Source organism: Oryctolagus cuniculus, chromosome 3, assembly GCF_051225735.1.
Source record: "Oryctolagus cuniculus isolate XC-2025 breed Fujian yellow rabbit chromosome 3, ASM5122573v1, whole genome shotgun sequence".
NCBI lineage: Eukaryota > Metazoa > Chordata > Mammalia > Lagomorpha > Leporidae > Oryctolagus > Oryctolagus cuniculus.
This window is the reverse complement of record NC_142869.1, coordinates 122,258,718-122,400,109: the sequence shown is the minus strand read 5'-3', so window position 1 is coordinate 122,400,109 and position 141,392 is coordinate 122,258,718. Positions and strand designations below refer to the sequence as shown.

The 141,392-nt window shown below is 53.4% G+C and overlaps 1 protein-coding gene, 1 long non-coding RNA gene, 1 other non-coding gene and 1 pseudogene across 45 annotated transcripts; 1 reads left to right on the top strand and 3 right to left on the bottom strand.

Annotated features, from left to right (window-relative positions):
* The first annotated feature begins 41,005 nt into the window (after nucleotides 1-41,005).
* Nucleotides 41,006-42,174, top strand: LOC100339144 (ubiquitin-conjugating enzyme E2 variant 2 pseudogene; annotated as a pseudogene). The gene has a single exon (XR_016230898.1). The product of XR_016230898.1 is annotated as a ubiquitin-conjugating enzyme E2 variant 2 pseudogene (transcript).
* A 15,241-nt stretch (nucleotides 42,175-57,415) lies between these two features.
* On the bottom strand, nucleotides 57,416-108,381 carry BIN1 (bridging integrator 1). Of its 42 annotated transcripts, none has more exons than XM_051848781.3 (20): nucleotides 108,041-108,380; nucleotides 81,490-81,570; nucleotides 76,942-76,996; nucleotides 76,745-76,839; nucleotides 76,404-76,499; nucleotides 75,532-75,639; nucleotides 74,629-74,721; nucleotides 72,151-72,236; nucleotides 71,882-71,957; nucleotides 70,179-70,261; nucleotides 68,861-68,905; nucleotides 65,988-66,135; nucleotides 64,982-65,110; nucleotides 62,065-62,172; nucleotides 61,696-61,719; nucleotides 60,331-60,438; nucleotides 59,539-59,628; nucleotides 59,173-59,283; nucleotides 58,941-59,042; nucleotides 57,416-57,910 (listed from the first exon to the last, which is right to left on the bottom strand). In XM_051848781.3, the coding sequence occupies exons 1-20, from the start codon at nucleotides 108,122-108,124 to the stop codon at nucleotides 57,803-57,805; spliced, it is 1,830 nt and encodes a 609-aa protein (XP_051704741.1). In that variant the 5' UTR covers nucleotides 108,125-108,380; the 3' UTR covers nucleotides 57,416-57,802. The 42 variants fall into 42 exon arrangements, with proteins under 42 accessions (XP_051704741.1, XP_089184515.1, XP_069927167.1 ...); XM_089328389.1 differs by lacking the exon at nucleotides 108,041-108,380 and adding an exon at nucleotides 95,594-95,731; XM_070071066.2 differs by lacking the exon at nucleotides 108,041-108,380 and adding an exon at nucleotides 86,695-86,758.
* A 4,395-nt stretch (nucleotides 108,382-112,776) lies between these two features.
* Nucleotides 112,777-117,503, bottom strand: LOC149127488 (uncharacterized). Its single transcript, XR_016230897.1, has 3 exons — nucleotides 117,460-117,503; nucleotides 116,899-117,044; nucleotides 112,777-113,581 (listed from the first exon to the last, which is right to left on the bottom strand). It is a non-coding gene; the product is annotated as an uncharacterized LOC149127488 (long non-coding RNA).
* On the bottom strand, nucleotides 115,654-115,760 carry LOC127491871 (U6 spliceosomal RNA). The gene has a single exon (XR_007920804.3). It is a non-coding gene; the product is annotated as a U6 spliceosomal RNA (small nuclear RNA).
* Nucleotides 117,504-141,392: the final 23,889 nt, after the last annotated feature.

The following is a 141,392-nucleotide window of genomic DNA, read 5'->3' as shown; positions in this document are numbered from 1 at the left end:
TAAGGGTGCCCAAGTGGGCAAGGACTCATGGGACCAGATGGAGACAGTCAGAGAACAGAAGTGAGGCTTCCGAACCGGCCAGTTCCTTCCCCTCTACCCACAAGTGAACACCGCCAAGTGCAAAGTCTGGATTGCTTTTGTGCTAAAATACACTTTTTTCTTTCAAAAATTATTTTATTTGAAAGGCAAAGTGACAGAGAGAGGGGAGGAGAGAAAAAAGGAGACCTTCCATCTGCTGGTTCACTCCCCTAAATGCCCACAGTGCCTGAGGCTGGGCCAGGCCAAAGCCAAGAGCCAGGAACTCCATCTGGGTCTCTCATGTGGGTGGCAGGGGCTCAAGCACTTGGGCCATCATCTGCTATTTACCCTGGGACACATTAGCAGGGAGCTGGATCACAAGTGGAACAGCTGGGACTTGAACCAGTGCTTTATGGGATGCTGGTTTTACAGGCTGCGGCTTAACCTGCTGTGCCACAGCGCCAGCCCCCTTCTCTTAAACATTTCTAGGTGTGCACTCTGTGGCATCTAACATGTTCACATCACTAAGCAAGCCTCCCCACCCTCCATCTCCAGGACACTTTGATGTACTCAAACTGAAGCTCTCTTACTCTCCAAACAGGGAATGCCCCTGTTGCTATGGTGCCCAGCCCCCAACAACCACCACTGAACATTCTGTGGCTGCGAGAGTTACTATTCTAGGCAGCCTCGCAAGGGGAACCCCACAGTACTTGCCCTCTGCATGTCTGGCTTCTTCCACTTCCCATCACACCTCCCACTTCATCCCCGCTGTTACCACGTGTGTCAGTCTCCTTCCTTCCCAAGGCTGAGCCGTGCTCTGTGGGATGTGCCGGCCACGCTTTGCTCCTCTGGGCATCTGTGGGTGGACACCCGGAATGATGCTCTGAACATGGGCGTGCAAAACTCTGTCTGCATCGTTGCGCTCCCCTCTATCTGATCAGGGTTTTTGTTTTTTTTTTTTTTAAGACTTTTATTTTATTTATTTAAAAGGCAGAGTTACAAAGAGAGAGGGAATGACAGAGAGCGGGAGAGAGGGAGAGAGATCTTCCATCCTCTGGTTCGCTGACAAATGGCTGTGATGGCCAGGGCTGGGCCAGACCAAAGAAGGAGCCAGGAGCTTCTTCCAGGGCTGCCACGTGGGTAGCAGGGGCCCAAGCTCCTGTGCCATCTTCTGTGGCTGAATTGGAAGTGGAGCTGGTAGGACACGAATGGGGCCCATATGGGATGTCAGAGTCTCGGGCAGAAGTTTTACCTGCTGTGCCACCGCACTGGCCTCTGTCTGATCATTTGTAAAAGGGCTTTTTTTTCCCTTTGTGGACTATAAAATGACAGGCCTACACCAGCCGCCCCATAGGAAGGGCTCACTGGAGGTCGCGTGGCCTCTCCCACACTCTGGCCTCTGCCATCAGATTGGCAGCCCCTGAGCGTGTCCAGAGCAGTTCTCACAGGTCCTTGCCAAATCCTTAATCCTAACCTTTACCCCCACAGCAACCCTGTGAGCCGGGTGTGACTCAGAGAGAGAGGGGGGGGGCGTGTCTTGCTAAAGTCACCAGCAGGTGAGTAACGGGATCTCCACCCGGAGTCAGGGCCCTGGGGTTCCAGCCTCTGACATGGGCAGCCCATCCTCCATGGCTCCTGCTGCCCTCCTTCCTCCATCTTCTTCCTCCCCTCTAAAAGAGGCCACGTGGTGGTGATGTCCTTCCCAGGGAAATGCAGGTCCAAGGTAGCCTTGCTCCCAGGGACAGCGTGGGAAAAGGGAAAAGATGGCCACTCCTGGCCAGCCTCCTCTTCTCACCTCTCCTGCAGCGGATGTCTCCAGCAGGGGCCACCTCTGTTCCAAGGCAGAGCCCCTGCTTGGTCCTGTGCCCTTGGGAGGTCAGGACAGGTGTATGAGTCCCACGCCCAGGGAGGAGAAGCCCACTCAATCTTCCAGAGCGGCTCCTGGCAGACCGCACCCCCCACACAGGCCCTGGGACCAACCTAACCTCAGTCTTCATGTTCCCTCTTGGCAGAAGCCACCAGGAGAGGAAGCGGGTTGGGGCAGGGAGTGGAGGGAATGGCTCCAGCTTCCAGCCTGCTCTGATGCTGCCCAGGGGGATGAAGCTGGGCCTTGCACTGGAAGGAGGATACCTGGCCAGCAGGAGCTTGGCCCCAGGGGGCCCCAGCTGATCAGCCAGCCCCACCCCACATGCAGAGGAGGCGTTCCCTGTGCCAGGGCCGAGACAGGTGCAGTGGCTGGTGGCAGAGGACAGGTTCCTGCATAGGGGGAAGGCAGACAGTGTGTGTGTGTGTGTGTGTGTGTGTGTGTGTGTTCTCAGCCCTCAGCCTTCTGTGCCCATCTTAGCATCGTGAGAACCACAGGACCCCCGAGCAGCCAGCCTTGAAGACCACCTCATCACAGGTTTGTAACTCAGTGAACAGGGTCTGGAACTCCTGACGCATCTCCACTGAGAGCTGAGCAAGAGGCTGGGGTTCAGCCCCAGGAGAGGCCAGTGAGAGGGGTAGGCATTCAGGAGCGGGAGTGCTGGTCGACCCTGGAGTGCCATGGGACCTGCTGCAGCAGCCTGGGTCTGGCCCCCAGGTTCTCACGCCAACCTTGCTGCTTCTGGTCCCACCAACCCACAGCAGCTCCAGCTGCTGGGCCTGCCTGGTCATCCACACGTTTCTAGGAAGCAAAACTAAGTCAGTTGTGATTTTCAAAGATTGAAAATGGTAGAGTCCTGCCCCAGCCTCTCCAGTCACACTGCCAGCTCCCCTGGGCCCCTGCCAGCCTTCCAGGAGCCAGCAGGATGGGTGGGGTGGGTGCCCTTCTGAGTCCTCGGCCACTCCTGCCCTCCCTTCCGCCTCAGCATGCAGGCTGCTTTGCTTGCTTTACAGATTTCTGGGGCCAGCACTGTAGCACAGTGGGTTAAACCTCCACTTGTGACACCGGCATCCCATAACAGCACCGGTTCCAGTCCCACCCAGCTCCCTGCTAATGTGCCTGGGAAAAGCAGCGGAAGATGGCCCAAGTGCTTGGGTCCCTGCGCCCACAGGGGAGATCTGGGTGGAGCTCCTGGCTTTCACCTGGCCCAGTCCAGGCTGTTGCAGCCCTTTAGGGAGTGAACCAGTGCTTGAAAGCTCTCTCTCTCCCTCTCTCTCTAACCCTGCCTTTCAAATAAATAAATCAATTTTTTACAAAAAGAAGAAGACTCTTGGGTGATTCTCCCAGGCCATCAACCTTCCCTCTAAAACCTGAGGCAGACAGGGCAGAGGGTGGCTTCCCCAAAGGGCTCATGAGCCCAGTAAGCAGAGTCTGGAAGTCCCTCAGCCTCCCTGCAGCTGCTCCTCCTCCCGTTGTCGCTCCCAGCTCTCTGCTTAGACTCAGCGGCTGGTGCACAGAGCATCCCCATTAGCATGAGGTTCTGACAAGAGCTGGCATTTTCATTTCATTCTGGCGAGAGACCCTGGGAACCCGGATCCTGTGGGGTGGACCCAGGACCTCTGGAGGCAAGCTGGGCCCACTGAGCAGGAGCACTGGCTGCAGGCAGTCTCCCCTGCCCGCACCCGAGAAGGCCAGAGGCTGAGACAGCTCAGGGGAAGACCTCCAGCTGGGGTTGGGGTCAGGGGAACGGGGCAGGGGAGCGGCCGGCCCGCCTGGCGTCCCCCCCAAGCAGCAGTGGCAGGAGTGTGCTGTGTTCGGCTGAAATGTAATTAGAGTGTAATGTAAGCAAGAATGAGGGAGGACTCTTAATTGAAAATTACATTTCCAGCTCCATCGCGGCTCAGAGCCTGGAGGCTGTCAGAGCTGCCAACCACTGGTGCACACGGGGCCCTCCCAGCCAGCTTGCTCACCTGCACGGCAGGGCTGCAGGCCAGGTGGGCCAGGGGCATTGCTCTCTGGGAAGCCCCTCTGTTCCCCACCTGAGGTCACAAGGCCTTCTCCTCCCTGTGCTCGCCTGGGATGCCAGGAGCAGGAAGAAACACACATGCTTTGTGCCAAGCCCTGTCCAGGCGCCTCCCTTTGCATTCTCTTCATTGACCTCCCAGGATTCCTGAGGTCTCAGTGTCTGATTGACAGATGAGAAAACTGAGTCTCCAAAGCCACAGGGCTCACCGGCCTTGGTCATTGGCTGGGCAGGACAGGGGCTGGGGTTCCACTGGCACAGGCTTCTCAGGAAAGACACTATACACAATAAACAGCCCGACCCTTGGTCATTGATCCAGGAGGCTCCAGTCCCAGGCCAAACAAGCACCAGCCTCTCTCTGTCGAGTGTGAATTCTGGAAGGATGGAACAGAGGCCGGGACTGCTGTGCCCTGGCTTCCATCAGCAGCAGCTGCGGAAACCCAGCCCATGGCCCTCTAGAGCCGTCCTTTGCTTCTTTGGAACAGGACGTGCCACTCACCTTCTGACGGGGGATGGCCTGCCACTGCTGGGCAGGCAGGGAGGAGCACTCGATCCCGGAAAGGAGGAGAGCCCTGCCTGGTCCTCCAGCCAGCCCTTGGCTCCTTGGTTTCCTTGTCTCCTTGGTTTCCAGCTTTTTCCAGAGCCCTGCAGGGAGCTTGGATGTGGGCAGGTGTCTACATCCATCCGTTTGCAATGACGGGGGAGGGGACCTGTCACTCCAGTCCTTCCTCCCTCCCGCAAGGACTTAAGGAGAGGGCAGGGGTGTCCCAGCCAGACTGCTCCTCCTCATGTCAAGAAGGCACAGCCCAGTGGACCAGCGCTGTGGTGTAGCAAGTAAAGTTGTAGCCTGTGATGCTGGCATCTCATACAAATGCCAGTGCCGACATCCCATAAGGGCACCCATTCTTGTCACGGATGCTCCACTTCTGATCCAGCTCTCTGCTATGGCCTGGGAAGGCAGTAGAAGATGGCCCAAGTGCTTGAACCCTGCACCCACGTGGGAGACCTGGAAGAAGCTCCTGGCTCCTGGCTTCAGATTGACCCAACTCCCATTGTTGTGGCCATTTGGGGAGTGAACCAGCAGATGGAAGACCTCTCTCTCTCTCTCTCTCTCTCTCTGCCTCTCTGCCTCTCTGCCTCTCTGTAACTCTACCTTTCAAATAAATAAATAAATCTTAAAAAAAAAAAAAACATAAAAAGAGACAAGCTCACTATATAATGAAGCAGGTTCAATTCAACAAGAAAATACAACAGTAGTGAATGTATACCTATGGCAGCAGACCCAGTTATACAAGGCAAACTTTAGATTTAAAAGGAGAAGTAGAAGTTAGTGTTTGGCCTAGTGGTTACAATACCCATATCAACATCAAAGTACCTAAGTTTAATTCCTGGACCCAGAGCCTAACTCCAGCTTCCTGCTAATGTGGATCCTGGGAGGCACTAGCAATGGCTCAAGTAATGGGATTCCTGCCACCCATGGCCCATCCTCAGCTATTGTGGGCATTTGGGGATTTGAAGAGAGAACCACAGAATGGAAAGGGATCTCTCTCTCTCTCTCTCTCTCTCTCTCTCTTTCTTTCTTTCTCTTCTCTCTTCTCTCTCTTCCCCCTCATCTTCATCTCTCAAATTAATTAATTGATTTAAAATGTGTATACTCTAATACAATAGTAGTTAAGGACTTCAACATCCAACTATCATAAAAAAAAAAAATTTGGAGTTGAACTGTACCAAAGAACAGATGTACCTAAGAGACATTCACTAAACAGGTCAGCCAACAACTTCAGAATACACATCCTTCTCACCCGCCCAGGGAACATTCTCCAAGATAGATCATATGTTTGGGCCTCAAAGCAAGTCTCAGAAAGTTCAAAAAGTTTTAAATCATGGCATGTACCTTCTCTGACCATGATAGACTAAATCCAGAAATCAGCAAAAGAGGAACTTAAGACATTGTACAAATATTTGGAAATTAAAGGACAGTCGTTGCACAACCAATACGTCAATGAAGAAATCAAAATGAAAGTGTTTATAATGTCTTAAAACAATAACAGTGGGGGCCAGCGCTGTGGTGCAGCTTCTTAAAGCCCTGGCCTGAAGCGTCCGCATCCCATATGGGCGCCAGTTCGAGACCCGGCTGCTCCACTTCTGATCCAGCTCTCTGCTAAGGCCTGAGAAAGCAGTAGAAGATGGCCCAAGTGCTTGGGACCCTGCACCTCCATGGCTCCTGGCTTCAGATCTGCGCAGCTCCAGTCATTGTGGCCAACTGGGGAGTGAACCAGTGGATGGAAGACCTCTCTCTCTCTCTCTCTGCTTCTCCTCTCTCTGTGTAACTCTGACTTTCAAATAAATAAATAAATCTTTAAAAAATAATAGTGAATGTGGGCCGGCGCCGCGGCTCAATAGGCTAATCCTCCACCTAGCAGCGCTGGCACACCGGGTTCTAGTCCCGGTCAGGGCACTGGATTCTGTCCCGGTTGCCCCTCTTCCAAGCCAGCTCTCTGCTGTGGCCCGGGAAGGCAGTGGAGGATGGCCCAGGTCCTTGGGCCCTGCACCCCATGGGAGACCAGGAGCAGCACCTGGCTCCTGCCTTCGGATCAGCGCGGTGCGCCGGCCATGGCAGCCATTGGAGGGTGAACCAACGGCAAAGGAAGACCTTTCTCTCTGTCTCTCTCTCACTGTCCACTCTGCCTGTCAAAATAATAATAATAATAATGAATGTGATACTGAAAATGAAAAGGTCCGCAGATAAGTTGGTGAAACACTAAAGCTTCTTAAACAGTGGGGCCAGCATTGTGGCTAAGTGGGTTAAACATCTGCCTGTGGCACCAGGATCCCATGTCAGTGTCAAAGGTTTGAGTCCTGGCTGCTCCACTTCTGATCCAGCTCCCTGCTGATGAGCCTGGGAAAGCTGCAGGTGGTAGCCCAGGTACTTGAGTCCCTGCCATCCAAGTAGGAAATGTGGTTGGCATTTGAGGCTCCAAATTTTGGCCTGAACCAGCCCTGACCATTGGGTCCATTTAAGGAGTTGGCCAGTAGATGAGGTGCTCTCTCTCTCTCTCTCTCTCTCTCTCTCTATTGTTTGCTTCTCTCTCTTCTCTCTCTGTCACCATGCCTTTCAAATAAATAAATAAATATTTTTAAAAAGAAAATATGAAAGAATATATTTATGTTCTTGGGGTTTGCAAAGATTTCTTAAATGAAATACACTAATGTTAGAAATCAAATTAACCTGTATTAAAATAAAGAGCTTCTGGTTACCAAAAGACTTTATTAAAACAATGAGAAGATGGAGGAAGGGGAGACAAAATTATACTTTTATCCTTGTAGAGTTTCTTGGTGGATATGAGAATTCAGTTGACATGAGACAGGTCAATAAGAGAAAAGTACACAAATTTATTTAATTCAAGTTTTACACAGCTCAAGAGCCTTCGTAGGGAAATGAAGACCCAGAGATGCATTTCGAGGTGAGGGCTTATGTGCTTATTAGATAATAAGCAGCAGATTATGAACATGTGGTAAAGCAGAGGGACTTAGGTTAGGGGGTTCACTGGGTGAAGAAGCAGCTATGAGGATCAGGAGTCACCTAACAATGTTTGCTCGCACCCATGTCCTCAGCCTCCATTTCTCTTCCTTGGTGATAAGAATGATATCTTCTTTCTGGTGTAGAGAGAGCATCTTTCACACAGGAATTTTACTTCTTGCTTGTAAGAAACAGAATGAGAGGCCAGTGTTGTGGCATAGCAGGTAAAGCTGCTGCCTGCAATGCCGGCAACCCTGTAAGCACACAGATTCATGTCCCTGCTGCTCCACTCCCAATCCAATTCCCTGTTAATGTGCCTGGGAAAAGCAACAGAAGATACCCAAGTGTTTGGGCTCCTGTCACCCAGGTAGGGGATCTGGATGAAGCTCCTGGCTCCTGACTTTGGCCTGGCCCAGCCCTAGCCATTGTAGCCATCTGGGGAGTGAACCAGCAGAATAAAGATTCTCTCTCTCTCCTTCTCTCTCTCTCTCCCTCCCCTTCTCTCTCTGTAACTCTGACTTCAAAGTAAGATAAATCTTAAAAAAAAAAAAAAAGCAAAAGGAAGTTCAGTGCAATCTTATACCTGCTGTTTTTCAAGGGCCTTCAACTCAAAATAGCCATTATGTCAGAGTGGCATGTTTTTAATTCCTTCAAAGACGAGATCATATTTGCCAAGACTGGAAGATGCTCACTGACATAAGTCTAGCACAGGATTTGTACCCAGAGTATATAACCCCAAAAAAATTGATTATTTAAAAAAAGTTAATCCATAGAAAACTAAGCAGAAGATTTTTGCTTTACAAAGGAGGATGTCCACATGGCAAAAATGTACATGAGAAGGGGGACGACAGCTTTGTTCCTCAAAACACATCCATCAGAACCCCCAAGACACCACTCCACCCTTAGCAGAGGTAACATTAAAGGGACTGGGAACAAGAAGTACTGGCAAAGATGTGGTATAGCTGGGACTCTCATCCATTGCTATTGAGTATAAATGGCCCAATAACTCTACTCCTGAGTTTTCTCACCAGTCACAACGTGAAAGAATCCTCTTCTGAGAAACTTTATTCAGAGGTGGATAATAGGAGACATCTGAATTATCCACAGAAGCAGCAAGGTATGAAATTTATAGCCAACCCATGCAGTGTGATGCAAAACAAAAATGAGCGACATTGGGGCCAGCGCTGTGGTGAAGCGGGTAAAGCCGCCGCCTGTAGTGCTGACAGCCCATATGGGCACTGGTTCGGGTCCCTGCTGCTCCACTTCTGATACAGCTCTATGCTATGGCCTGGGAAAGCAGTGGAAGGTGACCCAAGTCCTTGGGCCCCTGCATCCACATGTGAGGCCCAGAAGAAGCTCCTGGCTCCTGACTTCAGATCAGCACAGCTCCAGCCATTGCAGCCATCTGGGGAGTGAACCAGCAGATGGAAGACGTCTCTCTCTGCCTCTCTGTAACCCTTTCAAATAAATAAATAAATCTTTAAAAAAAAAAAAAAAGGAGCATCATTCACATATGTGTGACTCGTTAAGACATGACGATGAGTGAGAGCAAGCACGAAAGAGCCTGTAGAACGTAACTCCATTTCTATGAAAACTAAGAGGCAAACTAATTCTCTTCCATAGATCAACGGCATGTGGGGTATAACTAGGGAAATGGGAATACATATTGTGTATTTGGGAGTATTAGAGATTTGCTAATTTTCTTAGGTGTGGTGACAGCACAGTTATCATTCATCTGAAACAATGAAGAAGTCATGATCTTCACTGAATGATCTGCAGCCTACTTTTAAACAGTTCCTGTCTGTGTGCATTTTTCTATTTTGCAGAACAAATGAGAATGAACTCCAGTATTCTCACCCAAAAGATAGGCTAAACACTTCATTTTGGAATAAATTTTTAATCAGAGCAGAAAGGGAAAGGCTGATATATTTAACCACATTAAGCTTAAGAATTTCTTTCATCAAAAGACATTATTAAGAGTGAAAAGGGATATGCCGTGGAACAGGAGAAGTTAATCACCAGTGTTTGCTTTGTTATAATTCATCACGCTGTACCTTTGTGCTTTCGCGAGCGTCTCCATATGTTGCTGTATCCCACAATAGCAAATAAAAAGGTTTAAAAAGAAATCAGGCTTTGGAGGACTGGGTGGATTTCACTGAGCCAGGAAAATCTCTTCGGAGGTTTTAATCGTGCTTGTTAAATGGGTCATTTAGCTGTGAGGAGGAGCAGTGGGCGCTGCCTGTGGAAGCCATCAACAAACAAACAAACAAACAATGAAAGGAGCAAGCAGTGTTCTCAAAAGTGCTGGGGAAGAAAAGCCCAGAGGCTGAGAAGAGGTAGGGGCCGCAGCCAAGGGAGCCCCTCCTGGAAAACAGGGACCGTCAAAGCCAATTAATGCTCTCCGATTGGCGTGAAAATTAATTTGCCTTGAATTATTCACACTGGAGGCCTCTAATTATTCATCTCCATCAAGATGAAAATTGAGTTTTAAAATGCAGGGGAGGAGAGGGAGGCTAGAGGGGAAATGGCGTGTGCGGTGGGCAGACTGGGCTAGGGGCCTATCCTGGGATAAGGATGTGGGGTGCTGAAGACCCAGGAATCTGAGATGCATCATTGAACGGAACCATGCATCTTGGGTCTGAAGTGGTTCCCTCCTGGGCAGTCACTGAGACAGGGGAGCAGCCGTACAAGGAATTGGCCAGTGGGGGGCAGCTCTCTCACAGGACACATCTGATGGCAGCAACAGAAGATGCCCAATGCTGGGGGGCGCCAGAGACTCCCTAAGGGTCCTAGAGATGGTTGCTAACACAATGAAAGCCCCTCTTGGTTAACAGGTCACGTCTGCCTGTGACGGGTGCCCCTTAAATGTTTGAGGACTCACCGTTGCATCCTCCTTCTTTGGCCACACCCCTACAAATCTCCCCCTCTGGATGCATAATAACATTCATTAAATTATGCAAGAAGGATTTGTTACATGCTGACCCTGGGCCACGCCTGGTTAAGCGCTGGGGACCGTCATTATGGATGCCCTCACCTAGCTTCCTGGCTTCCTGGCTCCTGCTGAGACCACACAGATGGTTAGGGTGGCTGGGGACATTCATAGAGAGGGAGGTAAGATGCATAAGACCCTTACTCATGAAGTCACATAGCGCTGGTAAGGAAAAATAAAGTCCTCAATAAACAGGATGACTAAAGGCCCAGATTAACCCGGGCATTCTTTTGCAGGGGAAAAAAAAAGATGGATTGACTTACCCTTCTGGTTATCAAAGCATTATAAAATGATAGTGTAAGCATGAACGCATGCTTAATCGGATACACAAACGGGGTGGGGTCTTAGCATGTGCCCTGGTCCCGGATGAGATAGGTACATCCTGGGAAGGTGGGCATATCAACTAGACAGTTGAAGAGACAAACATTTCTTTGCCAGGGGTGTAAGAATTCCAGGTCACCTAAGCTTTTACTAACTGCCTGGTGACACTGTGTCAATGCGTGGGTACATTGAACCACAGGGTGTATATTTATGGAGTGAAAGAGAGAGATTTATTTCAAGGAATTGGCTCCTGCAACTGTGGAGGCTTGGTTAAGTGCAAAGTCCACAGAATGATGGGCTAGCAGGTGAAGGACCCAGGAAGAGGTGGAGTTAAGTCCAAGGGTGAGCAGCCCACATGATCACTTCCGGTTTGGGGGAGGTCTCTATTAAGTCCTCAGCTGACTGGGAAGTCCTCATTCACACTAGGGAAGCTGATTTGCTTTAAACCACCAAGTTAAATGTTAATCTCATCTTTAAAAAAATGCTTTCAACAAAAATATCCCGAATGTTTGACCAAATATCTAAGCTCCATGGCCCAGCCAAGTTCATGTAGAAAATCAAGCATCGCAGATGGCAATTAAAGCATGGTACTGACATAAGAATAGACAAATAAAACAATGGGCAATATTAGAAATCCTAGACACAAGGCCATAATTACATAAACACACTCGTTTATGATAAGTGAGGGGCTGCAGAGCCCTAACTGAGGCTGGAACAGTTTGTGATCCACATGAAAAAGAAAGCACTTGGGTCTTTACCCCAACCATTCCCCAAAATCAATACTGAGTGCATCATCAAACTAGAAGTGCAAAACAACAAGTAATTTGAGAAGACATTCCAGACAAATAGCTGTCATGGATACAAAGCAGAAAAGTAGTTGTTGAACAGGACACAGGAGACATTTGTGAACTCAATATTTTATTTTTAAAATTATTTTTTGTTTTAAATTTTATATTAAAAGGTAATATACACTTTGATGAGATATCATGAGACCATTCAACAGATATGCACAGTGTGGTTCTATCAAGTCAGGCAACTCCCCTTTCATTTCCTTATTTTCTCTTAGTGTTGGAGCCTACCAGTTGTTCTCCTCCTACTCCTTTGTGGTAGAGAAATCCATCATTGTGGGGCCCAGTGCTGTGGTGTAGTAGGTGAAGCCTTTGCCTGCAGCACCAGCATCCCATATGGGTCCCAGTTCAAGACCCGCCTATTCCACTTCCTATCCAGCTCTCTGCTATGGCCTGGGAAAGCAGCAGAGGATGGCCCAAGTGCTTGGACCCCTGTACCCACATGGGAGACCTGGAAGAAGCTCCTGGCTCCTGGCTTCAGATCAGCCCAGCTCCAGCCATTGTGCCCATCTGGGGAATAATCCAGCAGGTAGAAGACCTGTGTGTGTGTGTGTGTGTGTGTGTGTGTGTATAACTCTGCCTCTCAAAATAAATAAATAAATAAATAATTTTTAAAACAGAATCCATTATTGTGAACTGGATTCACATGCTGTGCTGTAGAACACTGCAACTCATTACTCTTGTCTCATGGAGTCTTGGTGCCCGTTGTCCTGCTCCCCCCCCCTTTTTTTAGGTTATATTTATTCCTTTAAGAGGCAGAGTTACAGAGAGAGAGAGAGAGAGAGAGAGAGAGAGGTCTTCCATCAGATGATTCACTCCCCAAATGGCCGGAATAGCTGAAGCTGAGCCGGTCTGAAGCCAGGAGGCAGGAGCTTCTTCCAGGTCTCCCAGGTGGATTCAGGGGTCTAAGCACTTGGACCATCTTCTATGCTTTCTCAGGCCATCAGCAGGGAGCTGTATTGGGAGAGGAGCAGCTTGGACTCAAACCAGTGCCCATATGGGATGCTGGCACTGCAGGCGAGGCTTAGCCCACTAACCCACAGCACTGGCCTCTGTCTTACTTCCCTCTGCTTTTCCTCCCCCAACTCTTCCCAGACCCTACTAATCACTACCCGAAATTTAGAGCAACTTTTTTGTCAACTTCTACACAGGAGAGAAAACATGAAGCGCTTGTCTTTCTATGTCTGGCTTATTTCACAGAACATAATGACCGCTACCTCCATCTGTTTTGCTGTATTTCATTCTTTTTTATGGCTAAATAATAATATTCTTATACCACATTTTCAACAACTAGGTTGATTCCATATTCTGGCTATTGGGAATCAGGCTATAAGGAACATGGGAGTTTTGGTATCTTTCACCTGGTGATTTCATTTCCTTCAGACACGCACTGTAAGTGGCATAGCTGAGTCACATGGTATCTGGTATAGTTAGTATTTGGGGGTACCTTCAGACTGCTCTCCATCATGGCTGTACTAATTTGCATTCCCACCAACAGTGTATTGGGGTTCCCATCCCCACTCTCACCAGCATTTGTTATTTCTGGTCTTTTTCATAATAACCACTCCAATTGGAGTGAAATGATACCTCACTGTGGCTTTGCTTTGCATTTCCTTGATGGCTAATGACATTGAGGATTTGTTATGTACGTATTGGCCATTTGTATTTGTTCTTTTGATAAATGTCTACTCAAAGCCTTTGCCCAACTCTTAACTGGATTGTTTTATTTTTTGTTGTTGTTGTCTTCATTGAGTGTATTTAGTTCTTTATATATTCTAGATATTACTCTTTCATCAGATCCATAGCTTGTAAGTATTTTTCTCCCATTCTGTTCACTCTCTTTTCACTTTGTCTATTGTTTCTTTTACTGTGCAGAAGCTTCCTAGTTTGATAGAATCCCATTTGTCTACTTTTACTTTTCCTGCCTATGCTTTTGGGGTCTTATCCAAAAAAAAAGGCATCACCTGTACCAATGTCTTCAAGTGTTGCCTTTATGTTTTCTTCTACTACTTTCATAGTTTTGTGTCTTACGGTTGGGGCTTTTATCCATTTTGACTTGATTTTTGCATAGGGTGAGAGGTGGGAGTGACTGGATCTCCAGCTTCCCCAGCACCATCTGTCGAAGAGACACACATTTCTCCAGTGTGGATTTTCAGCATTTTTCTGAATAATCAGTTGGTTGTGGATAAGTGGAATCTCAACTCTGTTCCATTGGTCTGTGTGAGAATTTCAGTCTATGAAAAGACACTCAGAAGGATGTGAAATGCAACACTGGGAGAAAATAATACATGACAAAGGGTAAGTTGCCAAAACATGTAGAGAATTACCCCTAAATCAATAAGAAAATGGTAAAGAACTAAGTAGAAAAATGGGCAAAAGACCAGAGCGGGTGGCACATGTAAACGAATCCTCAGTTCATCAATAAACACATAGGCCTCACCCTCACAGGTAAACAGGGAACTTCGAACTAGGACTATAATGGCATAACACTACACACCCACCAGACTGCAAAAAAATCTAAAAAACTGACTCCATCCAGTGTGAGTAGAGGGCAGGGTGAGGGAAAACTTTTTTCTTATCCTGAAGGATTCATTCTTTTTTATTTTTTTAAAGATTTATTTATTTGTTTGAAAGGCAGAGTTACAGAGAGGCAGACAGAGACAGAGGTCTTCCATCCACTGGTTCACTTCCCATTGGTCGCAACGGTGGGAACTGTGCTGATCTGAAGCCAGAGGCTTCTTCCGGGTCTCCCACGTCGGTGCACGGCACCAAGGACTTGGGCCATCCTCCATTGCTTTCCCAGGCTATAGCAGAAAGCTGGATTGAAAGTGGAGCAGCTGGGACTCAAACTGGCACCTTTATGGGATGCTGGCACTGCAGGCGGCAGCTTTACCTGCTATGCCACAGTGCCGCCCCCCCCCATTCTTTTTTATTTCTTTTTCCAAAGCAATTGTCATATCTTTATTGTTTTTTCTTTCTTCTGAATGCAATGGCTGTTTTTAACTCTTAAGGAAAATAAACATCTTTTGAAAGTCAGAGTTACACACACACACACACACAGAGAGAGAGAGAGAGAGAGAGAGAGAGAGAGATCTTCCATCCACTGGCTCACTCCCCAGTTGGCCACAATGGCCAGAGCTGTGCCAAGCCAGGAGCCAGGAGCTCCTTCCAGGTCTCCCATGTGAGTGCTTCTACTGCTTTCCCAGGCCACAGCAGAGAGCTGGATCAGAATGGAGCAGCCAGGTCTTAAACCGGCACCCATATGGGATGTTGGCACTTCAGGTCAGGGTGCTAACCTGCTGCACCACAGAGCCGGCCCCTCTTTTTTATTTTTAAAGATTTATTTTTTAGGCCAGTGCCGCGGCTCAGTAGGCTAATCCTCTGCCTGCAGCGCTGGCACCCAGGGTTCTCGTCCTGGTCAGGGCGCTGGATTCTGTCCCAGTCGCTCCTCTTCCTGTCCAGCTCTCTGCTGTGGCCGGGAGTGCAGTGGAGGATGGCCCAAGTCCTTGGGCCCTGCACCCACTTGGGAGACCAGGAGAAGCACCTGGCTCCTGGCTTCGTATCAGTGCAGTGCGCCAGCTGCTGCGCACCGGCCACAGCAGCCATTGGGGGGTGAACCAATGGAAAAAGGAAGACCTTTCTCTCTGTCTCTCTCTCTCTCACTGTCCACTCTGCCTGTCAAAAAGAAAGAGATTTATTTTTTAATTTAAAAGCAGAATGACAGAGGGAAAGAGGGAGAGAGGGAAAGAGAGAGAGAGAGAGGTCTTCCATCTGCTGGTTCACTCCCCAAATGGCTGCAATGGCTGGGGCTGGGCCAGGCCAAAGTCAGGAGCCAGGATCCATCCAGATCTCCCCCATGGGTGGCAGAGACCCAAACACTTGGACCATCTTCTGTTGCTTTCCCAGGCACATTAGCAGGGAGCTGGATCTGAAGCCCAGCAGCCGGGACTTGAACTGGTGCCCTGAAATGAGATGTTATGGGATGCCAGTGTCACAGGCAGTGGCTTAACATTTTGTGTCACAATGCCAGCCCCTGATTCATTCTTTTTTAATAGCTTCATTGATTATAATTGATATGCGAATACAAAAAACTGTACATATTTAAATTATGCAAAGTGGTAAGCCTGGACATTTGTATACACTGGTGAAACCAAAACGAGAGCGAAAGTAATGGACACACCCATCCCCCTTAAAGTGTCCTCCTGATCCTTGACAGCAATTCCTCCCATGCCCACTCCCATCCTTAGACAACCACTGTCTAAATCCACCCACGCTGCAAGCATGGATCGGCAGTTTGTTCCTTTTTTATTGCTGAGTTGTAGTTTATTGTATGGATATACTACAGGTAGTTTGTGATCCACCTGTTGATGGGCATTTAAAGTACTTCAAGTCTGATCATGAATTTATAAAACATTACTACAGCCATTTTTGGACAAGTCTTTGCATTAACATGGGCAAGTTTATGTCTATTGCAGCAATAAGTAAGTTGGAAAGTATAATGTCATTTACAATAGCATCCAACAAAGCACAAATTACTTTCATTTCAACTTTTTTAAGTTTTTAGAAAAAATCTTTCTTCATAGTAAAGAACTAAGACCTGGACTGACTGGAAGGTTCTGTCGCTCCGTCTTGCTGATCTGGAGAGCTCCAGATAACTGTTTTGATGGCACCTCTGCCAGGGTAATGGCTGTCGAGCCGTGGTAATCGTTTCCTGATAGGATCCATGTTGCCATTTCCCAAATGCATGGGCTGAAAATAAGCAATTTTCCCTCTTGGGATTGCACCATGTAAAGTTCCAGGTTAATCATACTTCATTTTACATTTTTTAAGAAAGAAGAGAGAGAAGGAAGAGAAGAGGGAAGGAAAAGTGAAGAAGTGACGAGACACTGAGTATTCCCCCTTCGTGAAAGCTGACACAAAGAAAACAACTGAAACTCTGCACCCATTAAACGCCAGCTCCCCACTGCTCCCTCCCTCCAGCCCTGGCAACCACAATTCTGTGACTGTCCGTCTGCATGATTTTGACTACTCTAAGTAACTCACATAAATTGAATTATACAGCGTTTTCTCTTTGTGACTGGCTTATTTCACTTAACACAGTGTCTTCAAGGTGCATCCATGTTGTAGCATGTGGAAGAATTCCCTTCCTTTGCAAGGCTGAAGAACATCCCATGGCATGTACAGATCACATTCTGTTCATCCATTCATCCGTCTAGGGACACTGGGTTGCTTGTACTTCTTGGCTATTGTGACTACTGCTATTATGAGCATAGGTGTGCAACATCTCTTCAAGACCTTGCTTTCCATTCTTTTTGGGTCTTCACCCAGAAGTGAAATGGCTGACTCACTTGGTCATTTTATTTTGCACATTTTGAGAAAAATGCCATGCAAGTTTGCACAGCACCTGAAGCATTTTACGCTCCTTGCTAAGAGTGCCAATTTCCAATTGCTCCACATCCTCCCTAACACTTGTTATTTTCTGGGTTTTTCTTTTTAATAGTAACCATATTAATGGGTATGAGGTAGTATCTCACTATGATTTTGATATGCACTTCCATAATAAACCTGTTTTCATGTACTTATTGGAAATTCATATACCTTCCTTGAAGAAATGTCTATTCAAGTTTCTTATTCTGCTCAGGTTGTTATAACAAAATTAACATAAACTGGGTTTATGGCTTTAAAAATGTAACTTAGGGGTCAGCACTATGGCACAAGGAGTTAAGCTACTGCCTGAAATGCCAGCATCCCATATCAGAGCACCAGTTCAAGTCCCAGCTGCACTGCTTCTGATCCAACTCCCTGGCAATGCACCTGGGAAAGCAGTAGAAGATGGCCCAAGTGTCTGGGCCTTTGCACCCACATGGGAGACCTGTATGGAGTTCCAGACTTCTAGTTTTTTCTTGGCCCATCCCTAGCCATTGTGACATGTTAGGGAATAAACCAGCAGATGGAAAATCAATCTCTTCCCCTCTTCCCTCTCCCATTCCCTCTTGGTGTCACTCTGTCTTTCAAATAAAAAGGAAATAAATCTTCCCCAAAAATGAAATCATGTGTTTGATTTTGCTTTGCCAGATTTTTTATTAATGATTCAACATCCTGACTAGTTATAGATCTTTCTAGATTTTTCCATTACTTTGTCATTCAGCCTTAGTCAGTTTTCTATTTCTTGGAATTTGTCTGTTCCATCTAAGTTATCCATTTGTTGGCACACAGTTTGTTCATAGTGCTCTGTTCTAATCCTTTTTTATTTCTGTAGAATTGGTGGTTGTATCCTCACTTCCATTTCTGGTCTTAGTAGATTGAGTCTTCTCCGTCTCTCTGTCAATCTTTATGTGTGTAAGCTTTTAGTTTACTTCAAGCCAGCTCCAGCAGTGAATGAATGAATGAGCAAGTGAATGAGTAAATGTACCATAAACTCATGTCTCCATGTCCCCTTGACCCTTATCCACCATGGATGAGTGTTGAAAACAAGAACCAAGGCTCAGAGAAGAAGCAATGCCTGAAAGTCAGCTTTCCTTAGAGACCCATCCAGAAGGTTCCATACCAACCACCCTCCACCCTCCCCCCCCCCAGATAATTCTCAGTCCCATCATTTTCTTTCTAGCTCTTTGGAAAGAAATCCTTAGCTGTAATCCAGTTTCCCTGGGAGATAGAAAAGCAAGCTCCTCCAGGTCAGCAGAGACTGGAGAACAGACTTGAGAAGAAACCACTAGCGTCAGTGTTCTGCCTTCTCTGCACTAGGGCTGCCATCCCACCCACTCCTGCCTCAGCAGGGCCGGGACCCTCCTCCTCCAGCCCAGGGCACACTCATCCTGCAGTCTTCCCCTGCTCTTCTTCCAGTGTAGGTTTTATGTCCCAGAGCACTATTCAGGAACTGACTAATCTAATGAAGTTATCCAGGCTAAGACCCTAATGAGCCATAACAGCTTAATGGACTCTGCCTTCCATAAAACTCTTGGATCTTAACTCAGTCCTGAGTGCATTAAACCAAAGGAGAAAATAATCAAGACAGAGAGCGAGAGGAAGAGTCGGGGCGTGGACAGAGCAACAGAGGGAGTGAAGGAGTTAAGGACACACCACTCCTGGATCAGTCATTCCAGCTTTTTGGCTATTTCCACCATTTTGGAGGCACTTGGGAAAAAAAGCAAGTGCAAGGTCAACTCTGTCCTTTCTTTTGATTCTTTTGAAAGCAAGAGGTGAAATTGTCATATGAAATATGCCCTCCCTATACCAAGCCAAGTGCCATTCTTGTCATCAAGGACCAGAAGTTGAGACTCAGGGAAATCTGTAGGAAGCAACCTTGTCAGACTAAATCTGATCTTTCCAGCCTCTTCTCCGTCCAATTAACTGCCTCAGTCCAGTGCTGACCTCTAACCACATCTTGGAGTCTGTATTTCTTGAAGCCGAGCCCCTGCACAGTACCTTGGATGCAGAGGCTGGATACCTCAGGTCCTCGTCTCACACGGTCTCCCGCCTCCCTCCCTCAGTTTATGCCTTGCCTTCTGACAGCAAATAAACCTCTTACGAAAATAAACTCACTAAAGGGAGGAAGTACTGCAGCAGCCCCACAAAGTTCTAATCACCAGGCTCAGAAGTCATCTGTTGGGGACCTGCAATGTGGCGTAGTAGGTAAAGCTGTCACCTGTGATGTCAGCATCCCATCTGGGCACCGGTTCAAGTCCCAGATGCTCTGTTTCTGATCTAGCTCCCTGCTGATGGCCTGGGAAAGCAGCAGAGGATGGCTCAAGTACTTGGGCCCCTGCACCTATGTGGGAGACCTGGAAGAAGCTCTTGGCTCCTGGCTTCAGCCTGGCACAGCCTTGGCCATTGTGGCCATTTGGAGAGTGAACCAGCAGATGGAAGATATCTCTCTCTCTCTCTGCAACTCTGCCTTTCAAATAAATAAGAGTTCGTCTGTTTCTCCAGTAGAACATGCTTTGATGTTGATCTTGTCTTGAGGGATTCTCTTCCAAGAACACCAGACCCAGAGCACAAGTAATCACCACGTGCATGTAGACCCCAAACTGTCTGATTTGCCATCATCAAAATTCCCTGAAGATCATGGTATCACCAACCAATCAGAGCCAGGTCATGAACACTGCAGACCAACCAGGAACTTGGATGTGAGCTGAACACACAACTCTCAGCCCCTTGGGGCTATAAGGACCTTTACCCCTAACCCTTCCAGGAGCCCAGGGACTAAGCAAGAGCTGTCTGGCTCCTTGCTCTCCACTTTGTAATAAATTTCTTCTTTCTTCCACTACCATGATGTCATGGATTGGCTTTCTGCACATTGGTTGAGCAGACCCAGTTTTGGAGGTTCTACAGCAACTCCTCCAACCAGTTTGGAGGGGTGTTCTATATGGTTTTCTTATGAAAGAACCTGTGCTACATAAAACCTGTATGAAATAAATTTGTGTGCTTTTCTTCCTTCCAAGCAAGACAGGGACAGACAGTGACAGAGAGAAAGAAACAAGAACAGAAAGAGAGACACAGAAAGACAAAGAGAGGTAAAGAGAGAAGGAGGAGAGGTTTCAGGGCCTCACAGCTGGGAGGATTTGTGGTCCCTGACCATATCCAGCTTTGGTTGGTTGATGGAATGCCTAGGCTTGGTCACATCTCCCACCCCTGGCTCTGTGAATACCCCTCAGGCCTCAACTCTGTGTTGCCACTGCTTGAACTACAGTTCCGCTGCTGTAGGCCAGCAGCCCTGTGCAGTCAGATGGAGAGTCGGTACAGCAGGTGCCTGAGAGCAGACCAGAAATCAGACTGGCCTGAAATGGAACTGCCCCTGGACACACTGCAGCTGTGTGGAGCTCCCATGTGGCAATGTATTTAGGTGCTGAGACCTTTAAGAAGTAGGGCCTAGTGGGAGATAATTAGTGGGGGCACTGTCATTGGCAGGGATTCATGCAGGTCTTGTGGAGTGAGTGAGCTCTCTCAAAAGTCAGTTGTTAGAAAAGAGCAAACCTGATCTCTGAAGGTCTGGCTGCCTGTCTCACCATGTGGCCTTTCTTCCACAAGCACTCTCCCCAGCAGAGGCCAATGATGCTGCTGCCCAATCTTGGACTCTCAGCTGCCCAAACTGTGAGCTAAATAAATCTCTTTGCTTTATAAAGTACCAAGCCACAGATATTCTATTACAGCAATGGAAAAGATATGAGTACACCTGTTTTGTTACTGATTTAATTCTAGCACCTAAATCAGTGACAGGTACATGGGAAGCACTCAATAAATGTTGGATTGGTAGATGGATGGATGAATGGATGATTGGTTGGATAGGTACTTGGGTGGGTGGGTGGATGGGTGGATGGATGGATGGATGATGGAAGGATGGAGGAATTTTATGGATAGGTGGATGGATGAGTGAATGGATGGAAGGGGGTGTGTAGGTGTTCAAATGAGTGGATAGATAGGTTGGGTGGGTGGATGAATAGATGGATGGATGGATAAATAGGTGGGTGAGTGGGTGGATGATGGATGGATGGATAACTGGGTGGGTGTGGATGGATGGATAGATCGGTGGGATAGTGGATGGATGGATGAGTGCATGGAAGAGGTATTTCTCTTTCTCTATACAAAATGAGGCACAGATACAGCAGCAGAAGTGGGCTGCCAGCCAAGAGAGGCTCTCAAGAGGGTGGAAGAAGGCAGAGCCAAGAGAGCCACGTAAGATGGATGTGGGGCCTGAGGACCTGACTCCTGAGCCAATCCATCCCAATGCTGGCAAAGCTGCTTGAGCTGGGACTTCACTACTAGCAGCTGAAACACCTCCCTGACTAGAGGGCTTGGCAGTCCAAGGCTTCAATAATTCACCGTGCAGAACCATGAAACGAAAGTGGTGATGGAGCTCAGCTTTGCCCATCATATTCGCCTGCAGAGTGCCCACCCCAGACTGGCTGCCTTTCTGCTGACCCTGGTGCTGGATTTATTCTAATATCTTCCAGTGTGACCAAGGACCCTCTCTACCATTCTTCCCAATTAACAGTTGATTCAAGGGCTGGAAGGGAACCCAACACCTGCAGTTCAGGGAGCTTCAAGCATCAGAGGAGCTCACCAGCTCCTACAAGGATGTGACTCCCTGTGAATAAGGCACAGGCGGGTAGATGCTCCAAGAATCTGGTGTATGTCTATGTGTGTGTGTGCGAGTGTATGTGTGCATACATGGTGTATGTGTGTGCATGTGTGTACATAATATATGAGTGTGTATGTGGTATGTGTGTGTGCATGGTACAGGTGTGCATGCATGTACATGGTATATAGATGGTATGTGTGTGCACATGGTGTGTATGTACATGGTATGTCTCTGTACATATGTGTGTTACATGTGTATGCAAGTGTGTATATGGTATATGTGTTCATGGTGTGTGTGCATGGTATTGTGTGTATATGCATATGCATATGAGTGTGCACATGTGTGTGTACATGGTGTATATGTACATAATATGTAGGTGGGGTCTTCCCAAAAGCCCTCACGGAGGCTTCTGTCTTCTCCACTTGTACCCTCCCAGCCACCATGCTACCCCTGCTCTGGCTCCAGCACTGCCCAGTTATCAGCCAGTCTGCAGGGTACCCAATGACCTCCCCCTCCCTTCTACCAGGTGCTCCTTGAATGCTCTCCATGACCATGGCTGTGCTGGTCCCTGCATGTTCACCCCTCCATCCTCTCCAGCCGAATTCCAGTCATTTTCCTCCCTTTAGGGTCCTCCTCATGCCCTGCTTCCTGCTGGAAGCCCTCCCTGATCACCAGCTCAGCTTATGTCCTGCAGAGTTTTGATCTCCCTGCCATGTTTATGTCCCTGCATGTGATAGATTAAACTCTGCCTGGGTGCTCCTCAGACTGCTGGCCTGTCTCATGCTCTCAGGTTATAGGGGTTTGCCTGTGATGTGCTGAGAACACAGACTTCACAAATGCATGGCCTTGAGTCACTTACTCGACATCTCTAAGACTCAACTTCATTGCTAAGAAAAAATGGGAAGAGCAGCATGCTTGAGGAGATGCTGTGAGATTGAGAAAACACATACAAAGTACTTAGCACTGGTTCTAAGTGGTTATTTAGTGACTAAGTGGTTATTATTAGTGCCTACTAAATAAATGGGAACTAATATGATAGCCACTCTCCTAAGTGGCTTTTCCCCCCTCAGTCACAAAAACCAATATTCCAATCATTTTAAGGGGCTGTGCCTACCAATTCCCCAGATAAATCATAAGGTGTATCGTATTCCACATCTACAAAACCAGCTCCCTTTACAAAAACTTTTACTATTCAAAGCTGTCACGCATTGCCACCAACAAGCACCTGACGCTCTCCTCACGGAACCTGAATCCAACCTCAGAACCTCCCTCAACAGAGTTAGCAAAGCAGCCACTACTGGCCAGTTGGCATAGAAAGAAGACAAAAAGCAGTTGCTGCAGCCCCGGCTCAGGCCAACCTATGTGCCAGAGCAAGCTGATGGGAAGAAAGGAAGGAAGTTTCCACTGTCCTGTCCACAGGTGCACAGCGGGGAAACAGCTCAGGGTTAAGGTGTTCCGAATGCCAAGAGGGGAGCCTGAGTCCCAGCCTGGCCACGGAGTCTTAGGCTTGAGCAGGAGTTCCTGGGTGCCTGTCCACTTTCCCCCCAAGTCATTCATGTCCCCTTTGGGGCACCCCACCAACTGGGAATAGGACCAGTAGCTGTTCCAGCTCCTAGCCTTTTGGTGGGCAATCCTTGGAAGTGACCACAACTGCCCACAATGGCAACCTCAAAATACCCCCTAATCCACAGGGGTTAAGTTCCAAGACCCCTGAACACTAGATGCCTGAACTCTTCGTATATGGTGAGTTTTTCCCCTAGATGTACACACAGACCTTTAACAGCTTTTCCATGGTAAGCAAGCACTTATTATGCACTGCGGCCCTAACTTTTACAGTGTGAGATGCGACAGCAAAGCTGGCATGAATTCCTTTGCCCTTCTTCACAATTTCACAGAGAGAAGGTTTATGCTCAGCACAGATCTTAGCCATCTCAGCATATGATTTCTTTCCTTTCCTTCGTAAGTCAACAACTTTCACCTTTTCACTTTCCGGCTCCTCTTTGGCGCATCTGCATTCCCAGCATCACTATTCTTGCACTTTGGGGCCAATATTCCAGGAGAACAAGGGCTACTTGAACCCAAGCACTGTGTGGTTAACAAGCAGGTAGCATGGGCAAGCTGGACAAAGGGCCAAGCCACATCCTGGGCAGGATACAGCAAGTTGGCATGAGATGTCCCCACACTATTGAGAAATAGCACGCAGTTTGAAATGAATTAACTGTTTCTTTCTTGAACTCTCCCTTGAATTTTTTGGAACCGAGGTTGACACTGAAGGATCCCGTCCCGAATAAGCACCCAACGTGCTTGCCCTTGGGTCAGCTTTTATGGATGCGATGCCATGCCCTGCAGCACTGGGCCCAATGGTGTGACCGGGGTGGTGGGGAACTCTCCTCTCTGGCCTCCACTGGACAAGAAGGTCCTGCATGGGGAGAGGTGGGTGGGGCCTGCCAGGGCCTCCATTGGAGTTCTGAGGTTGGGCCTGGGCCACATATATGAGTAGGGCTGCCTGGCTCACCGCCAGCACAACGGTGAGCTGGATCAGAGGACCCTTCGGGAAACAGCCTGAGGGCGGGAGGCTAAGGAAGGGTGCAAGGAGAGCAGGCTCCAGTTATAGTCCTGGGGACGAATGGACATCACCCCAGGTTGAGCTGCTAATGGTGAAATCATCTAGGAACCTTGGGCCCGGTCGGCAGAGGCAGAGGCAGCCTCCAGCCCGCTCACCGCTGCTTCTCTCTTTCCACAGGTGCTTGCCGAGGGTGGAGGGCCAGGCACCCTCCTGCTCAGCATCAGCAGAGGTGAAGGGAGACCTTTCTCACCCTCCTCCTGACTGCACCTGTCCCAATTCTCGTAGCAGCTGGGCGTATGCAGGCAGAGCCTCTAAGCCTTAGCCTTACAGAGGGCTCCGGCGGGAAAGACCACCACCCACATTCTCCAGCCCTCCCCAGCATTCACTGCCAGCCTCACAGCTGGCTGGTGCCGGTGCCAAGCAGAGATAGATGTGGAGGGAGGTGAGTAAGAGGACAGCTGGCTTCCTGGGCCCCTGCCTCCCCAGCCAGCCTGCAGGCTCCCCTGGGGCCCTGCAGGAGTCAGCACAGAGCAGGTGCTCCTGTGCAGACTGCAGCCCAGCACCTGCAGGCCACCCCCTCAATTTGCACAAAACGGAACCCATTTCCTCCCTAAAAAGGCTGCAGTCTCTCCTTTCTGATGCCCATCCCCAAAGGGCAGCCCTTCTCTCACCTCCACTCACCCCACGGGGAATTCCATATCGGCCATACCCTCCCTCTGGTATAGAACACTCCCCGAGGGGCCAGTGCTGTGGGATAGTAAACTAAGCCTCCTCCTGCAGTGCCAGCATCCCATGTGGGTGCCAGTCCATATCCCATCTGCTCCTCTTCTGATCCAGCTCTTTGCTATTGCCTGGGAAAGCAGTGGGAGATGGCCCAAGTGCTTGGGCTCTTGCACCTACATGGAAGACCTGGAAGAAGCTCCTGGTTCCTGGATTCGGATCTGCCCAGAATGAACCAGCAGATGGAAGACCTTTCTGTCTCTCCCTCTCTCTGTCTGTAACTCTGCCTCTCAAATAAATAAGTAAAAAATTTTAAATACATATGTATATCAAAATTTTAATTAAAGATAGGCTCTATATTTCTGATTTTAATTTTGCCCCAGGACACTGATCTTGACTTTATTTTAAATTTTGTTCATTATGGTAAGTTTACACCAAGTTTTTTGGTTTTTTTTTTTTTTTCAAAAATGGCATTAAGATGGTGTTCTGCTGTCAGGAAATATATATGTGATCTTACACCCTCATTCTCCAGCATGCAGCTCCTAAAACCGTGGGTACCTGGTCTGGCTGTTGCAGCCATTTGGGTAGTGAACCTGCAGATGGGAGACCTTTCTCTCTGTCTCTCCCTTTCTCTGTCTGTAACTCTACCTCAAAAGAAAGAAAGAAAGAAGGAAGCCAGTGCCGCGGCTCACTAGGCTAATCCTCCGCCTTGCGGTGCCGGCACACCAGGTTCTAGTCCCGGTTGGGGCGCCGGATTCTGTCCCAGTTGCCCCTCTTCCAGGCCAGCTCTCTGCTGTGGCCAAGCAGTGCAGTGGAGGATGGCCCAAGTGCTTGGGCCCTGCACCCCATGGGAGACCAGGATAAGTACCTGGCTCCTGCCATCGGATCAGCGCGAGGGTGAACCACTGGAGGGTGAACCAATGGCAAAGGAAGACCTTTCTCTCTGTCTCTCTCTCACTGTCCATCTGCCTGTCCAAAAAAAAAAAAAAAAAAAAAAAAAGGAAGGAAGGGGGCGGGAATTGTTTGCTAATGAGATGACTGGAGGCTGGGAGAGGAGCTACTTGGAGAATTAGGAAGGAAAATTAGGCAGGAATAAGTCAATGGGAAGATGTTCCTAATAATTTCTGCCTCTAGCCCTACATTGTATTTCCACCTGCCAATTCAACATACTTTTCCCATGACGCACCGGTGTCTCACCAGGACCATGAAGGAAGAGCCACCATCATGGCCATGTGGAAGGTAAGCTCCACGTGGAGGTGCTCATGTGCTCTGAACCCCGCCAAACCCCACTCTGCTTGTGTATTCAATGAAAGCACCACCCCATTGCCCGTAAAAGTGACTGTTACACGTAAGAATGCCCCCTTTGCTTTTTGGCTTCTGGTGGTTGCTTTTGGCTCCTTCTCTGGCCTCCCCGCTCCACGCTCCCTCCTCATAGGCAGCCCTCTGGCCCACTTATGATGGGTATCCCTCTGTGTGGGGCTGCCCACACTGCCTCTCTCTCTCTCTCTTTCTCTCTCTCTCTCTCTCTCTCTTAAATAAATCCTGCTCTCTCATGTGCGTCATATGTATGCCTCTGCTTTGAATTCTTATCTCTATGGAGGCAAGAATTTGGAGTAAAAAATTAAAACACATAGACTCAGTATAGCTTCCGGATGGGGGTTGGTCAGCAGGAAGACCAAGGCAGGAATGGAGGGCGGGGGAGGACCATCCTCACTCCTAGCCTCCAGGGAAAGGAGAGGGGTGGAAGGACAATGAAGTAATCATATCTATGTAATGAGGTCTCCATTAACACCCAAGAGAATAGAACTTCCAGATAGCTGAACAGGTGGAGGCTCCTGGCAGGTGTGGAACCCCTCTGTGGGAGCCCCTCTCCCCTCCCCTCAACCTCACCCTCAGCCTCTCTTCATCTGCAGCTCATCAGCATCCTTGGTCATAACCCCTATAACAAACAGACAAATGTGGACTCAGGCATTCCCCAACTTCTGTGAGTTGTTCTTGCAAATTAATTGAACCTGGCAGGTGACAGGGGTGTGGGAACCCCCATTTGTAGCTGTTGGGTCAGAGCACTGGTCAACCTGAGCCTTGCAGTTGGCATCTGTAGTAGGGGGACAGTCTTAGGGGTCTGACTCATCTCCATTCAACGAGAGGACATCCAGCTGGCATCATCTGGGGCTGAATCATTGAGTGGCAGAATCAGAGTGCGGAGGCAACTCCACGCACCTGCGCACAGCAGTGCGCTGCCATGCAACACTTTTTAAGTCTCTGTTTGGGACACCTGCGTCCCATTTTGGAGTGCCAGCTCAACTTTCAGTCCAGCTTCTTGCTAATGTGCCCTTTATGAAGACATCAAATGATGGCTCAGGTACTTGGGCCCCTGCCTCTCCTGTGGGAGACCCAGATTGGGTTTCCTAGCCCCTGGTTTTGACCTGGCCCAGCCTTGATTGTTGCAAGTATTTGAGGAGTGAAACAGCAGATGGGAGATCTCTCTCTCTCTCTCTCTCTCTCTCTCTCTCTCTCTCACCTTCTCTGTCTTACAAGTAAAGTAAAAATAAATGCTGAGTCTCTATATTGAATAGTTCATCTACTCCCCACCAGACAGGTTCCTGCTGAGAGTCTCACCTTACAAGAGGAATGACAAACCAACCTGAGAAAGATCAGACAGTCTTGGGGAAGAAGATCAGAGAGAGAGAGCAAGAGATACACAACAAGAGACAAAGGCAGAGAGAGAGAGAGAGAGAGAGAGAGAGAGAGAGAGAGGAGACAGATATTAAAGGAAACAGCAGGAACCTGGAATCCAAGACAGTGATTGTGGGAGTTTTTGCAAAGTCTCTCCACTCAGTGATGCGACCTTCGTCCCTGACTTGAAGGTGTCCCTTCATAGAGTTAATATTTATAACCTGCCAGAGACAGTAGCAGATGACAGTGCATAATGTAGTGACTTCTAAAAACAAATCACTGTTTGTCTTTGACTATCTAAGGAGCTGGGGACTGAAAGTACACATCCACGTACAAATGTACAAACACATTCGTACAAACGTACAAACACATTTCGTCCCCTGCAGATTGTGCGGCAGCCCTGCTCATCCACCCCCACATGATAACCCGTGAAAGCAAAGGTTAAGGTGTAGAGGAAGCTGGCCCTACACATGCAGAGGGACCAGATGCCCTAGTTTGCTCAGCAGAGTCCCAGCTGGCACCTGCTATTTCTGCATAATGAGTAGTATTCCGTTATTTCTCCCCAAACTGGCCCAATTTGGGTAGCAACCTGTGTGAGCAATGTATCCATACAGGACAGCTGAATGAGCTCTTTGAGACTCAAAGCAACCCTCCAGGGGCAGGCAGAACAGATAAGATGGTCTCTGTTTTATAGATGAAGAAGCTGAGGGCCAAGGAGGTTATGACCCTACCCAAAGTCACAGAAGTATGCCTTGAAAGGACCAGGATTTAAAGCTTGATCTACAAGGCCATGCACCTGCTACCCAGCTTTGAGGAATAATGTAAAACCAGTAAACTTCCAAACCAGGTCGCGCTGTCACCCATGTCAAGTCACAAATCCACCCCAGGGCACCAATGGCACATACAGCCTCTGGGGTTTGCCAGCCAGCAGAAGGAGGCGAATGGCAGCCAGATGAACTGCTGTAGTTTGTCACAACTCAAGGCTCCCGTTAATGGTGTGCCTCTATTTTCCAGGGGAGGTATGTTTGTGATAAGCAACCAGCAAAGACTCCTTGCTGCACTTGGAATAGGATTTGGCTCCCAAACCCGTGCAATTAACTCCGAGGTCATAAATTGATGGCGCTGAGGATGGAGACTTACTCCAATGACGGTGTCTATGAGGTGGGCCAATGAGAGGTCCCTCAGTCGCTGCAGGAGTGGATTGATGAGAGTTGCTTATAACAGCCAGAGTCAGGCCCAGCCTGTCTCTGATTCTGGCTCATTTGGGGCCCTTCTTCTGCCATGTTCTGCTGCTGCCAATCCTCTAACTTCACCAGACAGATACCCAGCCACTGGGGCCACCCAATCTTGCACTTGAACCTCCAGAACCATGGGCTGAAGTAAACCTTTTCTCTTTTATGATGTTGTAACCAAGAGCATAGGATGGAGGCAAAGGTGGGGGTGGGGCACAGGAACAGGGGCAGAGACCCTGACATGGCTCACTCATCAGAGGATGTTCCAGGAAAGCTTATCTTGAGACACTGTACTCAGAGGAGGCCAGACCGCCATGGACGAAGAAAGCTGCAAAAAACAGCTGCAATTGGACCTTCTCACACACCGTGTGTGAAGGTGTGTGTGTGTGAGGCTTGAACAGGAGGGACCCTCCTACAGCCTGGACATACCTCACCAGCAGGAAGGGCCCTCCTAGCCCCCTTTGCGACGTCCTGGACACACGCCTGCCCATGCTATTAAAGCCCTGGCAGATGGCTTCGCATGCAGGCAGGCTCCTTCAGGGAGCTGCACCTTCCCACTGTCTCTCTTACTTGTCACAACAAAGCTTTCCTCTGGGCAGCTCCCACTTCCGGCCGATTATTTGGAGACACCCCAAGGGAACAGATCCCTTGTGTCTGCCAACGGTATTAGGGTCTCTTGGGTATTTCATTGAAGTAAAGAAAAACTGACTAGTCTTTCAGTGAGTTCTGTGCTTAAAACAAACAAACAAAAATCCCCTTCTTGGCCTACCCTATTTTCCTCTGTTGCACTAGAAGCAGAGCAAAGAATGGAACCAGATCATGCAGGAGAGGTGAGGGAAGGTTGGCTCTGTTGAGGACTGTGACTTTAATCCCATCAGCGATGTCAGCTGTTGAAAGACAGTGAGCACATGGGTAACACAACAAGATCTGAGTCTGCAAGACTGCGGGGGATTGAAGTGAGGCAGGAGCCTACTCTGGCGACACCGGTGAAACGGCCCAGACTTTGGAGCTGGAGGAGGAACAGGTCAAAATGTCTTTCTGACCCTGCATGAAAAATGATACTTTCATGGAAGGAGCTTTGGCGAGGCCTCAATGCATGCATGTGGGCCAGATCTCAGAGGCCTTTAAGAAATTCATAGTAGAGATGGAGATTGTGGTGCAGAAGGTTAAGCTGTTTGAAATACCCACATCCCATACGGGAGTCCTGGCTGCTCTGCTTCCAATCCAGCTTCCTGCTGATGCACCTGGGAGAGCAGTGGAAGATGATGCAAGTACATGGGCCCCTGCCACCCTCGTGGGAGACCCAGATGGAGTTTCTGGTTCTTGGCTTTGTCTTGGCCCAGCCGTGGTTGTTGCAGTCAATTTGGGGAGTGAACCAACTGATGAAAGATCTCTCTCTTTCTCTCTCCCTGTGTGTGTGTGTGTGTGTGCTTGTCTATCACTCTGCCTTTCAAATAAATGTTTAAAAAGGAAAGTATTATTCTTAAAAAAAATGGTAGCAGCCATATAAGCAGCTGAATATTCAAGTTTAAAGTCCACAGGAGTGGTCTGGGCAAGAGAGCTAAAGAGAAAGAAGTATTTGCAAAATCAACTCTTCAGGTACAGTCTGGGCTATATTGCCCACCATCTCACTGCTCCCCTAGCAGTTCAGACCCCTCTCCCCCCCCCAGTAAATCCCCAGTTGGGAAGTCTTCAGTGGGCCTTTGTTTGCAAAGCAACCCCAGCAGAGCATGGGGATGCTTTGCAGGCGAAGGGTGGGGATACTTTGCAGATGCTACTCTTCTGGCCTCTCTCCCTAATGGAATCAGCGATCCTGAAAGGAGATGCCCAGTGCTGCCAGACCCGGTCCGCAGCAAGGAAAGGAATGTGCATATTGCAACTCTTGGTCTTGGGTTTGCTTCAAAGGGATTTTTCCACTTGCATTTCCAAAGAGGATGTGTCTGCTTACCTGCAGAGGTTATGAGCTCTGCACCCAGGGACATAGGGGTGCCGGGTGCCCAAAGACACTGGCTCCCCAAAAAAAATCCACTGAGAGTTGACCTGCTAATGGTGAAAACTACAATTCACAGGAAGTAGTGTAGGTAAAAGCTTAAGCCTTACTTGGAACAATAAAACTAAACAGTATAGAAATAACTTTCCCTTTCTCTTATGTGAAATAAAACTTAGTTTGTAATCATAATGATCTCTTTTGGAATTTTTCTCACTTTTTATTCTAAAAGCTTCAGCAGAGAAGAAAAGGAAATGCTACATGACCATCTATGTTTTCATTACTTTGATTTTGTAATCATTAACTTTTTTATATTTATGTTTTTGGCTAAAATTTTTTTAAATATATATGTTATATATATTTAAAAAGAGCCCAAGAGCCCAAGCACTTGGACCATCTTCCACTGCTTTCCCAGGCACATTAGCAGGGAGGTGGATCAGAAGTGGAGCAACTGGGACTTGAATGAGCATCCATATGGAATATTCGCACTGCAGGCAGCATCTTGACCTGCTACACCACAGCGGTGGCCCCAGCTAAAAATATTTTTTATAACTTTCCAGTGTGAATCTTTTGTTTTTGAAAAGATTCATTTATTTTGTGCTCTCTTCAGCAGCACATATACTAAAAAAGATTCATTTATTTATTTGAAAGCCAGTTGCAGAGACAAAGGGAAAGAAAGATCTTCCACCTGTTGGTTCATTCCCCCAAATGGCCACAAATAGGCTAGGCTGGACCAGGCTGAAGCCAGGAGTTTGAAGCTTCTTCCAGGTCTCCCACTGGAGTGCAGGGGCTCAAATACTTGGGCCATCTTTCACTGCTTTCCCAGGTGCATTAGCAGGGAGCTGGATTGAAAGTGAAGCAGCCAGGACTCCAACCAGCACCCATATGGGATGCTGGCAATGCAGACAGTGGCTTAACCTGCTACGCCACAGCACTGGCCCCAGCTAAAATATTTTTAAATAAGTTACAAGATATGACTTTTCAAAGTGAATATTTGGGTTTTCTTAAAGATCCATTTATTTATTTGAAATCCAGTTACAGAGACACAGAGAGAGGATCTTCCATCTGCTGTTCACTCCCCAAATGACTAGCCAGGCTGGTCCAGGCTGAAGCCAAGAGCCTTGAACTCCACTTGGGGTCTCCAACATTGGTGGCAAGTGCCCAAGCACTCGTACCATCTTCTGCTGCTTTCCCAGGTGCATTAGCAGGGAGCTGGATCAGAAGTGGAGCAGGCGGGACTCGAACCTGCATTCCTGTGGGATGCCGGTATTGCAGCTGGAGGCTTAACCTCTGCACCACAATGCCAGCCTCTTGGTGTCAATCTTTTAAAAATGACATTCACCTATAGCAAGATTCAAGAACAGAGATGAGACACCAAGGCCAGGAAACAGCCCCATCTCCCATTTATGGTTACACGTATTTTTGACTGGCTATTCTAATGTTACATGGTGGCTAAAGGAATTGGTACAATACTGCACATGGGCACATATTCACAGATTATGTTTCTTTCACACATATGTTGAGCTGTACCCTGTCTAGCAAGGGTTAACATTAGCACTGGGTACTAACAAGGAGACACCCAAGCAGATGCTAACTTCACAGGCAGGAAGATAATAATTACATTTCATGCCCAGGACAAGCTTTCTTTTTTTCTTTTTGCCCTTGGGAAGGCATCTACCACAACTTTAGTCATGTTAGAAACAAGTTTAATTGAAGCCAGCAATGTGGTGTAATAGGCTAAGCCTCCAACCCAGTGCCGGCATCCCATATGAACACCAGTGCATGTCTTGGCTGCTCCACTTCTGATCCAACTCCTTGTGCATGGCCTTAGAAAGCAGTGGAAGATGGCCCAGGTGCTTGGTCTCCTGCCCCCCATTTCAGAGACCTGGATAAAGCTCCTGGCTCCTGGCTCCTGGCTCCTGGCTCCTGGCTCCTGGCTCCTGGCTCAGGATCAGTCCTGCTCCAGCCGTTACAGCCATCTGGGAAGTGAACCAGCAGATGGAAGACCTTTCTCTCTGTCTCTCCCTCTCTGTGTCTGTGACTCTGCCTCTCAAGTAAATAAAATCTTCTTTTTTGAAAAAAGAAATAAGGTTAATTAAAAGACAAAGACCTCTACCACGCACCTATATAAACATGAAGCTACTTTGCACATCTAAGAAAATCAACCAAAATTCCCTAAAGTCACCAAATACTCAGGTGTTAGCAGAGACAAGGGGTGCATTTGCCTTGGGTGTCACCAGGTAATGAGCTTCTGGCAGAAGCTGCTCAGAGGAAAGCTTTATTTGCTGATGACAAGCGAAGGAGACAGCAGGAAGGTAGAATTCCCTAAGAAAGTGTCTCCCTGAAAAGCAGCTTGTCAGGACTTTTACAGCAAAGGTTAGGGAAGTGTGCAGGATGTAGAAGAGGGGAAGCAGGGGGCCCTTCCTGCTGGCAGCACATAGCTCCACATAGCACACGGTCAGATTCTGACTCAATGGAGTTTCTTGGCGCTTTCACTACTATTTTATTTGTGGTGCTCCAGCCCACACTCCAAGCACAACCTGGCAAGAAGCTTTCCCCAGGAAGCCTCTGGAAAATAAGATCTAGGAAATCACTGTTTCAGATCCTCTGCCCCTGTTCCTGTACCTCCTTTTCTTTTTTTTTTTCTAGATCTTACAATCGGGTTCATAAAACAACATTTACATTTTCCCCCAATTATCCCCTAAGCTGTCAAAGATCCAAGCGAGAGTCACTCATGGCAGGTGGCTGCTGATTCCTAGGTCTCCTTAATCTAAATATCAAATTGCTCAATGCAGCACACACTGGATTCATGTAGCTGCTATAGAACCAAAAAAAAAAATAAAAATACAAACCCTAAGTGGGTTCACCCAATGCACAGCAAATCAGTCACTGGCACTGGGCAGTAGCCAACACACAGAGCAAGCAGTGGGGTAGCTATCGCTTGGTTCCCAAACTCTGCGAAAGATAAAGGTTGTGGATAAGAAGTGTGTGATCTGCTTGTGTGCAGGACTCATGGCCTGCATTTGATTGGTCAGTGATAGTTGTGTTTTTCTGAAGATGTGGTGATGGTAAAATGGTCCCTGGTTGACCTAGAGCCTATGGGGAGATTGGTTATTACTTCATGTGATCAGAGCCTGTGAGTCTATAAAGTGTCTCAAAAATAGACTAGCATTAGGGTGTTAACTGCAGAGGTGATTGCTGGATTCTGATTCTGGAAACCTGGGGCCTTGTGAGTCCATCCTGACCCTTGCACTGGGCCTTGTCTTAATTTAGTAAGTTCATCTTTAGTAAAGAGTTGTTTTGTAATCATCACAATGAAGGCAGAGGAAATTGCAAGCTAAGTAGAGAAATTGGAAGCTGATAAAATCTACAGCCAAGGCATTGAAACATTAGCAGTAGAGTCTTGGTTTCACGGCTGTCTCAAGTAATTGAAAATAAACAATGCTGCAAATGTGGTGCTTAATAGTGGCACCACAATGATGGGACATTTCCATCATCACAGAAAATTCTGAACTAGAATATTCTTCATATTCTAAAACCCCCACCCTGGCTTCTTTCTATATTGCACATTGACCTACTGAAGCAAACGGGCCAGTTGGGTGGAATGCCACTGCCTTCTGGATTTGTTGATTCTTGCTTTCTGGTGCCATTGAGTTTGTTGCTCTAACCCTTGTATTTCCCATAAATTCTAACTCCAAGTCACAGCTCAAGCCTTGATTAAGTTTAACTCTTAGTACAATCAGGGAGAGAACCGAGTGTTGGTTGGGGAAAGGAGGATATGATTTTTCCCACAAAGTCCATGCAGACAGTCCTGGGCATGACCAAGACTCTGGACTTCCCACTCAACTTGTCCAATACAATTGGTAGGGAGTCCAGGGGCCCCTGGAGAAGAAAGAAAAAACACATGACATAACTCTCCAGAAGCCCTGAGGGAGGGGTAGGTGAGAAATGGGGGGAACATATACAATACAATCTTCAAATGTTGTTGAGTTTGCCCAAAGGGCCAGATTGAGAATTCTGCAAACTTCAGTGCAAAACAGACTACCCCATTTTCACTTACCTGATTAGTTCATGCAGTGTGCCTCGTTAGCATGCACATTGACCAATAAGGAAGAACTTCCTGCTTTAGAAATACGTAAAGGCCAGCGCCGCGGCTCACTAGGCTAATCCTCCACCTAGGGGCGCCGGCACACCAGGTTCTAGTCCTGGTCGGGGCGCCGGATTCTGTCCCGCTTGCCCCTCTTCCAGGCCAGCTCTCTGCTGTGGCCAGGGAGTGCCATGGATGATGGCCCAAGTGCTTGGGCCCTGCACCCCATGGGAGACCAGGATAAGTATCTGGCTCCTGCCTTCGGATCAGCGCGGTGCGCCAGCTGCAGCGCGCCGGCCACGGCAGCCATTGGAGGGTGAACCAACGGCAAAGGAAGACCTTTCTCTCTGTCTCTCTCTCACTGTCCACTCTGCCTGTCCAAAAAAAAAAAAAAAAGAAAGAAAAAGAAAAAGAAAAAAAAGAAAAAGAAAAGAAAGAAAAATAAAAGAAATACATAAAAGTCTGATCCAAACAGTTCAGAGGGAGCAGCCCAGGGCAGGTAGCCCTCTGGAACAGCCAGCCCTTTGGAGCAGGCCCTCCTGGCTGCAGAAGTTCAGCCCCGACTGAGCCAGCAGAGGAGAGAGGCAGCAACCCAGGAGATGGCAGCACTCCTCCACTGAACTGGCAGGGAAGAGAAGCTGCAACCCAGAAAACAGAGCACTGGATAAACTCAGCGGAGAGGAAAGAGCTGTAACACAGAGAGCTATGCTGCTCCTGACAAATCCTCCAAAGGAACTGCCACATTTCTCAAGTTGTAAAGCAAACCTGAGTGACTGAGCCACGGACTCCTCCTGCCATTATTCCTGTGGCAACAACACCAGAATTCCCACAACATATTTGGGAGCTTGTCTGGGATGGCTGGATTGGTGAGTGAAAGCAAGTTAGACAGTTGCTAATCCCTGCCTCCTGATTGGTTGTGATTCTGGCCTTCTGATTGGTTAAATCTAACTTTTCAGAGAGGAGCCAATCAGAGAGAGTCATTTTGTGTATAAAAGAGCAACTTTTTGGCAACTCGTCCCTAGGAGCCCCCTCCTGACTGCTGCAGCAGGAGGTTTCTCACTTTCAACAAATCACACTTTGCTCACTGTCGCTGTCCACATGGAAATTCTTCAGTGTGAGACAAAAACTGAGATGCTGTGGGACACCTTCAATGCTGTCCCAAAATAGCATGGTGCCATGACTTGGATTTGACTTGGATCAGCATTAAATTGCCACGCTGGACAGGTAAGAAAGTGGACTCTGGTTTTTGAAAAGCCTCACTGTCCTCCATAGCAACACTCTCTCAACACTAGGTCCCTGCCAACTGGTTAAAAGCAGTTAGCATGGCTGCCAGTGTTAAGACTCAGTGCTCAGGCTTGCTGACCAGGGATGAATCAATCTCCCAAAGCCTAGACTCTGTTCTGATTCACCTCTTTCTTGCATGGATCAGCCCTTCGTGAGAGACTCAGAGAAGGCTTTGAGACAACTGATGGATCCCGACTGGGGCTCCAACTCAGTGTTTCCCAAAAGTCTCTTGGCTGGATCTCAGACTTCAACAACCCACCAGGGTATAGGGCTTGGAAGCACATTTTCTGCAGACAGTGGCACCATTGACACCAGGCACAATCTGGAGCGAGGTCACAGGATCCATTCCCCAAGGACTCCCTTCTTTACTTCAGTCCCAGTGCCAGTGACCTGCTCTTTCAGGGAGCTCACAAGCTGCAACAACAGAGACTCTGCCCCTTCTATTTCTCATCTTGGCTCCAGAAATGTTGGTCCAGCCCAACTCAGTTTCCTCTGGTGGGGAACAGCCCGTTGCATGAGACTGGGAGGAGGTTTTGGAGAAACTGTCAAATTCAGGCTGGGGCAACAGTTTGGTGTTTCTCAGAGGCTCCTTGACTGAACCCCAGACTCCAAGAGCCCATCAGAGCTCCAGGCTGAGAATTGCAGCCTGTTCTTCTTTCCACAGAGATCAAGCTGTCCATGAGAATTGGCATGGTCTAGGGCAAGGCCAGGGGCTCCATGTCCCAGGGCCACAGTGACTGCTTACTTTACCCCAGCTTCTGACAAGGTCTTTCCTTTTCTGCCTGCCTCACTGCACTGCGGCCTATGAATGCTCTCTTTGTCCCACCAGCTTTCCCCATTTCCTGTGAATTTGAATTCCTGGTTCCACTAGTTGGCATCTCCTGAAACATGCAGTAGATTTGGGTCAGATTTTAGGTATTCCCTGTGCAGACTTGGGCAGTCTTTCTGTCTAATCACTACTTGGATCCCCTGATGACCTGGACTTGTGAAGGCAGACCCTCCAACATGTTCTCTGGTATTCTCCTCCTTCCTTTGCTGGTCTTTCCCTCTTTTTCAGTCCACAGCCATAAGGTCCTTTCTGGGGAGAATTTTTATTCCCCCATCATGCTCCTTTATCCCTTCACCTGCTTAGTCACCAACCCAAGTGGTGGCCAAGACTGGTGCCCTCCCTCCAAACTCTAGCTCAAAACACCTTGGTTAAGACTGTTGCCATGAGAGCTTACTTTCAAATGCAGATTTATAAGACATGGCTCAAGATTAGGAGGTGTAGAACAACCGCTTCTTTTCATATAAGGGGACAAGGGCCATGGGTATTGGGAACTAATCACTCCCAGTCTATGCTAGTCTGGCAAATATATCGTCAGAGAGGGGTCTCAAACTCAGGTGAGGTACACACTGAGGGATGCTTCTGTTTTTATATTCTCATTCCAGATGGAAAACAAACCGTTAACAGCAGGCACTCCCTTGGGGTTCATCCTCAGACAACAGGGTTCTTTGACTCTCCAGAACTTAAAGAAAAATGCCTGATCTTTTTCTGTACCACTGCCTGGCCTGGCTACAAGCTAGGGGAGGGACAAAGCTAGCCTCTGGAGCTCAGCATTGGTGGTCCTGAGCAGTGTTCTGGGAGCTCACACTTGGACATCAGCCGTGCATGTCTAGTTCTTTCTTGGTCCCTGTGGATGACCACAAGGGACAGCAGCACTAACCACAAGGTGTGGCAATCAAGGGTTCTTTTTGTTCCAATTGTCAGGTTCCAGACTTGGACCTACCAGATTGCAGAGGTGGCTAAGTGGGAGTCCTCTTTAATGCCTCTTGGGTGATTGGAAGTAAAGGCAATTGCAGGGGGAGGGTGGAGGTTGTTTGTGTGATGCGGCTTTTCACAGCTGGGTTGGCTGTGTCCTACCAGATACGATGGTAACAAGCCTGAATATATTTTCTTGATCCCAGAAGTTCAACACTATGAATGGTGGTTGCAACTGGCAGGATGATTTGTTAGAGCACAATTTATGTGTCTCAAATGGATGAGAGGTTAGTACAATATTAGGATGAGCTGACTTTGAATGGGGTTTCCTTCCTGGTACTTTGAGACCTACAAGATACAGCTAGAGAGTTTACTGCTGTGGAAAGTGAAGACTGCTTGGGTTGAGTGGAGAGAGAAGGGTAAGGCTCATGGCTTTCCACTTGGGTTCACTGTTGTGACACTGTCCCCAGGTGGCTGGGGGAGCTTCCTATTTTCTTTAACCATCACTAGGGGCCATGGCTCTTGCAGGATGACCTTCAAGTCTTTATGAATTCTTCCATTTGGCTAGCACTGGCTCTTGGGGCCACCACTCTGTTGGAAGTATTGAACTGTTGACTCCATTCAATATTGATTTTTGTTGCAGATCATACAAAGGAGGGTGCTTTGGAGTATTTGGGTCCACATTCTATTTAGGAGCTGTATATTCTCTTTTTATAAGTTGTCCAAGTCCAAGCCTATGGTGGCTGCCATCTGTGTCACTGGAGCTTCACTGATAGCTTTAAGATCAACGGACTGGATGGTGCTTTAGACAGGAGACACAAAAACTTTGTTGTGGATGATATTCTCCTAGGTGCCCCCACTGAGGCGATACCACAAGAAGGTAGTAAGACTTTTCAGCTTCTTAGAGGAGAGGGACTGCAAAGCCCCAAAGTCCAATGCCCAACTCTGATAGCCCTCAGTAAGGCAGAGCTACCTCACTGCACACCAGCTGTGCCTCCTCCGAGACCTTAATTTGACTCTGAGTGTATTTGTGTTATATTCAACCATCAGGGCAGGACGGGGCAGTAAGAGACCTAAGGGCTAGCAGATGCTCCCTGAGTAGCGAGGAGTGCTTTGGGGACACAAGGTTTGTGCCTGAGGAACCAGCAGTGACACATTCCTCTCATGGCAACTTCGGCTGCTTCATGCATGCTCCTAATTGTGGGGTCTCAGACGTTTTCTTGAAGATTTATTTATTTGGAAGGCAGTGAGACAGAGAGAGGGAATACTTCCACCTACTGGTTCACTCGCTGAATGGCCACAACAGCCAGCGCAGGGCCAAGCCAAAGTCCCATGCATGTCTCTCACAAAAGTGGCAGGGGCTCAAGCACTTGTGCCATCTTCTGCTGCTGCCTTCCCAGGAACATTAGCAGGGAGCTGGATAAGGAGTAGGGCTCAGAACTGGCGCTCTGATATGCAATGCTGGCATCTTAAGTGGCTGCTTAACCTACTGCACCACAATACCACCCCAGATCTTTTTTAAATATCTCTTTTAAGGAGCTCTAGTGAACAAAATTCAACCTCCAAAAAATAAAACATTGTGGGGCCGATGCTGCAGCATAGCAGATAAAGCTGCTACCTGCAGTGTCGGCATCCCATATGGGCGCCAGTTCAAGTCCCAGACACTCCATTTCTGATCTAGTTCTCTGCTATGGCCTGAAAAAGCAGTAGAAGATGGCCCAAGTCATTGGAACCCTGCACCCAAGTGGGAGACCTGGAAGAAGCTCTTGACTCCTGGCTTCAGATTGGTGCAACTCCGGCTGCTGCAGCCAATTGGGGAGTGAAGCAGTGGATGGAAGACCTCTCTCCCTCTCTCTCTCTCTTCCTCTCTCTCTTTCTGCGCCCCTCCTTCTCTCTCTGTGTAGTTTTCAAATAAATAAATCTTTTTAAATAATTTAAAAACCATTGAGAAATTTTTATTATTTGAATTATTCACTTTGAAAATTATTAAAATGCCTCAAATAATGGAAATCATAAGAAAAAAGTCATAGCCGGCGCCGTGGCTCAATAGGCTAATCCTCCACCTTGCGGCGCCGGCACACCGGGTTCTAGTCCCGGTTGGGGCGCCGGATTCTGTCCCGGTTGCCCCTCTTCCAGGCCAGCTCTCTGCTATGGCCAGGGAGTGCAGTGGAGGATGGCCCAGGTGCTTGGGCCCTGCACCCCATGGGAGACCAGGAAAAAGCACCTGGCTCCTGGCTCCTGCCAGGATCAGCGCGGTGCGCCGGCTGCAGCGGCGGCCATTGGAGGGTGGACCAACGGCAAAGGAAGACCTTTCTCTCTGTCTCTCTCTCTCACTGTCCACTCTGCCTGTCCAAAAAAAAAAAAAAAAAAAGAAAAAGAAAAAAGTCACTATGAAGGTTAAAACTGGTACAGGGCACTGACTGATTAAATAAACTCTTTCAACTACACAATGGAAGACTCAGCAGCTATAATCAGGAATGAGCAGTATCTGTAATTATTGATATGGAGAAAAAAATAAATAAGTAAAAGAAACAAACAAGCAGAAACATGCCTTTTAAAGATTTATTTATTTATTTGAGAGGCAGAGTTACAGAGAGAGGGAAAGGCGGAGAGAGAGAGGTCTTCCATCTGCTGGTTCACTCCCCAAATGGCTCCAAAGGCCAGAGCTGGGCTGATCTGAAGCCAGGAGCCAGGAGCTTCCTCCAGGTCCCCCGATGCAGGTGCAGGGGCCCAAGCACTTGGACCATCCTCCACTGTTTTCCCAGCCCATTAGCAGGGAGCTGAATAGGAAGTGGAGCAGCGGGGACCCAAACTGGATATGGGATGCCAGCACTGCCAGCAGAGGCTTAACCTACTATGCCACACCATAAACATGCTTTTAACATGGTGCCTTGGGGCCGGTGCTGTGGCGTGGGGGGTAAGGCTGCCGCCTGCAGTGCTGGCATCCCATATGGGCCATAGTTATCTATTGAAAGAAAAAAAGAAACAGAGAGAAAGGGAAGTGAAGAGATAAAAGAAAGGCTGGTGGGGCTGCAGGAGAAGATGGCGGTCTCCACAGGAGTTAAATTTTCGCTTGTTGGAAGAACTTGAAGAAGGACAAAAAGGAGTAGGCGATGGTACGGTTAGCTGGGGCCTTGAAGATGATGAAGATATGACACTTACAAGGTGGACAGGCATGATTATTGGGCCACCAAGGACAAATTATGAGAACAGAATATATAGCCTGAAAGTAGAATGTGGACCTAAATACCCAGAAGCTCCTCCATCAGTTAGATTTGTAACAAAAATTAATATGAATGGGATAAATAATTCCAGTGGAATGGTGGATGCACGGAGCATACCAGTATTAGCAAAATGGCAAAATTCATGTAGCATTAAAGTTGTACTTCAAGAGCTAAGACGTCTAATGATGTCCAAAGAAAATATGAAGCTTCCACAGCCACCAGAAGGACAAACATACAACAATTAATTTTAATGGATCTCAAACTTGTCTTAAATCAACAACCTTCTACTCATATTAATGTCTTGATTAAATATCACAATGCAGAATACCCACACATTCAGTAAAGAATTCCAGCTGGTATATGTGACCCGGACATTTGTAATATATTTAATATATGTACACCCATTATGTTTTCAGGTAACGGGAGGAAAAATGCAGCACAATTTTTCTTTCTCTTGTTGAGGCACTGTCATTTAAACATAAACCTGGAGAGCTCCAAGTAGGATTCGGGTTTACAAGACGCAAGCGTGGCGAGACGTGTGAGATGGCAGTGGAAACGTGTGTTTCTGAAAAGTAAAAATCCCAAGAAGGACAAACAGAAATGGCATGCTTTATCCATCTTGCTTAGTGAAAGAGCTGCAGTTGAAATTGTTTAAATTAAATTGTCACAAATTGTGTTAAATTTTAAAGCGGTGTGGGTGCTGACTACTAGTAGTATAAAAATATGTTCAGGATTGTTTTGATACCTGTATTTATAATAAAAAAATGTTGGGGGGTCGATGAATTTCTGTTAAAAGCTGTTCCTGTGTGTTACATGTAACAGACATGGTAAATATTTGTTTACATTCTTTGTTTAACAAACCATGCATTTAAGTTCAAGTGAAGTCAACAAAAAAAGAAAATAGGTGTATGGATATGTGATTTTGAGATTAAAGTTAGTCATAAAATGTAAATAAAATGTGGAAAGTGTCCTCGGGGGAAAAAAAAAAAAAAGAAAGGCTGGTGCTGTGCCCTAATACACTAAGCCTCTGCCTATAGCTCGGCGTCCCGTCCATGTCTCAGCAGCGCCTCTTCCAATCCAACTCTCTGCTATGGCCTGGGAAAGCAGTGGAAGATGGCCCAAGTCCTTGGGCCCCTGCTCCTGCTTGGGAGACCCAGAAGAAGCTCCTGGCTCCTGGTTTCGGATCGGCCCTGTTCTAGCCATTGCAGCCATTCAGGGAGTGAACTAGCAGATGGAAGACCTTTCTCTCTGTCTCTCCCTCTCTCTGTCACTCTACCTCTCAAATAAATAAATTCAGTCACACGCACACACATACACAGACACACACAGTTCCTTAAAATTTGGAAATAATTGGAAACAAAATGAGCCTAATAGCACATAGAGTATATGGTGTAACCACAGAAAGAAAACATGGTTTTAAAACACTGCATTTTGACTCTTTGTCCCATGTAGGAGATAGCCTATGGATAATAAAAAAAAAGGAAAGAAATTGTAAACTTCATTCAGTCATCACAGGATTAGCATCGATATTTTCATTAGATGATTACATCTCCATCACTAGGAATCACAATTTTCAGCACACAAATGACAGGCATGCAAGTAAAAATCCTACCATCTCAAAAGTGAATTAGGGGTTGGAGGAGCCCGCGCTGTGACATAGCAAGTAAAGCCGCTTGCCTGCAGTGCCGCCATCCCATATGGACATCGGTTCTAGTCCCAGCTGCTCCACTTCCAATCCAGCTCTCTGCTATGGCCTGGGAAAGCAGTAGAAGATGACCCAAGTCCTTAGGCCCCTGAATCTTCTTGGTAGACTGAGAGGAAGCTCTTGGCTCCTGGCTTCAGATCAATGAAGCTCAGGGCATTGCAGCCAATTGGGAAGTAAACCAGGGGATGGAAGACCTCTCTCTCTCTCTCTCTCTCTCTCTCTCTCTCTACCTCTATCTGTACCTCTACCTCTACCTCTACCTCTACCTCTACCTCTACCTCTACCTCTCCTTCTCTCTGTGTGTGTAACTCTGACTTTCAAATAAATTTTTTTTAAAAAAGTGAATTGGGAATGGCACTATGACCTCAGGTGGCATTTTTCTCTTTAAAAAACTATGTTTCCTGGCTCTTTGCCCTGAAAAGGGAGAAGCAGAGCAGCCCAGTAACCGGGATCTCGCCTACACTCATGCTGTGCTCTTGCCAGCATTTCTCCTCACTGGGGGAAATGGCTAAAAGTGTAGAAGCCATACAGACTCCTCCTGGTGCCAGGAAGTGAGGGGGCTCTCACAGCCGGGGAGGTCGGGTTCCAGGGGTGCAGGGTGCAGGGGGCAGGTACAGAAGCTGCTCACGGTGAAACGACCGCTGGGGGTCTATGAGACCCGGGGGGAGGAGACTGCAAAACCTGGGTGGGCTTCATGCCCAGGGAATGCAACAGGAGCCAGGATGCAAGCAACCCAAGCATCTCACCACCACTCCAACGAACCGGTCTCCCTGTGCGATCTGCAACAGGGAAAGCCAGCCAGAAACACCGAGGGAGGAGCAAGAACTCAGCCCTCCTGCAGTGTAGCACGCAGGTGCAGCTCCAAAACTAAGCCAAATGCAGAATCTCTGCTTCCCCAAGGCCCCGGGGTGCTGCAGCACCCGCCGAGTCCTGCAGTCCCAACGGCAGGAAGAGAGAGATACCTTCCATCCTGTGGTCCACTCCCCCAAAATGGACACCGGACCCTGTCTCACTCTACACCTGGGTGTATGGGCCTGGGCTCCCCCAACCAGAACACTGAGGCTGGGGGAGGAAGGCTCTGCCCCACGGGAGCCCCAGGGTGACCAAGGTGTGCTCCACCTGCCGGGTGCACCCGGGGAGCCTGGAGGGGTGGTTGGGAGGCCCGCAGCACGGGTCCCTCTTGTAGAGTGCAAATGCACCCCACTGACCACGACACCTACTGGCGGCTGGCACTTGCTGGTGCTCACAGCTGCGCTGCTATGAACGCTGTAGGGCGAGTGCGTTCTGGCAGATGCCCCGCACTTGGAGCCCAGTGTCCGCTGGAGGAGGCAGGAACATTCACAGATGGTGGGCGCTGCCAGAGCTTTCCAGAAGGGCCCCAGGATTCCTCCCCTACGCAGTAGTGCTTCCTGGGGGCTCCTGCTGGTCGATTGGGCGTCTTGCTGACATCACCCGGGACCTGCTACTCCCTGGCCATTCGCTGGCATCGCAGCTGCCGTGAGAGTTTCCCTGAAGACAGAGAGGCACTCACGTGCTGCTGGAGCGACGGGAATCCTCATGCACAGTACCAGGTCCCATCTCTTGCTCTTTTGCCTTGAATTCTGAGAATTGAGTCTTACATCTTCTTGGCCATTGACAGAGTTATGTTGCAAACATTTTCACCATTTTAGGAGAATTTCTTGATTCTTTCATTTCTTGATTTTGATGTTATCTCAGATTTTCACAAATTATCTGTGGCATTGGACCACTTTTGGTTTGTTTGTTTTTCACTTTCACCAGTTTGGTAAACTGGTATGTTCAAAAATTAAACAAAATTGTTTAAGGCATCCACAGAGAAAGTCCTTTTTTTTTTTTTTTTTTTTTTTTTTTGACAGGCAGAGTGGACAGTGAGAGAGAGAGGCAGAGAGAAAGGTCCTCCTTTTGCCGTTGGTTCACGCCCCAATGTCCGCCGCAGCCGGTGCACTGCAGCCGGCTCACCGCGCTGATCCAAAGCTAGGAGCCAGGTGCTTCTCCTGGTCTCCCATGGGGTGCAGGGCCCAAGGACCTGGGCCATCCTCCACTGCACTCCCGGACCACAGCAGAGAGCTGGCCTGGAAGAGGGGCAACCTGGACAGAATCTGGTGCCCTGATCGGGACTAGAACCCCGGGGTGCCGGCGCTGCAGGCGGAGGATTAGCCTATTGAGGTGCGGCGCCGGCCTATATTTTTTTTTAATTAATAGATTAAACAAACAAAATGCAGTGCCAAACTGACATAAAAGTTTCTAAAACTTGGGGCCATAGTTATGGCACAGTGGGATAAGCCATTACCTGGAAAGCCAGCATCCCATATGAACCAGCACAGCACATGTTCAAGTCCCAGCTGCTCCACTTCCAATCCAGATCCCTACTAATGTGCTTGGGAAGTCAGCAGAAGATGGCTCAAGTGCTTGGGCCCCTACCACCCACATGGTGGACCTGGATGGAATCCCAGGCTCCTGACTTTGGCCTGGTCCTGCCCTGGCTGTCGCAGCCATTTGGGGGCAGTGAACTAGAGGATGGAAGATATATATATATATATATATATATATATATATATAAATCTTTTTAATGTAAAATTTATTTTTAAAGGCTTCTACTTATGCCAGCCTGAGATCCTCCACTTCATTTTTTTAAGATTTATTTATTTGTTTGAAAGAGGTACACAGAGCAAGAAGGAGAGGCATAGAGAGAGAGATCTTCCATCCACTGGTTCACTCCCCAGTTGGCCACAATGGCCTGAGCTGAGCAGATCCGAAGCCAGGAGCCAGGAGCTTCTTCCAGGTCTCCCACATGGGCGCAGGGGCCCAAGGACTTGGGCCATCTTCTACTGCTTTCCCAGGCCATAGCAGAGAGCTGGATTGAAAGTGGAGTAGCCGGGACTAGAACCGGTGTCCATATGGGATGCCAGCGCTGCAGGTGGCAGCTTTACCCACTATGCTACAGTGCCAGCCCCCCTCCACTTTGAAAATAGCTCACTTTGCTTCACTTTTCCCCTCTATGATTACTGCTATTCTTTATCTTTCTTGTTTAGGAAATAGCTGACTATCACAAGGCCTTGGAGATGCTCTTCATGGATGGGACAAAAAGGCAGATGAAGGGCAAATTCGTGCCCTCTCATCTTCAGAATCTCCCTGCTCACTGGACACCAAACCTCCAGATTCTCCAGCCTCTGGACTCCAGGACTCACACCAGTGGCTCCTCAGCTCCCTGGCTAGCAGAACTACCCCCTCAAATCGGAAGTTACACCATCAGCTTCTGAGATTCTGAGGTCTCTCAACTGGGACTCAGCCAGGCTGCTGGCTCTCCAGATACCCAGCCTGGCACACAGCCTATCATGAGACAACTTATCCTCCGTAATCATCACAGCCTCTAAGCAAACCAAACCCCCTGGGGCTGCCAGTGTGAGACCACGTTGAGTGATTGACCTGGAAAGGAAATTCAGAGTGAACTCAGGTCTGCCATGGTGGAAAATTTGTGATGGCTCTCCATCACCATGCATGCCTATCCCATCCCACCATAGCTGCATTCTTGGAGATACAAAGACAAGGCTGCTAGTCAAGGATCTGTATTCTTCAATGCAATGAGCCTAACCAACAAGAAAAGGACCGGTTTCAGATATGGAGAAACCCCCAGTGACCTGGCTTGAAGACCAGATGCCAAGTGCATCCTCTGCACGCTCAGTCACAGCCAGATCAGAGAATTCTATTTGTGATGTGGAAAGTAAAGGCTAGGGACTGGCACTGTGGTGTAGTGGGTAAAGCCACCTTCTGCAGTGCCGGCATCCCATATGGGTGCCAGTTTGAGTCCTGGCTGCTCCACTTCTTATTCAGCTCTCTGCTACGGCCTGGGAAAGCAGTGGAAGATGGCCCAAGTCCTTGGGCCCCTGCACCTGAGTGGGAGACCCAGAAGAAACTCCTGGTTCCTGGCTTTGGATTGGCACAGCTCTAGCCATTGCAGCCAATTGGGGAGTAAACCAGAGGATGGACGACCTCTCCCTCTCTGTCTCTCTGCCTCTCCTTCTCTCTCTGTGTAACTCTGCCTTTTAAATAAATAAATCTTGAAAGAAAGAAAGAAAGAAAGAAAGAAAGAAAGAAAGAAAGAAAGAAAGAAAGAAAGAAAGAAAGAAGAAAGAAAGAAAGAAAGAAAGAAAGAAAGAAAGAAAGAAAGAAAGAAAGAAAGAAAGAAAGAAAGAAAGAAAGAAAGAAAGAAAGAAAGAAAAGGCTGGCGCCGACTATAAGGCTGAATCCACTGCTAGTTCCAAGCATTTTCCCAGATCGTCATTTGTGACATAGCGAGAAAGTGAGTGAGGTGTCTGCTCGTGCTTGTGAAAGCAGCTGCAGCATTTTGGCTGACGGTGGAGGGAGATAACCTGCCAGAACAAACCTCCTTATTCTGGAAGCGAGAAACGAATGCCTGAAAGGACCTTCATCTATAAGGAGGGCAGATCAAAGCGTCAGGCTTCTATGCTGAATGAACGAGATAACAGCACTGCTCAGGACTGCGTGACAGGCTACAAATGGAAATCCTTTGTAATCAGGCACAGCGAGAACTCCAGGGCCTTCAAGTTCATCAACAAGCACACACTGCCCATGCACTGTGGGAGCAGTAAGCAGTAATGATAACCCAGCTCCTCCTCCATGATACCCTCCCAGACTGCTATGCCAGTGCCATGGAGAGGAATTGTTTGGAGAGTAACAGTTTCCAGGATTGGGTTTATTGTGGATAATGTGTCTACACTTCTCCCTTTTACGGGTGCTCTTCATCCCAATATCAAAGTTTATGCCTCCAAACACCAACTCCTTGACCCATTGGATGGATCAAGGGGTGATGGCAGCCTGTATGAGCTAAGGAGGACCTTTGCATGGGCCATTGATGCAACTGAGGAAAATATTAAGAGGACCATGCAGGCAATCTGGGAGATTGACAGCATCTTTGACAGCATCAGGACCTTGCTTGGGCTTGGGGTGATGTCACCAAGGAGCACATGATCAAATTTGGCAGAAGACAATTTGTCCATGACGTCAAAGAATGAGGGTGACATTGGGGTGTTCCTAGAGGTGGTTCCTGAGGGCCTGGTTGATGTGAAGTTGCTGGGACTAGAACAGGAACACAGAGCTGAAGAGGCAAGAGGAAAAGTTGCAAAGTGACAGATGACTATAACATATCTTGCTCTTATGGCACCTATTTAGATTGTTGTTGTTAAATGAGAATGATAAGAGCTGGTGTTGTGGTATAGCAGGTGAAACCACCTCCTGCAATGTCAGCATCCCATATGGGTGCCAGTTGGAGTCCCAGCTACTCCACTTCCCATCCAGCTCCCTGCTAATGCACCTGGGAAAGCAGCAGAGGTTGACCCAAGTCCTCGGGTCCCTGCACCCACTTGGGAGATCCAGAGGAAGCTACTGGTTCCTGGCTTTGACCTGGCCCAACCCTGACCATTGTGGCCTTTGGGCAGTGAATCAGTGGATGGAAGATTCCCTCTCTCTCTTTCTCTCTGTCACTCTGACTTCCAAGTAAATAGAAGAAACCTGTCTTTTAAAAAATTAAAACACACAAATGCCCACTTGTCAAAGAGATGAAGTCTCAAAATCACACCACTTTCTAACTCTAAAATTGCTATTTTACTAAAATTGTTAACTCTAAAATTTGCTATTTTAACGAAAAAGGTGCAAGAGCTGTTTCTTGGGCACCTGTGACACTCACAGGTCCAAATCTCCTCTGACAGTTCTCTTGATTTTTTTTTTTTTTTTGTCTTTAGATCAGCTCCTAAATATAGAAACCACAATCAATAAAAATAAAAATAAAAAACTTTTTATCTTAAAAAACATTCTTTGAAACTTCCCAGAGGGGTGCTTGGAAATTCACAAGATTTGTTCTTCCTCCATGCAAAGCGAGTGCACGAGGTGCTAGATGAGGCGGCCTCGGCGCTCCTCCGCCAACCACAGCTGCTTGGGCAAAGTCCTCACATCCAAAGAGATGCTCAGCTCCCTGGGGCCAGCTTGCATCCGTGAAATGTCATCCATAGGAATATTCCAGACGCTGCACGCTTTATGTGAAGGCCCTGGAGTTTCATCAGCACCCTCGCCACTGGAATGAGCTCTACCCTTAAGGAGACACTGCTGAAAAGAAGTGGTCATTTCCCAGTAGAGGAGCCTCTTCTCCGGGACTTTCGTGTCATTAGTGGCTGTGATAAATTAACCACGGTCCTCATCATCCACAAACAGTTTTCATTGACTATGATGTGAGTCTGGTACAAGCTACAGGCCCTCAGCCCAGGGCACACGGGGGCTTGTGCTGGAAGTCGGGTAGGGGCGAGGGAGGGGAGGGGCATGGGTCAGGGACAGATCAGTGAGCTGGCCTGGCTGAGGCCACCATCAGACAGTGCCAACAGGTGTAGTCATGATTTGCCATCTCCAAGTTCTAAGCAGACGCTTCCTCCCTTCCTCGCTTTGTCCAAGTAGACTGTAGCCCAGGAGGCGGCAACAGGACTAAACTACAATGCAATTTGATGGTGGTTCTTTTTGGGAACATTGTTGCTGTTCTTTCATTTGCCCTTTCTCTTATTGAGGAAGCTGCAATGTAACAACCTTGACTTGTGTCCATTAGGCACAAATATTTTCCAGTGGCCTCCAATTTTCAGGGACCACCCTGCAGAACTCAGAAACTCATTCCGTCTCCTGAACTTTCCGTGCAATGCAACAGTTTTCTTGTGCTCATATAGAGATGCGAGCTGAGGTTCTTGATGCAGACGATAGGAGGGAAGCTAACTCCAGGGCCTTGGCAGTGGCTCAGCCACTCTGTTCTCTGAAGACCAAATCGCGAAAATTCTTGTTGCACCTGTGCCCAGGCTCAGGCCAAACTTAGTAACAGCCATTGTTTTGACGTAAAGGATTTTTTTTTTTTTTTGAGATTATTACTGCCCTGGGTGGGAGAGAGACTGTTCAAAACAATTGTGAGGGGCTGTTGGTTTTTTTTTTTTTCTTAATATATTTCACTTATTTGAAAGGCAGAGTGACAGCAGGAGAAGGAGAGACAGAGAGAGGAGAGGGAGCTCTTCCATATACTGGTTCACTCCGCAAATGGCTGCAACAGCCAGGTTTGGTCCCAACTGATGCCAGAAGCCAGGAGCTCCCTATAGGTCTCTCTGGTGGATGACAGGGTCCTGAGTACGTCGGCCACCATATGCTACCTTCCCACTGCACCACAGCAGTGGCTTTAAGTGTCCAGATGCCCCTATGCCTCTCTTTGGCATCTCCCTGGGTGTAGCTTGTCTCATTCTACAGAGACACCTGCCTTTGCTAATCTGGGGCTGAGCTGTCCTGGCTCTCTATATAGACAGCATTAGCCCACAGGGCTGTGACAGTGCAGATGTGTCCTGCCCCTCAGCCCTGCACAGGTTGCATTTGAATCTTACCTGGTAGAAAATATGATCTCAGTAAATCCAGTTCTCAAACTGCCTTAGGCAACTCGCTGGCTCCTCATTAATTAGTTTAAAAAAAGGTGGAGCTTTTGTATTCCAGTGAGATGTGTGCCTATATGAATATATGATTTCGCCTTTTTACAAATTGTCCTAGGGGCCAGCGTTGTGGCATAGCAGGTAAAGCCGCCACCTGCAGTGTCAGCATCCCATATGGCCACCAGTTTGATCCCAGCTGTTTCACTTCTGATCCAGCTCTCTGCTAATGGAAGAGGGCTCAGCCACAGCACAGCCAAGGAAAGCTGGGCAATGGGAAAAGCTTGGCTCACCTGTGTTACGGGGATAGGCCTTCCAGGCAGGGCTAGCGACAGAGGGGGCTAAAGAGAGGGGCCAGTGCCAGAGCATAACAGCCTGTTCAAGGGACACAGGTTTGCATGGGACATGGAGACCACTGTGGGGACGAAGACAGAGGAGTGGTGTGGGCAGACATCAGTGTCAGAAGCTTCACCCCGGGGCCAACATTGTGGTATGGTGGGTTAAGCCGCTACCTGCAACACTGGCATCCCATATGAGTACCAGTTCAGGTCCTGACTGCTCCACTTCTGATCCAGCTCCATGCTAATGTGCCTGAGAAGGCAGCAGAAGATGGCCCAAGTCCTTGGATTTTTGCCACCCAAGTGGGAGACCCAGTCCTGATTTTAGCCTGGCCTGGTCTTGGCTTTGCGGCCAACTGGGGAGTGAACTTGCAGATGGGAGATCTCTCTCTCTCTCTCACTCTCTCTCTCCCTGCCTTTCAAGTAAATACATAGATAAATATTCTTTAAAAAAGAAGCAACTTCACTTTGGCAGCCAGAATCTACTCTGAGGATGGCCAGGGGCTGGGGTTGAGGGCACAGCACAAAGACACAGGACCTACCACAGCCTCCATGAAGCAGGAAATGGATGGTGAGGCCAAAACTGGGAGGAGGTGGGGATGGGAGAAAGAAACAGACACAGAAATTATGTTTATTAAGATTTTTGTTTGTTTGAGAGTGCAACAGAGAGAGAGGTAGAAGCAGAGTGATCTCCCATCTACTGGTCCACTCCCCAGATGTCTGCAACAGTCAGAGCAGGACCAGGCCAAAGGCAGGAGCCAGGAACTTCATTCAGGCCTCCCACATGGGTGGCAGGAACTGAAGCACTGGGAGCCATCTTCTGTTGCCTTCCAGGTGCATTGGCAGGGAGCTGGATCAGAAGTGGAGCAGCCAGGACCTGAACTGGTGCTCACATAGGATGCCAGTGTTGCATTCCTATACAAGATGTCGGCCTCCCTGATAGCAGCTTAACCTAATCACACCGCAGCCTGCCCCAGAGAACTTCTTAAAAGGTCGAACCAGAGGACTTGGGGCCAGGACAAGGGAGCAGGGAGTCTGCATGTACAGACCCACCCCAGCTGTGATGGCTTTAAGCCCAAGGGATGTCCTCAAGCCAAACTGAACCCTCTCTGCATGTTGTTCCTCACCTTTGCTCTGTGGCAACCTCAGGGAGTTGCTCTCTGTCCCCTTATGTGGCCTCGAGATGGCAAGGTGGCTGCTGTACCTCCAGTTCTCATTCTGGGTAGGAGGAGGAGGTAAAAGCCTTCCTCTTTGCCACAGTCTGACTTTTGACCTGGGAAAGAATGTCCTCCCTCATCTCACTGGCCAACACCACTGCAAGGACAGCTGGGATGAGTGACTGCCATGGAGCACAGGAGAACCCCGAGTAAAGTCAGCGACCACTCAGGAAGGAGGAGGGGACCAGGACTGGACGCAGCCTGGACACCTGGCAGCATTAGCCCAAAGGAGGGGCAGAGGAAGAGTCCAGGGGATGGCCTGGCTATGACAAGCCCAGTTTCATATATTTTTTCAAAAATAAAATGAGAATAGGTGAAGGGTCAGCTTCTAGAAGGAGTCCAGTGGCCTCAGCTCTGGGACTGCATCAGGGTCAAGTTCAATGCACCTGGAGTTCATCCCTGCCCTTGGGCAAAGCTGTACCTTTTTCCCCATCGTCCCTGCAGCGCACATGGGCAGGGGCCCTGAAACAAGTGCCTGGAGTTGACTGGCGGGGTGGGGGCAGGGCCTCTGACGTCTCTGCCCACCCTGGGAACTCAAACCTTTGCCTTCAGCAAGGCTCCTGCAGTGGTGACCATGGCTGTCTGGGAGGAGAGAAGTGACTCGTTCCCCATCCCCACTCCACTCCAGCAGCCTGGATGCTCACCCTGTGGCCCAGAGCTGCCACCTGCACTGTTAATTATATGGAGAGTGAGGGACCCTTCCTTGGTGATTTGCTCTCCTGCACAACCAGCGATAGGGCTGGGACAGTGCTGGTGGGTTGCTGCTGCCTGTGTTCCCGACAGCCCCTGCTGGCCCAGGGACCTCAGAGCAGGCAGGGCAAGGCCATGGTCTTGGCTGCCTTCCCCTTTCTCTGGGCCTCAAGTATAATATTTAGCAGCTCCTCTGTAGCACATGCCCTAAAACCTCTTCTTTCTGCTCCCTGTAATAGTGGCTGTCCCTGGCAGCCCCCAGGCCCTTCCCCTATTCCTCTGCGAGCTCTCCCAGGCACCCTCACCTCTGTGGGCCCCAGAGTGGCTCAACCCACTCTTGCCCCATCTGGAATCCTTTTCCACTTGCTGCCTCCTGCCTGAGCCGATGTTCCCTGCCCTGGCTCCTTGGAATTCCAGTGTCTTGGTCCACTTTCTGTCACTGTAATAAATGCAGGAACCTGGCTGACTTAAACTAGAGGTGGACCACGGCTCATTTCTGCAGGCTGGGACATCCCAGAGCATGGCACCTGCTTCTTCTGGGGAGGACCTGGTGCCGCACCACCTCATGTGAAGGAGTGGGAGGGAACAAGAAGCAGGGTGGCATCCACTGCCGGCAGAATGAGCTCCCACTCCCATAAGAACCAGCTCACCCTCAAGTGATGTTGACCTCTGCCTGGGTGTGGAGCTCTTAAAGCCACTGCCTCTCAACACCACTGCATTGAGAGCAAGGTTTCAGCCCGACCTCTGAAAGGGCTGAAATCGCACCCAAACCAGAGTTCCTATTGGCTCTGGGGGCTCAGCGGGGACACAGCCTCCCAGGTGAAGCCAGGGTGACAGCACCTGCTTTTTGTCCCTAGAACCTTGGACACATCTTGAGCAGCACCTGCTGTGGCCTTACCTGTCCTGGTCTGCTCCGAATGGTGAGTGCATCAGATTTAGGAACGACATCTTCTTGTCTATACTCTCAGTGCCTCCCAGGGAAATGGTGAGCGAGTGAATGAGTGAATGAGTGATTAGGTTAATGAATGAGTCATCACCGAGTGAATGAGTAACTGCCTGAATGATTGGATGGATAAGTGAATGAGTGACTCAATACTGACTGAATGAGTGATTGGGTTAATGAATGAGTCATCACTGAGTTAATGAGTAACTGCCAGAATGATTGGATGAATAAGTGAATGAGTGACTCAATACTGACTGAATGAGTGATTGGGTTAATGAATGAGTCATCACTGAGCGAATGAGTAACTGAAAGATTGAATAACTGAAAGATTGAGTGAATGAGTAGTCAGTGAGTGAATGAGTATATGAATGAGTGACTGAGTGAATGGAAGTTTGGGATACTGGATCTTCCCAGACTCAGGCACAGTCCAGCCACACAAGTCTGACCAGGAGAGGCAAGTCCCTTGCTGTCCATCCTGTGTGCATGGGTGGCCAGGGGAGGTGCTGGGCAAGGAGGCAGGAGGTGTCAGGTGAATTTTCCCCCTGCGTCATGAAGGATCAGGTATACCCTGGTCACATACTTCCCCATGGACTGGAAGAGTGAACAATGCGGAGACCTCCCAAATATCATGGTCACACTGTCACACACACGGTCACACACTCATCTTCAGCAACTCACACTATCACACACTCATACTGTTACACACACACCCAGCACTCATGCACACTCACACTGTCACACTATCACACACTCACACCCAGCACTCACACACACTAACACTCACACTGTCACACACTGTCACACTCACTCCAAGCACACTCACATTGTCACACACTCACACTGTCACTCACCCACACATCACTCCTGTCCAGTCCAGTCATGCTCCTTGGTCACATAGCCCTTTCTGGAAGCCACTAATAGACATTCTCTGGTCTGAGTTCCCAAAACCCATCTCCTCCTGTCCCTGGAAGCCATAACCTGATTTTGGCCCACATGTCCACCCCTCCCACATGCAGCTAAGCCCTGCTGTGGAGCCCACTGGCAGATCACACCTACCCCCCCCCACACACACACACACTGCATTTGGTCCAGGACCAAGGAACTGACCCAAGTCAGAGGCCAATGACAAGGAGGTTTGCTGGGGGCAGCTGGGAAGTATGCAGGCAGCAGGCCAGGGGCCACAGGGACCGAACAAGAAGATGCAGCCGGTGCCCAGCAGACAGGGGCACCGCTGTCACGGAGGGTCTGAGCTGCAGCCTGACGTGCACCTGGCCCTGGGGGAACCCAGCTGACGTTGCTGGGCAAGTGAGCCCAGTTTCTGCTCACCCCTCACAATGTCCCTGCGTGGAGGCTGGTGTTGGGGGATGGGTGAGGCCGGGGACATGGCTAATTAAAAGTCCCTCCCAGGGGCAGGGCGAGGGTCTCCAGGCCAGCAGAACCAAGGGATGCTACATGAACATGGCATCACCTGCAGCCACGTGAGAAACACGAGACCGAGGTGGACAGGGTCCAAGCTACTGTGGGCTGGGGCTCAGGGCGGGAGGCACCATCAGCGCTGGCAAGGGCTGTGTGTCTCCTGTCTCATGACCTGAAGTCCTGTTCCTTGATTTAAAAAAAAAAAACGAGCCCAGGAGTCCATTAAACCACAGAGATGTGACACATAAGTAGATTTCCTGAAGACTTTCATGGGGTTCCAGAAGAGGCCCACGTGGATGTCGCCACTCAGGGCAGGCCCTCCCTTGGGTGTCGCGGCCCCCGGGCCCCAACACAAGAGGTGACCCAGGGAGGCTGTTCCACTGTCTCACCTAGCTCACTCTGGCTCCTGAGGCTGGTGGGGAGCCAGGGAAAGGGCGTGGCCTGTGGTGGGCCCCTCCCCAAGCCCCTGGGCCTGCCCCGCCCTCCTGCCCCCAGGGCACAGGGTCTACGGGAGCCAGCAGTCCTGGAGTGAGTCCCAGAACCCACAAGGCTGGCCTGCTTTTGATGACTGTTAGGACCCTTGCCCTGGGGAACTGGGCCTCTTTGGGCGCACTCAGCCCAAATCAAGCCAGGGTTTGCCAGTCTCTTGCTTTTGCCCTGGTCTCTCCGCCCAGTCTCTTCCAGGCCCCTCAATCTGTTTGGGCTGCTGGCCACAGACTCCCCTCTGCCTGGCAGGAGGCTGGGCTCCCACACTGCCCGGGCCAGCTAAGGCTTCCCACAGGGTGTCCCTCTAGGAGCTGGGTCTGGAGCTCCCTGGCCCTGCTCCCTCCCTCTCGGAGGCCCCAAGCTATGGCATACAGCTGGCCCTCTCCTCCCAAAGCTGCCAGGGTCAGAATCCCTGTGAGGTCAGGGGGTTAGGCCCAAAGCTACCTGTGGGTACTTCTGAAAATGGTGTGGAAAAGAAGCCAGCACTGTGGCCCAGCGAGTTAAGCCACCACCTGTGCTGCCGCATCCCATTTGGATCCGAGCTGCTCCACTTCCAATCCAGCTCCCTGAAAAGGCTCCTGGGAAGGCAGCAGAAAGATGGCCCAAGTGCTTGGGCCCCTGCCACCCACATGGGAGGCCTAGATGGAGCTCTAGGCTCCTGGCTTTGGTCAGGCCCAGCCCAGGCCATTGCAGACATTTAAGGAGTGAACCAGAGGATGGAACCTCTCTCTGTGTCTCTCTCTCCCTCTGTCACCCTGCTTTCAAATAAATAAACCTTTTTTAAAAATGTGGCAAAGCAAAATTAACTTAGTTTAATCTGGTGCAAAAAAAATTTAGGGATTTAAAACAATTTTTTTTTCATACTATATATTTCACAGTATTATGAAAAACTATGCTTGGATTCCCAAATTCTTTGCATCAAAATAAGCTCATACTTATACCTACATTTTTTTGACAACCTTTCCGGAGTGCTCTTATACCTCTGCATCTCCTGTTGAGATAGAATCTAACGCGAAGCTCTCCTGGATACTGCCTGTTCTGTTTTCATGCTGAAAGGAAAGTGGCGCCTCCTGGTGTTGGCACGGTGGGCCCAGCCCCAGCCAGCCCAGGGCACAGGCTCTGGGGTGCAGACGCACAGAGCTCCTGCAGCAGCCGCAGCTGCTCCGTGGTCTCAGCAGGGCACCAGGCTGTCGGGTGTGGAGGGAGTGCAGGAAGGCAAAGTGAAGTCTTGGGAGCAGAGGTGATGGAAACAAGCTCTCTGTGCCCTGCTGCTATTGTGGAAGCTGGAGACGCCATAGCCAGCGAGCTCGGTCACCCCCAGGACAAAGGCAGGGCCCCAGCAATCCCACTCCTGCCATCAAAATCGAAACCCAGGGGATGGACCCAGGGGCTGACCTTTCCCTGCTGGTCACTCCCAAGGCAGGTTTACACGGAGACAGCTTCCTTCCATGGGGGAGTCCAGGCTGTCCCCGGGGCCCACAAGCACCATCCCTGCAGCTCCTGTGAAGGACCCAGGCCACGCCGCCCATCATGGCTGTCCAGGCCTGCCCGAGCCAGGGCCAGGGCTGCACACAGTGGAGCCGGGAGAAGCTGGGCTGAGCTGACTCTGACCCAAGCCCAAGCAGCCCTGCCACACCAGGGCACTCCCTGTGGTCTGGGGCCTGGGTCAGACTCCCAGTCTCCTCACCTGTGCAGCAGGGTCCTGGTGCCTGCCGCCCAAGTTCCCATGTGGACTAGATAAGGTCACTTAGGGTGGCACCCAGGGGGGCCAACACCCAGGGATCACGCCAAGCAGGTGTCAGCCTCTGGGCCCCAACCCAGCAGAAGCCACCACGCAGCTGGCCCGCCAGCACCCACCAGGCAGAGGGCGCGTGCTAAGGGAGTGTAGGAGACCTCAAGGGAGAGGGGGCCCAGGGATCCCCAGTTCCGTGGGACGGGCGGACAAAAGAAACACACACGGGCGCCCCCAATGGTTTGTCAGCTTTGTTTGTTTGTTCGCTTCCTTCTGTTTGGAACACTGGGGTTTATTTTCAAACAGGCCGGGCTGGTGCCTGCGCCCCACTCAGCAGCTGCTGGGGGACACATGCGGGCACAGGCGCAGACGCCGGGTACTCAACTAGGGCGGGAGACACAGCAGCTTCGGGAACTCTGGCCGACGCCACCGGGCTGGCCGGGTGGGGCTCTCTGCGAGCCCTCCCCATCTGCGGGGGAAACGCCTCTAGGCCTGGGCATGTTCTTCCCTCGCAGCGTCCCTTTGCTTTTCCAGAGTTTGAAAACAACAACGAAAAAAAAAAAAAGAAAGAAAAGAAACACACATCTTTCCAGGACCGGGCGCGCTGGTCAGGTGGCCTCACGCATCACTGCACCCGCTCAGTGAAGTTCTCGGGGAACACGCCCCGGCATTTCTCCAGCTCCTTGTGCTGGTTCCAGTCGCTCTCCTTCACGCCCATAAGCCAGCCTTCATCCTGCAGGCCAAGCAGAGCAGGTGCAGGCGTGGGACACCTCCTCCAGGGGGCATTCCCGGATACTCACCGACACCCACAGCCACCTCGCAGGGGCCAGCCTGCTCTCTGCGCCTGCCTCTGCACTGGTCAGAACAGCTCCCCCATCCCAGGCCCAGGGACTTCCCACCACCGGGGCGAGGGGTGTGGGGGGCGAAGGGCGGGGAGAGCCTTGCAGTGGTCATGTCCCAAGGAGGCCATCAGCTGCCCTTCCAGGCTTCCTGACCACTACAAACAATGCCAGGGACACTTACCAGTGAAAAAGCTACTAGAAGGATCCAAGGCCACCCCACGAAGCCCTCCATCTCCAATTGGTCCTTTGCTTCAACACTGACCCCAGGTGCAAACCTACTGGGGCTGCAAGGCCACACACCCCTGCCTGGGGCTGGGTGCTCCCTGCCTGGAGGGGGAAGGCTCTGCCTGGGAGCCTCCTGGGTGTTTATTACTTCCCTCTGTGTCATGATCTGTCTTTTGATAGACCCTTTTGATGCCCTATCTGAGCCCTGGGCAGCCTCCCCAGGGTGATCCCCACTGTGGGCCACAGGCCAGGATTCAGCCACTTCAAATCCCACACAGACGGGCCGGACCCACTGACGGGGCTGGCAACACTGGGAGGCCTTGGAAAACCCGCAGAATTCAGGCCCAGGAAACCCTCACGACTCGAACCTCCCTAGCCCTACGGCTCTCAACTCCCAGCCTATAGTCACCACCACGCCCCTCCCTCCCTGCCCCGCCCCAACGGGCTGCCTTCCTCCCAGACCTGGTAAGACCCGCCCCAGAAAATGAACCCCTTGGGGCGTGTTCACCAAAAGGACTCCCCAGCAGCAAGAGAGGAAAGAGAATGGCGGGCCACCGGGGAGGAGAAAACCAGGATGGAAGGGGCAGGCATGGAGGCGAGGAGGTAGCAGTTGGGGATTCCCTGCGGTGCACGGTGGGTCTCTGCTGCCCCCTGCTGGCCCATCCCTGCCACAGCCAGCCCCAGAAAGAAGCTCACCTGCTCCTCGGGGTTCTGGAAGGGGATCACCAGCACCACGTCGCCGGCCTTGAGCTGCAGCTCATCCGTGTCGGTGGCTGTGTAGTCGTGCTGTGCCTGCACCTGCACAGGTTGGGGAGCACCTGTCAGGCCCTGGGGTGTCCCCTCCAGCTCTGCCGTGGCAGATGGACCAGGGCTTCATGGCCACCTTGCTGATAGGAATGCACCCTCTCCCGGGGGGTGGTCCGCTCACCTTGAACATGAAGCCAGGGGGTAGGTCTGGGCGCCCAGCCCCGCTGCCGCCCTCCACGGCGCCGTTCACAGTTGCTGAGAAGGTCTCCACCACCACAGCGGGAAGGGAGCTCTGGGGAGAAGAGCACGGGTCAGCCGGGCAGGGATCAGGTCCGGGGAGGGCAGGGGCCATGGGGAGGGAAAGGGAGGTGTCTGTGCCCGGTGCCAGGCCCGCCTGTCCCCTGGATCCTCGGCAGGAACCGTGTCCTGGACCAGCAAAAGGGCAAAGGAGCACAGAGGAGCTGCGGGCAGGCAGACGGACAGATGGATGGGCAGGCGGACAGACAGCAGGGAGGGAAAGACAGGGCTCTGGTCCCTGCCGTCTTACAGAGGCTGCTTCGCTTGCCGCCGTCTCCCCAGGCTCCTGGGCTCCGGCTGCAGGCTGGGTCCCACCCGCCACCTCTGAGGCCTCTGCTGGCTGCAACATAAATGTCGGCATGGGGTGAGACACAGGACAGATGCTGCGACCAGGACACAGGGAACTGGCCACGGGGCAGCCGTGGCGGTGGAGGCCTAGAGCCGGCCACACCCTTGCACGATCCGGGGAGCAGCTGAAGAGAAGGCTCTGGCAGGCACGGGTACGTGAGTGATGTGTCCTGCAGAAGCGTGGGACCCAGCCCTGGGGCGCCACCCACAGGCCTTGCCTCTGAGTCCCCAGACCTGGCTGAGCCTGGGTGGGCCCTGCCCACCCACCCGTGTCCATCACAGCTCCTCCCAGCTAGGCGGAGCCTGAAGCGTGAGCTTGTCCAAGCCTGAAAACAGTCTCAGGCTGACCTGAGACTCGGCCACTTCCGGGCACGAGGCCCCAGTGACTCAACCTCCCCAGCTCCTATCTCTTCATCTGCAGAAGCAGGACGTGTGTGGCTGACAAGGTTGTGGTGAAGAGTAAAAGAAAATTCTGCAAAGTGTTTGCTATTAACCAGTGGGTGCTCAGAAGGCTCCTCCTCCCTGGTGTGAGTTGGGGGAGCAGGAGAGGCAGGTGGGACCCCAGCCAGGCTCACCCACCCCTGCCCATCCTGGGGCCTCGATGGCCTGGTCCGTCCTGCACCCCTACTCTGGCCTCCTCCTCCACCGCACACCCAGGTCGGGGGAGGGGAGGAGAAGGCATGTGGGCACTTACTTGGGCAGGCCCCGGCTCGGCCGTCTGGCTGGGCCAGGCCACAGCAAAGGTGCCCTCAGCAGCGCTGGGCTCCCTGGAAGGCAGGCTGCCTGCTGGACTCTCTGTGGGCTAGTGACAGGCCACCAGGAGAGAACGGGGCGTGGGGGCGGGGAGGGGAGCAAAGGCCGGGTGGAGGTGAGGGGAGGGGCACGGGATGAGAAAAGACAGTCATGAGCAGCCAGTGTTGGTGGAGACGGAGGCAGTGTGCAGCCGAGGTGGGGCCTCCTGGCCGCCCCTCTCCCACCTCCTCGTTCGGGCCACCACCAAAGGGACGGCAGATGAACTGGCCCCCATGGTGGAGCAGCCGCAGCGGCCCTCATGAGAACAGCCTGCAGCCTGTAGCATGCTCGCTCTCTGTGGCCTCCTGAGGACCTGGGGCCTGGGCTGCAGTGTGCGACACCCCCGCCACCACCGCCACCAGGGCATCTGCATACCTCACCTGCCGGCCTCAGCCTGCACCTCAGCACCCCAGCCTGGGTCACGAGGTCTCGGATCAAGCCCAGGAGACAAGACTGCAATTCTGGCTCCACGGCCACGCATTGTGGGCACATCCTAAGCCTGGGCACCCTGAGCTATCGGGAAGGGGTGACACCTGTCCTGAGTGAGATAGCCTTCCTGTCAACAGGCCCTGTGTCCTGGTGCAGGGGTTAAGACAACGGCTTGGGATGCCCGCATCTCACATCAGAGTCTCTGCCTTTGAATCGCAGCTCTGCTCCAGCTTCCTGCTAACGCACACCCTGAGAGGCAGCGGGGATGGCTCAGGTGCTTGGGTCCCCACCATCCATGTGGGAGACCCGGATGGAGTTTCAGGCTCCCAGCTTCAGTCTGGCACGGCCCCAGTCACCGTGTCCATTTAGACAGTGAACCAGTTCATGGGCAGTGTGTGTGTGTGTGTGTGTGTGTGTGTGTGTTTCTATTTCTCCCTCCTGCTGCTTTTCAAATAAAATAAGATTTTTTTTTAAAGGCACTGGCTTTACCCTGCCTCCCCCGCCGCATCCCTGCCTCCCACCCTCCTCTCCCCAGCTTCCTGGCCCCTCCCTGTGCAACCCCACCACCTGAAGCTCCTGCAAGGCAAAGAAGCCTGCACCCCCTGGCCCTCTGCCCACCAGGACACGAGGCAGCATCACCACGACCCTCATGGAAGTCTCCACACGCGTCCTGCCCCTCGGGCCTGCCTCAGCGGTAAAAGCAGCACACCACCAGAGGCTGGCAGCCCTGCGGGGTGTGTGCGAGCGAGCGCAATGCGCCTGCACTTGCAGTAGAGTCTGGGCATGCGCAGAAGGGCGGCTCCCCGAGGGCGGGGCCCCGGGCGCGCACGTGGCTTACCTCCCAGAGGTCCCACGGGATGGGCTGAGCGCAGCAGTGAGGATAGAAGCACAGAGTTAGCACGCGAGTTAGAGACAGAGGTGCGCCAGCGCTCTTCCCCCCTCCCCCCGGAGGGAGGGAGCCCACCCACACCTATCCCGTGGGCCCTGCAGCCCAGGATTGGCCCCCTCTCAGGGGCTTCCAGACCGCAGACCAGCGGGGTGCTGCCAGGAGACTCTGAGATGAACTGGAAGTTGCCAGAAGTGTGGGGCCGGCCAGCTCAGCTGACCCAGAGGTGCTGACTCAGCAAGCCGGGGGCCTGGACACCAAAGGCGGGTGGGACATGGAGCCCAGAGCCCAGGGCCCCGCCCACGCCCAGGCACAACCAACCTGACCGGAGGGCGTGGGTGCCTTCACAGGGCTCGCCACGGGCGGGAGGGGGTCGAAGTCCAGGTCCAGCAAACTGGCCTGCTCCGAGAATCGCCCTGGGGCCTCAAACTTGGCAGCGGGCAGCGGCAGGGGAAGAAGGCGGTTAGTGAGTTATGTATGGCACACAGACACGGCACACAGGATGCATCCCTGCACACGTCCACCTCACGCACACTCAGGACCACTGCCCACGGCCACATGCCCTGGTTCAAGATCCCACCCACAGGAGGGTAATGCCCAGTGCCCAGCTCACCCAGCCACAGCCCTACTGTAGAGCATCCTCCCCAGGGGTCAGTGCAAAGCCCCAGCTCTCTCTTGCATCCTCTGCAGCCTGGGGCAGCCTCCTGGGCCTGCATCTCTGCTTTGCTTCTGACCCCCATGAGCTCAGGAGACCTCACCCCTTCCTGGGCCCCCATGACCATCCCAGGACTCCCTGACGAAGAGGTCTCAAGTTCAAAGGCTTTACACAGATCTCCTCTGCCCCCACCCCCAGAAAGGGCTGCACCTGCCCATGTAGCCTCGGAAGCCAGCCTCCAAAGTGGGGGTCCTGGCACCAAGGGGCCCTGTGTCAAAACCAGGCTTTGCCCTGCAGTCACTCCCAGAGACTCCCTCAGTGAGCCTGGGTGCAGCCCAGGAATGGGCATGGAGCAGGCACTGGAGCCCAGGAATATGCATGGAGCAGGAGCTGCCCCCAGGAGACTGGGATGAGTGGCCTGCCCCACCATGAGGAGCCCCACTGTATGCTGGGCCAGACTGTCGCAGGTGGTGGGGTCTTTCCTGGAGCCACCCAAGGGGAAAGCCCCAGATGAGGCAGGAGTCATCACTCTGAGGATCTCCAGAGGCCAGAGCAGCCGCAGTGGCCAGAGGACGAGGCTGCCTACAAGGAGGGGTCTGCTTGGTGGTGGCCCCCATCTCCACATGCGGCTTCCCTTACAGGCCACAGAGGACTCTCTCCAGACCCAGTAGTGGAGCCATGTAGTTCAGCATCCTCCCTCCATCCAGGATCCAGGCCCATGTGCAGGGCTGTCAGGGTGCCCAGCTGGCTCCCCCACTCCCCACTCTCTTAAGAGGCATCCAACAGGGGGCACCCTGCAGGCCTGCCACCATCCCAGTCTCCATCAAGCAGTATGAGACCTGGGAGTGGGGGAAGCGGTTCCCCAGCGGGGCCTCTACATTCCAAGGAATGCCCAGGGCTGGCTGTCCCACAGCTCAGGGGACAGAGCTGCAGGCCAGGCTGGGGTCAGAGGCACAGAGCCCAGGCCAAGTGAACTCACCAAGCCCCAGCCCTGGGCCTGCCCGGGGACCAATTTTCCTTCAGGGGCAGCCCAGGGTCAGGAGGCAGCTGCTCCCACCCCCCAGCCTCCAGGCCTCCCACCAGCCCAGCCAGCAGCCGGCAGCTCTCCCCTACACCCTGCACAGACAGCAACACCCCCCCTCCCAGCTCCCAGGACATAATCACAAGCTGGCCGCCTCCCCCTGCCCCGCCCCATGGGGTGGTGACACTGGGCTACTCACCACACCACAGCAGGAAGCCCGGGAGGTGCTAGCATCATGAATAAGGAGGAGCCCCCACCCCATGCAGCACCACCCACAGTGGCTGGTCCTCCCACAGCAAATCAGACCCAGCAGACCCCTGGTCTCTGGAGAGGGCACAAGGATACGAGGAAGGCATGCAATGACATGGAGGGACAGATGCGCTCAGAGCCCTGGTGCAGGTGGTCTCTGGCTACCTCCCACCCTGCCATGCCCTGCCCTGCCTCGTCCTAGCACTCGCTCCCTGGACAGGCTGCAGGTGGATGGATCCAGCATCTCTAGGGCTCATGCCAGCCATCTCCACGTCTGCCCACTCGCTGACCACTGCCCAGCCTGTCCCAGCCCCACAAGGGGACCACAGCAACGAGCTGCCCTGAGGGACACCAGCCTCCTCTCCCTGCCTTCCCCTCTGCCACCTGCTGCAGAGACGGGCTCGCCTGAGTCCCACCTCGACCAGCCCAGCACCTACCCACAAGCAGCCTTGGACTAAAAGGTCCTTGGTTCTGACCTAAAGTCCTTCCATGGGGGCTTGAAGCCCACCCTCCCTTAGACAGAAAAACCCCTGTTCTCAGTTCCCAGATGCCTTACCCCTCCCTCCTCCCTCCTCCCTCCCTGCCTGGACTCTGGGTCTGTGCAGAGGAGCCTGGAGGCAGGGCAAGGCCACAGAGCTCCAGCCATGACCACCACCGTCTGGATTGGCCACTCCACAAAAAGCAGGGCCCTGTGGGTGCCAGGAAGCCACGTGGCCCTGCAGAGATGACGTATCACCCTGCTCGGTGCCAAGGAGGCATGTCCCCACCACCACCACCACCACCACACCCCCCAGGTGATGGCTCCCTGTTCGGCCTTCCTCCTGTTTCTGGACGGACATTCCACGCCTCTAGGGGCAGTAGCCACTCAGGGCTCCTGTACTGCCTCCCTCCAGTGTCACTCTCCCACCAACTGAGTTCTCTCACCCTCTCCTGGCCTATGCACCAGCTCCTCTCTTGTCCAGAGGGCCGCCTCTGCTCATGGCCACCAGAAAAAGGCCGCCCTCTCCAGGAAGCCTTCCCTGACTGCACCAAGTCCTCCATGCCCTCAGCTCCCTTCTACCACTGCATCAGCTGTGCCACCAGGCCACGGCTGAGCTGACCACTGCTACGAGGCGGGCAAGCACCTTTCACCTGAGCCCCTGCACCTGGCCACAGGCCACGCCCTGAGATGGACAATGGGTGATGGAGGGATGACGGGGACCAGACCCCTGGCCCTGGAGATGGATGCACAGGCACGGGGATGGAGGGTGGAGGCCATGCACGCTCTGAGAGAGCAGGAGAGTGAGGACTGGGCCGCGGCGGCCGCGGCTGACCTGGGAAGGGGTGGTCACGCTGATCTCGGGGACAAACGTGTCCTCAAACAGGCTGAGGATCTGCTCCTGCTTGATCTCCTTGGACGGGGTGTGTTTGGGAGGCGGAGGGACGGGTGGGCCTTTCCGGAGCTGTGGGCCGGCAGCGGGTGAGGGGGGCCGCGCAAGTTGGGGTGGGGTGGGGGGAGGAGATAGAGACAGAGCCACGGTTAGTCATGCCCCAGGCCAAGCCCCCACCGCCCCCCACCACACTCCCACAGCGGAGCAACAGGAAGACACCAAGGCCACGGGCGCCCCCAGGAGGTCCAGAAGAGCTGTGCAGAGAGTAAGAAAAGGGGGAAGACGGGAGGAGGGCACAGGTAGGAGGCAGTGGGTGGCACACAGAGGGTGCGGGCTCTCAGCATCATCTGTATCCTAATAAGCTTGGGGCCCAGCGGGGCAGCGGCCTAAAACCCGCACAGCGAGATCACTGGGCGCCCACATACCTCCCTGATGCTCTACAGGAACCAGGAGGACCTGGTGGGCGTGGTCACGCCTAGGCCACACCCCTACCCACAACTGAGTAAGTCAGGATGGATGGACCATCCTGCCCGCCCTCAACAGGATGGACGGTCCAGAAGCCCTAAGTCTGGCCTCCTGGCCCCCAACACTGACCCTCTCCTCTCTGTCCCTTCAAAGGTCCTCCACGGCCCCAGGTGGGGCTCCTCCCTTGGCCTCCTGCAAGAGAGACCAGGCGAGGGAAGGGGAGGGGAAGGCAGGCAGCTGCCTCCGGAGACACTGGGGGGCTAGGAAGACAGAGTCCAGCCATGGAGGGGGAGGGGAAGGTCCTGCAGAGCAAGGAGAGGGGGACACTTAGGGAAGACAGACAGTCACAGACGACCGCTGAAGGGGCCCAGGCCCTCTGGACAAAGCCTCTGGCTCCAAACCTGCTCAGGCCAGGAAGGAAACAGGAGAGAGAGGGAGGAGATAACAGCAGGGAGGAGGAGGAGGAGGAGGAGGGTGCACCTACCTGAGACGGGGACTTGGGGATGGTGGCCCCAGGGGCAGCCCCGCTGGCCGGCTCTGGCTCGTGGTTGACTCTGATCTCAGGAGTGGCTGCAGGGGAGCCATCTGGCGGAGGCGAAGGGCTCTTGTTCCCTTTGGCAGGGGCGTTGTCGCTGTTGGGCAGGACAAGAAAAGAGCCTAATGCAGGCCGGCCTCCATTCGCACAGGGGTGAGCTGTGAGGAGGGGGATGCACGTGTGCCCTGTGGGCGCACACATGACATTCTGTGCAAAGGTGCATGTGTGTGCCCTGTGGATGCACATGTGATGTGTGCATGTGTGTGTCCCATGGTCACACATGTGGCATTGTGTGTGCACGTGTGTATCATGGGTGCACATGCAACATTCAGTACAAACATGTGCATGTGTGTGCCCTACAGTGGCACACATGGCATTGTGTGTATGCACGTGTGCATGTTTGCTCTGTGCATGCATATGTGACATTGTGTGTGCCTGTGTCCCATGATCACACATGTGACATGTTGCACATGTGCACATGTGTGCCTAGTGGTCCAACACATGACATTGTGCGTGCATGTGATATGTGCATGTACACATTCCATGGTTGCACATATGATGTTGTATGTCTGTTTATCCCATCACACATGTAATATTGTGTGTATCCCAAAGTTGCACATGTGACATTGTGTGTCATAGGTGCACGTGTGGCATTCTGTGCAAATGTGTACATGTGTGCCCTGTGATGACACATTGCACTGCATGTACACATGTATACATGTGTGCTCTGTGGATGCAAATCATGTGCATGTGTGTATCCCATGTGGCATTGTGTATGTCATGGTCGCACATGTGACATTGCATGTGCATGTGTGTGCCCTGTGGATCCATGTGTGCCTGTGTGTGAGAACGAGTGGGAATGAAGAAACCTGCACGTGTGCCTGCCTGAGTTCCCGGCAGGAGGCAGGACCCCAGACTGCAGGTGCATGTGGTCCCCAGGGGTGGGGCAGGGCCTGGGAACCCCTGCAACTGGAGGCCAGCCCTGCAGCCCCACGCACTCCACTGCACTCTCCCCCAACCATGCTGGTGGGCCTGAGATCCACAGCACGAGAAAGCCAGACATCCTAGAGGCAAAGTGAGTCTTCCCCACGTCACGCAGCAGCCCCTCTGCCGGAGGGCCCCCGCTCCCTGCCAGTGCCCACCCTCCTACACAGACGCCGACCACAGCGTAGTCACACCATGGCCCCTCAGCCCAGACGCCTCCCAGTGTGCATGATGGTGAGCCATCAGAGGCCACTGGAGGCCCAGGTAGGGCCTGGGTGACAGGCCTATGTTTGTAGACAGCACCTGCAGATGCAGCAGCAGCCAGTACAGCAGCCATGAGCTACAGCTGCTTCTTTGAATTCCACTACAACTGAATTAATGACAATTGAGCATTTCACTCCTTGGTCACCCTGGCCACATTTCAAGTGTGTGGGAGCCACCTGAGATGCCTGGCCACCGTGTTTGGCTGGGGAAGGCCTAGAAAGACACAATGAGAGTTACTGCCCAAGCCGCCTGGTAGGGCCAGGGGTCTGGGGACGATGGGCAAGGTACTGCTCATCTCCTCTTCTCTGTTTTGAATTTCTGCTCATGGGAACCTACTTGTATCCTTAAAGACTTACTAACGGGGCCAGCGCTGTGGGGCAGCAAGTTAAAGCCCCAGCCTACAGCGCTGGCTTCCCATATGGGCGCCAGTTCAAGTCCCAGCTGTTCCTCTTCCAATCCAGCTCTCTGCTATGGCCTGGGAAAGCAGTAGAAGATGGCCGAAGTCCTTGGGCCCATGCACCCATGTGGGAGACCTGAAAGAAGCTCTTGGCTTCAGACTGGCTCAGCTCTAGCCCTTGTGGTCATTTGGGGAGTGAACCAGCAGAATGGAAGACCTCTCTCTCTGGAGCTACCTTTCTCTGTAACTCTTTCAAATAAATAAAATAAATCTTAAAAAAAAAAAAAAGTCCTACTAGGGTAGTTCAAACTGGAAAAAGTGGAATTGAAACTGAGTTCATTTTGGTGCAAAATTTTTTAGGATGCTAAAAAAACGTTGGCATAATCTGTAGAAAATGCGTGTTATGAAAAATGCTGCATAGATTTCAATTTTTTAACCAAAATAGATGCATACTTTTAATTCCAGTTTCCCACGACCTTTCTGAAGTACCTTCAGAGAATCATAAATGTATATTATACAGGCATAATTTAAAATACTAAAACAGGCGTAACAGCTGAAACACAGCTTGGAATGTCAGTACCCTATATCAGAGGGCATGAGTTCAAGTCTTGGCTCCCCTCCTGATTCCAGGATCCTGCTACTGTGCACCCTGGGAGGCAGCAGGTGACGGCCCAAGTACTTGGGTCCCTCTCACCTTGTATCCTAGTTTTTTGGCCTGGCCCAGGCCTGGCTGTTGCAGGCATTTGGGGTGGGAAGAAACAGATGGAAGATTTATCTCCATCTCTGTCTTGTGTGTATATCTGCCTTTCAAATACAATTAAATAAAAATGTTAAGAAATAAAAAACCCACGGTGCTGTCGTATCCGCCCCAGAGCTTCCTGCCTGGCTACCTTCCACACCTGCAGGTGCACCACCTGCCTGCCCCACCCTGCGAGGATTCCTTCCCCCAACAGTAGCCCCCACCCCAGCCCTCAATGCCAGCTTCCAACACGCACAGGACGCAGCCCTGCCCTGGCCCCACAGAGCCCTCCCCAGGGCAGCCACACTGGCAGCACTGCACACAGGACAGGTTAGGAGGAGTTAGTGGAGCCCTGGGAACAGGGCACGGGCACATGCACGGGGCCGCCGGCCAGGGCGCCGGCCTCCGAGGCGCCGACGCAGCTCTTGCTGCCAGTACCTGTTCTTCTTCCTGCGCAGCCGGGAGAACAGTTTGGTTTTCTTTCTGTGGGGATGGACGGGGCGTGGAGGCCTTCATCTTGGGAAAATGCCAGACGTGGGGCTGGCCTGTCCCCTGTCCCCTTCCCTCATCACCAACCCCTGGGCTCAGAGGAAGGCTAGGGGCAAAGGCCATGAACGGGCCTGGGTTTGCCCTTGGGATCAACTCTTCGGGCCTCGGCACCTCAGCACCTGCTATGGGCCCTAGGGGAGGCAGAGGCGGGGCACCTCCACCTCTGGGGTCCCAGGCTATGGGAGCCCAGATGAGGTAGAAAGGAGGCTCCAGGGCCACTGCCCTCAGAGCCCCTGCCCAACGGGAGCTGTCCGCACTGCCCAGGACAGCGTACCCACCCAGTACCTTCCTCAGCCGCCCAGAGCTGCCCAGGTGCTGCCCAGGCCGGGCAAGTGTCCCTGCCACAGCGACCTCAGGCTCACCTTTGCGCATTTACCCTTCTCTCCCACAGCCAAGCCTCAGGGCACCTGGGAGGGAGGCCCTCTCCCAGGGGAGGCAGAAGGCAGCAGCACTCAGGAAACCCCTTCTCTGTCTTAGCGACACCCCAAGAAGCAGATACAACCAGCCCATTTCACAGACAAGGAAAGCGAGGCCCCTCGGTGCTCTCTGTGCTCCGCAGTGACTCTCCTGTGTGTGCACACTCACACATGCACTCACACATGCACTCAACACACATGTACTCACACACACACACACACACACACACAAAGGAAGGGAAACCCCAGGCAGCTGTGGCTTCCCCTGGTCCACAGCCCCAGGAGCCAGGCACTCCCCCCCAGCCCGGGATTTCCCCTCCAGAAACACGGATCTCCGGGTCAGCCAGGGGGCCCCCGCAGAGCCAGGGCTGGGACAGGAAAAGGCAGTGCTCTGAGGACTCGGGCTCCCCTCCAGGAGGTGGCACGCCCAGGAGCGACTGGCACCCTGCCCCTGTGTTCTGCATGCGGCTCCACCTCCTCCCTGGCTGCTCCACACACAAGGGCAGGGACCCCAGGCTTGGGCACCTGCAGACTCCTTCCTCCAGGGGACGCCACTGGCAGGGCCGAGAGGTCCCAGGACAGAGACCCCCGCCCCCTTCACCTGCTGTCACCACAGGGAGGCGGAGCCAGGACGGCCTGGAACCCCCCTCCCAGTCACACCCACAGGGGGCCAAGAAAAGCACCCACGGGGCACAGGAAGCAGCCTGGCCCCTGAGCTGGGTTGGCTCAGGGCGGCCCCACCCACGTCGCCCCACCCCCATCCCCGGAGTGTGCACACTCCCAGCACGCACCTGGGCTGGGCCTTGATCGCGAAGGTGCTGCTGCCCTGCTGTTTCTCCAGGCTGACCAGCACGTCGTTGAGGTTCTGGTTGAGCTGCAAGGGGTGAGGCACATAGAGCAGGTGGGGCCTCCAAACGGTTCCAGGTGCCCTCCCCAAAACACCTCTGCCTCGCCTGCATCCCAGGCCCTTCAAACGCTGGAAACCAGCAGCGAGAGCCCCAGAAAACAGGACCGGGCTGTGTTGCTAGCTGTCCCTGCCACTGGCAACCACCTTTTCTCTCCTTGCTATCTGTAGTGATGTCCTAAAATGCCACAGGGAGCCTGTGCTTTGGAAAAATGGTGTTTGCAGACCTTCAGGCCTAATCAGTGGAGTCATCTTGCCAAAACGCCTTCCGGCCACCCTGAGGCTGTCAGAGGTTTCACCAAAAGCACAGGCAACCAGGGTGTTCATCCCCTGCACACAGCGGAGTCCCATGACTGAGACTATTTCCCCTCTTTGCTTTGGCCACCAGGAAGCTCAGAGCTGAGTTTTCCTCCCATTTACAAATGACTATGTCCTGTGGCTTATATATCCCAGGACTAACTTCACATTAATGTTTCTCTTTCTCTGTTCTTTCAACTTTTCCTGGGTTGGCTCACATCTTTGGAAGGAAAAGTGTGAAGAAAAGCAAAGATCTGAAATGCAGGGAACCACACAGGAAAGGCCCCAAGCTGGCTGACTTTTCCTCCTGCAGCCCCAGCCAGAAATCCACCATCATCACTTGGGCCCGAGAGACAATCAGGGAGCTGCCCCCGTTGGTTTTCTTAAATGACAAAGTTAAACATTGCATGCTAACAGTGAATGAAGTTACAATGAAAGTGGCACAACACAGGAGCCTGAGCCAATCGGAACTCTTACACCACTCGCTGACAGTTAACAGGCCTGTTTCAACATCTTAAGAGATATGGGAGAGGGGCCAGCGCTGTGGTGCAGTAGGTTAAACCGCTGTCTGCAGCGCCAGCATCCCATATAAGCACCAGTTTGAGTCCCGGCTGCTCTACTTCCAATCCAGCTCCCTGCTAATGCACCTGGGAAAGCAGCAGCAGATGGCCCAAGTCCTCAGGCCCCTGCTACCCACATGGGAGCCCTGGATGAAGCTCCCGGCTCCTGGCTCCAGCCTGGCCCTGCCCTGACCACTAGAGCTATCTAGGGAATGAAGCAGCAGATGGAAGATCTCTGTCTCTATCTCTCCCTCTCCCTGTCACTCTGCCTTTCAAATAAATAAGTAAATCTCTTTTAAAATAAAAAGTAATATGGGAGGAAAAATTTAAACTGGATAAATTCTAGTAATGTATTTATTATCATTCTACAAACTGGGACACGCTACCATTTTCTGCCCTGAGCTCTCTGTGCCAAGGCTGTGGTATAGCTCACTTAGTTTGAGAGGGGCTGCTCTGCTGTCCCCACCCATCATCTCCAGCAAGGAGAACAGGGCTGGGAGTAGGGAGGAGGGCGGGTGGTGCTGGAGCTGGGATCCTGCTCCCAGCCTCCCCTGTGCACCCCGAAACTCCCACTGTGCCTGGGCACTCTGTGGAGGCGCTCCTTGAGGGCAGGTACAATGGGCTCCTCTGTGGGACCCAGAGGCACACGGTGTCCACCAGCAGGTGCTGACGGCCAGCAGGGAAGGGGCAGCTGGGGCTGCCCGTCCATGCCCGACTCGGACCCAGGGCCTACCTTACTCATCTCCTTGTGGAAGTTCTCCTCCAGGCCTGCGATGCTCTGAAACGTGTTGACGTAGAAACCCACGCGGCTATGGGTTGGCGGGGGTGGAGAGGAGGAGGAGAGAGAAGAGGAGAAGGAGCTGAGCAGACGCCACGGAGAGCCTGTGTGACCAACTCGGAAACCCACGTGCCCAGGTGCGACCACCAGGGACACAGGCCTGAGAGGGTGTGGGCTCCATGGCCAGCCTCACGGCCAGGCCCAGGGCCGCCTCCGGGCATCACCTGTTCCACAGGGACGGCAGCTCCTCCTGCAGATCCACGTTCATCTCTTCAAACACCTTCTGTGCTTTGATGAGCTCCTCCTCGGCCTGGGAGAGGGGAGGCAGGTCATTTCCTTCCCTGGGCCTCTCTCCCAGCTGGCCCCCACCCCCGCCTCCAGGCCACGCACTCTGGCCTGGGAGTGGGCAGCCACCATCCTGGGGCTGCTACCCAGGGCCCCAGGGCCACATCTGGCCGGGAGGGAGGCGTGTGGGGAGTGGGGTACAGGAAGGGCACAGAGGCAGACCCCAGACCGGCAAGGCCCCCTTCCCCACCCCAGAGGCTGCCTGCCAGGCCTGCTGCTCAGCTCTGGCTGCTCCGCTCTGAAAGGAGCCCCCCCCTCCCCGCTTCCTGTCCCAGGGAGCGCCTGCTCAGCCTTGGCCTCCAGCCTCACTTCACCTCCCGGCACTGTCTTTCCCAACAATCTCTTTCTCTCTCTCCCCACCCCCCACTCTCTCACTCTTCACCTCTCCACCAGATGGAAGCCAGAGGCCACAGCCCAGCCCCTCTCAGGGTCAGGGATGAAAGGCACAAAGGCAAGGCCATGGAACAGTGGCCGGGCTGCCAGGCTGTCCCTGCACCTGCCCGGGGAAGTCCCTACCCGTGGGGGGTCTGGGGGTGGCGGTGACCATGGTCACCTCCAGGGACCTACCACAGTGCACACGGGCTGCTTCCCTAACTTTGGAGAATTTAATAAAATTGTAAAGATCAAACAGGACACAGGGCAAGGACTGAACACACATGCCCCTCCAGAACCCAGTCACATCCGGGAGCCCTCCAGGCCTCCAGCACACGGCCCAGCCACCCCTGCCTGGCACGGGGCATCCTGAAATGAGTGACTCCTGTGTGTCACGGCACCAGCACCACCACCCCTGGGCCTGTGTGCCTCCTGTCCTGAATGGCCGAGACCCAGCCCCAAGTCTCACGTGCCCTGGGAGCCAGCCCTGAACCGGCTGAGACACAGCCACCAGCCCCCACGGCCATCCCAACTGTCCCGAGACCAACAGTGCAGACAGCAGAGAGGGCAGCCCCAGAATCAGCGCCAGCTCCTGCGGGCGGGTTCCAAGAGGCTGTGGCAGATGCGGACAGCAGCTCAGGACTAACCAGGGGACAAGGGGAACTGCCCCGCCCCGACACACGCACGCGCGCGCACACACACACACACACACACACAGCCTTGGGATGAGGCACCGTCTCCCCACAGCCATGTCCACCAGCAGGGAAGCCACCCATGGATAATCAACCCCAAAGGTGCTCCAAGCTGCTGGCCAGGACCCAGGTGGGCTGGGGAGGAAGTGGGGGGGGGGGCTTAATACTCCCCTAAAAAAACAGGGATCCAGGTGGAAAGACCAGTTTGGCAGCCCCAAGGGTGGGGGTGGGGGCTATCCCAGTTGGGTCCTCCCTCCCAGCCACACCCACCCCAGATCTCCCAGTCTGGGGAGTGAGGGGAGCTCCTCACTCAGCAAAAACTGTTTCAGAGAAAAATTAAGCAGAAAGTCCAGCTCTGGCTCAGGGGCCCCATTCCACCTGCAACCCAGGGCCTATACTCAATGGATGGAGACTCCTGCTTCCTAAAGACCCCACCCCAGGCCGCCTCCTTGGAGCGCCAGGGTCACCCCAACCTCAGGAGGATGGCCATTGTCCCTGGGTGGGGGGTGGGGGGGCTCCAAAGCTAGCCCCTAGCCTGGGCCTTAAGGAAATCAGGCACCAGAGCAGGTAAGAAATGGGGACTTGGCCATGCCAAGGGCTCTCAGCACCCGCGGGCTGGAGAAACCACCCCCCTGGGCCAGGCCTGTGTCGCTGCCCCTGACTTCGGAGGGATGGGGAGTTTTGTCAAGGTTGCGTCTACACAGACCTGCATTGTGTCTTCAGGCCCCTCGAGAGAAAGCCTCACGAAGCCCACCTGGCGCCCCGGCCATGCCGGGAGTTTGAGACAAAACTCTCCCCCGCTAGACATCTGCCCAGGGCCACTGCAGTGCAGAGCACCTGCTCCCCCCACCCCACCCCCAGCTGTGAGCTCCCAGAAGTGTTAAGTCTTCACAGGTCTCTCCCTGCTGGGTCCCAGCACCCAGCCAGGCAAGACAGCCCTCCCACATCCCCTCCAGAATGACCATGTGGCTGGGGGGAGGGGTGTCACCACCACCCCCCGCCGGACCCAGGGAGCCCCAGGCCAGGCGCCCAGGACAACCACCAGGGACTGCAGTCAAGAGAACCCCAACTCTGTCACTGGACAGCTCCTGGGAAAACCCAGCACCCCCCTGGAGCTCCTTCATGTGTGGCCGGAGGGACATGGCGGGGGATCCTAACGCTGTCACCACCTTGCCCACAGCAGCCCTCAGGGATCACAAAGAGCTCGAGGCATTCCCGGCACCGGGGAGAACGAACGGACAGACAGACGGACCACCAGGCGCCAGCACGTGCGAGGTTAGAAGCCAGTGTCACCTGATTTCGGAGCAGGTTAGTTTGGGCTACGAGGTGAGCCTGCAGTTTGCCTTGGCACCACTGGGGGGCGGCCTTCTCAAGCAGCGAGACAGGCTGGGCGGGGGCGGGGGCGGGACGCGGGGAGGGGAGAGGCGGAGGGAGGGGAGAGAGACAGAGACAGGCACGTTAGACGACGCGGCGAGACGCGGAGGCGCGGAGGGGCGGAACGCGAGAGCGTAGGCGGGGCGGCGGCGGCTGCGGGGCCGCGTCGGACCCCGGAGAGAGGGGCGCGCGGTCCCAGGGAAACCGCAGCCCGGCGTTCGGGAACGCGGCGTCCTCTTCGGAGCAAGAAGTGACCCCTCCCAACCCCGGGCCCCACGAGGGCCTCACCCTCGCGGGCTCCGCCACGGGCCCTGGGGACCCTGGACCAGTCAGCTGCGGGGGAACCGTCCCTCACTGGGGGCTTGCATGCCGCCCTCCCCCGCCCCGGCTCCCGCAGGCGGACCCCGCACCCATCCCTGACCCTGACTCAACCCTAGCCCTTGACCCGGGCCTTGCCCCCCCCCCCGCCCCTGCCTCTGACCTTGGCCCCCAACCCTTGCCCCCCGGCCCTGAATCCTAGCCCTTAACCCCCCTCCAGGACCCCCAGCCCTCACCCCTAACCCTGACCCTATCCCCCAGCCCTCGCCCCTGGCCTTGCCCCCCAGACCCTGCCCTCACCCCACCTTGGTCCCCAGCCCTCACCCCAACCCCGACCTTGACCTCCAGCCTTCACCTCTGATCCTGACCCCCGGACTCCAGCCCTGTCCCTGTCCCTGACGCCTAGCCCTCGTCCTCGCCCCCCCCCACCCCCCCACCCCCATAACTCCCAGCCCTCTGCTCCCAGACTCCACTCCCAGCCCTGCCCCTGCCCCGAGCCCTCACCTTGGCGATCTTGGCCTCGTCCTTCTTCTTGGCCGTCTGAAGGGACTCGTAGTGGTGCCGGGCACTGTCGTAGTCCACCAGCTTCCGCCCCCGCTTGGCGATGCGTGACTGGGGGACACACGGAAGCAGTGCCTTGCTGGGACCCAGATCCCCTCGTGGCTCCACACTTCCCCCTGTCTGAGCCCCTCCTTGAGAGCAGCACGGCCCTCAGTGTGACCGGCCAGCCAGGGTGGGTCAGGCCAACCCTCCTCCCTGGCCAGGCCCGGAACAAGCCACAGAGGCCTCCATGGCTCTAGCTTCTCCTCCTAAGCCAGTGCCATCAGCCTCGAGAACGCAACACGGGGCATTGGCACAGGGTGGCCCTGGGGGTGATCCCCCATCCAACAAATACAGCAGGTCCCACACGCTGGTAGTCATCTTGGACTTCAGTGGGGACCCTGGTGCACCGGCAGCTCCCAGCATGCACCAGGGCCCCGGCAGAGGCAGCTGGCTTTCTGAACCCACAGCGGCACAGACACACACAGACACGGACACACATGGCTGTTACCCATGGTGCACACCCACAGCATAAACCTGGGGGACCTCCAGGTACACACACACTAACACACCACACACTCACAATCACTCCCCAGCGATATGGCCATACACACACACACACACATACACATGCACACCATGGGGTCTCCCTCGCAGAGCCCTGAGGAAGGCAGGGGCCGGGGACTGGCCGCAGCTCTGGCGCGCTGCAGTACTGGGCCGGGGGACACTTGCCTGCATGGCACACACAGTTCCCTGGGCACCTGAGCCAGCCCCAGGCAGGCCTTCTCTTCCTCCCCACTGCCCTCCAAGGCCACCAGGCCGGACCCGCCTCTCACCTTGATGTCAGGAAACTGGCCCAGGTACGTGTCCATGGTCAGCAGCGCCTGGTCCACCAGCTTCTGGTGGTAATCCATCCACAACAGGTCGTTGTTCTGCGTGGGCCAGAGCGTGAGCGTGAGCCACACCCGCCCCGGCTGTCACCCCCAGCCCCCATCTGCAGCCTGTTTCCCTGGGGCTGAGGCAGCTCTGTGAGCCATCCCACGGAGGATGGGCTGCCGAAGGAGGGGCCCCAGAGAGGGGAGGGGTCATGCCCAAGGACACGGAGCAGGTGGGGGCCCCAGAACTGGAGGAGACCTCTGGGGAGGACCGAGGCCACCTGTCTCCCCCTCCTGCTCACCTCAGCGATCTTGTTGGCCTCGTCCCTGCCGGGCCAGTCTGGCTCGTACACCTCCTGCAGACATTCGTTCAGCTTCTTGGAGGCCTCATGCATGGCTGCGGGGCACACAAAGAGTACATGGCCTCAGGCCAGCCCTGCCATGCCCGCCCTGGGCGATGGCTGCCTCCTCCCACACCCCGCCATGTCCACCCCCTAACCTTTGACAGAGGCCAGGTAGGTCCGGAGATCTTTCTGCAGCCGGGTGCCCTCAGTCTGCAAAGAGAAAGATGCAGACCAGGTCAGGGCCTGGGGCATCCTCCAGGGACAAACCAGACTGCTGCACCCATCAGCGATGGCCTGGCACTCAACACCCCTCAGAGAGCGAGCAGCTCTGCGTTCCTAGCACTGCCCCTGCCTTGGGAGCCCTGCGCCTGCAGAGACAGCTGCCCTGTATTTGTCGGGCAAACCACTGCCAACCCTGTAAAAAGGCAGGAAAGACAAGTACCCCCCTGCCCTGTGCTAGCCGCCACGGCACATGTGTTCAGCTGGACTGGTGCAAGTTGGCCTGCTCTCAAGACAGCCATGGGCAAGGTGCCATGGATCACAGGAGGCAGCTGGGTGTGTTGACCAGCAGGCTGCTAGTCCCACAAGCTCAAGCAGTGCCCAAGAACAGAGGGCTTGGTCGGCGCCATGGCTCACTTGGCTAATCCTCCACCTGCGGCGCCGGCACCCTGAGTTCTAGTCTCGGTTGGGGTGTTAGGTACTAGTCCCGGTTGCTCCTCTTCCAGTCCAGCTCTCTGCTGTGGCCGGGGAGGGCAGAAAAGGATGGCCCAAGTGCTTGGGTCCCTGCACCAGCATGGGAGACTGGAAGTACCCAGCTCCTGGCTTCAGATCGGTGCAGCGCCGGCCATAGTGGCCATTAGGGGAGTGAACCAATGGAATGAAGACCTTTCTCTCTGTCTCTCTCTCTCTCTAACTCTGCCTGGCAAAAAAAAAAAAAAAAGCAGAGGGCTCCATGACAGTGTTCCAGGGAAGAGGACTACCCAGCACCCTACAATCTCTGCTGTCCCCACTCGCCAGGGGGCCTGGTCTTCCTCCCCTGGGGTCCTCAGAGCTCTGTGCACCTGCTGCCTCCCAGAGCCAGTCCCCCTCCAGGCTTCCCCACCATCTCAGTGCCACTGTGCCCACCTCATGAGTCAGGTCAGCGACATGCCCAGAGTCGCACAGGGCAGGTGACAAGGAGGTCTCCCAAGAACCAGGCCCTCAGGCCAGTTTGCTGAGGGGCTAACTGGTACCAGTCACCAATGGGATCCCCCAAGAACCCATGGATCTGCCTCTTAATTATGATGACTGCTGCGATGTTACAGAAGCGACATCTGGCAAGGGTTTCATTCTATGGTGCTTACAGTTAAAGACAGAGGGGCAGCCCCTATGGGGTACATTCATCCCTCAGCACCCAACGAGTAATGGTCCTGGGGCTCCCCAGAAACACCAAACTCCATGAGCGGATGCCAAGTCCCTTACATAAACGATGCAGTATTTGCTCAGAAGGCATACACATCCTCCTATCTCGACTTCAAGTCATCACTAGGCTAGTTCTAACAGTGTAAATGCTACGGAGACAGGTGTTGCCTCGGTATTGGTTTTTCAATAATTTTTTATTGCATCAGTTGGTTTTTTTCGCCCAAAACACTTTCAATCTGTTGTTGTTGAGATTTGCACTGGCCGCAACCCACGGATGTTAAGGGACCCACTGTGGAGGGCAGATCCCTGGCCTTCAGAAGGGATTCTTTCGCTCACCAAAGTTCAAAGCTCGCAGATTAAAGATTAAAGCAAGAAACAAAAGGCTGCTCCATGAGCACACAGGCCATGGAGCGCACTGTGGCCAGTGCCAGACCCCTCGGCCCCTGGGGCATGAGGCCAGGTCCATGCCACACTTTGCCTCAATGTCATTTGTTGTCACAGATTCCTGCAGATCCAGCCTCTCTCCCTGCCAAGCCCCCATCCTCCCCCGCCACCACCACCCCCCCCCCCCGAGCCTGCTCTATGTCCCCATGGGCTGGGCTGCTGGGCTGCCCCAGGGCTGCAGGCCGTACCAGGGCCCCTTGTGCTGCCCAAACAACACGGGGCTGTGAGAGGCCACGTGGCATGCAGATGTGCAAGGGGCAGCCCACAGCCTTGCCTTTCCTGTACCCACTGCAGCTGGGTCCCCACGCCGCAGTCCCCAGGGCAGACACATCCCTCCCCGGCCTGGGGCAGCCAGCGCGGAGCAGGGTGTGTGCACTTGGAAACCGGCTCCCTTGGCCCCCTAAACAGGGTGAGAAACAATTCCTATGCTTCTAATCAGGCTCCCTGCCAGCCCAGCTTGGGGAGGAACTGCCAGCGTCCCCACACCTGCTCTCCCTGCCTCCACATCAGCTCTCACTGGCAGGGATGGCCCTCCTGCAGGGATCCCTAGTGGACATCGATGTCCAATGTCCAGGGAGGATGGATCTTCTCTCCCTAGCCAGGGAGGCCTGGGAGGGCCCTGGGGACAAGGACTCAGACCCGCCCCCACCCCAGTGGCTTGCAAGCCAGCCAGTCTTGCAAGCTAGAGATTCCCTAGAAGGAGGGAAGAGCTTGGCTGACCTGGAAGAACACAGGGCAGCTTCCTGGAGGACCTGGGTTTTACAGGATGGTGAGGGCAAAAGGAGCAAGTACACCCCCCTTCCCAGGTCTCCCAGCACGGAGGCAGAAGAGAGGGGTGCTACCTGTGACCAGCAACAAGGGGGCCCAGGTGACAGCAGGTGCAGCAAGGGGAACTCAGGGCCCGCCCCCACAGGAAGACCTAAGAGATGTATTCCCTGGGCTCCTCACCCCTGCCCAGCACAGGAAGAGACCCAAGAGGAAGCTCCGCCTCCAGGCTGCTTATGCCCATCTCTGCCTTGCCTTTCCCAGAGTGCCCTGGGCCCTGCTGAGGCCAGGCCCCCCACAGCTCTCTCTAGCCTCACCCCCTCTTCTTTCCACACACACCCTCAGTCCCCATGCAGGCAGGCTCCCTCCTGCCACTCCGGCTGCCAATCAAATCTACAATGGACCAACTGCCTCAGCCTCCAGGGAAGGGTTACCCCAGCCTTGAACGAGATTGATAACCCTCCAAGGAAAGCTAGCCGTGCAACTGGAGCCTCAGAGCCAACGGTTCCAGCTCAGAGCAACTGGTCTAGGGCCCCAGCCCTGACCCCTGGGCCCACAGAGCTGAGAGGGATTGCCTTGTGACCAGACAAGGTGACCCTGAGGGACAAGTGGGGACAGCCGCAGCCAGGCCATGGCCATGGGAAAGCTCAGCTCCTGGACCTGTGCTCCCCTCCCCCCCTTTTGCCAAACAGCCCCACTGGCCCCCCAGGGGACCCCACCACCCTCACCTCCACCCTCACCTCTCTCCCCTCTGAGCCTCAAATGCCTTACCTGCACAAATGACAAGAATCCCAGCACCTATTCCACAGATGGCAAGGGTGAGTCTGTAATTCGCCGACAGGCACCCGGCCCACAGCAAGTATCCCTAACAGTCCTTGGAGCAACCCACAACCCTGGAAAGCCAGCTGGTATCAGGGCAGACAGTCTGGGGCTCCCAGGAGACAGAGGCAGAGGCCCCGGGATAAGCCACATGGCAGCTCCCCTTCCTGCTCAGGGACACTCTCAGGCTGGGTCCCTCTGGCAGGCCTGGGTGCACTTGACCTCTAGCTAGCAAGGGTCCCCCAGAGGGTGGGCTGCTGTCTGTGCTCAAGCAACCCTCTCCCAGAATGCACCCTGGCCCCTCCCACAATGCAATGCTCCATGGTCCTCTTGCAGCTGTTTCCATTGTCCTCTCTCCCAGAATGCTCCCTAACCCTGTCCCAGAATGCATTTGGCTCTCTCCCAGAATGCTCCCAGACCCTTTGCCAGAATGTTCCTGGGCTATCTCCCAGAATGCATCCTGGCTCTATCCTAGAATATTCCTGGGCTGTTTCCCAGAATGCATCCTGGCCCTCTCCCCCATGCCCCCTGGTACTTCCAGGCCCTGGCCAATGGCTCTGCAAAAGGAAGCCCCCGACTCCAGTTCCACAGCAGCTGCAGAGGTTCCCTCGGTGGTCTCTGAGGGCTGGAGAGAAAGGCCAGGGTCTTCCAGTCTCACCAAGACCCAGCCTGCCCCTCTCCTGGCAGAGCCAGGACCCTGCCCCACTCACAGACACTGATGTGTCTAAGCCCTGTGTCTAATCCGGAAGTCCCTTCCAGGCTGCGGGTCTGCAGCCCCTCCCAAAGCTGCACGGCTCTGGGCACACCACTCCACTTCTCTGAGCCTCCACTGCCTCTTGCACAAGGGGAGCCCCCACAGAGCCAGACTCCTGCCATGCTCAGCAGAAACCCAGCCTGCTCAGCCCCACACTCAACCCTGCAGATACCGCTCTCCTGGCAAAGCACACCCACACTTCTGTCGCTCCCACTTGCCCTGACAGGCGTGGTTTTCCAGAGTCTGGACACGATCCACTGCATGCTGCCCCCAACACCCTCACCCTCCCCTCAACACCCTCACTCTCCCATCACCACCCTTTCTATGCCTTTCCCAGGACCTCAGTGTCCCCACCCAAGCACTCCCTCCTCCAGGAAGTCCTCCGTGGCCTCGCCAGCCCTCACTGATCCCCCTGCCCGGAGCTCTTCTACTCCACAAGTTCACCTCTTGCCATGTCCCACCTGGCAGCCACTGTTCCCTTTGCACAACACCCTGCAGCCACGAGTCGTCCCTTACTCACCAGCTGCTTGTTGAAGTTCTGCACGCACTGTTCAAACTGCTCGTCCTTGGTCTCATCCGCTTTCCCCAGCTTCTGGAGGACCTGCCGGGCAGAGGAGAGGGGAGGAGCGTTACCTGGACACACCAAGTGGCCAGACAAAGGGTGCTGGGTGGCCAGGACCACAGACCAAGGTCTGATACACCCAGCCAGGGGCACCGAGAGGGCTCCTGGCAGCCGGGATCCCCAGGGTAGGTGCTGGAAACTTCAGCCCCAGAGGGAAGGCGTAGGGCAGTAGGACCTGGAAGGAGGTGAGTGGGCTGGGAGGACTCGGCGGGCAGTCAGCGCAAGAGTGGTTTTCTCACAAAACTGAGCATGGCTGTCTCTGGCTTTCTCCCACCGCGAGATGGCTCCCTGCCATGTTCTGCCACAACAGAACCATGCACCGAAAACACCCTGCTGCTGCCGCATCTCCCCACCTGCAGGGTTCTGTTCCAGCCACACGAAAAACAGACCATGACTGCAGAACTGGACCTCCCCCCCGCCCCTCTCTGTCCAGGGTTCCACCAGGGGACAAGAGTGGGACCAGCTCAGTGCAGTGTCCCAGCCAGCAAGAGGGAGGCGTTGGAGGGGTAGGGCCCCTCCCCACTGACCTCACTGCACCCTTGGGTGTTCCACCCCACGTTGGAGGCTAAAAAGTGAGCTGAGCGGGGAAGAGGCCCCACGCAACCCCTACCCCCTCCCACACACACATGATTCCAGTTCCTGGGCTCAGGCCCAGGGGTCCCATGGGGGGGAGCAGGAGCAGGGCAGGCGGGGGGCCAGCAGAGGGGGCCCTGTAAAGGGGGCGGTGGGAGGGTGGCTGGAGCCAGCTCCCATCTGGTTGGATTCTTATGACCCTCCATAGCATGGCCTGCTGGGGCCCCGTCCCTTCCCTCTACGAGCAGGCAGGCTGGCTCACTCTGCTCCCCGCTGGAAATCTCACCAAGGGATGCCCCTGTGCTGAGTCAGAGCTGATGGAAGAGGAGGTGGGGGATGGGCGAGTAAGGACAGAGAGGGAGGGGCTGCCCATGGAGGCCCAGGGAATGCAGGTCCTGCCCAGCTTCCATCCACCAGGCGCAGACAGGCCAGATGGAGGCGGAAGCGGGAGGGAGGAGTGCGAGGAGGGCAGCAGAGGGGAGGCTGAGGCAGAGTGGCGGGGTGGGTGGGGGTGAGGGAGGCAGAGACCAAGATGGAGGCAGGACACACCCACCCCCAGCCAGCGCCAGGAGATGGCTGAGGCAGAGGCCAAAACCCAACCAGAGAGGACAGCTAGGTGGGAGAGCAAAGGGGGCCCGACCAGTGGCTGCGTAAACACGGCCAGGAAGTCACCTGCAGCCCTGCCGCAGGGCCTGGAGCACCAGCTTGGACCACACAAGGAGGCCCAGTCCCAAGGCAGAGCTGAGATCCTGCCCACCGCCACTGGCACTTGCAGGCCCTGTGCTGCTGGATGCACCTTCACCTCCCGGCCCAGTAGCCACACAAGGCCAGACGCTCTAGGACACCCCTCGCCAAGCACCAGCTCTGTGCCAGCCGGCCGTGGGCACCACTGCTGGGGTGGCAGAGATGCATGGGACATGAGTCTGGGCTCCAGACAATGGGAAGCACACGCAGCTGTGGCAGCAGGTGTGATGACTGCCTGCAGGGGGTGGCTCCCAGCCAGAGGGGAGAGCTCACAGCAAAGACAAGGAGACTAGGGAATTCCAAGTGGCTCACAGCCACCAGAGGTCACAGAGGACAGGAGGGAAGGTGACAATGGCAGGTAGGAAGGGGACAAGTGCGGGGTGGGGGGGGAGGCTCAGGTGATGCTGGAGGAAGAGCAGGACATCAAAACAAAACCTCTTCGAGCAAGAAAATCATCATGTGACATGATCCATATCTCCCAATCCCTTAACAGCCAGGTCCTCCGGGAAGGGGTGGGTTGGGGGAGGTTCCAAAAATGTCAGCAGGAAGGGGCCGGCACTGTGGTGTAGCAGGTAAACCCACCATCTACGACGCCAGCATCCCCTATGAACGCCAGTTCATGTCCTGGCTGCCCCTCTTCTGATCCAGCTCCTTGCTTATGGCCTGGGAAAGCAGTAGAAGGTGGCCCAGGTGCTTGGGCCCCTGTACCTGTATGGGAGACCTGGAAGAAGCTCCTGGCTCCTGGATTTGGATCAGCTCAGCTCTGACTGTAGCAGCTGCTTGGGAAGTGAACCAGAGGATGGAAGACCTCTCTCTGTCTATCTCCCTCTATCTCTCCCTCTTTCTCATTAACTCTGCCTTTCAAATAAAAATAAAATAGATCTTGGGCCAGTGCTGCGGCTCAATAGGTTAATCCTCCGCCTGTGGCGCCGGCACCCCAGGTTCTAGCCCCGGTCGGGGCGCCGGATTCTGTCTCGGTTGCCCCTCTTCCAGCCCAGCTCTCTGCTGTGGCCCGGGAGTGCAGTGGAGGATGGCCCAAGCGCTTGGGCCCTGCACCCCATGGGAGACCAGGAGAAGCACCTTACTCCTGGCTTCGGATCAGCGCAGTGCGCTGGCCACAGCGCACTGGCCGCGGCAGCCACTGGAGGGTGAACCAACGGTAAAGGAAGACCTTTTTCTCTGTCTCTCTCTCATTGTCCACTCTGCCTGTCAAAAATAAATAAATAAAAAATAAAAATAAATAAATAAATAAAATAGATCTTTAAAAGGTGGGGGTGGCAGGGACCACCAGACAGAGCCAGCAGTCCCAGAGAACAGCATCTGGCCAGCCTTAAGACCCCAGGACGGGGAGAGGTCCGCCTCCCCACTCTGAGGTGGGTGAGGACATGGAGGCATACTCAGCCCAGACCCCAGACACCGCTGTGGGCTCTCCCCACACAGCCGGTTCCCCAGGGAAGACCATCAGGCCTTGAGAAAGAGGACCCCCAGGTGAGGATGCAGTGGCGGCGAGGTGACCTGAGCAGAGGGACACCTGCTCTCTGAGCCGCAAGTGCCTCATCAGCAAAATGGAAAGGATTTCTGCAAACCACACAGCAACGTTTGAGTGCCAGCAGTTCCCTGACAGGGCCCGCCCACCAGCCTTCACCCAGCTGGGGGTGGGGCTGGACACTGTCAACCCTCGCACCAGGTCCACACAAACGGTGTCCCAGAACATCCTTGCTCACAGAAGACTCCTACGCATCCTTCAAAACCTCACCCTAGAGACAGCTCCTCTCTGAAACTCCCTGCTCTCTCCCTCCCCCAAAACACCGCACCACGTAGGGCTTCACTGGCCTGGATGCCCAGCCCCACCCACATGATCAGCTTGAGGTTAGGGACAGTGTCCCCAGCTCCCTCCCACAAGGGTCAGTCACATACTCTCAATAGCCACTGGCTCATCTGAGCCACAGGCTTCGAAGGCAGTGAACAAAAAACAGCCTCAGTCTCCTCCCATGACAGTGGAGGGGACACGCACAGGGGGTGGGGCCTCCTGCTTAGTGTAGTCTTGGGCCACCTGCTCAGCCTGCCAAAGCTCAGCATCCCCTGCCTCTGCAGTGGGGCTAGGGACAGTCACCCAGGGTACTGGAAGTGGCCCCCAGGTGGGGGCTGGCCTCATGCTCTCACTTACCCCTCGCCATCCCCATACACACATAGCAGGGAGTCAGGGCAGGCGGCCCCAGGGCCTGAGTCCTCAAGGAGTGGCCGAAGACATGGCCACTGGAAGGACAGACAAGCTGGGCAAGCACAGGGACCAAATTCCCCACCGCCTCCCTCACTATTCCCACCCTGCAGAGTTAGCATACTGGCCACACCCTGGCCGCTGGGGGCCAAGGCTGCTCCCGGACCTGTCCCTGTCCCGGCTCTCTCCAGCACCACCGCCCCTCTGGTGCAGCCCCAGGGACCACTCACGCTCATGCTCCCCCCTCTACTTGCTGAGGGCCCACTCAGCACATCCTCCAGTGTGTGATGTGTCAGGGACCCCGTGCAGAGCCAACAGACTGACCACTGAGGGAGGCAGAGGGACTCTGGGTGTCTGGGAGGGGACAAGGGGGCTGGGCGTTGCAGGATGAGCAAGAGCTGACCGCAGAGGCTGGGTTTGGGATCCACCCAGGATCACTTGCAGGGGGGGAGGGAAGGGGGAGGGAGGCAGAGAATCCACGTCACTTACACCACTCATCACACCCTCACCATGCGTGTCTCAATCTGCAACAAAGAGGCGCCCCTGGCCACGTGACGCCACCACATCTCAGAGCAGGCACAGGAGGCCCAGGCAGCAGAAGGAGGGGCTGGCCAGGGCCGGCAGCCCAGGCGGCCTTATCAGTGTGGTGCCACTCTGTGTCACCTCCTATCAGAGTTTCCTCTCACCACGTCCTCAGCCTAAAGTGGAGCCCAAGTGCCTGGGACAGGAGGGCCCTGGGCAGGGTCAGGGAAGGGAGCTGGCGGTAAGAAGCACCCCTCCTCCTGCAGGGTCCAGCCTCTCTCTGAGCCACTGCTGCGGGAGGAAGTGGGGCCCGCAGGCCCCAGGGGAAGTTCTCAGAGCCGGCACAGGTGCCTCCTGGTGCAGGGCCCTCAGGGGACCAGTGGGGCGCCCCCGCCCCAACCCAGGCCCTACCAAGGCCCTTAACAGCCGGGTGCAGTGGGCAAGTTCCCACGCGCACGCACACAGGGCAGTCCCAGGGCGCATGTCAGCGCTGGCCACCACCCCTCAAAAATGGAGAAAGCCACCCCAGGCCAGTCTGGTGTGGCCTGGGAGGGGCTCAGCACTGACTGCCCGCCCCGCGCCCTTGAGGACTAGTCAGGACATACTGGGCCTAAGGCCGACGGACAGGAGTAGCAGCAGCCAGGGGCAGGGACAGCAGGTCACCAGGGCACTGGGTCCGCAGGACTGTGTGGCTCCACCCAGCTGAGCCCTGGGCTCCAGGCAGTCCCTCCTGGGGGTCCCAACTCCACATCCCCTCCAGCCTGAGGCTGCCGAGGCCCCTTGCACCTGTGGGAGCCCTGCGAGGACCCTCGCCCACGGTCTGAAAGGCATGGCCCATGGCACCTTCCAGAACCTAGGGCTTAAACAAGCACAGCCAAGCCCAGGGTGCCAGGAAGGAAGCCAGAGACAGAGGAGCCAGCCCCCACCCCCATTCACAGCCTTCCCAGCACCCCTCCCACACACACAGAAAAGGGAGGGCCCTCGTGTCCAGTGCCAGGGCACCCATCCCCACCTGCTGGGACCCGGGACAAAGCCTGGGCTCTCACCTTCCGCATCATCTCCTCCCCGCACCTGCCAGCCGGCCGCCTCAGCAAGAATCAGTCTGAGAGTGAGCCCCGGGGAGGCTGGGCGTCTGCCCTGGCTTCCTCCTCCCAGCAGGACCCGCGGTGAGGGACCACAGAGGCAGGATGCACCCCCTCACACACCGCCGCCACCCAGGCTCCCAGACAGGCAGGCAGAAGGGCACCTGGCCCCAGCCACATCCCCCTTGGCCCCGCCAAGGTGAAAGGGAGGAGGGGTTCACGCACTCTGTGTCCCCACCCAGGTCTCAGGCTGGCTCCCAACACTCTGAGGTCACCTCCCCTCAGCCCTGTGGCCCCAGTCTCCTCCCACACACAGTGGGGGTCACACATGAGTGGGCAGGGCACAGTCTGTGTGGGTAGCAGTGGCGGTCCCCCAGGAAGAGTCCTGCCCCAAGAGGCCGCGGCGGTGTGGCCCACAGGGTTTAGGGGTGCAAGCACAGGCTGCAATCCACAGGAACACGGGTGGCCCAGCCCAAGGACAGTCCTGAGACTTCCCCCTTCCCAGCCTCCCAACCCACAGGAGCCAGCTCTCTTCTCCCTCTGCGATGGCGCCCATGTGACAGGTCCACACCTGCTCCCAAATGCCAGGGGGCGGGCCTGGTAGCCTGCGGTCACCCAAGCGCCCAGCCTGGCCGGCGGCAGCAGCAGCAATAAGCAGCCTGGTGTGGCCGACCCTCCTGGCCGGGCTTCACCTGTCCCTCCCAAGCCCCAGGCTAGAAGGAAAGCTCAGCAAATTGTCAGCTGACTCCACCCCCTACAGCACCCGGCCCCACCGCCAACCACAACTCAGCTGGGGTCTCCACTGGCTGCATCAGTAGAAGGGGGAAAGACCAGATGCCAGGACACTTCACCTCCTCCCACCTCCGAATACCTCAGCACAGTCACTAAGAGCCTGATACCCCATGCACCCCCAAAATATTACTTAACACACGGCCTGCCATCAATGGTCTGGATCATTTGTTTGCTTTTCTTACTTCATTTATTTTTAAGATTTATTTATTTATTTGAAAGGCCGAGTTAGAGAGAGGAAGAGGTACAGAGAGAGAGAATCTTCTAGCTGCTGGTTTGCTCCCTAAAAGGCCACAATGGCCAGCACTGGACCCATCTGAAGCCAGGAGCCAGGAGCTTCTTCTGGGTCTCCCACATGGGTGCAGGGACCCAAGGACTTGAGCCATCTTCTACTGCTTTCCCAGGCCATCAGCAGAGAGCTGGATCAGAAGTAGAAGAAGCAGTACTCGAACCGGCACTAGGCTACGGGATGTGAGCATCTGAAGTAGTGGTTTACCTCACTGCACCACAGTGCCCTGTACTAATTTTATTTATTTAGTTTTTTGTTGTTTTTTCATGATATTGACCTGTGTTTTTTTAAAGGTTTATTTATTTATTTTGAAAGTCAGAGTTACAGAGAGAGTGAGGAGAGAAAGAGAAAGAGAGGGAGAGAGAGAAATCTTCCATCCACTGGTTCACTCGCCAAGTAGCCCCAGTAGCCAGGGCTGGACCAGGACGAGTCAGGAGCCCAGAGCTTTTGCCAGGTCTCCAAAGTGGATGCAGGGGCCCAGGAACTTGGGCCATCTTCCATTGCTTTCCCAGGCAAATTAACAAGGAGCTGGATTGGAAGTAGAGCAGCTGGGACACCAGCCAACCCTTATATGGGATGCTGGCATCGCAGGAGGAGGCTTAACCTGCTAAGCAAGCCACAGCACTGGCCCCTGACAGTAACCTCTTCTTTCAGATTGAGCTCTAGGCCAGCACTGTGGCGTAGTGAGTAAAGCCACCGCCTGCAGTGCTGGCATCCCAAATGGGTGCAGGTTGGTGTCCTGGCTGCTCCTCTTCCAATCCAGCTCACTTCTATGGCCTGGGAAAGCAGTAGAAGACTGCTCGAGTCCTTGGGCCCCTGCACCCATGTGGGAGATCCGGAAGAATCTCCTGGCTCCTGGCTTCAGATCGGCCCAGTTCCAGCTGTTACGGCCATTTGGGGAGTGAACCAGCAGATGGAAGACCTTTTTCTCTGTCTCTGCCTCTCTCTGTCTGTATGTAACTCTACCTCTCAAAGAAATAAAATCTTTGAAAAAAAAAACAAAAAACAAAATTGAGATGCATCAGGAGAGACCCTCGAAGCAGCTGCATCCATGCCCTGAGAGCCTGGTAAAGACAAAGACTTTCCCAACCCACCCAGACCTGCCAGACCAGAGGATCTCCTTGGCAAGTCTCCTGGTGCCCTGTAGGCACATGGAGTTCTGCACCGCCATCGCCACTAGCAGAACCCACTGCCTCAAAGTCACCTCCCCAGGACCCCTTCCCCAGTGTGCCAGGGGAGGGCAGAGGAAGCACTGTACACCCTACAGCCCAGCATCTGCCCACTGGGCCACCCCTGTAGGCTGGGGCTCATGCTTGGGGCCAGTGACTGTACATCAAGCAGCTTTGCCATTTCATGTAGCCCAGGAAAACTCTGCCTGTCCCTCCTCCAAGCCCAGAGACCTCACACATAGGGAGGTGTGGGCAATCCTGCCTCTTCAGAATGGCAACACTCAGCCAAGGCTGGCAACTCCATTGGTGACAGCTTAGGCCTGGTGGGCAGAGCCAGAGCTGCCTGTGACCAAGGGAAAGAGGGGCTCGAACATGAGGCTACATCCCCCTGGCAGCTGCAGGCTCTGCCCTGTCGCTGGGGCCACCCAGCAGGCTTCCCCTTCCAGCCCCCAGGGAGGTCTGATGGCTCAGGAGCAAGAGTTGAGACACTGGCCTTAGGCAAGATCCAGGGGCAGCATTCCACCCCTAAGAGACAAGAATGCTCTGGGCCCTGAACCCCCTGCGCAGCAAGCTCCATGTGCATGCAAGGCAGACACCCCAGATGTGCAATGACCACACACGGGCACCCACACAACCCAGCAGGGTTCCAGTTCCCCTCCCAACCCCGGGCACAGCAGGCACATGGCAGGGACCCTGGAAGAAGAACCCAGAATGCAGGAGAGAAAACCAGAGAGAGGGAAGCCAGCATCCAGACGGCACCATCGCTAGGGGGCCCTTCCTGCTCCAGTCCCTCCCCCACCTAGTGCATGCTCGGGGCTGCCCCCAGGAGACCACCTGGCTCCAGCCTCCCTTGGGTCCCTCTGCACCCAATTCCTTGGGGCCTCTGTTTTCCCAGGCCAGCTGGAGACAATGGTAGGGAAGGCCAGTGGCTCTGGGGACAGGCCAGCTGCCAACCTGCCTTCCCCTCCCCCACTAACAACAGGGACCCTTCCCCAGCTAAAGGCACTGCATCTGCCCCTGCCTCTGAGCACAAGGAAGCTCCCAGGCAAGACACGACCCCCCCCCACCCCCGGGGAACCCCTGGTCCCAGGATCCTACCTGAAGGGAATTACCAGCCTTGAGTCAGGCTCACATCATAGGGCCACCCTGAGATGGCGACACTTGGTCCCATTTTACACAATGAACAAACAGAGGCTCAGGAAGATGCCCAGCCAACAGGCAACAGAGCTGGGACCCCCAAACATGACCATCTGCAAAACCCAAACTCAAACTGGGGGACACAGGCATCCGGAGGAGGGGGGAGCGAGCGAGCAGTATGTATGGGGTTTGTGGTAAGAGACTCCGAGGGAGGGAATACTTTCACGACATAACTTACATAGGCAGCCTGTCCAACAGACCAACATGCAAAGCTGGCAAGGAGTTTTGCAATGAAATACAAACCCGGAAAAACATCTCCATTCTTACTGGGCCACCTCAACCCTGGGCCCTTCCCCCAGGAAGCTCCCGGCCTCCACCTCCGCAAGGAGATCCCGAGATGGGTCTCTGACCCAGTCCTGGCGCCCTGGAAGGCCCCCACGCCATGTGCAGAGCAGCAGAAGCCACGAGACTCTCTAAGTCTGTCACCCTCCTTCCTCTTTCCAGCCATTCTGCCTTTTCTCTGCGCAATAGTGGTGAGAGCAGAAAAGGCAGTTCGGGGTCCTTCCCCATGTCCTTCATTGTCCCAACAAAAACATGGCCACCCAGGTCAGCCCCACAACACCTTGAACCTGGTGGGCGGGGTTAAAGTCTGGGTGCCCTCCCAGCCCTGCCTGGCCCTGGTGGGGGCTTCTCCCATATGGGATCCCCCTTTCCGGGGCTGGCAGCCTAACTCCAGTTCTGAGAAAGATGGAAGGAAGAGGGGAGAAGGGGGGGGGGTCTTCTCCCAGCTCTCCAGCTGCAAAGGTCAGGTCGCTGAGCCCCCAGGGAAGGGTGTCAGGTTCACTCCCAGCCAAGAAGTCCCTCCCCTCCCCACCTCCCAGGGTGCCTGAAATTCCAGCCAGTTAAAGAGATAAGGCTGTGGTCAGCTACCAGGGCGGAGTCACCCCGACCTCAGAGCAACCTCAGAGCTGGGGTGGCTGGTGCAGGACACAGCCAGAACAGATACAGAAGGGACCCAGAGTAGGGCCAGGGGCCAAGGGACAAGGGAGCCTGGGGTGGGGGACAGGAGGGGCTGAGGAGGGGTGGGGAAGAGGAGGCTACAGAACGTGGCTCATCCAAAGGCACCCAAAAGCCAGAAGTCTTACCCAGGGCTCTCGGGGAGACATGAGGCATGGCACAATAGAGAAACTGAGGCCTAGTAAGCAAAGGGTGAGAATTTGCACCGGACCTCTGTGTTGGAGAGCCCATGGTCACCCTTGACAGTCTCCCTGCCCGTGACAAAGCTGGCGTTGCCTGAACACAGGGTTGGCCAAGAGGAGAGACAGAAGCACCAGAGCCCCATGGAGGGCTGCTCCCGGCCTCCTGCACCCCCTCCTCTACCCGGACAAGCCCCTTCTTGATCAATAGCAGAAATTGGTGTCCTCCCTAGGAGTTTCTGGGAGGGCCGGGCCCACTCAGAGTGCAACCAAGGCCCAGCCAGCCAGACCTCTCAGAACAGCCCTCCACCCTCACCCCTTCCCAACCAACACTTCACTGGAGGAAGAGAACTCTGCATCGCTCCCACCCCCACCCCCAAACACAGTGAGGAGCTCTGCTCCCAGCAGGCCAGGTGGAGCAGCAGCAAATCAGATGGAGGGACAATAGCCACAGCAGGTGCAAAGGCCCTGAGGTGGGAACAGGCTATGGGTACAAGGCCAGGTGTAAGACCAGGAGGCCCCACAACGCCAGGTGCTGGGTTTCATGTTGAGCCCTTGCCTTGGCTCAGCAGCCAACCCTCTCTTTCAGCCCACACAGGAAATCCTATTACATCCCCACCTTAGAGAAGAGGAAACCAAGGCATGGCCTGAACACTCCCCGGACCACCCAGCCACCCTGCAAGGCTATGGCCCCCAGGCACCTTCAGGGGGTCAGGGCAGGTACCTATGTAGAAGGTGAGAGGCCCCCTGGCAGATGTGGGGCCATGAAAGAGAGGAGGGGCAATGGGGACACCTGCTAGGAAGACCACCAGGGTCTCAATGAGTGCCCAGAGATGTCAGGGGAAGGAGGAGACACAACGGCCAGGACCCAAACAGACCACTCTGTGGGCACTTGCCACCCCCCATACCCCACCCACCTGTCCCCTCAGTCCCTCTTGCTCCAGGCAACCGACTCTGAGTGTGTGGACAGCTGCCTGGGGCCCCTTCAGGTAGGGGAGGCCACCAGGGCAGGAGAGGCAGGCAGGAGGCCCAGGCTGTGTGACCCTGGGCAGGTAACTTCACCTCTCTGAGCTGTGTAAGGAAGCCAAGAGCTCCCTCCAGGGGCATTTTTAAGGCTGAAGCGTGAATGTGTAAACAAGAGGGCCCAGCACAGATTGGTGGCCCCTGTCCTTCCGGTCCCTTTACCCCAGCTTGATCTGGGGTTGGCTCCACCCAGGCTAGAGAGCTGGGCCTCCCACATCCCATCCTCTGCCCGGCCCTCCCCTCAGTGCCTTCCCTTCCCTGTGCACCTGTCGCATGACTCACTGGGGCTTACTTGTGGCACTCTGTGGGGATGACAAGCAACACCCGCCCCGCCTTCCTCCCAGGGGCCAGTCGCCCCTCTGCAGCCCCCTCACCTCCCTGCAAGCCCCCACCCAGCTTCTCTTGTCCCCTTTGATAAAAGGCCCCTGATAACCAATGGCAGCAGCTGCCAATGGGAACCCTTAGGTGGGCCTCCTCACTCCACTTCCCAGCCGCACGCCCAAAGACTGGCAGTGAGGCTATGGCCGGCAGATGGCACAGGGCGACCCCTGCCCTCTTGTCGTGCTCGGTCAGTCCGCTGAGGACAGGCCAGCTCCACAGGCATGCACCCCACCCTTGGCTACAGCCCCCGTCCGCCCACCTGTCCAGAGATGTCAGCACAGCCGCCAGCCCCACCTGTCCCCTGCACACAAGTGCGGGTGCTATTCTGAGCCTAGGATCAAGATGCTGGCTATAAACAGAGGGGTGGAATCTGTTCCTGCAGCCCACCCACCTCCCACCCACTCCTCATTGCCTGCTCCCAAGCTTAGAGGAGGAGGAGCCATGGCAGGGAACAGCCGGGCACCAGCCAGCCCCAGCCCCAGCCAGGGCAGAGCTCAAGGGAGGGGAGGCGGAAGGTCCAGCCAGCACCCACCCACCTCGGGGCTAAGTGGAGAGTGGTAACTGGCACCCCAACAGTCTTCATCAGAAGCCCTATCTCCCTGACCATGCCAGGCCATGCTGAACCTGAATGGCACTTCCTCCAGGAAGCCTTCCCTGACTGCACCCCAGGCACAGGGGTGACTTGCCCCTCTGGATGCTCCCAGCCCTTTGCACATCTGTCCTGTCAGAGAAGTCCAACCCAAACCACGCTCCTTAACCCGAGTCCTCGGTTTCCACATCTGTGCCACGGGGAAGGGCTAAGTGGCACCTAATAGGGATGCGTGTTCATTTCAAACCCATTGCAGTTATTATTTTGGATATTCCTGTTGCTGTATTTGTTATTCATAGGAGTTGATGCCCAGAGCAAGCTTTAAATAGCTCCCACCAGCCCTGCCCACCCAAGAGCTGGCACGCTCCACCCACAGCACAGCATGGGGGAGGGCTGCTCCCCCACCCCCACCAGACCTTGTGGCTGCTCCCAGGCCCTCAGCTGCCCAGGAGCTGTCTGAAGGCCTCCTGCCATGGCCTTGGGCTGTCCACCTACTCAGTACAGTGAAGGTACCACAGGGGCTCCTCCACCTTGGAGTCCAGAAGTGGGAAGCGAGGCTGGAGGGGGTGGGAAGGAGGAAGGGACCCAGCAGGTGCGGGGAAGGGCTGGATCAGAAAGAGATCAGCTCAAGCTGGAGACTGGGAGAGGGAAGCAAGAGGGGACCGGAAACAGGTTGGGGGCCTTGTGCGGCTGCCCCAGCAGATGACATAAATGCTAATCCTGCACCCCCATATTCTTGTGCTGCCAAAGGGGGCGACTGAACCTGCAGATGAAGGGGCCATGGGAGGCAACATCCTCCATCCCCAGGGGATGCAGAGGGTCAGCCCTGAGTGGGACTGGCGTGCACAGACAGGGGAGGGGACAACCCAGCCCCACCCTGACAGGTTGTGCCAAACCAACCCTCCGTGGGTCAAAATCTAAGTCCCACTGACCACACAGAGGCAGCAGGAGGAAAGCAGCTGCACCCAGAGGCTGAGCCCAGGCCCGTCTTCTGCCCAGCGTGGAGTCGGAGCTGCTGGTTCAAGCCCTGCCTGCCTTCCACCTGGAGCTCCCCCTGGCACCACCAGCCGCAGCCCTTGAGGCCAGCTTCTCAGTGTCCCACAACTCTGAGCTGGTCACCGCCCTCTGAGCCCCGCCACGCCTGGCATCCAGGGCTCTCACAGCACCCAAACACCCCAGAGACAAGGACAGATGCTACTGCTCAGCAATCCAGAAATAAGATGGCGCAGATCACCTGTGCAGTAAGGAAACCCCCCCCCCCAGCAAAAAAAAAGACTTCCCACTGGCTTTGCATCAACAACAGTGCAGCCCCCAGCCTCACTGTCCTAGGTGATCCTCCAAGGCATGGCCTGGGCCCGCCTCCAGAAACCCCCCCCCCCCCCAGGACAAGGGCTCCTACCTGGAGAGGGAGCGGGGCCCCAGGACCACAGCCCTAGCCAGCCAGCCTCGCTGCCCTTCTTCCCTGCTGCTCTTGGATCCTCCTAACTCTGCTCCCCCCACCCGGGGAGGCCTCTCCACCAGCAAGGGGGAATGGAACAGACGGAGTCATCCATTCCTTCAAAAAAATAAAAAAGACAAAAATCACAGGAATGAGCCAAAAGATGAGAACAGACAAGGTGCAAGGTGGGAGTGGATGCCCACACCTCAGATCCCAGGGGCGGGCCCAGCTTCCCACAGGGGCAGCTCAAAGTAGGAGGGCATCCACAGCACAGCCTGGAGCCTCCCCCACAAAGCCCTCTCTTTCACCTCAGGCCCCACAGTCTGGATCCCAGGGGAGGCCTGGGTTGCTCTACCACTGCCCAAGGCCTCAGCTTTGGACAGGCTGGCCAAGAGAGCACACCCAGAGGTACACAGCTAGCACCCCTCCCCCCACCTCACCCCACCCCTGCACAGACCTGGTACAGGGCTGGGTCCCCAAGCCAGCTCCCACAGGACACCCCACCCTCAGTGTCCTGGTGTGTGAAACAAGACACCCATTCCCCCACCACTCCCTTACCCCCACCCCCACCCTCAACTCACCCTCCCCTAATAATCTTCACACAACCCTCCCAGGTAGGGGACCAGCACATTCCACAAACAGGAAAAGTGAGGATGCAGGGGCAGGTGGCTGTGTAACTTGCCCAAGGTCAAAAGACTCAAGAAGAGAGGAGCTGGGATCTGAACCTGGGCCTCAGGCTATACAAACCCATCCTCCTTCCACCAGGCCATGCTGCATAGCACACTCTACAGAGCCCTCCCCGGCCTCATCCTCTGCAGTGACACTTCCATTCCCCCAGCTAGCGCCATGCACCTGTTAATTGCCAGGCACCGCAGGCACACACAGCAGGTCTCGCCAGCCCTCCTGGAGTCCTGCAGGCAGGCCCCCCATCCTATGGCATTGCTCAGGCACCAGCTTAGAGTCTGGCGGTGACACAGGCCACTGCAGACTGTGGGGGTGGCCTCCCGGCCAGGGTGACCCAAGAGTGCCGCAGCTGTGTCCTCACCACCGCCAAGTTCGGCTCCCACGCGCTGACTCAGCCACTCTTCCAGCGAGCCCCAGGCCCGCAGAGCCCAGCCAACACTGCCCAGGACAGGCCCAGGGTGCCCCTGGCTGTGGCCCCCTCCAGGATAGGATGGGCCCAGGGCTGTCAACACAGGACAGTGGTGACACTCCAGCTTGGCCGGGCCAGACTGTTTCGCTGAGTCCTTACAAGGAGGGGACATGAAGGAACAAACTCCTGGCTTAGTTTTTGTATTTCAGAAAAAGAACAATACTTGGGTCCTGTCCCAGGTCCAGCAAATGCATCCAATTAATGGTGGATTCTGCTTCTCACTGTGGAACAAGACTCGGATCCCACTCCCCACCATGAACACATCCTCAAATCCCCCCCCAAGCTGCTAACGCTCTCCAGGCTCCCCCCAGCCCCTTCCTCACAGGAGCTGGGAACTCTGACATGGGGACCCCGCTCTCCCTCCACCTGAACTCTCCTAGAAATGCAGTCAGGCCAGCTGCACTTGACCCTGACCTTCTAGGGATACCCTGCAGGCACCCAGATTCCCCACACCCTGCCTCCCTCCTGGGGTCCCTAAGTGTGTGTATGTGGGGGGGGGGGGGTTCCAAGGGCCATGTGGAAGTCCCTGAAGCCTCCTGGGGCTGCCAAGGGTCCCAGCCTTCCCATAGACCAGGTGCTCAGGGACAAAGGCAGCTCCCACGCGGAGACTTTCTGTGGAAAGCTCAAGCACTGGCATTTGTGCTCCAGGAGTCACCTCCAAGCACTCGCCCTCTCCCTCCCCGGATTCAGGGCTGGGGGCAGCAGCACCTGGGAAAGGCCAACCTGGGGCCAGGTCTGAGGCCCAGAAGGGGGGTATATCCCAAGGTTCCCTTAGCCTCAATGTCCACAGGGGCCAAATGGACCTCACAGGGCACAGGAAGAAACAATGGAAAGTGGCAGGCAGGTAACCAATGCCCCCCTCTGGGGCCATCCAGAGCCAGCTGGCCCCAGCAGGATCCTACTCAGTGACTGCCACACCCTCCACAGGAGCCGCTTCCCCCAATTTCATTGACAAGGAGCATCTCAAGCTTCCCAATTCCCAGATGGGAACACTGAGGCTCGGTGGCAGAGCCAGGGGTCCCACCCAGGTCACTCACGCCTGTTCCATTCACTATCATGAGGTCCCTCCAAAGCATGAATGAATGAACGAATGAAGTGTGTGACTCTGTGCCTCCTCCAACCACAGCTGCACCTGGAACCATGTCCCTGACTTCACTCCTGGAGAGGTGATGCCAACACCTCCCAATTTAGTTTCTTCAGCTTTTACAGAAGGCGGGGAGGGGGGGGTAGGCACTGCAGTTCAATGTCAAGTATGCGGACATCTGGTCAGAGGAGAGCTCAAAGCACAAAAGCCAACCGGGGACTGCCAGGGCTTTCCCAAGCTCCTGCCCCGCACCACATTGGCGCAGGCCCTGCGCCTCCCTGAACACCACCCTCACCTCCTCCTGGATGTTCCCACAAACCCCCGGGGCAGCGACTCTCATCACCCCATGTATGAAGGAAGAAGAGGGGCCTCAAGGAAGTGACTGGTCCAGGCCACAGAGCAGGGGAGTGGTCTCGCTGGATTGCACTCCTTCTTCTCTTTGGGGGTTAAAGCTCCTTAACCCCTCCCGCATGACCCTCAAAGTTCTTCTTCCCCTTTGCTCACTCAATCTCTCCCTCCCCCAGCCCACCTGCCAGCAGTCCTGGGTTCTAATCAGCACCCCCAAGCCACCCCATCACTCAGATCTGGCTCCACCATAACAATCAAAGAGCCGGATGACAGCCCACAGAAATAGGGGTGCCCCAGCGGGCCGGGTGTGTGGGACACAGGGGGTCCCCTTAGGGATCTCTCCCAGCCCAGGCCTCTCAGTGTTAGGTCAGTCCCTGGGGCCCAGTGGCAGGCACAGGCTGGCCCTTGGCTCCAGCATCTTGGCTGGAGCTCCAGGGAGCAGTCGAGTTGAGCAAAGGGTCCAAAGAAAGTAGCAGCAGCTGTTGGAAAAAGGGGACGGACTGGCAGAGGCTGTCCTGGCCCCATCCCCCACCAGCCCTGCTGTCCCAGCAAAGCTCCTTCAGCCTGGCCCCTGCTCACCTCCATCCCTGAGACGGACTGCACCTGCTTCCTACCCGGTAGTCTGTACCTGGAGCCAGGGCCCCACAGCTGCCTCAATGAGGGTCCTCCCTGGCTCTGACCCAGAAGCAAGGGGATCCCTGTGGCCATCTGGGTGAATAACTGGACCCACAGGGATGCCCTCCAGCCCACCGGCCCACCGGCCCTGCAGTCACCCCCTCATGCGTAGACAGGGAAGCAGCAAGTGTGTGCTGTAGCAGGTACCGGATGCTGTTGCCAACCCTGGCTGGATAGGCCACACTGGGCCAGACAGGTGGGTGCCAGGACAGCAGCCCCATCCCTGACCCAGCTCCCTGTGCCTTCCTGGGCATACCTGGATTCTACTCTGGCAAGGCCACACCTTCTGGGGGACCCAGTCCTCACCCCCAGCCACCTCCTCACCACAAAGCCGGGGCTCACACAGACAGGAACCTAACACAGGGCACCTTTGGCTGAGGAGCCAGGGGCACGCAGGGGTCTAGGACAGAGCTGGCTTCTTCCGGAGGCCACAGGCTACACCCTACGCCACATGCACACCCACATTCTGGCCCCCCGAACAGGAGGCCTTGGCAAACGCTGCTCCCACCACTGCCAGAAACATCTCTCCCTACCCAAGACCTACCTCCTCTGCCCTTCAACATCAGTTCAGGTGCCACTTCCTCCAAGGAGCCTGCCCTGACTGCCCCAGCCTGAGACTGGAGATGCCTCCAGGTTCCAGTGCCCTCCCCAGCCCCAAGTCCGGGGATGTGCACCACGTGCAAGGTGGGCTTTCCTCCTCTAGGGGCAGGCTTTCCTCCTCCAGTGTATGGTCATTACCTGGGAATCCTTGCCCACAGTGGCCAGGCCATCAGGAGATATTAAGAAAGAGGGCAGTCACAGCCACAGCCTCTGCCCCCACCTCTGGGGAGCTAATTCAGCATAAGATGAAGCCAGGAGTGGCCGGTGCCACGGCTCAATAGGCTAATCCTCCACCTGCGGCGCTGGATTCCCATCCAGGATACCAATTCGTGTCCCAGCTGCTCCACTTCCCATCCAGCTCCCTGCAGATGCCTGGGAAAAGCAGCAGAAGATGGCCCAAATGTTTGGGCCCCTGCCGTCCATGTGGGAGACCCAGAAGAAGCTCCTCGCCCCGACCTGGCCCAGCCCCTGCAATTGTGGCCATCTGAGGAGTGAACCAATGAATGAAAGACCTCTTTCTCTGTCTCTCTATTAGTCTCTCCCTCTCTCTGTGTCACTCTGCCTTTTACATAAATAAATAAATAAATAATCTTTAAAAAAAAAAATAAGGAGCTCATTTTTGGAGCCAGCAGGGGTCCCTCTAACAAAGGCACCCTGGGGGTCCCCAGGATAGGGAGGCCCATCCCCCCACCCTGAGGACTATCTCCAGAACCAGTGCTCTGGCTGCCGCAGTTGTGTGTAGCCACCCACTCACTCCCCGTGATGATCCAGGCTCCAGGCCGCTGCAGCCCTTACACTGCAGAGAGAAGTCTGCAGCTCGCTGCCCTTCCAAAGGGCGGAGGCAGTGCAGGATGGGGACCCAGCACAGACCAGGGGGACACATGCCACTTGTAGGGGCCCCAAGGCCACCGTGACCCACAGATCCTCTACCCCATGCTGTGACCCCAATCCCACCCCATCTGCCATCCCACTGGGGATCTGGGTCAGGGAGCAGAAGGAGGAGGCGCAGCAAAGAGCTTCAACCCCTGTCTGAGGGCAGCAGCTCACTGGCCTAGCAATGACCTCCTGGGGCCAGCAAACCCTCCCCAGCCTGGCACCTGTCACCCGAAAGCTTTGTGTTAAGGTCACCCCACTGCAGAGGACCCAGGCCAAGCCCCATTTGCCATCTGGCCTAAAATCAGGCAGGACACCCCAGGAAGAGCCCCAGCCAATCACAGAACCCCATTCTCAGGCACCCAGTGCTGCAGCTGTGGGTTCAGGCTTGGTCCCACTACCAGCCCTGTGCAGTTTAACCAGCACAGCCACTTCGTCAGGGGACTCAGTGGTGCATAGGGAGGCCTGGTGTGCCCCATAGAGTCCTACACTCCCCTGGCCCTGCCTGTTTTAGGCCCCTGCCAGGTGTCAATACTGAACCCCTTGCCCAAAGCAGGTGTCACTTGGTCCTCCAAATCCGTGGGCCCTGCCTCTGTGGATTCAGGAGACCAAAGAAGGAAAATATTTTGGGGGAGGAAAAAGTGACATCTGGGGCTGATACTGTGGCATAATGGGTTAAGCCACTGCCTGTGGCATCAGCATCCCATATGTACACGTGTTCGAGTCCTGGCTGCTCCACTTCCGACAACTCCCTGCTAATACATCTGGGAAAGCAGCAGAAGATGGCCCAAGAACTTGGGCACCTGCCACTCATGTGGGAGACCCAGAAGAAGCTCCTGGCTCTTGGCTTCAGCCTGGCCCAGCCTCAGCCATTGTGGCCATCTGAGTGAACCAAAGGATGAAAGACTTCTCTCTCTGTCTCTCTTTCTCTCTTTCTTTCTCTCTCTCTGTACCTCTGCCTTTCAAAATAAACAATAAATGGCCGGTGCTGTGGCTCATTTGGCTAATCCTCTGCCGTCAGCGCCGGCACCCCAGGTTCTAGTCCTGGTTGGAGAGCCAGGTACCAGTCCCGGTTGCTCCTCTTCCAGTCCAGCTCTCTGCTGTGGCCTGCAAGGGCAGTGGAGGATGGCCCAAGTGCCCAAGTCCCTGCACCCACATGGGAGACCAGAAGGAAGCACCCAGCTCCTGGCTTCGGATCAGTGCAGTGCCAGCCGTGGCAGCCATTAGAGGAGTTAACCAACGGAAGGAAGACCTTTCTCTCTGTCTCTCTCTCACTGTCTCTACCTGTCTAATTAAAAATAAATAAATAAACAATAATAAATCTTTTTAAAAAAATGATGTCTGTACAGAATATGTGCAGACTTTTCTTGTCATTATTCCCTAAATGGTACATTATAGCAACTATTTCTGAAGCATTTATACTACAGTAGGCATTCTAAGTCATCTAGAGATGACTTAAAAGTATGTGAGAAAGGGGCTGGAGCTGTCACATAACAGGTAAAGATGCCTGCAGTGCCAGCATCCCATATGAGCACCGGTTCAAGTCCCAGCTGCTCCACTTCAGATCCAGCTCTCTGCTATGGCCTGGGAAAGCAGTAGAAGATGGCCCAAGTCCTTGAGCCCCTGCACCCATGTGGGAGATCCAGAAGAATCTCCTGGCTCCTGGCTTCAGACTGGTGCAGCTCCAGCCATTGCAGCCAGTTGGGGAGTGAACCAGCAGATGGAGGACCTCTCTCTCTGCCTCTCCTTCTCTCTCTGTGTAACTCTTTCAAATAAATCAATCAATCTTTAAAAAAAAAAAAAAAAGTGTGTGAGAAGGGACAGGCCTTTGGACTGGCAGTCACCATGCCTGCATCCCATACGGCAGTACTTCGTTCTGATACCCAGCCCCAGCTCACTGCTCCAGCTTCCTGCTAATGCAAGATCCTGGGAAGCAGCAGCGCTGGCTTGAGTGACTGTGTTCCTGCTGACCACGTGGGAAACCTGGATTGCGTTCCTGGCTGCCAGCTTCAGTCCAGGCCAGCTCTGGCCATTATGGACATTTGGAAAGTGAACCAGCAGCTGGAAGCTCGCTCTCATTCGCTCTCTCTCTCTCTCTCTGCCTCTCAAATAAATAAATAAAAATTTAAAAGAAAATAACTTTTGAAAACGTAAAGGATACGAGAGTATACATAGGTTATATGCAAATACTATGCCATTTGATATAAGATTTGCACATCCCTACATTTTGTATCCAAGGGCAGTCCTGAAACCAATCCCCTGAGGACACTGAAAGAAAATTGGATGCACAGAGCACCTACTGTGTGCCATGCTGGGGACATGGCATGCGACAGTGACCACAAGAGGCATCTACACCCTCGCGATGCAGAGACACATGCGCCTGCCTCAGTCCTGGACCCAGGCCACAGCGGGGACCCGCATGGACCACAGCTCGGCTTTGCACACCAGAAAAAGCCTTTCCTGTGTGTGTGAGTGTGTGTGCGCGCGCGTGTGTGTGTGTGTGTGTGTATGTTCAGCACCACGGCTACTTTCTCCCCAAGAACATTCAACTAGTATCACCATCCTCCTATACCGAAACAATGTAGCAATGACAAAAAAAAAAAAAAAAAAAAAAAAAAAAGGAAAGTAGACAGGATTCAATCTCAGAAGAAAGGGTGCTCCTTTAGCTGGATACAATGTAACTGCATCATCTGGGAAAGACTCCCTCTTGGTCTTACCTGGACTCACCTGCAGATGCCAACTCCTGCCTCTGGATCTGCATTTGCAAACCCCAGGCCCTTACAAGACCCCAGAGTCTACCTACATCACACAGGGTAACTCTGGACTCCAATGGGGTCTACCTATGGGGGGCAGACAGGGGATCTAAATCTTTATTCCAAGGGGAAGTGTCTTGATGAGCAACCCTCTACCCTGCTGTAGGTCTCCACAGCCTGACCCAAGCTGGACCTAGCTACTGACCCTAGAGAGACAGCAACCCAGTTACCCGGCCAGACAGACAGCTGTGGGCATGCATGGAGCTGGATAGGCCTCTCAATGCCTTCACCTGTGATGATGGCATGCGGCAGGTATGCACTAACCCCTGCCCATTAATAAGTTAATATTTGACAAAGGCGTCCCTCGGCGCAGGAAGCGCCTATCTTCGCTCAGGTCCCCAAGCCTGACACCTGTCAGCTCTTGGCATGGCCACAACCTCGTGTCCTCCTGAGGAGGAGGCAGCCTCTGGGGGGAAGAGGGGTGGTGGAGGGCATCCAAGGAGCCCCAAGGGCCAGGCTAGGCCTACCCAGGAGACGTATGCCTTCCACAGGACAGGAACAGCAAATGGCTGGTTCTGCTCGTGGCCTCTAGGGCCCTGTCCTTGGTTAGCAGCCTCTGCTGCGTGTCAGCCTTTCATGTTCTCAAAGGCCTGGGCAGGTCCAGATGAAAAAACCAAGGCACACAGAGATCCACATGACTTGCTCAGGGGCAGCAACTCAGCGAGAGCAACCCAACCTGTCCCACGTCCTATCCACTACACCATGTCACTGCTTAGCATGGAAATCCAACAAGTGCCCCCAGTCCCAGCTGTCTGCAGTCCCTTCCTCCTCCTCATTCTGCTCTCTCCCACCTCTCACATCCCACATCTTAGGCAGCAGTGCCTGTGTACCTGGACCTACATAAAAACAGCCCCCGAGGCTGCACATCTGCCCCAGCCTGTCTCCCACAGTATCCTGTTCTTTGCACTTTTAATCCCAAAATGAAATGCCCAAGAGAAGGCTTTGGGAAAACAAAACATAGCAGGATGGCAGACCATAGGAAGCCCTCTGCCTCGCAGGGTCCTCTGTCCCACTCAACCCCTCCCACTGTGGGAGCATCCCTGGGGTCTGAAGGCACCTCCCACTCTCCCACCCTGGGAGCTGCCTGTCACCCCTGCTACAGTGTCAGCCGGCCAGGCCAGGGGCTTGGTCATGCTCACCCCCACACCCTCAGGCACTACAGCAGTGCCCAGTGCATAGCAGGTGCTCCATATTTACAGTGTCAATGAACGGATGACTAGGCAGACCCCATCATCATCACCGTACCAATGGAGACAAGGAAAGCCCAGGGAGGGGAGCTGCTGTGCAGGATGCAAGATTCTCCCAACAAAACTGAGTCCAAGCCCCAGACCCTCCGCCCACCCACAGGCTGCCCCTGTACATACCACACACATGCATACGCATGCGCACACACACACCATCCCAGGGCTGTGACAACATCCTAAGCCCCGAGCAGCCCAGGGCTCAGCAGGGATTAGCTGTCTATGGAGGCCTGTAATGGACACTTCTAGGGGAGGGGGGACTCCCGGTGTGGGCTTGCTAGTGCTGCCACAGAGCTGGCATTTAATGAGCACTTGCTGTGTGCCTGGTACCTATCAACACATGGAGGAAGAGAGATCATCATCCCCACTTCATCCAGGAAGGTCCTACAGGTGGCTGGGGGCACCTCAGAGCCCATGCATGCTCTGTAGCCAGCAGGTGGGACTTGGGGATTCTAGAACCTTAGCACAGAAAGAAGCCCATCCCGCACTTGTGGTCCAAGTCACACAGCTTGTGAGGAGCAGAGGCCAGAGAGTGAGGGTGACAAGGGATCCCTGAGGGGGCATCTGTGAGGAAGAGGAGAAAGGGCTTCAAGCCTCGGCTTCCCTGACAACCTGTGGGATATGTGAATTTCCCCAGCATTCAAAAGTTGATAAAAATCCAGCCCAAATCTTATGCCCGTACACCCTCCTCTGTAGGAGAGCTGGCATCCCTGCCTCTCTCACCCCCTGATCTGCACTTGGGTCCATACCTCCTGGAATCTCCTTCTCCTTCTCCCACACAGCCCAGCAAACTCTGCCTCCTCTCCCCATCCAGGACAGGACAGCCTTTGCAAGACTTCGACCATGAGCCACCAGTCTCCCCTGTGCTGAGGCCACCCAGGGCCAAGGGGGCTCATGGAGATCTTGGGGGTCCGGTGTCCAGCCTCCCCACCCCCACCTGCAAGAGCCACAGGGCCACAGGCCCCAGACACTCCCACCCACCCACCCCAGAGGGTATGCTCAGCTCAAAATCCCCTCCAGCAGGCAACATGAGCCCTCTCCCATAAATAACTCAGGCACAGGGAGAAGCTGAGCCATGACTGCTGACAAGCAAGGGAAAAGAGCAGCTCAGAGAAAAGAGGCTCAGAGCAAGAGAGACAGGGAGGCGGCCAGAGGGGTACAAGGGAAGAGGTGGACGGCAGATGGAAAGACAGGGAATGGGTGGAGGGCAGCAGCTTTGGACCAGGGCGGGAGAAGGGGGCGGAGCACATGCAAAATACAGGTAGGTGGAGCCCCAGGCCTGGGAGGGGCTCTGGCTCCAGCCTAAGGGCCCCAGATGCCCCTTCTGGTAAAGGGCACCTGTGCACCCACTCTGGGAATAGCCTGACTACTCCTAAGGCCAATGTGAGGAGAGGGCTTGGGCACAGGCCTGGCTCCTACATGCTGCTGCTTGAGACCTTGACCATGCCCATGGGCCTGGTGTGATTCACAGCCATGTGTCAGGGTCCTATAAATAACCTCCCCCCTGCACCTTCCTCTAGGAGCACATGCCAGCCCTGGGCCAGGCACAGGCAGTCCCTGGCCCTGCACCTCCCCAGTGTCCAGCCTGCACCCCTCAGCTCCCATGCTAGCCAGGGTCTTCCTCACTCCCATACTCATCACCAGCCCAACCCCACCAGAACCAGGCCAGCCTCAGTCAACTTGGCTCCTTGAGGACTCCGGGGGGAGGCAGCCCTCGAGGGGCCAGCAGGCCCAATTCCACCCCCACCCTACCCCAGCTGTCCTTCTCCCCAGCCACTCCTCCACCCCAACTCCAGCCAGGGGCCCAGCCGCCAGCCTCTAATCCTTTCTGTCATCTGACCCAAGCCCCACCCTGAATTGGCTTTGCCCAGTCACCTTTCAAGGCCCAAAAATGGACACAGTCATTTATAGAGGGTCCGACAAGCCAAACGCAATGGGAAGATGACCTCATGGCACCCACAGGCCCAAGCTCCAGGCACGCACTCTGCACCCAGGCACTCTGGGGGTGGCTTGGAGGCAAGAAGTGTGGGACAAGACCTCCTGAGAGTCAGCTCAGTGCAGGCCACAGTCACTGCACCCTGCCTGAGACAGCCTTCCAGGGGCTCAGCCAGGGAAGGGGGCTCCCCAGCAGGTGTCAAGGCAGGAGATGATGAATGAGGGAGGACGCCCACTCGCAGGCCTGCACCAGGGCACCAAGACAAGCCCCCAAACACGCCTAATGGGGCCAGGTGAACGCCCAAAGGCACACACAAAGAAATCTGCCCAGGAGAGCCTATGGGAACCCACCACCAGGGCGGGGGGTGTCCACAGAGAGACTCAGAGGAAAGTGGGCTCAGTGACCCCGCCGGGCAGGCTGCCCTTGACCATGCCATCACCCTCTGAGTCCTGGACCGAAAGAAGAAGTAAGAAGATTCCCTCTGCCCTGCCCCCCATCAGGGCAACAGGGGGAATGGAATGGTCCCATTACTTGTGGGGAGGATGAAGGCAAGGTGGGGCCAGTGGCCAGGATGCTTGTAAGACACAAGGGTTCGGGCCGCGGGATTTCGACGTGGAATTAGCACCACCAGAAGGTGCTGGGAAGGCAGCCTGGTTAGTGGTACCCGGGCTGCAAGAGGGCTGTGATGTGGATTCCGAGCAGCAGAAGGCAAGCAGGGAAAGGCTGCTGTAGTTGGAGGCACAGGACTTCCTGGGAGCAGAGCCTGCAGCTGGGCCAAGAAACGGGGGGAGGGAGGAAGGCTACTCTACTTTCAGGAGGGGTCAGGAGGCCTGTGGAGCTGGCTTGGCTTCTGCTGGAGGCAGGGTCCCTGACGGCGTGGAGAGCAGCTGGAGCACCAGGCAGCTGCAGTCCCAGGCTCCCCGCAGCATCCACTCAACTAAGCAGCTGTCGGCCAACTGCCTGTGGCCACAGAACAGGGGCTGGAGAGGGAGGGCCGGCCGCCCAGGGGGTCAGTCCTCCATGGCTAACTGCCCCTGCCCCTGCCTACTGCTCCCAGAACCACATCAAAGACACTGCTGCTGCAGCAAAAAGGCAGCCAGGGGCGGAGGGACACACCAAGAGCAAGAGGAGCGAGTGTGGTGGGGGCGGGGAGCTGGTCCCGGCCTCCCATTCATCTCCTGAGACCCTGAGGAGCAGGAAGCAGGCTCAGGCCCAGGGCTGCAGGCACTTCCGTGGATTACCTTGTCATTGGGGGAGACAGAGGCAGAGGGACCCCACCTGAAGGCTTCCCAGCCCCCCCTCCCCTGCCAGCTACTGGGGGCTCTAACCCCTCCTCCTCTCCGCCTGGTAGGGGAACTGGGCCTGGTTAGATCTGGTGCTTGGCTGCGGGCCTATCCCTGCACGCACACCCACCCACTCCTTAGCCGGGAACACAAGGATGAGCAGGAGGACTCCCAGGGAGGCACAGGGGCGCTCTAGCACCCCCCCCCATCACGTGGTTGCATCCTTAGGGAGAAAGTCAGTGTTTATAAACAGCCGCAAGGCCTGGCAGGGGGAGGCCGGCCCGTCCTGGGTCCCCACGCGCTAGCAAGGGGCTGCGGAGGCTTCAGGCCCATCTGACCGCCAGGCTCCGAGGAGCCCCCCCTGCCAGAAGAGGGGATTCTGCTCTCTCAGATTTCAGAGACGGGATCAGCAGGGGAAGTGGCGTCAGCAGCTGGCCTGATCCAATTCAATACACCCGAGGTGGCTAGAGATAACAGGGCCGGCCAGCGCGCACCCCCAGCCCCGCCATCCCCCCGCATTTCCTGCACAGTCAGGTGCCCCCCGGGAGTCCCGGCTCCATCCATCTCCCCGGGCCAGCCGCGAGTCGCGCCCCGCTCGGAGGGCTCGGGTTTCCCGCGGCGCACTACACGCCCCTCCCTACCCGGGTCCGCCGGGGGCTCCCACAGCCGGCGCCGCCGCCACCCGCTCCCGGGCCGCTGGGAACGTGAGGCCCCCTGCGGGGCCCGGCTGGAGCTCCCAGGCCGCAGGCACCTCTCGAGAAAGGAAACCGATCCTTGCTCTGGCCCGCGGCTTACGGAGGTAGAGAGGCGGTAGGAAGGAGGCCACCACCGGCGCCGGGCAGCAGCCTCGGCAGTCCCGGCGCTGGTGTTCCGGGGGTCGGGAGGACAGGCCGGACTGGCTGCGTGGGCCTGGAGCCCTGGGGGTCGCCACCTCGCCTCCCAGCCTCCCCGGCCGCGGCCTCCGGGGCGGGGTCAGCCGGCTTTGCCCTCCCGGAGAGGAGCCCGGAGCGAGGCCGCCACTTCCCTGCGGGAGAGCGGCGAAGGGACAAAGCGGCTGGAGGAGGGGTGGGTGAAGGGACTGCTGCGCCCGCGCCTGCCCCGGCCCCGGCACCGGGCGAGGAGACAAGGACGCGAGCCGAAGAGGGCGCGCGCAGAACGCCTGGGGGCCGCAGCCCGGGGACCCCCGAAGGCCCTGGGTAGTGGTCGTCCGGAGGTGACAGTGCCGGACCCCGGGTGAGAACCAGCCCCGAGTGGGGAGGGGAGGACAGGTGGCCGGTGCTCGGGCGCGCTCACCTTCTCCTGCGCGCGGGTGAGCTTTTTCTGCACGTTGCTGGCGATCTTCCCCGCCGTCACCCCCTTGCTGCCCATGTCTGCCATCTCGGTGCCGGCCTCGCCCGGTGGCGGGCGCCTATCTCGCGCGGGGAGGCCGTGCGCGCCGCGCTCCCAGCCCCCAGCCCCAGCCGCGCGTCCGGCTCCCGCTCCACGCCGCGCACCACACAGCCCGGCCGACTGGCGGAGGCGGAGCGTGCGCCCGGCGAGCGACGCGGGGACCGAGGGAGGGACGCGCCGAGGGCGGGGGAGGGGCCGGGATGGAGGGGAGGGGCCGGGTCCCCGGGGGCGGTGGTCAGCGCCCCCCGCCCGCCCCCGCTGGACAAGACCCTGCCTTTTAAAGGGCCACTGCGGGCGCCGGAACCGCGCAAGGAGGAGGGAGTGGCGCGCGCGGGGCTCCTGGGAACTCCGGGGACACCGCCCCGCGGCAGGCACGAACACCGCAGCCCAGAGTCCCGGGTCGGCTTGGTCCTCCCTCCTCCCCAGCAGTCACCTCCTGCAGCCTGGGAAGAGGAGGCCCGGTGGGGAGGGAAGGAACGGAGCCCGGAAAACTCCGAGGTGAAGTTGAGCGCGCAGTGCGGGACGCCGGCTGCGTGGCGAGCGCAGCCGCCCGCAGCGCCCTCTGCCTGCCCCGGGTCGCGCCACGCCGCTTCCTCCCGGCCCGGAGCGGCGCAGGTGAACCCTCGGGGACGCCCGATTGGTGCCAGCCAGGCGCCCGTCCTTCCAGTTTGCCACTGATTACCAAGACAACGAGCGAACGCCACTGAGCCCCGGCTGCGTGCCCGGCGCTGGGTTGGGTGACTCACTCAGCGGCCTCGATGGCCCTAGAAGGTAGGGGCTGCCGCTGCCCTTTCACACTTGAGACGCCAAGAGATCTGCACCCCCAACCGTGCACCTGGACGCACCGGGAGGCCTCGGGAAACTGAGCCCCACTCCCTCGTGCCTTATAAAGAAGATAAGATTGTTGTCCGCTGGCCAGCTTTGTCAACGGGACGATGCCACTCGTTCTAAACAAATCAATGCGGGCTGGGTCTGCTGATTTCCACCCTCAAAAACAAGTCAGCTGCCTACAAGATCTCAGGATCTGGGGGCGGATGCAAAGCAGATGTGGGTCTTGCTGAAGAGGCTCAGCCATGCCCAGGGTGTGGGTTTGGGTCCCACAGGGCACCCAGAGAGAGAAGCAGAGCTGTTAGATGGGTGGGTGTCTCCGAGAGATTTTCTGGGTGAATAGAGGGGCCTTCACAGACCACACGCCGAGCCTCTTGGACCACTTGAGGCAACTTTCTTTTTCTCTGTTAAGATGTATTTACTTACTTGAAAGGCGGAGCTACAGGGAGGGAGAGACAGAGAGAGGTCTTCCATCCACTGGTTCACATCAGCTGAGTCAGGGCCAAAGCCAGGAGCATGGAATTCCATCTGAGTCTCCCAGATGGGTACAGGGACCCAGCAGGGGGCTGGACCAGTAGCCAGGACTGCATCAGGAGCTCATATGGGATGCTGGCGTCACAGGCAACAGCTTAACCTGCTGTGCCACAATGCTGGCCCCAGCATGGGCAGCTTTCTCTGGCTACTCATTCTTCCAGATGTTAATTAGGAGCCCCCTCCAAGGCCTCCTCTGCAGACAGAGGTAGCTCAGCTGAGATCCACTCCCATGCTGGCTCTCCTGGAAGGAACAACACTTGACGGAAATACCATAAGCTCCTGCCTCCATCTGTGACTGACAGGAACCAAACCCCCACAGCCTGCGGTTTCTGAGGCCGCTTCCTCCTGGGAGCCCACCATGTTTTCACCTTGTGGTCTCTTCCCTCCCCGTTTTATCTCTGCGGTTTTCCTGGCCATTCTCTCAAAGACATTTCTTCCAAACACGGTGTTGAGGAAGGAGGAAATGAGAAGTCCAGTTGTGCTACCATCCACCCTCAGGGAATTCTGCTTCATTGGACTTTGGTGTTGCAAAACCTCACTGGACAGAAAAGTTGCAATGTCCGCTAGCAGGACAGGGTTGGCTGTGAGAGCTCAGTGCGGGGAGGGGCCCACAGACGTGGAAAGGAGGTGGCCGCGAGAGAACAATGCGTATGGGATAATTCTGAGTGCAAAGGAAGAAGACAGGAAATTGTACATGCAGTGTCCTTGCAAGCACAAAAAAAAATAAATAAATTGCATGACTGCCGTCAGAGATGCGAAGGAGCTGTGCATAACAGAAAGAAGTAGCTGTCAGGTTCTAGGCATCGTGGTTGCTCTTTTTCCCTCAGTTTCCTAAACACTCTGTAATGCTCCCAATAGCTTTCATAAGAAGAACCGTAGCTCTGTTTTGAAGGAATGGGATTCTTTCTCCATTCTGTCGATTAGAAACACATTTCTAAACATGGAAGCACTAGAGGGTACATTGGAAATTTAAAATTCTAGCTTTGAGGTGCATAATTTTTTTTAAGTTCTTGAAGATTGATTTATCTGAAAGGCAGAGTGACAGGCGAAAGTGATATCTTCCACCTGCTGGTTCACTTCCCAAATGCCCTCAACAGCCAGGGCTGAGCCAGGCTGAAGCCAGGAGCTGAGAACCCCACTGGGGCCAGCCACACAGAGGGTGGGGACCCAAGTACTTGGGCCAACATCTGCTGCCTCCCAGGATGCACTAGCAGGAGGCTGATTTGGAAGCAGAGCAGCCGGGACTCAAACTGGCGCTCTGATGCAGGATGCAGCCTCCCAGGAGGCCACTTCACCCACCCTACCACAATGGCCTCTAACATTTTTGAATTTCAAAGTGTGCCACCAATGTAGGATAAACGTTTGGATAGAACCTGTCCAAAAATGTTAGTAAATGTAGTAGAAGTAGAATCTAGGCAATATTTACTTTTAAAAAAATAATTTTCTAGGGGCCGATGCTGTGGCATAGTGGGGGTAAGCCTCTGCTTGCAGTGCTGGCATTGCATATGAGCCCCAGTTCGCGTCCTGGTGGCTCCTTTTCCCATCCAGCTCTCTGCTGTGGCCTGGGAAAGCAGTAGAAGATGGCCCAAGTGCTTGGAACCCTGCACCCACATGGGAGACCTGGAAGAAGCTCCTAGCTCCTGGCTCCTGGCTCCTGGCTTTGGATGGGTCCAGCTCCAGCCATTGTGTTCATCTGTGGAATGAACCAGTGGGTGGAAGACCTTTCTCTCTGCCTCTCCCTCTGTCTGTAACTCTACCTCTCAAATAAATAAATTTTCAAAAAATTGTAAAAAATAATTTTCTATAGGATGTGGGTTTTTTTTTTTGCCATTATGTGAGATAGAAAAAGCTATTTCCATTAGAAATTAAGTTTAGTAAACTATAAGAAACCAGAAGAAATATACTTGTTATTCTATAAACATTCTCTTATTTTTTAAGAGTTATCTATTTGAAAGGCAGAGAGAGATCTTCCACCAGATAATTTACTAACCACAGGTAGGCCAGGATCCAGAAATTCCCTCAGGCTCCCCATGTGAGTAGCAGGAACCCAACCACCTGAGCCACCCTCTGCTGCCTCCCAGGCGCATGGACGGGAAGCTGGATGAGCAGGGCAGGGTGTCTGCGACTCAGACCAGGCACCAGGCTGTGGGATGGGCACATCGCAAGCGATGGCTTACCCTGACCCAGATGAAATAGTTTTGAAAATCAAGTATTTTGTAAACAAAATAGAATTCCTGTGAATTCATAGGAAAAACATTAAGATTCCCAATATATCAGTGGGCAAATGGCACAAGGATACAATTTGCTAAACTGGACACTCAACTCATCAAGCCACAGGTTTTGAAAGCCTGGTCTTAGGTGGAGCAGGTAGGCGTTTGGCCTCACAGTTAAGGTCAGAGTCAGGCGCAGAGGGTTCAGCCTCCACTTGCAGCGCAGGCATCCTATGTTGGAGCTCCGGTTCAGATCCAGCTTCCTGCTGTCGCGCCTAGGAAAGCAGCAGATGGGAGGCCAAGTGTTTGGGCCTCTGCCAACCATGTCAACCATGGAGGAAACCAGGGACTTTGGCCTGGCCCAGCCTGCCCTCCTTGTGGCCATTTGGGGAGTGAACCAGAAGATGGACGATCGCTCTCTGTTTTTCCTCTCTCTCTCTCTCTCTCTCTCTCTACTGTTCTGCCTTTCAAATTTATTTATTTATTTATTTATTTGAAAGAGTTACAGAGAGGCAGAGAGAGAGAGAGAGGTCTTCCATCCACTGGTCTATTCCCCAGATGACCACAATGGCAGGAGCTGGGCCAATCCATCCAAAGCCAGGAGGCAGGATCTTCTTCTGGGTCTCCCACAAGGGTGCAGGGGCCCAAGCACTTTGGCCATCTTCTGTTGCTTTTCCTAGGCACATTAGCATGAAACTGGATTGGAAACGGAGCAGCCAGAACTCGAACTAGCACCCATAAGAGATGCCAGCATCGCAGAGAGCAGCTTTACGAGCTACACCACAACACTGTGCCACAAATTGTTTTTTAAATTATCTTACTTAATAAAACCAGAGCGACAGAAACTTCCACATTCTGTTTCTGAGAGTGTAAACAGATATGCAATTTCTGGAAAGTAATCTTCTAATAAAATAAAAATCACCACAATATCTATATTCTTCAACCTATAGTCCCAAATCTAGGAAAAAATTCAATACTTTTGCAAAGCTTTAACCACACAGAGAGGTTCATCCCATTCCTTGCAATAGTACAAAACCGAAAACATCCTCCATATGGCCACCTGAATACCAAGTGCTTTACTGTAATATAGCCACACTTGAAATGTTTGCCAAACCCACCATGCTTGTGCAGTTTTTGTAAAGGGGCGGGGGTGGGGGAAACCACTGCTAATAGAACAGCATAGGATGTGATATTCTGTGAGTGGTACTGTGCCAGCTGTTACCCAAAATGGGATTAATATCTCTGGATGGAGCAATCAGAGGTGGAGATTTTTTTCTCACTTCCTTTTCCTTTCTTTCTTTCTTTTTTTTTTTTTTTTGAATTTTCCAAATGTTGTACATTTTCTGTGTTTGTCATTGAAAGGAAATGATCTTAAAAACAAACTGAAACAAGGAAACTGGCCCCCAGCACTGTAGCTGGGGAACCACGTGGTGGTGGACTACAGAGTAGTCAGAGCTGGGGGGAATATTTGTTTGCTTTTAGAAGACTTTGGGTTTTTTTTGTTTTTTTTTTTGGTTTTTTTTAGATTTATTTATTTGTTTGAAAGTCAGAGTTACACAGAGAGAGAAGAGGCAGTGAGAGAGATAGAGAGAAAGAGAGAGAGAGAGGTCTTCCATCTGCTGGTTCACTCCCCAATTGGCCACAACAGCCAGAGCTGTGCCGATCCAAAGGCAGGAGCCAGGAATTTCTTCAGGGTTCCAAGGACTTGGGCCAACTTCTACTGCTTTCGCAGGCCATAGCAGAGAGCTGGATCGGAAGTGGAGCAGCTGGGACTCGAACCGGCGCCCACAAGGGATGCTGACATTGCAGGCGGTGGCTTTACCTGCTACACCACAGCGCCGGCCCCTGAAGACTTCAGTTTCTGAGAGCAATGCTAGAAGGTACAGAGAAGGTATCAAGATTTCCTGTAGGCTCCTGGCCCTCAACACACACATACACACAAAGACCATACCAGGGTGGTGTAGTTATCCCGATGCCTGTAGTTCATTCTCAGGGTTACTCTTTTTTTTTTTTTTTTTTTTTTTTTTTTTTTTTTTTTTTGACAGGCAGAGTGGACAGTGAGAGAGAGACAGAGAGAAAGGTCTTCCTTTTCTGTTGGTTCACCCCACAATGGCCACTGCAGCCGGCGCTGCACCAATCCAAAGCCAGGAGCCAGGTGCTTCCTCCTGGTCTCCCATGCGGGTGTAGGGCCAAGCACTTGGGCCGTCCTCCACTGCACTCCCAGGCAACAGCAGAGAGCTGTCCTGGAAGAGGAGCAACCGGGACAGAATCCAGCACCCCGACCGGGACTAGAACCCGGGGTGCCGGCGCTGCAAGCGGAGGATTAGCCTATTGAGCCATGGCGCTAGCCAGGGTTACTCTTGATGTTGGGTGTTCTGTGTGTGAGAACCTGGATCCACTATTACAGTATCACACACAGAAGTCCCTGCCCTAAAATCCTCTTGTTTTGCATGTTCATCCTTCCCACAACCCCTAGCCCCTATCAACCACTGATTGGCTGCCTGCGTAGTGCTGAGTCTTTTCCAGAATGTCATAGAATTGAAATCACACAGAACTAAGCCTTTAGAGATGTCTTCTTTCACTTAGTAATTGGCGTGTAAGGGCCCTCCCCATCTGTTCCCCACTTGAAATCTCGTTTTCTTTACCACTCAATAATAGCCCATTGTCTGCTGCACCGCAGTGCACCTATGGGAAGACATCTCAACTGCTTCCAACCATGGGCAGTCATGAGCAAAGCTGTGTGCAGGTATCCGTGTGGACACAAGTCCCTGACGCCTTGGGTAACTCTGCATCAGGGAGAGTGATTGCAGAAGCACATGGTAAGAGGAAGTTCAGCTTGGTCAAGAAGTGCCAAACTGTCTTCCAAAGTGGCTACGTCCCCACCAGCAGTGAAAGGGAGATCCTTGGGGCCAGCGCTGTGGCATAGTGGGCTAAGCCTCCGCCTGTGGCACCTGCATCCCATATGGGCGCCAGTTCATGTCCCAGCTGCTCCTCTTCCATCCCAGCTCTCTGCCATGGCCTGGGAAAGCAGTAAAATATAGCTCAAGTCCTTGGGCCCCTGCACCCATGTGGGAGACCCATAGGAAGCTCCTGGATCCTGGCTTTGGATTGGCCCAGCTCCAGCCATTGTGGTCATCTGTGGAATGAACCAGTGGATGGAAAACCTCTCTCTCTCTCTCTCTCTCTCTCTCTCTCTCACTCTGCCTCTCAAATAAATAAATGAATGAATCTTTAAAATAAAAGATATCACCACCCATACTCCCTGATACTTTGGGAGGGGTGGTCAGACCGAGGGCCAGAAATCAGCTCTCCTGTTTGCCACTTTCCCATCCTTGGATGTGTTCCTTAAGCTGTTCAAGTCCCATCTGTGATGTGAGGGTAAATTATCCTCTTTCGAATGTTCTGGAAATAATGAACGATATATTTAGAAGTCCCTGGAATTGTGGAAGTGACTCTGTAGATGGTGGCTCTATGCAGGGGACTCGGATGCCACCACTCTGGGCTGCTCTGCTAATTGCCCCACGCGTCTGGGGACTCCTTCCCAATTTCGGAAGCTGTGACTTGGATATGGTTTGAGTGTGTCCTCCAGAGCCCTGTGTGCCAGAAGCCTGGTCCTCACTGACACAATACTGAGAGGTGGTGCATCTTTAAGGGTTAGGGCCCGGTGGGATGTGATCAGGTCCTGGGGGCACCAGGGTTGGGAGGGATTAATGGCGCTCTTACAGGACCAGCTTGGTCCTCACAGGTTGTTGTACAGCGAGGCCACCCGCTGTGCTTGACCCCTCTTGCACGCTGCTGTTTTCCTTTCTGCTTCTCTGCCATGTTGGGGTGCAGGCAGAAGGCCCTCACCAGAAGCTAGCCCAGTGGAGTCACTGGGTCTTGGACTCTCAGGTTCCAAAGCTGTGAGCTAAATGAACTTCTTTTCTTTTTTTTCTTTTTTTTTTTATTTTTATGGAACGCTTCACGAATTTGCGTGTCAACCTTGCGCAAGGGCCATGCTAATCTTCTCTGTATCATTCCAATTTTAGTATATGTGCTGCCGAAGTGAGCACTGAACTTCTTTTCTTTATACATTACCCAGCTTCAAACAGGTATTCTGTGAAAACAGAAAAAAAAAAAAAAAAAAAAAAAACCTCAGGAGAGCCTATAAGACTCTCCCAAGACTGGTCTAGAATCCAGAAGCTTCTTTTCCTGCTAGCTTGCTAAGATGGGAAGATGGCAGTCGAGAACTGCCTATGGCCAGCGTGCTCACCATGGGCAAGATCTGGCTACAGGGCAAGGCCGACAAGAGTGGAGCGAGGAAGGGGAGGCGACAGAAACAGAGAGGAAGAATGGATGACACTGCTTGGTCCCGATCACACCTGGCTCCTGCCGATTCCCACTGCCAACGACCCAGCTGTCCAAACACAACATCAGGAAGGCACTCACAATCAAGAGTCCTGGCTCGGCCAGAGCCGTGGCTTAATAGGCTAATCCTCCGCCTTGCGGCGCCGGCACACCGGATTCTTTCCCGGTTGCCCCTCTTCCAGGCCAGCTCTCTGCTGTGGCCCAGGAGTACAGAGGAGGATGGCCCAAGTACTTGGGCCCTGCACCCCATGGGAGACCAGGAGAAGCACCTGGCTCCTGCCTTCGGATCAGCGCGGTGCGCCTGCCGCAGCGCACCGGCCACGGTGGCCATTGGAGGGTGAACCAACGGCAAAAGGAAGACCTTTCTCTCTGTCTCTCTCTCTCTCACTGTCCACTCTGCCTGTTAAAAATAAAAAAAAAGAGTCCTGGCTAATAACCCCTTACATCGCTGACATGCTGGGAGCACCCCTAATGCACCACTCATGCTAGTAGGTATATTGGGTTAGTCTCTTCTGGGCACCCCTCCCTGGGCCATCTTCATTATCATGGATAGGTCTGAGTGAAAGAAGAGCAAGAGCATACCCCTGGGCAGTCAGTCTAAGCCAGGACTGCCACAGGTGGACCGGGCTGCAAGAGCAGCTAGGTGAGCAGTGGGAGTTAAGAAGAAAGGCTCAGGACTCAGAGAACACTGCGTCGTCCGTCTTTCCTGAGGCTAGGCCTCACAGTGATCACAGGGAACCCGCCCCTCCCCCACAGCCCTCGGACAGGGCCCCTCCCCAGGGCCTTCCAAACCTGATGACCCAGATCTTTGGGTCCTGCAGGTGGGGCCTGTGGCTGAGTCACCTGTCAGCTCCAGGATGTTCCCGAGGCTTCCAGCAGTAGGAAAACATAGCAGCTACTTCCTGAAGTCCTTACGGGGAACAGCTCGCTGGGGTCGCTCCCTCCGCGTCTCCCAACTTTGGCCGACCTCCACCTGCACTCTGGTGTGGCTGAAAGGTAGGGGACAGAGAAGTCAATGACAAAGACAAATAACCACACAGACTTCAGGCCACAAGTCCTGGCTCCCTCCAGCTTAGTCATGTGGCCTTTGGCCAGTCACTGTCTGCTCTTTTTATTTGTTAATCTTCTAAAAGATGCATTTTTTTTTATTTGAGAGAGAGAGAAAAAAAATCTTCCAACTGCTGTTTCATTTCCCAAATGGTGGCAATAACCAGGGCTGGGCCAGGCCAAAGCCAGGAGCCTGGATCTCCATCCAGGTCCCCAACATGGATGGCAGGGGCCCAAGCACTAGGGACTCTAAGTGGAACTCTGATGTGGGATGCAGGTGTCCTAGGCTGCAGCTTAACCTACTGTGCCTGTCTGCTTGTTTTGTAAATGGAGCCCTGCTCATCACCAGGCACCTACCTCCCATAGGCAGACACTGGCCTGGTAGCTGTGTTGATATCCCAGCATTTCAGTGAACCTGACACGTGGCCCACGTGCCTGGCCAGGATGGACTTTTGGCAGTTTTACAGACAGGTAAATAGAAGGCCAGAAAAGCAAACAGCCCTTTGCCCAGCCTCCTGCTCCAATAAGTCACTGCTTAACTCCTACAGAAGGTTCTAGTCTTTGGGACTGCTTGACTGCTACTTGTATTATCTATGAAACAAACGAACAAAAAAATGGCTTATTAACCAAAGTGCAGAGATGAGATTTCACAGGGTGCTCTTAAGCCTTTCTAAAGCTTCATTTATCGATAAGCAAACACAGAAGCTATAGGACTCAGCCGAAGAAACCAGGCTTCGTTTATAAGTTACTGGATGCCTTTTAGGAAGGCGATGTTGGGGTGTGGAACACAAGCCTTACACACCTTCACATTCTGAAATGTACGAGGGAACTCCAAAAAGCTCATGGAAGATGGAATTCAAAGGTAAGTTTAGGGGCTGGTGCTGTGGTGCCGCAGGTTAAGCCGCCGCCACCTGCAATTGCAGCATCCTGTATGAGCACTGGTTCAAGTCCCAGCAGTTCCACTTCCAATCCAGCTCCTTGCTAATGTGTCTGGGAAAGCAACAGGTGATGGCCCAAGTGCTTAGGCCCCTGCCACCCACATGGGAGACCTGGATGGAGTTGCTGGCTCCTGGCTTTGGCTTGGCTCAGCCCCCACTGTTACAGCCATTTGGGGAGTAAACCTGGGGATGAAAGATTCTCTCTCTCCCTCTTCTTCTCCCTCTCCCTCTCTCTCTCTAACTCGGCCTTTTAAATAAATAAATAAATCTTCAAAAAAGAAAAAAAGCAGACAAATGATTAGAAGACTTTTCACCAAAGAAGATATACAGACAGTAACACACCAAGGGGAGAAGTTCAAACTCCCTTTGTCTCCAGAGAAATGCATACTAGCACTGCACACTTACAAAAGTGGCAAAAGTTTGAAAAGCTGCCCTCAGGTGCCAGCTCCGTAGCATAGTAGGTTAATCCTCTGCCTGTGGCACCGGCATCCCACATGGGCACTGGTTCAAGTCTCAGTTGCTCCTCTTCCCATCCAGCTCTCTGCTATGGCTCGGGAAGGCAATAGAAGATGGCCCAAGTCCTTGGGCTCCTGCACCCATGTGGGAGACCCAGAGGAAGCTCCTGGCTCCTAGCTTTGGATCGGCACAGTTCCAGCCATTGCAGACATTTGGGGAGTGAAACAGTGGACGGGAGACTTTTCTCTCTGTCTCTCCCTCTCATTGTCTGTAACTCTGCCTCTCAAATAAATAAATAAATAAATAATCTTTAAAAAAAAAAAAGGAAAGAGGCTGGTGTTGCAGCTTACTAGGCTAATCCTCCGCCTGTGGCGCGGGCACCCCGGGTTCTAGTCCTGGTCGGGGCGCCGGATTCTGTCCCGATTGCTCCTCTTCCAGTCCAGCTCTCTGCTGTGGCCCGGGAGTACAGTGGAGGATGGCCCAGGTCCTTGGGCCCTGCACCTGCATAGGAGACCAGGAGGAAGCACCTGGCTCCTGGCTTCGGCTCGGCACAGCGCACTGGCCACAACACGCTGGCCATAGTGGCCACTTTGGGGGTGAACCAATGGAAAAAGGAAGACCTTTCTCTCTGTCTCTCTCTCACTGTCTAATTCTGCCTGTCAAAGAAAGAAAAAGAGAAAGAAAGAGAGAGAGAAAGAAAGAGAGAGAAAGAGAGAAAGAGAGGAAGAGAGAAAGAGAGGAAGGAAGGAAGGAAGGAAGGAAGGAAGGAAGGAAGGAAGGAAGGAAGGAAGGAAGGAAGGAAGGAAGGAAGGCTGACCTCAAACGTTGACGAGAAGCTGGAGCAGCCAGAGGTCTCCTCACACCCCCTCTTCCCTCTACAGATCCCTCCTTTTTCGCTTGATCTTTTTCTCCTACCTCTCCTACCCCAGTCCAGGCACCTGAAATTGAACAGTAGACTTGCTGAGTGAGTTACCCCCTGCATGTCCCTGTGGCTGCAAACAAATCACTTGGATGGAGAGGGAGCCCCCATGACCAATTCAGCCTGTACTAGACCGGCCCTGAGACAGGTGGGGGCTTCCTACAGACCCCTGCTCTCAGGCTCTCCTTTCTTCACTGGCTGCTTGGCCCTCCTCCCCCTGAAAGACAGCGCAGGTGTCCCGTCTTCCGGACAGCCTCCTGTGACTGCCATCATGCAGTCACCGTGCAGGGAAGGGCGCTCAGGGACCCAGCTCCTGACTGCCCATTCATGAGGGTGCAGCCACTGTGCTCCTCCTCCTGCCCTGGTGACCATCAGCTCTGGGGGGAGCAGGTCACACTCATCCCAGTGGAAGCACCACCTCCTGCCCAGACCCTAGGTGGAGAACGACACCCCCTTGCACTGAGGTGGTCGCCCTAGAGAAAATGTGGTGCTCAGTTTTGAGAGTCTGAAGGTTCTGGAAGTAGGGTGGGGGCTGGGTCTGATGAATGCTGCCCACCTCCACCCCCCCAGCTCAGTGCCCTCCCTGAGCTGGGCACAGGTCAGAAACTCAACAACCATGAACTCATGGTCCCACCAAACCTGGCTGTGGGCTCGGCCTGGCCTGGCTTCGCTCAGCACCAGCAGGTGGAGGGCAGCTCCCTGGAGCCAGGGTCTCCTCTGTGGCCAAGCTCCAGGCTTCCAAAGTTACCCACCTGCCAGTCTTTTCACTTATGTCCCACCCGATTACCCCTCTCTCTCTCTCTCTCTCTCTCTCTCTCTCTCTAATGTTTGTCTATTTTCATCTACTTGAAATGCAGTGTGACACAAAAAGACAAAAAGAGATCTCCTTTCCAGTGGTTCCCTCCCCAAATACCCACAACAGCCACAGTTAGGCCAGGCTGCAACCAGGAACCCCAAAACTCCATCCAGGTCTCTCACATGAATGGCAGGGACCCACATACTTTATTAAATTTTTTAAAAGATTTTCATTTATTTATTTGAGAGGCAGAGTTACAGAGAGAGAGGGAGAGACACAGAGAGAGATCTTCCATCTGCTGGTTCACTCCACAAATGGCCACAATGGCTGGAGCTGGGCCAATCTGAGGCCTGGAGCCAGGAGACTTTTCCAGGGCTCCCACGCAAGTGCAGGGGCCCAAGTACTTGGTCCATCTTCTACTGCTTTCCCAGACCTTAGCAGAGAGCTGGATCAGAAGAGGAGCAGCCAGGACTCGAACCAGCCCTCATATGAGATGCAGATGCCACAAGCGGAGCTTTAGCCCACTGTGCCACAGCTCTGGCCCTAGGGACCCACATACTTGAACCATCATCTGCTGCCTCCCAGAATGCATTAGCAAGAAGCTGGATCAGAAATGGAGTAGCCGGGGCTCAATTCGACATTCAGATACGGGATGCAAGATACGGATGGTGGTGTTGCAGACTGCACCACAACGCCTGCCTCACACTCTGTTAGACATCGGCTGCATTGGGTCCACATACCCTCTTAGGGCTGTATAAGCCAATGGCCATGTTTAACCCACTTTTCTCCTGCTGACCTGCATGGCATCTAGAGCCAGCCTCTGCACCCCCACCTTGCTACTGGATCCCAGGAGCTGGGGGGGTGGGTGAAGCACCAGGACACCATCCTTGAGCTCAGACTGGCTGGACCTCAGGCACACAGAGGGGCACAGTCAGCAGAGCGCAGGTGGCCCTCATCACTCTGCCAGTGAAATCATGTTCCTTGCATTTTACATCTGACAGAGGAGGACACAGCAACATAATCATCGCTTGTGTTCTTTCTAAGTAAACAGCTGACAATGTCCAATTCAAGGGGCTCCACCCCCCAGACTTGACAATGCTGCTTCAAATGAAAACATGCACATCCCAAGCCACGCTCCTGCCCGTGCTGGGCACACTCAGCCTCCTGCACACCCTCCTCTTGCCAGTCTTGGGCTCACCAGCAGGTCACCCTGACTCTCCCATCTGTGTCGCGGCGGGATGTGAGGGCAGCCTCCTCGCCTCGCTCTGCAGGCTGGCGTCCTTTGTGTCGCCCACACAATTGCCTCACAGGCCTGTTCCCCGGGCACAGGAAAAGCTTTGTGAATTCCTCATGACTTGGGCTTTTGGATGCCCGGCTGTGGTGGGCCTCACAGGCAGGTGGACGGACGGGATGGTAGGGAGCCTTTTCATTCTTCCCTCCATGCTGGGGCCATGGACCACCCTCTCAGTCTGGACAGGACAGGCAGATGTTTCCCAAGCCCTCTGCATGACCGCTGGGGACAGCTGCAGAAAAGTTTACTCTGCTCTCAGAGTCACCTGAACTGAGCTGGAGTGTCTGTCACCCTCACCCTGTCTCCAAGACAGTGTCAGGGCCAGGATATCTCTCTCTCTCTCTCTCTCTCTCTCCCTCTCTCTCTCTCTCCCCCTGCCCCCACCCCAACCTAGAAGCAGCTGAATTTTCTCCACTTCCTTTCTGCTTGTCCACCATCCCACCCTAAGAATAGCTTTTTTGTCGGACAGAAGGAAGTCTTGCTTGAGGCCTGCTGTCTGCTGGATTATAAATAGGCCCAGGCTCTTAAAAGTCAAAAGCCAAGAATTTGACCCATTTCTTGAGGCCATGAAAGCAGAAATCTCAGCTGATGGAACCAGGGAGAGCAGAGGTAACAGGAAATGCGCAAGGCAAAGCACCGGTCCATCGGGTTTCAGACACTGCCCTGTGTCACCCATATCCAGCTACGGAGACAAACAAGGGCAAGTTGGAAACTTCATGGAAAAGTAGAATGAAAGCCAAGTGTATTTAGTGCAAAAAGAGCTTAAATTCATGCACAGGCTTTTTTTTTTATCCGCAACACACATTTATCACGCTCATTGAAGACGTCTCTGCACAGATTTCAAATTATTTTTCTACCACCATAAACTTATCTAATTTATTTGAAGAGCAACAGAAAGAAAAGGAGAGACAGAGAGAGACCGAAATCTTCCTCCCTCTGGTTCACTCCTCAAATGCCCGCAATAGCCAGGGCTGTGCCAGGCCAAAGCCAGGAGCTGGTAACTCCATCCGGGTCTTCCACATGAGTGGCAGGAACCCAATTACTAGAGTCATCGCCTGCTGCCTCCCAGGATTCATTAATATTTGCAAAAAGTTGGATGGGAGGAAGAAGCAGGACTCAAATCCGGGGAGTCCAGTGTAAGTCACCAGCTGTGGCTTAACCTGCCATGCAGCAATGCCTACCCTTAAACTTGTCTTTCAATTCCATTTTCCACAAGCTTTCTGGAGGACCTGCGAATAAAATAGTGTCAAACCCACTGAAGACCTGAAGAGGAGCTTGTTTTGGGGGTGTAACATGCCCTTCCCCCAACAACACACACACACACACAGGCTGCCTCTAAGTACAGAAACAAAGGCTATTTCCGGTAGCGCCTGCCTCCCAGGCAGTGAAATCTCTCCCTGGGAAGCAGTCTCTGAACTAGCCAGGGTGCTAGGGAAGCACCCACAGAACAGAATCAGCCCCTGCCCGCAGGGAGCCCAGTGTCTCCAAGGAAACAGATACCACACTTTGAATGACTCACAGAGATGATCTTCAGGGCCAAAGCTTCCCCACGTGGCAGACACAAAAACGTGGGCAACTGCCCCTTGGAGGGTCTGCATGGGGCCTCAGTATCTACAGCTGCGTCTGCCTGGGGCTGCAGCCTCTGCAGCCGCCCCAAGACGCACCCTTTCTACAAGGCCTGCTTTAGCAGGAAGATTCCCAAGACAGGAGCGGGCTCTTGGCCCAGCAGCTAGGACAGCTGGGAGGCCGCCCAGGGCATGCAGGTGGGGACAGCTTGGCAGCCTGGAGGGAGGTCTGGCCAGGATCTGAGCCCCCTTGGGGTTCTGTGATGCCATGGAGGTAGGTAAAGGAGGATACTAACTAGGATCTTGAAGTGCACAAAGACAGGCATTCTAAGTGCTAATGTGTTCAAGGTGTGCAAAGTGACACGATTAATTTAATAGGTGAGAAGGTGAGCACACATGTGCGTACACACACACACACACACATGCACATACATACACGAGCAAGGACTGCCCCACATAGAGAACTACACATCATGATTAGACAGTGGGCCGGAAGTGTGCCCAAAAGGAGAAAGGGTGGGCGAAGGGAGACAGAGCACCCAGCAGTCCCTCTAGCCATGATCCCTGGGGGAAGAGAGGAGAGACAGAACCCCTCCCACTTGCCAGTCTCTTTTATGAGACTGGGGGTGGTGCCTCCAGCCGTGAACCCACCTGGGAATTCTAGGGCACCTCTGTAAGCTCCCTGTGGAGTTCAATATCCCTGTTCTCATGGCGCTCTCCCTTAGGTCCCAGATGCATCCTGGGAAAGGGGGCATTCTGATTGCCAAGTAGACTGACGTGGGGGCTTGTGGCTTCCAGCTCAGCTGAGCCAGCTGCATGGCCCATCCCACATCACCATGACCACTCCAGCTGCCTCATGTCTACGGAGCCTGGGCTAGCTCTGTTCCCCTGGGACCACCTTCCTTCCTGAGCTCTCTTCCCAGCTCCCACAGCCCGCGCTCCTTGGGGTCTCCTGCTCCAATGGCAGGGATGTAGCTGTCCCTGCCAAAACCCGTGCTGAAATGTAACTGCAAGTGTAATGGTGTCGCGAGGCGATGGGCCCTGACAGGGCGATCCGTCCTCACAAAGGGGTCGTGTCTCTGCCTGAGACTGAGCTGGGTACCCGGAGAGCAGGGTTGTCACAGACGGAGCCCATGCTTCCTGTCACTCCTGTGCCCAAGCTCTCGGGCATGCATATGCTTGCCTTTCCATAACAGTTGGAGCCATGTGAGGTTCTCACCGCAAGCCAGGCAGATGCAACCACTCACCCTCCAGCCTCCAGACCTGGTAACGGAACACATCTCTTCTCTTTATGAATTAATCCAGTCTCAGCTGTTCTGCTAGAGCAGCACAAAACAGATTTGAGATTCCTCCCCTCCTCACCTGCATTCCCCTCTCGGGTGAACCCCATCCTTTCTCTCCCAACCTCCCTTCTCTACTGCCTGGAGGAGATTTTTCTAAGATGTCCATTTGGGACAGTGTTTGGCACAGCAGTTAAGATGTATCACATGGGGCCGGCACTGTGGTGTAGCGGGTAAAGCCGCCACATGGGGTGCCAGCATCCCATATGGGTGCTGGTTCAAGTCCCGGCTGCTCCACTTCTGATCCAGCTCTCTGCTGTGGCCTGGGAAAGCAGTAGTAGATGGCCCAAGTCCTTGGGCCCCTGCACCTGCGTGGGAGACCCAGAAGAAACTCTTGGCTCCTGGCTTCGAATTGGCACAACTACAGCCATTGTGGCCAACTGGGGAGTGAACCAGCAAATGGAAGACCTCTGTGTGTGTGTGTGTGTGTGTGTGTAACTCCAACTTTCAAATAAATAAATCTTTTTTAAAAAAGATGCACTACAGATCACAGTGCAGGGGCCCAGGGACTTGGGCAAGATAGTACGGAGAGAGTCCTGCACCCTTCACCCAGTTTCCCCTAGTGGTGGCATTGTGCACAGCTGCAAGACCAAATGAAAACCAGAAATTTGACCTTGGTGGGATATATGTGTACAGCCAGCTGTCCATATCTTCTTGGATTCAATCAGGTGTGGATGGCAAAATATTTGGGGGAAAAATGTCTGTATTGAACACGTACAGACTTTCTTGTCATTGTTCCCTAAATAATACAGTATGGCACCATTTACAGAGAGTTTACATTGCTGTATCAGTTATCCAGAGATGACAAAGTATACCAGAGAACCTGAGTGGGTTCTATACAATTCCCACCACTGGACACCTGCAGATTTCAGTACCCACAGAGAATCCCTGTATCCAGTCCTCTGTCATTTTATTCACGTGTGGACTCAGTAACCACCCCAAGATCAAGAAGCCAGGATGTCCCCAGTGCTACCCCCTCGCCACACCCTCCTGTGACTCTGCCAACCATGGACTGGTTCTCCATTCCCGTGACTTTGCCATTTCAAGGATGCTACATAAATGGTATCACAGAGTCTGTGGCACTTTTTAAAAGATCGATTTTATTTGAAAGGCAGCATGACAACAAGATCTTTTCCATCTTCTGCTCTACTCTCCAAATGCCTGCACCAGTTGAGGTTAAGCCAGGCAGAAGCCAGGAGCCTGGAGCTCCATCCAGGTCTCCCACGTGGGTGGCAGGGGCCCAAGGACTTGGGCTATCATCTGCTGCCTCCCAGGGTGCATTAGCAAGGAGTTGGATCAGAAGTGCAGAGTAACCAGGATGCCAAACCCATACTCTGATACAGAATGCAGGTGTCCCAGGTGGCAGCTTAACTCACTGAACCACAATGCCTACCCCAGTAGGTGGTATCTTGCCATTGACACTTTTCTCTTGAGATCCATCCAGGCAGTTGCATCTATCATGAGTTCATTCCTTCAAACGTCAGTGGTTCATGGAGAAGTAGTCCAAGACCCAGTTGAATGGGTCCCATTTTGTGTCACCATTCACCTTTTGGGGGACATTCTCATGGCTCTGGCTTTTTTTTTTACTGCTACCAAGCAAACCCCCATAAGCAGTGGTGCACCTATTTTTGGGTGAACATGAAAATTTCAGTGCTCTGGGGTGGATAGCCAGGGATGCAATGAGCAGGCCAGGTAATGTTTAGTTTTCCAAGAAACTCTCTGACTGTCTTCCCTGGCTAGCTATACCATTTGACATTCCTACCAGCGAAAAATGAGAGGAACGGTTTGTCTGCATCCTTGCTAGCATTTGGTTGTGGCTGTTCCTCCTTTTTGTCTTCTAGTGGATACGTATCGATATCTCATCAGGCTCCGAATTTGCATGCCCTGATGGCTAATGATGTTGAACTGCTTTTCCTGTGCTTATCCACCGTCTGTCTCTCTTCTCCAGTGCAATACGTCTTTATATCTTATGACTCTCTTCTAATTGTGTTGTTTCTTGTCTCATTGTTGAGTTTTGAGAGCTGTTTATGTATTCTAGGTAATAGTCCTTTGGACCCAGTTTGTAGTTTGTCTTTTTGTCATCTAAAAGGGTCTTTGGAAGATCAAGTTTTTAATTTTGATGAAATCCGGGGCTGGTGCTGTGGTATAGCAGGTAAAGCCACTGCCTGCAGTGCCAGCATCCCATATGGGTTCCAGCTCAAGTCCCAGCTGCTCCTCTTCTGATCCAGCTCTTTGCTATGGCCTGTGAAAGCAGTAGAAGATGCCCCAAGTTCTTGGGTCCTGCACCCACATAGGAGACCCAGAGGAAGCTCCTGGCTCTTAGCTTCGGATCGGCACAGCTCTGGCCATTGCAGCCATCTGGAGAATGAACCAGTGGATGGAAGACCTCTCTCTTTCTCTCTTCCTCTGCCTTTCTGTAACTCTTTCAAATTAATAAATAGATCTTAAAAAGAATTTTTTGATGAAATCCAACAAATCCACTCTTGCTGAAAAAAAGGCAAATTCCTAAATTTTCCCCTATATAATCTTCTAAAAGGTTCATCATTTTATGATTTACATTTAAATTTATCATCCATTCTTCAAAGACTTATTTATTTTATTTGAAAGGCAGCACAACAGAGAGAAAGAGAGAAAGAGAAATAAAGAGCTCTTCCATCCCCTGGTTCACTCCCCAAATGGCCACAATGGCCAGGACTGAGCCCATGTCAAAGTTGGGAGCCTGGAACTCCATCTGGGTCTCCCATGTGGGTGGCAGGAGCTCAAGTATTTCAGCTGTCCTCTGCTGCTTTCCCAGGTGATTTAACAGGGAGCTGGATCTGAAGCAGAGCAGCCAGGACTTGAACTTGCACTCCAATAAAGGATGCCAGCATTGCAAGCTTTGGCGGCTTAACATGCTGCACCACAGCGCCAGCCCCTGTGGTCCATTTTGAGTTAACTTGGAAAAGGGGTAAAGTCTGTGGCAAGGTATATTGTTTGTTTGTTAGTTTATGCATGTATGTATGTTCTTTTTTAATTTTTTTATAAAGTTATAGGCAGTGAGAGGGAGAAACAGAAAGGTCTTCCTTCCATTGGTTCACTCCCCAAATGGCCGCCACGGCCGGCATTGCACCAATCCAAAACTAGGAGCCAGGTGCTTCCTCCTGGTATCCCATGCGGGTGCAGGGGCCCAAACACTTGGGCCATCCTCCACTGCCCTCCCGGGCCACAGCAGAGAGCTGGACTAGAAGAGGAGCAACAGGGACTAGAACCCGGTGCCCATATGGGATGCCGGCCCCACAAGCAGAGAATTAACCAAGTGCGCCATGGCACTGGCCCCTTCATGTATGTATGTTCTTTCACCCAGCAATATCCAATTACTCCAGCACCATTCATTGAAACGATCCTTCCTCTGTTGCATTGCTTTCGCAATTTTTTTCTCAAAATTGAATTGGCCATATCTGGGAAAAGCAGTGGAGGATGGGCCAAGTTTCTGGGCCCCTGCTACCTACGTCGGAGACTCCGATGAAGCTTCTGGTTCATGGTGTTGGCCTAACCCAGTGCTGGCCATTGCAGACATCTGGGAAGTGGATCAACAGATGGAAAACCTCTCTTTCTCTGTCTCTCCTTCTCTCCCGATAGCTCGGACTTTCAAAATAAATGAAGAGGCCGGTGCTGTGGCGCAGAGGATTAATGCCCTGACCTGCAGCACCAGCGTCCCATATGGGCACTAGGTCAAGACCCAGCTGCTCCACTTCCAATCCAGCTCTCTGCTGTGGCCTGGGAAAGCAGTAGAGGATGGCCCAAGTCCTTGGGCCCCTGCACCCATGTGGGAGACCTGGAAGAAGCTCCTGGCTCCTGACTCCTGGCTCCTGGCTCCTGGCTTCAGATCAGCGCAGCTCCGGCCATTGTGGCCAACTGGAGAGTGAACCAGCGGGTGGAAGACCTTTCTCCTTTCTCTGTGTAACTCTGACTTTCAAATAAATAAAAAAATCTTTAAGAAAAAGAAACAAAATAAATAAATCTTTTTTGAAAGAAATCAATTGGTCATATTTGTCTGGGTCTATTTAAAGTGATCTCTGTTTTGTTCCTTTGAACCAGGTGTCTTTGTCAATCCCACCCAACATTCATCACCGTGGCTATCTGATAAGTCTTGAAAACAGGTAATGAGTTTCTTCTCCCTTCATCCCTCTTTTGCAACATGGTCCTAGATACAGTCGCATAATAAAGAATTTAACTGACCTTTTGTCCCTGGTTCCTTGGAGGGGGATGAACCCCTGGAATTTTCCAAATAATAGGAATGTGTGCCACTCAGATGGTCAGGACAGGGGCTGGCCAGCAGGAGGACCAGTCCTGTGACTAGAGGGTGGGGACCCTGAGCCAGCTCAGCCTCCACAGAAGGAAGCAGGCCTGGGGACAGAGTTCCACTGGGGGCCCACGTCTCAGGCACTCATGCCTCCTAGATGAAGCCCCAGAGCAGACTCTGGACACGGCAGCTCGCAGGTGCATTCTGACCGGTGAACACCCGGATGGGCTAGGTAGGTGATCCATCCTGACTCGGCGAGGGCAGGACACAGCACTCCGCACTCAGGACCGCCCTAGACCTCACTCTCTGTGTCTCCTCCTGATCTGTGAACTCACGAATAAAACTGGAATTGTAAGTAGAACACCTCCCAGAGTTCCAGGAGTCATTCCCTGGAGTTACTGAACCTGGGAATCCACAAGAATCCCCTGCATTTGCAGCCCACAGGTCAGAAGTGCAGGTGTCCTGGGGACCCCATTTGTGACTAGAATCTGCAATAGGAGCACTTTTGGTAGGTGCCATGCCCTTTAATTTGTGGGGTCTGTGCTAACTCCAGGGAGCTAGCATCAGAATCGTGTTGCAGCTCATAGCTAGGGTTAAAACAGAGCAGCCCGGGGGGCTGGCATTGTGGCATAGCAGGTTAACCCGCTGCCTGCGACACCAACATCCAGTATAGGTGCTGGTTCACGTACCATCTGCTCCACTTCCAATCCAGCTCCCTGCTGATGCACCTGGGAAAAGCAGTGGAAGATGACCCAAATGTTTGGGCCCTGTCATGAATGTGTGAGAAACAGAGGAAGCTCCTGGCTCCTGGCTTCAGCCTGGCTCAGCCCCGGCCATCTGAGCCATCTAATGAGTGAACCAGAAGATGGATGACTCTCTCTCTCTCTTTCTCTCTCTCTCTCTTTCTGTCTCTGCCTCTCTGTAAATCTGTCTTTCAAATAAACAAATAATTTTTTTAAAAAATTTACACTAAACTGCTGCAATGTTGTCCTTTGACAGCTTTCTAGAATGATGAATTACACTGATTTATTGATTTTTTAAAAATATTTATTTATTTATTTGGAAAGTACAGAGTTACAGAGAGAGGGGGGAGAGAGAAACAGAGAAAGTGAGATCTTCCATCTGCTGGTTCACTCTCCAGATGGCCACAAAGGCCAGCACTGGGCCAGGCCAAAGCCAGGAGCCAAGAGCTTCATCTGGGTCACTCACATGGAAGGCAGGGGCCCAAACACTTGGGCCACCTCCCACTGCTTTCCCAGGCTGTTAGCAGGGAGCTGCTGACAAACAGAGCAGCTGGTACACAGCTGGCGCCCATATGGGACACCAGCATAGTCGGAGGCAGCTTTACCCACTGCTCCACAACGCTGGCCCCTTGTTTTTAAATGTTGAAACAACTTTGTGTCCCTGAAGTAAATTTCTTTTTTCATATATATTGTGACATTTTATTGACTCATATCTTCCTAAGAATGTTTGCATCTACATTCGTGCCACATGTGATCACCAAAACATTTAACGTTAGTATTTTCCAAGCAGATCAACTGGGAATGTCTTTATTTGCAAGGGAGATGGATGAATACTGGCTTGAACACCTCGGAGTTTTCCTCTTTCCCATGTAACAAGAAGTCAAGAGAGACAAAGGCAGACCAGGACGGATGGAGCTGGCCTAGGATGCCATCAGGGACTCCTTCTGGCTCCATCACACGCTGGTCATCATTTGTGGGATGCTCATCCTCATGGCATCAATAAGGCTGCTGTGTCTCCTGTGTTCGTCACCCAGAAGGGGAGAGGCAGAGCACAGAAAGGCTGACACTCCCTGTGCCCTCCAAGTGTGTCCCACGTCAGAGGTGACTCAGACGCCCCATCCAGTTGAATGACTTTTGCTTTCACCCTGTGGGCCACACTGAGTCACATGCTGTGTTTAGCAACATGGGAATTTGGGGAAGCACGTGTTACAGCCAGCACAGAGCCATGGTCATGGTGCTGACAGTGTGGAAGCGGAGGAGGTGACCACCAATGCAGGCACCTGGCATCGTGGGCCTGACCACCTTACAGCCAGGTGCTGTGTGTCTCTGTTCAGGATTGTACTGGCCCTGAAGAAAGTGCTGTGCCTCGTGATAAACATAAAGGAATGGAACCAACTTCACGTGTCAGTGTTGGCATAAGAGAAGGCCATACAGCTTCAGAATGCCCCGTAAAAACAATTCTCTAGGGGCCTGGCCAAGCCTCCACTTGCAACACCAGCATTCCATACCAGATTGTCAGTTCGAGGCCTGGCTCTTCCACTTGCAATCCAGCTCTCTGCTAATGAGCCTGGGAAAACCTCGGAAGGTGGCCCAAGTTGGGTCCTTGCCATCCCCGTGGGAGACCTGGCTGCAGCTCCTGGCTCCTGGCTTGGGCCGGCTCACAGTCACTGTAGACATCTGGGGAATGAACCAGCAGGTGACAGCATCCTCTCACCTTCGCTCCCTGTGCTCTTTCAATAGAATAGAATAGAATAGAATAGAATAGAATAGAATAGAATAGAATAGAAAGATACGTAAGTAAATAAAGTTTTAGTTACTTATTTTTTAAAGCAACCCTTCACAGCCATCTGGGTACAGAAAGAGGATGGAAAATGATGTCTTCTTATGGCACTGACTTCTGTGGCACCTGCCCCTGAAAATGAAGAGAGCAGCAACAGCAAAGCACAAGTGGCAGAACCATATCCTTCATCCTACTAACTGTATCCTTACTATGTTGATTGGATTGGCTTTATAAATTTTCCCCCAACTTTTCCTAACGGAAAACATCAAACAGATAGTAGACCCACATTCATACACCCATCACCTCAGTGCAATGGTTGTGAACACTTTGCTACATATTACATAGGCATTTGAGGTGAAAATCACAGTTATTATTATACATACAAGGACAGACAGTGTTTCTGAGCCAGGTGGAAGTTGGGCACATCGCTCCTGCAGGCTTCAGTGTGCCTCTCCTAAACATAGGGATACGCCTACTGCCGCATCACACTTAAGAAATCCATAAAGATATGTCCAATATCGTCTAGTATTCAATTCACATTACATTTTAACCTCGCCACTTGTCAAAAGATGTTTTAACAGGCTTCTTTTTTTTCTTAAAGATTTACTTATATATTTGAAAGTCAGACTTACACAGAGACAGAAAAGGTAGAGAGAGAGAGAGAAAGAGAGAGAGCGAGCGAGAGAGGTCTTCCATCCACTGGTTCACTCCTCAGTTGGCCACAATGGCCAGAGCTGCACGAATCCAAAGCCAGGAGCCAGGAGCTTCTTCTGGGTCTCCCACATGGTGCAGGGGCCCAAGGACTTGGACCATCTTCCACTGCTTTCCCAGGCCATAGCAGAGAGCTCCATAGGAAGTGGAGCAACTTTGACCTGAACCGGCACCCATATGGGATGCCAGCACTGCAGGTGGCGGCTTTACCCACTACATCACAGCACCCACCCCTTTCACAAGTTTCAGAAGCAAAGCAGGATTCAATTAAGGTTCACACACTGTATCTGCGGATGCAACATCTTAGTCCATTTTGGAGAGACTTCACTTATGGGGGAAATGTACTATTCCCTGTTGGGGAAAAGCACCTCATCTGTTGTCTTACAAAAATGCCCCACATTCTTTTGTTATGATTTATTATTTATTTATTTATTTATTTGAAAGGCAGAGTGACAGAGAAAGGAAGACAGAGAGAGACTTTCCGTCTGCTGGTTCATTTCCCTAAATGGCTACAATGGCCAGGTGCGGGTCAGGCCAAAGCTCGGAGCCAGGAACTCCATCTGGGTCTCCCACTTGGGTTGCAGGGGCCCAAGCGCTTGGACCATCTTCCGCTGCTTTCCCAGGCCACAGCAGAGAGCAGAATTGGAAGAGGAGCAGCCAGGACTCGAACCAGCACCCATATAAGATGCCAGCATTGCAGGCAGAGGCTTAGCCCACTATGCCACACTGCTGGCCCCAAAGAGCTTCAAAATTACAATGTCACTGTTACTTGGAAGACTTACACTATTCAGTGAAAACTTGTCCCTAGAAGTATGAGAATGCTGAAGAGAGACAAAAGCAAGCAAATAAACAGACAAAGCCTTGTGTCTCTCAGCTGTACCATATAATTGTTGTTTATTTGCAGTAAAACATCACCCCTCAGGCTCAGCGAGTTAATGCAACATCGCCATCCCCTATTGAGCACTATTTTGAGTCCTCACCACTCGACTTCTGATCCAGCTCCCTGCTAATGAGCCTGGGAAAACAGCAGAAAATGGCCCAAGGAGTTGGGTCCCGGCACCCACGTGGGAGACCCTGGTGGAGTTCTTGGCTCCTGACTTTGGCCTGGTCCAGGCCTAGCCATTGTGGTCATTTGGAGAGTGAACCAGTGGACGAAGGATATCTCTTTGTCTCTCCTTCTCTCTCCTCTCTGGTATTCTGCCTTTTTTTTTTCAACTTTTTTTTTAATAAATATAAATATCCAAAGTACAACTTTTGGATTATAGCAGTTTTTCCCCCCATAACCTCCCCTCCACCCACAACCATCCCATCTCCCACTCCCTCTCCCATCCCATTCTTCATCAAGAATCATTTTCAATTATCTTCATATACAGAGGATCAGCTTAGTATAGACTAAGTAAAGATTTCAACAGTTTGCATCCACACAGATACTCAAAGTATAAAGTGCTGTTTGAGTAGTAGTTTTACCGTTAATTCGCATAGTATAGCACATTAAGGACAGAGATCCTACATGAGGTGTAGGTGCACATGACCCTCGTTGTTGATTTAACAATTGGCACTCTTATTTATGACGTCAGTAATCACCAGAGGCTCTTGTCATGAGCTGTAGAAGTGAAATGACATTATGAAAAACAATGACTTAAGGCTGGCGCTGCGGCTCAATAGGCTAATCCTCTGCCTATGGCGCCAGCACCCCGGGTTCTAGTCCCGGTCGGGGCGCCGGATTCTGTCCCGGTTGCCCCTCTTCCAGGCCAGCTCTCTGCTGTGGCCAGGGAAGGCAATGGAGGATGGCCCAAGTGCTTGGGCCCTGCATCCCATGGGAGACCAGGAGAAGCACCTGGTTCCTGCCTTTGGATCAGCGCAGTGCGCCGGCTGCAGCGCGCTGGCCATGGCAGCCATTGGAGGGTGAACCAACAGAAAAGGAAGACCTTTCTCTCTGTCTCTCTCTCTCACTGTCCACTCTGCCTGTCAAAAAAAAGAAAAGAAAAAAGAAAAACAATGACTTGATCAGCCCTTGTCCTGACTGTCGAGGAACAACTTACTATTTTATTCCTTTTAGTATTTTTTGTTCTAATTTATATAATTGGTTGAACTCTTTAGTTAACACACAATTATTCTTAGGCATTTAAATTTAACTAAAAAGTGATCCCTGTTAAATATAAGAGTGGGAATAAGAGAGGGAGGAGATGTACAGTTTGGCACATGCTCACTCGGACTTACCCCTAATGATAAAGCTAGAAACGTGCCAGGGGATTCCAATTCAAACCCATCAAGGTGGCATGTACCAATGCCATCTTACTAATCAAAGTGATCAGTTTAAGTTCGTAACTGATCATAATGATAGGATTAAGTGTCAAAGGAATCACATTAACAATGCTAGTAACTTCTTTTTTTTTTTTTTTTTTTTGACAGGCAGAGTGGACAGTGAGAGAGAGAGACAGAGAGAGAAAGGTCTTCCTTTGCCGTTGGTTCACCCTCCAATGGCCGCCGCTGCAGCCGGCGCACCGCGCTGATCCGATGGCAAGAGCCAGGAGCCAGGTGCTTTTCCTGGTCTCCCATGGGGTGCAGGGCCCAAGCACCTGGGCCATCCTCCACTGCACTCCCTGGCCATAGCAGAGAGCTGGCCTGGAAGAGGGGCAACCGGGACAGAATCCGGCGCCCCAACCGGGACTAGAACCCGGTGTGCCGGCGCCGCAAGGTGGAGGATTAGCCTATTGAGCCACGGCGCCGGCTCTGCTAGTAACTTCTAACAATAACTGATAGAATTAAAAAGCAGAGAATGATCCAACATGGGAAGCGGGATACACAGCAGATTCATAGAGTGGCAAGATGTCCTAAACAGCACTCTGGCCTCAGAATCAGCCCTTAAGGCATTTGGATCCAGCCAAAAAGCCCATGAGAGTTTCTCCAGCATGGAAATCCAAGACATTGTGGCAAAAAAAAAATGACCTAAATGAAAGATCTCTGTGAGATCTCAGTGGAAAGAACGGGCCATCAAAGAAGGAGGTACCTTTTTCTGAAGGGAAGAGAGAACTTCCACTTTGACTATGGCCTTGTCTAAATAAGGTCAGAGTTTGTGAACTCAAGAGGCTTCCATAGCCTTGGCAGCTCATGGCATTCTGCCTTTTAAGTAAATAAATAAACCTTTATTTTAAAAAATATCATCCCAGGGCTGTCATCATGGTGTAGAGGATTAAGCCATTGCCTGCAATGCCAGCATCCCCATATGGGCACCAGTTCATGTCCTGGCTGCTCCACTTCCAATACAGTTCCCTGCTAATGAGCCTGAGAAAATAGCAGAAGATGCCTCAAGTGGGAGACTCAGAAGAAGCTCCTGGCCCCTGGCTTTGGCCTGGCCCAGTCCGGGCTGTTGCTACCATCTGGGGAATGAACCAGCAGATGGAAGACCTTTCTCTCTCTCTCTCTTTCTCTCTCTCTCTCTGTAGTTCTGCCTTTCAAGTAAGTATAAAATAAATCTTAAAAAAGTTTCATCCTTCATGCTTAATTTGTGTTATTATATGTTCTTTATATTTTATTTCTAATTTGCATTTTCAGAATAGTATAAGAACCACCATGTCTTATAAAATCAAGTATTAAATTTAAAATTTTATATTTGCTTACATTTAAGAAGCATTATATGGGGCCGGTGCTGTGGCATAGTGGGTAAAGCCATCACCTGCAGTGCCAGCATCCCATGTGGGTGCCGGTTCGAGTCAAAGCTGCTCCACTGGCCGGCGCCACGGCTCACTAGGCTAATCCTCCGCCTTGCGGCGCCGGCACACCGGGTTCTAGTCCCGGTTGGGGCGCCGGATTCTGTCCCGGTTGCCCCTCTTCCAGGCCAGCTCTCTGCTGTGGCCAGGGAGTGCAGTGGAGGATAGCCCAAGTACTTGGGCCCTGCACCCCATGGGAGACCAGGATAAGCACCTGGCTCCTGGCTCCTGCCATCGGATCAACGCGGTGCGCCGGCCGCAGCGCGCCGGCCGCGGCGGCCATTGGAGGGTGAACCAACGGCAAAGGAAGACCTTTCTCTCTGTCTCTCTCTCACTGTCCACTCTGCCTGTCAAAAAAAAAAAGCTGCTCCACTTCTTATTGAGCTCTCTGTTATGGCCAGGGATAGCAGTAGAAGATGGCCCGAGCCCTTGGGCCCCTGCACCCACGGGAGAGACCTGGAAGAAGCTACTGGCTTCTGCATTTGAATGGGTGCAGCTCCAGCCATTGCAGCCAATTGGGGTGTGAACCAGCAGATGGAAGACATCCCTCTCTCTCTCTCTCTCTCTCTCTCTCTGCCTCTCCTTCTCTGTGTAACTCTGACTTTCAAATAAATAAATAAATCTTTTTTAAAAAAAGCATTATAATCAAAATATTTTAGGCCATAGTTTAAAATAAAGATCCCACTATGTAGCTGATTGTAAACTCTTCTTCCTTTAATACTGAGAAAATATGCCAACTCAGCAAAATAAAATACACAAATTCACGTTTTCTAAATTTCTCTTTAATGAGTGAATTCCTTATCATTCTTTATATGTTGGTATCATCTTTACGAGTTGAAAAATAGCAATTTTCAAAAACAAAAGTTATTTTTAAAATGTAATTTGAACTAGTTACACATCGCTTCTCCTTTAAATGGTGACGAATCCTGGCCTAGGCCAGGAAGTGGCTCCGGGGTCCTCTCCCTGCCAGTGACGTGACAGCGTGTGATCCCGTGGACACCTGATGCCTTCCAGGTGCGGCTCCTGTTGCTTTTTCAGCTTTCTGGGTCATACGTGTCCAATTTTAGAAAGCCGAGCACACAGACACGCTTAACAGAGACCAGGCAATTCTGACTGCTAGGGCTGATAATAACCAGGGTGCTCCCCAGGAAGAAAAGGCGGAGGAAGGACTGGGGAGGCCCACACTCCTTCTTCTTCCTGCAGAGCAGCAGGGCTGGCCACACCCTGCTCTGGCCCAGGCGGCCACACCTACCACACCTGCTCACAAAAACCCACAGCTTTCGCACTTCTGCCTGGGCCGACCAGTAGCCCCGTGTTCCAGGCTGGGCAGTTCAGTTCTGTCTTCTGTTAATAGGTCTCAGCTGTGCAGTGTGGACAAGGACCAACTCCTGCATCTTTGCCTTCCACCCTGTTCTGCCTTCACCCAGGATTTCCTGAGGCCAGACCACCTGATCATGCCCTACCCCCTCATGAAGGAGGCAGGAAGCCCCGGTTTGGGGAAGAGAACGGACCAGCTGGCCGTCACATGCAGAGGAATCCAAACTTGAGTTCTGCACTGGACTTTCTTTTTGTGTGTGCCAGGCCCACCTCTGATAAGCTCACAAAATGCTTCCAGGGGCCGGCACTGTGGCACAGCCGGTTAAAGCCGCAGCCTGCAGCGCCAGCATCCCATATGGGCGCCAATTTGAGTCCTGGCTGCTCTACTTCCAATCCAGCTCTCTGCTGTGGCCTGGGAAAGCAGTACAAGATGGCCCAAGTCCTTTGGCCCCTGCACCAGTGTGGGAGACCCAGAAGAAGCTCCTGGCTCCTGGCTTCAGATCGACGCAGCTCTAGCCATTGCGGCTAATTGGGGCATGAATCAGCGGATGGAAGACTCTCTCTCTCTCTCTCTCTCACTCTCTCTCTCTCTCAGCTTCTCCTTCTCTCTGTGCGTAACTCTGACTTTAAAATAAATAAATACATCTTTTTAAAAACTGCTTCCATTTTCCACCCTCCCGTCAGAAAGAGGAGGGTGGGAGGTGGTGAGGCAGCCTGCTGTGGCCTCAAGTCACCCAGATTTCAGCCCGCTTGGCCCCCGCCACATCCTCTAAAGAGCTTTGGAATGTGAAACACTTACTTTGCCAACCACCCCTGCGACCCAATAGACACTTGACATGGCTCTGGGACATGGGATGGGAGGGCCTAGCTTCTGGAGCTGCTCTCCTTGTTAAAGGGAAATAAGCCTCTGGCTCCTTTACTGCTTTTCGTACTGCTTCCTTGAAGGCAAATACGATGTCTGGAGCCACAGCAGATCTTTTGTGGTCATGAGGCAACAAGCAAGATTGAAAGCCCGAGAGAACTGCTATGTGCAGTTCCCTGATTTGGAGCACCTGTTACCTGACTGAGCCTCTATAATTAAGATTTTCTGCTTCTTGCAGCCAATCAAAACAAACAAAACTTAACTGATACATCCACACAGCACTCACAAACCAGCTAAATTCAATAAATGTTTACTGAGTCCTTATTGTGAACCTGACTCTGGAGATCTAGACATGAATAGGACATGGCCCCGTGACCTCCAGGAGTGCACAGGGCCAGGATTAATTTATGTTCTTTAAGGGGCCAACATTGTGGCACAGTGGGTGAAACTTGAGCCACCAGCATCCATGTCTGAGTGCCAGTTCAAGTCCCGGTTGCTCCTCTTCTGATCCAGCTCCCTGCTGATGTGCCTTGGAAAGCAGCAGAAGATGGCCCAAGAGGTTGGGCCACTGACACCCACGTGGGAGACCTGGAGGAAGCTCCTGGCTCCTGGATTTGATCTGGCCCAGCCCTGGTCATTGTAGCCATTTGGGGAGTATGCAAGCAAATAGCAATCTCTCTCTCTCCCCCCACCCCATGTGTGTATGTGTCTCCCTCATTATGACTCTGCCTTTCAAACAAATAAATAAATCTTTTCAAAAATTATTCTCTTCACACAATTCTATGGAATAAATATTATCGTCCCCACTTCACAGATGGGGCAAACAAAGGCTCAGAAGGGTGAAGGAAATTGATCAAAGCCACACAGCTCTTAGGACACCAGATCCGAATGCGGCCATGAATGCAAGAGCAAGCCAGACCCAAAGATGTGATTCACATCGGCCATGGACCAACCAGACACTTCCTCAGACGTCTTCCCCAGAGGTCTCTTTTTCTCTCTGCACTGGGAACCCCATTTAAAATCAGCAGGTTGCAAGGGATGTAGAAGGGGAAAAGCTGTGAGGTCGAGAGAGCCCAGGGATGGGAGACTAGGTGGGGCAACAGGGAGAGACAGAGAGCAAGCAAGAGCCAGAGCAGGGGCACAGGACAGCTGGGCTCCGACCCGGAGATTCTCAGGGTCCCCACGGCTGCCCACGGACCCCAGCCTCGGGCAGCTTCTCACTCCCAGAGCCTTCCTCCTGCAGCCACACTTGGAGGTGCAAAGGCTTCTGAGAAGAGGGGACCCCCTCAAGACCACACCTCCAGAGCCCCACTAAGGCAGTTTGTTTCACTCTCTGCCCTTCTCTGGAAAATAGGATTTTTAAAAAATCCTTTCTGTTCTGCTTTTTAAAGACTCCTTTTCCTCCTTTGTACTTCAGCAGAAGTAACTGGAGCAGAACGGAGACGGGGTGCGAAGGGGAGAAGGAAGGGAAAGCCTGGTACTGACTGCAGGGCCCTTCCCCTTTGGGTTTGCAGGGAGTGGCCCTGCCCCGGGAGGAGCCTCATAGGCTGGGCCGGCCAGTGCACACAGCCAGGGCAGGCACTACCCACAATAAAAGCCACAGCAGCCACCAGTTTCGAGCACAGGCCCTCAGTTGGGTGTCTACTGCGCTACCAATTTTCATGCATTTTTTATCCTCATACCAACCCTGGGAGGTAGGCGTGTCTCACCCATTTCACGGAGGAGGAAGCTGAGGTTGAGAGCGGTTGAGTGATCTGCTCTCGGGCAGCAGGTGGTAGAGCAGGCTCAACCTCTGCCTCCAAAGCCTGCATTTTGGGTCTCCCGGCTGAAATGCAAATGGTAGCTCTGGGGTGATCCCAGTCTCTACACATGTTTTGTTTGATTCACACACTCAGGGCCCGCCCAATGTTTCAATTTCATTAGTTGTCAACATTTAACAATCAGGAGAGGTTACATAAAAGCTCACATTTCTGGATTGTCTAGAAAAATCAGAGCGTCCCTGGGTAACGTTTCCTGCTGGTGATACTTGGCTGAGCTGAGTAGCAGCTGATCCCTGTTTAGCAGCCTCTTCTGCCTAGTTCTCACCATGCCCTAATGCACCTCCAACATCAAAGACAAGAGTCAAAGGCCTCTTTCCCTCCTGGTCTACTCCACTCACTCATGGTGTGCACCTGGCCCTGAGGACAATGGAGTTTGTGAATCTGCACCAAATTTCTCTGCTTCATGGATGGATGGGCAGATGGACAAATAGGTGAATGGATAGATGGGCAAAGGGACATATGAATATACCAATAGATGATGGATGAGTGGATGAGTGGATGGACAAAAAATGATGGATAGACAAACAGATGACGGATGGATGGATGGATGGATAACAAATGGATGGGTGGATAGATGGATGGACAAACATGATGGATGGCGGATGGATGGATAGATGGACAAACAGATGATGGATGGACAGAGATGAATAGGCAAACAAATGATGGATGGATGGATGGATTAACAGATGGCTGGGCAAAAATATGATGGCTAAATGGATGAACAAACATGATGGATGGATGAACAAACAGATGATGGATGGGTGGATGTATAAACAGATGATGGGGGACCGGCGCTGTGGCATAGCAGGTAAAAGCCACTGCCTACAGTGCCGGCATCCCATATGGGCTCTGGTTTGAGTCCCAGCTACTCCACTTCCAATCCAGCTCTCTGCTACGGCCTGGGAAAGCAGTGGAAGATGGCACAAGTCCTTGGGGCCCCTGCACCTGCATAGGAAGATCTGGCAGAAGCTCCTGGCTCCTGGATTTGGATCGGTACAGCTCTGGCCATTGTGGCCAATTGGAGAGCAAACTAGCGGATGAAAGACCTCTCTCTCTCTCTCTCTCTCTCTCTCTCTCTCTCCCTCTCTCCCTCTCTCCCTCTCTCCCTCTCTCCCTCTCTCCCCCCACCCCCGCCTCTCCTTCTCTCTGTGTGTAACTCTTTCAAATAAATAAATAAATCTCAAAAAAAAAAAAAAAAAAAGAGAGAGAGAGAGAGAAGGTCTTCAGAGAATGTGGAAGTCAGGGACGGGCAGGGGTTTGGCCATTGAAGTCACTGCTACTTGGGCCCCAGACACAGGCACCAGCAGAAATGGGAGAGCCCCAGGCACGCAAGAGCAGGGAAAGATGGAGAGGAGGTGGCACGCTGGGGTGGGTTGAGCCATGAAGAGAGAAGATGCTTGAGGGCAGTGAGCACCTGCCAGCTCCATCATCACTGCTAAAATGGGACAGACAGGCAGGAGGAGGAAGAAGAGGGATGCAAGGATCAGCATATGAACTGCTGTATACTTCCATCTTGTAGGCGCTGGACAGGTCACTGCATGGGCATGTCTCAGCAACAGAACTGGAAGGACACTGCTCAGAGTGTGGGGTTGGGGCAGATGGCACCTGCAGGTGAGACAGGAGGTGGGGGCGAGGATGAATTTCGGACAACCTGGGAGCACTCTGGGGTGCGAAGTCCAGGACAGCAGTGTGGCCGGAGCCTGGGAGCTCCAGGGCTTGCCAGTCCCCAGAAGCCAACCAGGCTGAACCTGCAGGCGGGC

Excerpts from the sequence above, each read along its gene's own strand:
- BIN1 (XM_051848781.3), bottom strand. The coding sequence starts at position 108,124 with ATGGCAGACATGGGCAGCAAGGGGGTGACGGCGGGGAAGATCGCCAGC. Across the intron at positions 76,500-76,744 it reads AGGCCAACAAGATCGCTGAG|AACAACGACCTGTTGTGGAT; the intron begins GTGAGCAGGAGG and ends TGGCCCACGCAG. Across the intron at positions 71,958-72,150 it reads CTGCCGTCCCTGTGGAACAG|CCGCGTGGGTTTCTACGTCA; the intron begins GTGATGCCCGGA and ends GCCAACCCATAG.